General features: G+C 47.6%; 2 protein-coding genes and 1 non-coding gene across 15 annotated transcripts; 1 reads left to right on the forward strand and 2 right to left on the reverse strand.

Moving 5' to 3' along the window:
- The first annotated feature begins 25,956 nt into the window (after positions 1–25,956).
- On the forward strand, positions 25,957–27,270 carry RPRML (reprimo like). The gene has a single exon (XM_003804815.7). It carries the CDS (start codon positions 26,420–26,422, stop codon positions 26,780–26,782), a length of 363 nt encoding a protein of 120 aa, XP_003804863.1. The 5' UTR covers positions 25,957–26,419; the 3' UTR covers positions 26,783–27,270.
- An 11,185-nt stretch (positions 27,271–38,455) lies between these two features.
- GOSR2 (golgi SNAP receptor complex member 2) lies at positions 38,456–82,595 on the reverse strand. 13 transcript variants are annotated; one of them, XR_008621666.1, is made up of 8 exons: positions 82,234–82,595; positions 75,890–75,954; positions 74,271–74,379; positions 73,277–73,409; positions 70,294–70,434; positions 66,762–66,867; positions 40,429–41,634; positions 38,456–38,922 (listed from the first exon to the last, which is right to left on the reverse strand). XR_008621666.1 is itself a non-coding variant. In XM_055101429.1 (7 exons), the coding sequence occupies exons 1-7, from the start codon at positions 82,260–82,262 to the stop codon at positions 38,846–38,848; spliced, it is 660 nt and encodes a 219-aa protein (XP_054957404.1). In that variant the 5' UTR covers positions 82,263–82,595; the 3' UTR covers positions 38,456–38,845. The 13 variants fall into 13 exon arrangements, 11 of the variants coding, with proteins under 11 accessions (XP_054957404.1, XP_054957405.1, XP_054957406.1 ...); XR_008621665.1 differs by lacking the exon at positions 40,429–41,634 and adding an exon at positions 49,748–49,959; XM_055101429.1 differs by lacking the exon at positions 40,429–41,634.
- A 1,606-nt stretch (positions 82,596–84,201) lies between these two features.
- Positions 84,202–84,327, reverse strand: LOC112437671 (U6atac minor spliceosomal RNA). The gene has a single exon (XR_003026229.1). It is a non-coding gene; the product is annotated as a U6atac minor spliceosomal RNA (small nuclear RNA).
- Positions 84,328–106,875: the final 22,548 nt, after the last annotated feature.

Genomic DNA, 106,875 nt, shown 5'->3' on the forward strand with positions numbered 1-106,875 from the left:
CTGTGAAGAGGGAGTGGAATCTGGATGGGATTCCAATCCCACGGTCCACCCTTTCTGGGACCCAGACTCACCCTTCCCCTTCCTTCAACTCTGAGAAACAATAAATGTCCCTACTTGCGAACAAGTTTGAGTTGGGTTTCTGTCACTTGCAGCCAAAAGAGACCTGCCAGCTACAGTCAGCATCGGTCAACCATCTGTGAAACGGTGAGCTGACAACTTGTCCCCTCCCTGTGAAGGCCACAACATCCCAACACCATTAGTCACCAAGGAAGTCTGGGAGAAGTTTCTACCAACTGTAGGAAGTCTGGGAGAAGTTTCTACCAACTGTAGCGAAAAAGGTGCAAGGGAGGAAACATTTTGTTACTGCTGGCCCACTCTTCCCTCTGAAACAGCGCGGCAGCATCTGGCAGAAAGAAAGTACAAGGGACTTCTAAGCGGGCAGTGCTGCCCCGTGCCCTCCAGACTTCTCATCCCAGCAGGGCAGCAGCACATGGCGCCCTGGGACAGGAGGCCTGCCGGGGCGTGGGGGCGGAGGCTGAGCTCCTGGGGGCACCACTTTATGAGGAACCATTTATGGCCAAAACTCTACAGGGGCTTCAGGGACCTGAATGAATGTGTCTCTGTAGAGTGAGAGTCCTGGGCAGGAGGAGAAGTTTCCATAGCTCAGGACCACATGCTGGAAATTTGGTCTCTGCAGCTTAAAATCTGAGAGAAGATGGTGTCTGCAGCATTCAAAGGGGGACCAGAGGGACCCTCCACCCCCAGCTCCCCAGCTATGACAAACATGAGCTCTGGGTAGATTCCTAGCCATTCAAAGAACTGGAAAAGCCAAGCTGGGGCCCATGAGTCAAGTCTGGATGTGCGGCTCAGGGCAAGAGGACAGATGGATGCCACAGGCCGTCTGTCTAAATATTTGCAAGTTATAAATTAAACTAACAGGGTGTTAAATAAAGTATATTCTAGCCTCAGCCCCTGACAAATATTCCTTTAAAAGGATAAAATTTTAAAATGTGTATGAAGCTATGATTTGTAGATAACAGAAAGTTAGCAAAATGTCAAAGATCATACAATTTCTTTGCTTTTTTTTTTTTGAGATGGAATCTCACTCTGTTGTCCCAGTTGGAGTGCAGTGATGTGATCTCAGTTCACTGAAGCCTCTGCCTCCCAGGTTCAAGCAATTCCTCATATTGAAGCGAGTAATAAAATACAGAAATGTGTAATTTATAAATTACTGAAAGTATTCCATGAAATTTATTTTTCTTATCTTCCTTTCAGCAAAATCAATTATGTTATTATTGTCAAGATTTAAAATACATGTAAGGATTAAAACAGTCATATTCAAAGTACAAATATCTTAATATTTTAATCAAAAATATTTTTATGTAAAAAATTTAATTTTGTCAGAATCTCAAACAATATTCTTTTCAAATATTGAAAAGTATCTATTGCTGGGCACAGTGGCTCACGCCTATAATCCCAGCACTTTGGGAGGCCAAGGCAGGCAGATTATGAGATCAGGAGTTCGAGACCAGCCTGGCCAATATTGTGAAACCCCATCTCTACTAAAAATACAAAAAAAAAAAAACAAAAAAAAAACTAGCCAGGCATGGTGGTGTGCCTGTAGTCCCAGCTACTTGGGAAGCTGAGGCAGAAGAATTGCTTGAACCCGGGAGGTGGAGGTTGTAGTGAGCCAAGACTGTGCTACTGCACTCCAGCCTGAGCGACAGAGCAAGACTCCATCTCAAAAAAAAAAAAAAAAAGTATCTATTAAACCAATATGCAACATACAAATTAGAATTAATCAAATTTGGGCCAGGCGTGGTGGCTCACACCTGTAATCCCAGCACTTTGGGAGGCCAAGCCGGGCGGATCATGAGGTCAGGAGATCAAGACCATCCTGGCTAACACGGTGAAACCCCATCTTTACTAAAAAATACAAAAAGTTAGCCGGGCATGGTGGCGGGTGCCTGTAGTCCCAGCTACTCAGGAGGCTAAGGCAGGAGAATGGCATGAACCCAGGAGACAGAGCTTGCAGTGAGCCGAGATTGCGCCATTGCACTCCAGCCTGGGCAACAGAGCGAGACTCTGTCTCAAAAAAAATAAATAAATAAAATTAATCAAATTTGTACATCAAAATGATTGAAATAAATCCATTTTATTTTGATTTTTGAAAACTTAATTCAATTTTATGAAATTAAAATTCATAATTCTAGCATTCAATGACCACCTCATTGCCAATGCAAAGAATAAGCATCACTGTTTGTCTGAGGGCTAGACATAGATACAAATTTAAGAGTAATGTGTAATGTGATTTATTTAATCCTTTTCTCATTTGCCCAGAGAAGACTCACTGGTGGCACCTGCAGCTGCGGCGTTTTCCCCGAGGTAACTTTGCCACAAAATATCTCGCTTTATTATTATTTTTGCATCACTCTAGTATATCCACTTTGGAAACAAAAGATATTATTCTATTTATAGCATTGTGTTTTTAGTGGCGGGATTTCCATTTACAAAATACATTAATTGTTCAAGCTGAAAATATCAAATCCTAGAAAATGTAGCATTCCTACGCGTGATACTAACATCATTCTCGAACAGTTGTTGGCCAAAGATTCATTTGATGTATCTGATTTTCCAGAATAGACTATTCTGATGATTCAGATGATTATGATGTTAGTTCTGTTTAGAAATAATTCCAATAGCAGTTTTTATATTTTATTTTCAAACTGAAAACCATTCAGATTTGCGGCCAGGCGCAGTGGCTCACGCCTGCAATCCCAGCACTTTGGGAGGCCGAGGCAGGTGGATCACCTGAGGTCAGGAGTTTGAGACCAGCCTGACCAATCTGGTGAAACCCTGTCTCTACTAAAAATACAAAATTAGCTGGGCCTAGTGGCACATGCCTGTAATCTCAACTACTTGGGAGGCTGAGGCAGGAGAAATGCTTGAACCCAGGAGGCGGAGGTTGCAGTGAGCCAAGATAGCGCCATTGCACTCCAGCCTGGGCAAGAAGAGCGAAACGCTGTCTCAAAAACTAAAAAAAATAAAAAATAAAAATAATTAAGAGTGTATAATTGGATTGTTTGTAACACAAAGGATAAATGCTTGAGGGGCTGGATACCCCACTTTCCATGATGTGATTATTATGCATTGCATTCCTGTATCAAAACATCTCAGGTATTCCAGAAATACATACCCTTACTATGTACCCACAAAAACTACAATTAAACATTTAAAAAGTAATGAACTATTGGCACACAAAGCAACATGGATACATCTCAAAATAATTATGGTGAGTGAAAGAAACCTGACCAAAAAAATACACACTGTATGATTCCGTGTCTAGAAAGCACTAGAAAATATAAACTAACCTATGATGACAGAAAGCAGATCAGGACCAGGCGTGGTGGCTCACACCTGTAATCCCAGCACTTTGGGAGGCCGAGGTGGGCGGATCAGTTGAGGCCAGGAGTTCAAGACCAGCCTGGCCAACATTTGTACTAAATACAAATACAAATACAACATTTGTACTAAAAATACACAAATTAGCTGGGCATGGTGGCAGGTGCCTGTAGTCCTAGCTACTCAGGAGGCTGAGGCAGGAGAATCTCTTGAACCTGGGAGGCGGAGGTTGCAGTGAGCCGAGATCTCACCACTGCACTCCGGCCTGGTGACAGAGTGAAACTCCATCTCAAAAAAAAAAAAAAAAGGAAAAAAGAGAAGAGAAAGAAAGCAGATCAGTAGTTGCTTGGGGGTGAGAGGGAAGTAGAAAGGGCAGGAAGCAGGATCACCAAGGGGCAACAAGGAAATTTTTTGGGAGGATGGCTTTCTTCACTATCTTGATTGTGATAATGATTTCAGCTGTATACTAAGGCTCAGATATTATCAAATTGTAATCTCTATATAGGCAGTTTATTATATGTCAATACCTCAATAAATCTGCCTAAAATGTTCAAAAATTACTGTAATTACACAAAATGCATTTTATGAAAAGGAAGTCATGAGTGGAGCATGGTTGAGAACCCCAGCATCTGGTAGATTCAGAAGTGGGGAAAAGCATCTCTCACTTCCCCTTTTTCAGGCCAGCGTGCTGTACAATTTATCCAGTGGCCACTAGAGGACAGCAGCGACTCATGTACAGGAAGTGAGCGTTTCAGGGCTTCAATACTTAGTATTCCTTGCTCTGTGCTCCCTATCCTGGGAGGTGGGCATTAATACCCCCATAATACTCAGTTAGAGCTGAGACTTGGGCCTTGGTCTCTGGCTCCTTATTACGCCTTGTTGGTCCCCCAACACCGGGAGTGCAGGAAGGTCGCCCAGACTGGAGTTCTGTGGCACCATCTCGGCTCACTGCAACCTCCACCTCCTAGGTTCAAGCGGTTCTTCTGCCTCAGTCTCCCAAGTAACTGGGATGACAGGTGCCCACCACCCCACCCGGCTAATTTTTGTATTTTTAGTAGAGACGGGGTTTTACCACATTGGTCTGGCTGGTCTCAAACTCCTGACCTCATGATCCACCCGCCTCAACCTCCTAAAGTGCTCCCAGATCTTTTTAAAAGAATGTCCTACTCCAGGGAGGCAGCAGCCATAGTTCCCTGTTATCTGCAGGGCTGATATGGAGGATTGCAGATGGCACCAAAGAGTTGTGGTTCTCAAGGTGACTTTGGAAGGCCTCCCACCTTGCCTGAAACCCACGATTATAAAGCAGGTCAAAGTTGTATCATCAGATGCTGCAAGTCATAAGTTAGCATGTCAGTGAGAAAATGACATACTGAAGGGTCATTTTTATAGGAGAGAGGGAAAGGAGAGAAGGTTCAATTGAGGAGTAGAGAGACATGATGGTGGAGTGCCCATGGGGTGCTGCAATGGAAGCTTCCCCCAAAAAAGTAATCGTGGGCCGGGCACGGTGGCTCAGGCCTGTAATCCAGCACTTTGGGAGGCCAAGGTGGGCAGATCACTTGAGCTCAGGAGTTCGAGACCAGCCTGACCACATGGCAGAACCCCATCCCTACTAAAAATACAAAAATTAGCCGGGCATGGTGGCGCGCACCTGTAACCCCAGCTACTTGGGAGGCTGAGGCAGGAGAATCGCTGAAACCTGGGAGGTGGAGGCTGCAGCGAGCCGAGATCGAACCACTGCACTCCAGCCTGGGTGGCAGAGCAGGACACTGTCTCAAAAAAAAAAAAAGCAAAAAACAAGCAATTGTCAACATACATTGAGCCACCACAGTGTGTGAGGCATGATGCCGAACACTCTGTGCAGGGAGCCAGCTCATCTTCACAGCACTATTTTATTTTATTTTATTTTATTTTATTTTATTTTATTTTATTTTTATTTTATTTTATTTTATTTTATTTTATTTATTTTTTAATTTAATTTTATTTTATTTTATTTTATTTTATTTTATTTTATTTTATTTTATTTTGAGATGGAGTCTTGCTCTGTTGCCCAGGCTAGAGTGCAGTGGCGTGATCTCAGCCCACTGCAACCTCCACCTCCCAGGTTCAAGTGATTCTCCTGCCTCAGCCTCCTGAGTAGCTGGGATTACAGACACACGCCACCACACCCGGCTAATTTTTATATTTTTAGTAGAGAAGGGGTTCCACTATGTTGGCCAGGCTGGTTTCAAACTCCTGACCTCAAGTAATCTGCCTGCCTCAGCCTCCCAAAGTGCTGGGATTATAGACGTGAGCTATAGTTCCAGGCTGACAGCACTCTTACTAAATAAGAGTGGTTAAGAAACTAAATGCAGAGAAGTTAAGAAACGCCTAACAGGCCTGGCATGGTGGCTCACGCCTGTAATCCCAACACTTTGGGAGGCCAAGGTGGGCGGATTACTTGAGCCCAGGAGTTCAAGACCAGCCTGGGCAATATGGCAAGACCCCGTCTCTACAAAAAATTACAAAAATTAGCCAGGCATGGTGGTGTGTGCCTGTAGTCCCAGCTACTCGGGAGGTTTAGGCAGGAGGATCCCTTGAGCCTGGGAGTTCGAGGCTGCAGTAAGCTATGATTGCACTACATCCTGGGTATGAGAGGGACACCCAGTCTCAAAGAAAAAAAGCAACTGTGGACACACATTGAGCCCTTCTGGTGGGTCAGGCACGATGCCAAACACTGTATGAAGGGCGTCATCTCATCTTCACAGCATTCTTACTAAATAAGCTGCAGAGAGGTTAAGAAACGCCCAAAGTCACAGAGCTGGTAGGAGGCAGTGCAAGGATTTGCATCCAGATTTGACACTAACGTGTGGGCCTCGCTACTGCTCTATAGTACCTAATTAAACGGAAGTGTCCTTCTCGATTACTTAGTTCATGTGTTGAACTCGTTGGTGTTGGTAGCAGATGGTGAGTATTGTAGTTCAGCTTTCGGGAGAAAGCTCGTCAGGCTTCAAGAGAATGTTAAGCATCCATGATGGTCTGGGAGGGAGGTTCCCTCTCCACCTCTTCACCTCTTCACATGGAGCATTTACCGTGTGTGAGTTTCTGTGCTAAGGATGATTCTTCCATGATGACAGTATCTGAAGGGCAGGTGAGCAGAGGCCAGCAACATGGAATTGAGGGGCCAGTGAGGCAGCAATTCAGTGACATTGTTCATTTGCACTCACAGGGGTCTGTCACACGCAGCCCAACTCAACTGGAGTCCTGAGAAGGTGAACAGACCAGGATGGATGCCCAGGGAACTCACCAGAAGTCCCCAGGCATCAGAACAAGGTCGAAACATCCTGGTGAGCAGATAACACGTGCCCATGTTTTGTGGGGGGATGTCCTCCAGCAGTTTCTCCTTCCCCTTGGCTTTGACCTGGCCTACCTGGGATTATGCAGTTGGTTCTCCAGGTCAGGTGCCTCAGGGAGGTGACCCTTCCAGTTCTGGGTTCTGCAGAAGCTGACAGCTCTGGGCTTGTGCCCATCAAGCACTCTTCTGCCCATTTTATACTCTTGTGGACGCATGGTGGTGTTGATACAGGCCCCGAGTTAAAGGATCCATGGCTGCACGTGACAAGACAAAGCAAAAGCAGGCCAGAGTTAAACACGCCCCTTGGGTCCCCTCCTTCACTTCATAAATGGGAAAACCAAGGTCTAGGCAGGGAAAGGGGCTCAGCCAAGGCCACATACACAGCACACTCACGGCCGAGCTGGGATTAGGACTCCCAGCATACCCCGTAGCCTTCTCTAATAAGAGATAGGCTGCTGGGTTCTTCTTTATCAAGTGTTGGTCACTCATTATTTCTCTCTGTGTTTCTTAAAACAATTATTCTTTAATATCGTTATATATTCAGTAAGTGTTCAAATTTCCAACTGTTTTATGTCAGAAAGCATTTTCTAACATTTTGATTAAATCAAGATCCAAATAAGATGCACACAATATGATTAGTTGATGTCTCTTAAATCTTTTAATCCATGGATTCCTCTTCCATCTTTCTCTTTTTCCGTTTATTCTTTTTTTTTTTTCAGATGGAATTTCACTCTTGTTGCCCAGGCTGGAGTGCAGTGGTGCGATCTCCGCTCACTGCAACCTCTGCCTCCTGGGTTCAAACAATTCTCCTGCCTCAGCCTCCCGAGTAGCTGGGATTACAGGCACCTGCCACCATGCCCGGCAAATTTTTGTATTTTTCATAGAGATGGGGTTTCACCATCTGGGCCAGGCTGGTCTCAAACTTCTAACCTCAAATGATCTACCTGCCTAGGTCTTCCAAAGTGCTGGGATTATAGGCATGAGCCACCACACCTAGTCTTCCTTTATTCTTGAACAAGCCCTATCATGCATCCTACAGATATTACCCACGGTCTGGATTTTGATTATTGCAAATCCATGATGTCATTTATACACATTTCTCTGTCTTCTATATTTCCTATAAGTGGATAGTTGAATCTAGAGGCCTGATCAGATTAAGATTTTGAGTTTTTGGCAAGACTTGTTCTTAGTAGGTATTAGGTTTTTCCACAGAAGGCACAGAATGTCTAGTGACTTCCTTTTTGTGACATTAATAGCTATTGACATTCAATATCTAGACCAGTTACTTCACTGGGGGTTAGAAATGGTGATATTCTTTTTTTTTGGTGAGGTGGGGAGACAGAGTCTCACTCTATCACTTAGGCTGGAGTGAAGTGGCAGGATCTTGACTCACTGCAACCTCCGCCTCCTGGGTTCAAGCGATTCTCGTGCCTCAGCCACCTGAGTAGCTGAGACTACAGACATGTGCCACCACACTTGGCTAATTTTTTGTATTTTTAGTACAGATGGGGTTTCACCATGTTACCCAGGCTGGTCTCGAACTCCTGAGCTCAAGCAATCAGACTGCCTCCACCTCCCAAAGTGCTAGGATTACTGACGTGAGCCACTGTGCCTGGCCCAGAAATGGTAATATTCTAATTCTATCATCCTGTCTTCATTTATTAGCTGGATTACTTCTAAAGAGAAACTCCTCCTCGTTAACTATTCCATGACCTGGAGTCTTATCTCATCAATTCTGGGAGAATTCTGGGTACATGGATCATCCCCACTTCCATGTTAGGCCAGAGGTCAGAGGGGCTGAAGGAACTGTCACTAGCAGAAGAATTGGCTGGCCCCAGTCAACAGACAAAATCATAATAAATAATTAGAAAGCGAGGGCTGGATGTGGTGGCTCATGCCTGTCATCCCAGCGCTTTGGGAGGCCTGAGCGGGAGGCTTGCTTGAGGCCAGGAGTTTGAGGCTGCAGTGACCTATGGTCACACCACTGCACTCCAGCCTGGGCAACAGAGTGAGACCCTGTCTCTAAAGAAATTAATAATCAAGTGGTTGTTTTAAGGCCCTAAATCCAGCAGCAGCCCATGGGTGGCAAAACCAGGCCTAGGGGCCCCTGGGCCCTTTCCTACCTTCACAGGAAGTCAGACCTGCACAGAGTCATCAAGAGCATGCAGTTCAGCCTCACCATGTGCAGATGGGACAGCTGAGGACTGGGAGGTGTAGTGACTCATGCAGACTTGGACACATAACCCAGGTCATGGGCATATCCTTAAAGGAAACTCCTGAAAATTCCTTGCGATGGGTTTCAGTGTCTTGGCTGGCTGGGCCTGATGTTCTCACTCTAAAGCCTGTACTTGTAAGTGCTTGCACTAGGCACACCATTCGACCTGATCTTATTTCCTGTGGTGTTCTCAATGCTGATAACAGATGCTTGGTAAATATCTGCTTAAATGAGTCAATGAATGAAGGAGCCGTTGTTCCTGTATGTCAGGAATGGGCTGCTCCTGGGGAAGATACTGGTGGCATTGGGATATCCAGAGAGCAGCCACTCTGGCAGGCCCAGGGCAGAAGCCAAGGGCACAGGGGTAAGTGGGAAGCAGGGAGGGAGTGGGAGGCAAGCAGCAGACCTCACTCCAGGAAAGCAAGCAGAGTGGGAGGCCTGCCATCCATCCTGGCAAGGGGCCAGCCAAGGAACAGAATCCTGCTGAGTGGGGAGGCAGCATGGATGGGGTTCCAGCAGGTAGCAAGGACCAGCCACTGAGGGGGGCCGAGGACAGAACTCCAGTTGCAGGATGGAGCAGGCCAGGCCCCTCCTCCTTACACTGGGCAGGTGACCAAGGCGGGAACTCAGGACCAAGGAGCAAATCCTACTGTATCAGATAGGATTCAGTTGGGTTGAGAAGAATGAAAACCCTCAAATATCACTGGCTCAAACAAGTTCGAAGCTCAGTTTCTCTCTCATGTTTAGCTGTCCTGAGGGAATCATTCCAGAGCCAACAGGGTGCTCCATGATGCAAAGGGAGAAGGGACCTAGGCTCCTGTCTTATTGCTCTGCTAACCACAAACATGACTTCTACCCCATGGTACAATATGGCTGCTGGAGCTCAGCCTTTCCACGCTATATTCCAGGCATCAGGAAGGAGTATGGGAAGGAGAAGAGTACTCTCCTTTTTTTCCCCAGAATTGCACAGACTGTTTTATTTACATTTTTTTGGCCAGAACTGAATCACATGGCCATGCCTAGCTGCAAAAGAGGGTTGGAAATGTTGTTTTCCTTTAACATATTCATAAGCCTAGCTAAAAATCAGAACCTGTAGCTGAAGAACAAGAGAACATACCTCTAGTGACTCAAATTATGACACAAGGCAGAGGCCAACCAGGGAACTCACAGTTCAGGCCCAGGGGGCTCGGCTGTAGCCATTTACACCCCTGCTGCCCTAGGTCCTGGGGCTTAGACGGCATAGGGTCATATGACTCCCACTGTGGGAGGGAGGGACCGTGGAGCTTAACCAGCTTAGCCTGGCTGTCTGAGTACCTGCAACCATAGCAACAGTGGGTGTTGTTTGGGGGAGTGGGGGGACAGTCTCACTCTGTCACCCAGACTGGAGGGCAGTGGCTTGATCTCTGCTCACTGCAACCTCTACCTCCCAGGCTCAAGCAATTTTCCCACCTCAGCCTCCCCAGTAGCTGGGACTACAGGTGCACACCACCATGCCTGGCTAATTTTTTGTATTTTTAGTAGAGACGAGGTTTCACCATGTTGCCCAGGCGGGTCTCAAACTCTTGGACTCAAGCAATCCACCCACTTTGGCCTCCCAAAGTGCTGGGATTACAGGAATGAGCCACTGTACCTGGACTTTTGTGTTTTTTTGTTTTGTTTTGTAGCTAACCCAGCATTAACCCAGGAAGAAGCCCCAATGGCAAGAAAGTAGGGTTAGTCTGCTCATTGGCAGGGACAGGCACAGACTCAGAGGCCAACAACTGCTTGATGCTGAGAAAAGCATCCTCAAAATATGGGTCAAGGCCACGGACTGCCTTTTCCCAGGAGGCAGTGATGTGGCTGATGACAGCTTCTTTTTTTCTTTAAAATTTTACCGTAGACTAGCATTCATATAGAAAAGTACATAAATCATAAATGTACAGCTCAATGATTTTCACAAAATAAACACACCCAAGTAGCTAGCACCCAGATCAAGAACTAGAACATTATCCAGAACTTCAGAAGCCTCCCCCATTCCTTTCTTCCTGTCCTCTTCCCACCCTCCCCACTCTTCAACTCCCAACCCCCCCCCAGCATTTTTCTTTTTTTTTTGAGATGGAGTTTCACTGTAGTTGCCCAGGCTGGAGTGTAATGGCATGATCTCAGCTCACTACAACCTTCGCCTCCTGGGCTCAAGTGATTCTTCTGCCTCAGCCTCCTGAGTAGCTGGGATTACAGGCGCCCCCCACCACACCTGGCTAATTTTTGTATTTTTAGTAGAGACAGGGTTGGCCAGGCTGGTCTCAAACTCCTGACCTCAGGTGATCCACCTACCTCGGCCTCCCAAAGTCCTGGGATTATGGGCATGAGCCACCATGCCCAGCCCCCACCAGCATTTTTGTAAATCAGTGCAGGTGATTCCACAGTATAGTCAATGTTGAGAACCACTACTTTCATAACAATGCTTCTCAAACCTGGCTGCACATTAGAATCCACTGGGGAATGTCTGTCTTTTGAAGTAGAAGATGGAACCAACATAGCTAAGAAGGCAGCGTGGCACCTGCCATGGACCAGCTGTGTGACCTTCAAGGAGTTCCTTCATCTCTCTGAGCCTCATCTGGGAAATGGGAACACTCTCACATTCCTGCAGAGTTGGGGCTGAGAGATAGAGGATGTCAGCCCAGGCACATGTAGGGCAATTCTGATACATGGCAGCCACTATTGTTTTTATTAAAAGTGAGCAGCCCCATGAAGACTTGAAGCCCTCACTTTCTCTACGCAGATGGAGCCCATTCTGGGAATAGGGGATGCAGGTTGTGTTGATGAGAGGTCACAGTCCTTCTAGGGAACACAGAAAAATTCCAAGAGCAACAGAGATTCCAAGCCAAGGTGGACAGCATCAGAGACCAGTGGCTGCGGATGAACTTGGGCAGGCCCAGCTTTGGCAAAGCCAATCCTCCTTTGACAAGAACAGCAAGAAGCTGATTGGCTGCAGGCTGTGACGCTAAAAGCTGCTTATGGAGAAATAAGCAACTTTTGTTGATCACCTCCTATGTGCCAGACACTATGCATGCCTGCCTTAAATCCTGGGGGTAGGCAGACTGATCCCTTTTTAACAGTTGAGGAGCCTGAGGCTTGGAGGCTGCAGTGCCTGACTTCCTCACCAAGGAAAACCTGTTGTCCCATGAGCCTGGGATCTGCCTCTGTTGGGATGCATGCCTGAGGGCATGCTGCACACACGAGTGACCTGGGGATGTGTTGTTTGATTAGATGCTCCTCTTTGTAGTTTTGCCTAAAACAAAAAGTACATGGCTTTTTAAGCTATTGACAACTTTATTTTTTGCATTTATTATAAGATACCATGTTCATTGTAGAACATCTAAAAAATACAGATAAGCAAAAAGAAAAAAAAAATCAAAATCTCTGCTAGTCCCAGCCAACAGAGATGGCCACTGTCAATGTTTGGGCATATATTTTCATACATGTGAGTCTGTTTGCATGTGTGTGTAGAAACTTACCAGAAAGGAGTCACATGCTACACATTGTTAGAAAATCTTCTTTGTCTTCAGTTAATAATATATAGTGGCCATCTTTCTGTGTCACTACATATTCTTTTTTTTTTTTTTTTTTGAGATGGAGTTTCACTCTTGTCTCCCAGGCTGGAGTGCAATGGCACAATTTCAGCTCACTGCAAACTCTATCTCCCAGGTTCAAGCGATTCTCCTGCCTCAGCCTCCTAAGTAGCTGAGATTACAGGTGCCCACCACAATGCCTGGCTAATTTTTGTATTTTTAGTATAAACGGGGTTTTACCATGTTGGCCAGGCTGGTCTCAAACTCCTGACCTCAGGTGATCCTCCCAGCTCGGCCTCCCAAAGTGCTAGGATAATAGGCATGAGCCACCGCACCTGGCCTCATTAAATATTCTTCTACAACAGTGGCACTGCATTAGAACCCCTGGGGAAGCTTTAAAAATATCAATGCCCTAGAGTCAAATTTAATTCATCTGGAGTGGCCTGAGCTTTGGAATTTTTAAAAACCCCCCAGATAGTTTCAGTACGCAGCCAAACCTAACAGCTGCTGAACTAAAACATTTTTTTTTTCCCGAGACGGAGTCTTGCTCTGTTGCCCAGGCTGGAGTGCAGTGGCACAGTCTCGGCTCACTGCAACCTCCACTTCCTGGGTTCAAGCGATTCTCCTGCCACGGCTTCCCACATAGCTGGGATTACAGGTGTGTACCACTACACCTGGCTAATTTATTTATTTATTTATTTATTTATTTATTTATTTATTTATTTAGTAGAGATGGGGTTTTGCCATGTTGGCCAGGCTGGTCTCAAACCCCTGACTTCAGGTGATCCACTCGCCTCAGCCTCCCAAAGTGCTGGGATTACAGGCATGAGCCACCATGCCCAGCCAGCATTATTTTTCAACAAGGGCCTTGCATTCCATTTGCAAGGTATGTGTTGTAATTTGATCAATCCACTTTCTTGGACATTTAGCTTGGTTCCAATTTTTATATCATTATAAACCAGGAAGTAGCAAACTTTTTTCTGTAAAGAACTAGGTGGTATTTGTTTTGGCCTTTGCAGGTCACAAGTTCTCTGTTACAACTGCTGAATTCTGCCATTATGGCAAAAAAGCAGCCACAGACCACGTGTACATGAATGCACATAGCTGTGTTTCAATCAGACTTTATTTAGAAAAACAGGTGGTGGCCAGATCCAGCCTGTGAGCCACGGTTCACTGAACCAACTCTGTATAAACATTGTGTAGTACATCTTCATGAAGCTAAACCTTCTAGGATGAAATGATCGTTTTCTTGTGACAGTGGTTTTATACTGTTTATTTATTTTATTTTATTTTATTTTATTTTCTTGAGATGGAGTTTTGCTCTTGTTGCCCAAGCTGGAGTGCAATGGCGCAATCTCAGCCCACTGGGTTCAAGCAATTCTCCTGCCTCAGCGTCCTGAGTAGCTGGGATTACAGGGGTGCACCACCACACCCGGCTAATTTTTTGTATTTTTGATAGAGATGGGGTTTCACCATGTTGGCCAGGCTGGTCTCGAACTCTTGACCTCAGGTGATCCACCCACCTCGGCCTCCCAAAGTCCTGGGATTACAGGCGTGAACCACCGTGCCTGGCCTATACTGTTTCTTTTTAGAAGTAGGACCCTTCTTTAAATGAAACTTAATAAGGCTCATGTAAGCAACAGATAAGAAGTCATTCTGTTGGCATATTTTATAAATTCAAATATGCAGTATTTAGAAGACCAGTTAGGGGTCTTCTAGACCAGTTAGACATCATCTCAAGATGACATCTCAGAAGATGATGACTATAGTTTTAAATCAGCCTCAGTACCAGTGACATTCAAATCAAAGTTTTGCAGAACTAGCAAAGCACCTCTGTAGAACCCCACGGTTCCACCAGGAACATAATTCGAAAATCATTGCAATAGGATAAATTCCTGGAAGTGGAATTGCTGGAGCAAAGGGCCTGAACCTTTTAAAAGCAGTCTGTGGCCAGGTGTGGTGGCTCACACCTGTAATCCCAATACTTTGGGAGGCCAAGGCGGGAGGATTGCTTGAGGCCAGGAGTTCAAGATCAGCCTGGACAACATGGTGAAACCCTGTCTCTACTAAATATATGAAAATTAGCTGGGTGTGGTGGCGCATGCCTGTAATCTCAGCTTCTTGGGAGGCTGAGGCACGAGAATTGCTTGAATCCAGGAGGTGGAGGTTGCAGTGAGCCGAGATCGTGCCACTGCACTCTAGCCTGGGCAACATAACAAGACTCTATCTTAAGAAAAAAAAAAAAAGCATTTTGTGTGTGTTGTCAAATTGTCCTACAGAAAGAGAGAAATAAACATGTTTCTAATACTCAAATGAGTGTGAACACCTTCCTGCATCCAGCTGGCCTTGACAGGTGAATGCCCTGGACACTGGTTCCTGGTGTGGTGTGAACCATGTCCTTCCCTTGTCTTACCCCTTACAACAACTGGGGGAAGATCCTTCAAGATTCTCACATTGTACATGCTCAACAAAGCTTTCAACAACATCAATAGTGTGATCACTTTATTCTTGACTTAAGGACATTGGCAAAGATCTTTATGATATGTTATCAGGTGAATTACATAGGACCCTTTGTGTAACTGATAAAAAGTTATCTTGAGGTAGCTGAAGCCATAAAGGGGGATTTAATTTAATACCTTATGTCACCAGACTACAGGAGGGTCCAGGGTTCTAAAAGTTGGGGCTTTCTTTCACTATTGTTTTGACTCTTCTGTGTCTGGGACTTCACCCTTTCTGCCGCAGATAGGTTTTCTCTATCTTTCCACTGTGGAGAGGAATATAATAGGCCTGCGTCCCTATAGCCTTGTCACTGGACAGAATAGAGCTCTTTTCCACCACCTCCATGTAGAAATTCTCAGGGAAGATTTCAGATTGGCCCATTTTGGCTTATCTTTTAATTATTCCTTATGGTGTAACAACCCCAAAACGGAATGGCTTAACAATAACCATTTAATTATTTCTCATGATTCTGTGGGGTTTTGGGCTCAGCTGCAGAGCTCTGCTGGTCTCGCTCTGTCATTCATGGGACAGGAGTGCCCAAAATAGTTTCCCTAAATGTCGGGCACCGTGGCGAGGATGGCTGAAAGCTAGAAACTTGCCCTGTTCACACGCTCTCTCTAAATAGCCAGCTTGGGCTTCTTGGCACGGCAGCTGGGTCCCAAAAGTGAGTGTTTTAAGAGGACCAGCCCCATTGTGCAAGCACTCACCAAGCCTCTGCTTACATTACGCTTTCAGTTGTCCCACTGGCCAAAGCCAATCACATAGCCAAGCCCAGCATCACTGTGGGAATGACGATACAAGGGTATGATACCTGGGGTCAGGGACCCTGGTGGCCACCAACCAGCCTGTCGTGGGTCACATCCCTGTCCCTGAGCTAATCATCAAGGTCAGGCAGAAGAGTACTAAGATTGGCTCAGCCTCAATCATGCATCCCCTTATATCTGGGGGGCAGGGGAAGCCTAATTGGCAGGTCCCACCTTAACTGGTTGGGATGGGGAAGAGCGATTCCTCAAAAGAAAGCAGATGATGTTTAGAGCAGACAAAACAAGGGGCAAGATGTCTTTACAATTCTGAGCACAACTTAGCCAGAGCCAACCTGCCTTGTGCTTGTGTCCCGCCGTGGGATCTGTTCGAAGGGGGTAGTCCCCAGCAGTTGTCCTGACCTGAATATGTTTCTATTTCCTGCCTTCACAGACCCTGAAGCAGGTGACAGGAGTCCCTACAACACGTCCTGTCCTTCACCGGAAAGGCATCTGACTAGCATGCCTACTCAAAAGTCCTCCACCTTGCAGAATCTGCATGGAGTCCTTGGCTATGCTAGCAGAGTCTGAAAATGATTTCCTATGCTCGAGCAGGGGTTGGCATTGCTAAACTGCTGAGGGACAGAGTGAAACACTCATTTCCTGTGTTCTGTTGACCTGCGTCCACAGTGTCCCCTCTGGGTGCCCCCCACATGTTATGTCTTCCTCTATTCGCACCTTCTCACCGTTTATCATTATCTAGTTTCTTTACTTGTCTTCCTCTCCAGACTGAGCTCCTTGAAGGCAGGGACTGGCTTTCACTGTGATTCCCTAGCACTTAGCTGGACACAGAAGATGCTCAGTACATGTTCAGTGAATGGGTGAACAAGCTGATGACTTCTAAACCTTTATCTCCAGCCCCAGGGTGCCTAAGTTCCCCGGCCATGCCTCCAACTGTCTGCCTGACACTGTCACATGCACATCCCACGGTCACCTCAGACTCATCATGTTCAACCCTGAGCCCCTCAACTCCACCTTGGCCCGACCACTCCGCCCACTTGTTCACTCCCAGTGAAGGCCAGAAATCTGGGAACCATTCCTCAGATTCACAGGCTCCGGAATTCCCTCCCACTTTCCATCTCCTCTTTCCCTGCCTTTGTTCACCTGCATCATTGCCTTTTTTAAAAAATGAGATGAAATACACGTAACATAAAATTAACAGTTTGAAAGTGAACAATGTCTTGGCAATTTTGGCAATTTGTGCATTCACAATGTCCATCACCACTTCCAAAACATTTCAGCACTCCAAAAGGAAACCTTGTACCCATCAAGCAGTTGCTCCCCAACTCACCTCTCTCCCCAGCCCCAGCAACCACCAATCTTGGTTCTCTCTTTGGATTTACCTTTTCTGGGTATTTCATACAAATGGAATCATACAGTATATGTTATTTTTTGAGTCTGGCTTCTTGCACTTAACATAATGCATTTGTTTGTTTGTTTGTTTGTTTGTTTGTTTTTTGAGACCGCCTTGCTCTAGTTGCCCAGGCTGGAGTGCAGTGATGCAATCTCGGCTCACTGCAACATCCACCTCCCAAGTTCAAGCGATTGTCCTACCTCAGCCTCCCGAGTAGCTGGGACTATAGGCGTGTGCCACCATGCCTGGCTAATTTTTGTATTTTTAGTAGAGACACGGTTTCACTGTGTTGGCCAGGCTGGTCCCAAACTCCTGACCTCAGGTGATCTGCCTGCCTCAGCCTCCCAAAGTGCTGGGATTACAGGCATGAACCACAGCACCCGGACTTAACGTAATGTTTCTGAAGTTCATCCACATTATTAAAGTATGTGTAAGTATATGCTATAAGGTTTATAGCATGCACACATACTTCACTCCTTTCTATGAATAATATTCCATTGTATGGATAAACCACATTTTGCTTATCCCTTCATCTAGTGATAAATAGCTGGGCTGTTTCTACCTTTTGGCTGTTGTGAATAGTGCTGCTACGAACATGCATGTGTGTATATTTGCTGGAGTGCCAGTTTTCAGTTCTTTGGGTATATACTTAGAGTGGGGTCACTCATCGGGGCCTTTTGCCTTGTCTATTGCAGTAGCCCCCAGACCGGCCTCCTAGAGCCAGTGCACTCTGTCTTCCATATGGTTGCAAGAGTCTTCACCATTTTCCTTTCTTTTTCAAAAAATATAATTTTTTTCTTATTGTAAAATCTATTGTCAAATATTTTAATGCAAAAAAGAGTTGTTTTATTTTTAATCTGGGGAAATGTAAATGCCAGGCTGATCGTGTGTCTCCCCTGTGTTTTGGATGAAGTCCTGAGCGTCCTGGCGCCCACGTGCCTCTTTAACCATCTCTTCTGATGCTCTTCCTCACCGTCTCCCCATGCCTGTTCCCCTGCAGCTACAGTTATTATTATTATTATTGTTATTTTTGAGATGGAGTCTCACTCTGTTGCCCAGGCTGGAGTGCAGTGGCACCATATTGGCTCACTGCAACCTCCGCCTCCTGAGTTCAAGCGATTTTCCTTCCTCAGCCTCCTGAGTAGCTGGGATTACAGGCATGCACCATCACGCTTGGCTAATTTTTGTATTTTTAGTAGAGACGGGCCACCGTGTCAGCCAGGCTGGTCTTGAACTCCTGACCTCAAATGATCCGCCCACCTCGGCCTCCCAAAGTGCTGGGATTACAGGTGTGAGCCAACCCGCCTGGCCTGCAACTATAGTTATGCACTCCGCCAGCCTCTGAGCCACTGCACATGCTATTCCTCTGTGGGACTGCCCTTCCTGCCCTTCCAGTCTGATCTGTCCCACTTACCTTCTCTGACTCAGCTCTCCTTGTGACTGTTCCCCCCAGCAGGTCACACATACCTGAAAGTGGCCAGGATCACTGTGTCCAGGACAGAAGGAAAAGGAAGATGCACATAGGATGCAGTTAGGTTTCACTGATTGACCATAAGCAGCACTGGTTTTACCTCTCACTTCTCTGCGGTCTCAGATAGTCCCCACAGTGTCTAAGCTAAATAGGGAACCACCAACCCACCCAAGCTCCGTCATTAGGAGTTGGCATCTTGCTACATTCCCTTGTTGTGACGGCTGGCAGTGAGGCTTGTGAACAAATGGGCAACCCATAAGGAGCTTTCTCTTCCTTTTTCCTTCCTCCAGGCTTGTTTTTTCTACTCGGGAAGCCAGATGCTTTAGAGCTTAATTACACCCTACAGTTGGAAGCGCAGAATGTCAGAGCTGTAAAGGAAGGACCTTATTATAAATAATAGCTACTAGCATTTATTGAGCACTTACTCTGTGCCAGGCACTGCGCCAGGCCCGTTTCCAGGCATTACCTCATTTAACCTTCCCAACAATTCTAGGAGGCAGTTACCATCATCATCATCCCTGGTCTATAGGGAAGGAAACTTAGGCTTGGGGAGGCTTCGGGGCACTTCCTAAACTGTGCTAAATGGTACATAGTGGCACAAAATATTAGTCGGTGTTGGCAAAAAAGGATTCCATTGATAAATGCTGAATCCCGCATCCCCCCCTTGCCCCACCCCCAGGGAAATTCACAATGTACATCCACATACTAAAGGTCCTGAGAAGTCCTATAGCAATGAAATCTGTTTAGGTCAATGTCTACTCTGTTGCAGACCTCGCAGAACTATTTATCCAAAGAGCACAGTTTGGAGAACGTAGGTATTGACCAACTTTCTCATTTTACAGATTGGGGTACCAGAGGCCCAGGCAGTACTTTTGGGGTAGACGAGGTACAGACCTTTGGCTCCTCACTGTCTTCAAGCCCACAAGAAGCATAGAGCAGAAGAAGACAGAGGAGGGCCCATCTGGCCCACTACCTGTTCTTGTAAATAAAGCTTTATTGAAGGTATTCTGATTAAGCTCCCATAGTTAATGAATGAGCCAATGGAAGCCCAGAGAGGATGGTTCACTTGTCCAATGTCACACAGTCAATTAGGGGCAGAGGCAGAAGTAGATCACAGATGTCCAAAATCCAGGTATTCTGTTGGGTTGTGAGCTCCATGTCACCTGGGATGCCTGTCTCATTCTCCACTGTGTAGAACTTAGCCAGGCACTGCTCCCTGTCTGCTACTGCATAGACACCCAACCTGCAAGGCATTTCTTTAAATTTTCTTTCTTTTTTTTTTTTTTTGAGATGGAATCTCGCTTTGTCTCCCAGGCTGGAGTGCAATGGTGCGATCTTGGCTCACTGCAACCTCCGCCTCCCAGGTTCAAGCAATTCTCTTGCCTCAGCCTCCTGAGTAGCTGGGATTACAGGCGTGCACCACCACGCCCAGCTGATTTTTGTATATTTTAGTAGAGACAGGGTTTCACCATGTTGGTCAGGCTGGTCTCGAACTCCTGACCTCATGATCCACCTGCCTCAGCCTCCCAACGTGCTGGGATTACAGGCATGGTTGGCCTGAACTGCCTGGGTACTTCCCTCTGCCTTCAACCTCTGTAGGTAAACTGAGCAGGGGCCAACCTCGAAGTCTCTTAGGGGTCAAAGGCTGAACAGGGCAATCCATGTTTATTTCAATTCCGTACCAGATGCAGTAAAACGTCATTAACTTTCCCTCTGCCAATTTGAAACGTGAGATCATTTGGACAGGAACTGGGCAAACAGGCAGCAGGCAACCTTTGCCCGTTCCAGGAAGAGCGTGCCAAACAAATGAAGAGTGTAAACCGGGTCCTAGGGGGGTTGTTTAAAACCACTTCAGAAAATAAATGATGTCCAAAGGCTCTTGGGCCTCCCTGAAGTACACTCTCATATAGTGGTCATCTATTTACATGTTTCTGAAGGTGTCTGGGTGGTTTACAGTTGAATATGCAAATAAAATCATTCTTATCTCTTCATTAAAATGGCTCATACAAAGAACACTTGTTGACAAACGTGAACAATTTAAAATCTCTGCAGTTTTAAGCATTTTCCTTCTGGCGGGTCCATCCAGCAAGTGATACTAATTAGGAGCTTTTATTAACCTTGAGATCTGGAGGAGGGGGACTTCTTACTGACTCTGGGTGGCTCAGGCATGCCAGAGGGCTAAAGGTTCATCTAGAAACAGCTGCAGAGACAACAGGGCATAAAGCTCCGGGTGGCAGCTCTTCCTGGGGCAGCCGGACTGCCCAGATGGCCCTTCCAGAGCTGGGAAATGCAGACTTGTCCCTGAGGTGGAGGGTAAAAATAGTCCCATGTGGGTGGTGGCTTGGCCCAGAGGCACTGGCTTCCTTTTCTCTAGAGCAGGGGGAGGCAGCCAGTTGACAGACTCGCCCTTAGGCTCCTGAGCCCCTCTAAGCCCGGCTCGGGGGAGTCTTTCCCCAACAATGAAGCACTCCCACCCCCAACCCCACCCCCAACACATACACATATGCCAAGTGCTGGAAAGACTTTGAGCTTAGTTGTAAGGTAACTAAGGATTTAAATCCTGGCTGTGCTATTACCAGCTCTGTGACCTGGGACAAGATCCTCTTCCTTTCCAGGCCTCTATTTTCTCATCTGTCAACTTGTTTCTTTCTACAAGTCTTGCTGTGAAGATTAAATAACAATAAGAACTGATGTGTTTCACTCTGTATCCTCACTCTTCTGTCCCTCTCCCTTCCATCCAGGTGCTCACCTTCTAGCACATTCTTCAAGAGTGACTCTGAGGCAAGCCAGCCGCCATGTCATGAGGACACTCAAGCAGCACCATGGAGAGGTCCGATGGCGAGGAACAGAGGATCCCCCTGCCGACAGCCAATGAGGAACAGGCCTCCTGCCAACAGCCGTGTAAGGGGTCACCTTGGAAGCCAATGGCCCCTCCCTGGTCAGGCTTTTACATGACTGCAGTCCTGGCCAACATCCTGACGGCAACCTCATGAGAGACCTTGAGCCAGAGCCACCCACCTAAGCTGCTTCTAGGTTCCTGGCCCTCAGAAACCACGTGAGATCATAAATGTTTGCTCAACTTGAGATATTTGTGATGTAGCAATAAATAACAAATACACTTACCTTTCAGGGTTATTATGAGAATTAAGAGTTAATACACATCAAACTACAACCAAACTTGCTGGGACCAGAGGCTCAAGAAAGGGCAGACAGGGCCGGGTGCAGTGGCTCACGCCTGTAATCCCAATACTTTGGGAGGCCGAGGCAGGTGGATCACCTGAGGTCAGGAGTTCGAGACCAGCTGGCCAACATGGTGAAACCCTGTGTCTACTAAAAATACAAAAATTAGCCAGGCGTGGTGGCGGACACCTGTAATCCCAGCTACTCGGGAGGCTGAGGCAGGCCTCACTTGAACCTGAGAGCTGGAGGCTGAAGTGAGCAGAGATCATGCCACCACACTCCAGCCTGGGTGACAGAGCGAGACTCCGTCTCAAAAAAAAAAAAAAAAAAAAGAAGAAGAAGAAAGGGCAGACAGAAACCACAGAAGGAGGAGTGGTTAGCTAGGTCCAGGCCAGGTGGGGTCCTGCTCCTGACGTGGATGGGTCTGGGAGACCAAATATGCAAATGGACAATGGCCAGACCACATATTAAAATAGAACTCTGCCCCCAAACCTACAGCACCAGCCCAGGAAGCCAACGAACAACCCCTGCAGCAATCAGCCCCAAATGGCCAGGACTTGATGGTAACTGACAGCTTCCCTAATTTTGTTCCCACTTTCAATGCAGGACAAACCGGAGAAAGCCAAATATGCTCCCCTAACCAATTACTTAGGATGCCCCTCTTCTAATGAGCCCAACTGTAGCTTTCCTGCACCACCAACAGGACGTACCTGAAGCCTTCTCCTTTTTCCGCTATAAAGCCTTCCCCTCGACCTGCCTTTGAGTCTCCATGAAAAGCAAGTGACAGTGGCTGCCTCCCTTACTGTAGCAAGCTCTGAATAAACAGCCTTTGCTTGCTCTCATTTGAGTGGTCTTTGTTTACGTCCACAAGCCCAAGGTCTCTCTCCCCCTTCCTGCTCCCAGGTCAAAGATGTCTTTGTCCCTCCCCAGCGCCTCCCCCAGGGATGATGGGAGAGAGGGGGACGGGGATAATGAAGAGCGTGGCTTTGGAACAGGACAGATCTGGGCTGAAATTCTGGCTCTGATGCTTAACTAGCTGCGTGATCTTAAGTAAGTCAATTAAACAGTCAGTGCCGCTGTTTCCTCATGTCAAGGGGACAGTCCAGCAGAACCCAAAGGCTGGTGTGAGAGAATTCAGGGAGGTAACGTATTTAATGCACTGGGCATGTAATAGATGCTTAATAAAGGAAAGGTCAGCCATCATGTCAGCCTCCTCACAACTCGCTGGAGTGGGCAGGGCCCCATTCTGCATCCTCACTCACCCCACCCCTTTCCTTTACATCAGGCAGTCTGACTTCAGCTGGATGCAATCAAGGTACGGACTCCAAGTCCAGGGTATAGCAAAAGCCAGGGGTTGGTTTCAGACAAAGGATATAACTGAGCATTTCTCTACAGAAATCCAATTGGGCCAAAGCAGAGGACAGAATGTTCGGGCCAGACACCTGCTGGACTCCCTGTTCTATCCTGGCTCCGAGGGGTGATCAGGGCAGGGGAGACTCTTGCCCTGAAAACTGCATGCCTTTGCGCCAGGCCAGCTTTCCCAGGACTGAGGAGCTTGAGCCAGGTTGTTTCCCAATCTGGGGTGCCTATGTGTGCCTCAGTTTCTTCATCTTTAAAGTGATAATTTTGCCAGGCACAGTGGCTCACACCTGTAATCCCAACACTTTGGGAGACTGAGGTGGTAGATCACCTGAGCCCAGGAGTTCGAGACCATCCTGGGCAACATAGTGAGACCCTGTCTGAACAAAAAATAAAATAAAAAATTATGGTGGCACATGCCTGTGGGCTCAGCTACTCAGAAAGTTGAGGTAAGGGGATCACTTGAGCCAGGTGATCAGGGCTGTAGTGAGTTGTGATTGTACCACTGCACTCCAGCCTGGGCAACAGAGCGAGATCCTGTCTCAAAATAAAAATAAATAAATAAAATAATAATTTTAATAACTTACCAGGATATACACACATGCTTAATGTTCTAATAATGAGTATCAGGATGGGTATGGGTGTCTTAGTCTGCTTTATGCTGCTATAACAGGATGCTTGTTATAAAGAGGGCAATTTATAAATAGAAATTAATTTCTCACAGTCTAGGAGCTGGGAAGTCCAAGATCGAGTGGCCAGCATCTATCTGGTGAGTGCCTTCTTTCTGCATTAAAACATGGCAGAAGACATCACATGCCAGAAAGAGAAGAGAGAGAAAGAGAAAGAGGGGTGGAACTCATCCTTTTATAAAGAACCCACTCCTGAGACAATGGCACTAATCTATTCATGAGGGTGGTGCCCCTGACCCAAACAATGGCAGCCTCTCACCCCACCTCCCAACACCTCCACATTGGGGATCAAGTTTTCAACAGATGAACTTGGGGAGACATATTCAAACCATAACAGGGAGCAGAGGCTCTGTGATGCCTGTGTGTTGGGGCATCCCGAATCCCTTCACTCCAGTTTGCCATGCCCTTTCCATCCCCTTGTCTCCCACTTCACTGTCACCACTGGAATTCAAGTCTCCAGGCAGCATCTTTTGCCTGCATTATTGCAATAACAAAGTGCTTTCCTTACTCTCCTGCAACAATCAAAGCATGCAAATTAACATACGGGTGAGAAACCACCCCTGCCCCCACCCCCCTTCGCTACTCAGGCAAAGACTTTTAAAATAATGATAACAATGTTGGGGGTGGAGAGCCCCCTTTCCCCACAGGGCATGATTGTACACTGGTATATTTCTGGAAAGCAATTTAGTAGGAAGTACTTTTTGATTCTTTTTTTATTATTTTATTTTATTTTCTTTTATTTTTTTTTTGAGACGGAGTCTCGCTCTGTCACCCAGGCTGGAGTGCAGTGGCGTGATCTCGGCTCACTGCAAGCTTCACCTCCCGGGTTCACGCCATTCTCCTGCCTCAGCCTCCCGAGTAGCTGGGACTACAGGCGCCCGCCACCACGCCCGGCTAATTTTTTTTTTTTTTTTTTTTTTTTTTTGTATTTTTAGTAGAGACAGGGTTTCACGGTGTTAGCCAGGATGGTCTCGATCTCCTGACCTCGTGATCCACCCGCCTCGGCCTCTCAAAGTGCTGGGATTACAGGCGTGAGCCACCGCGCCCGGCCTACTTTTTGATTCTACAGGTCCATTTTTCAAAATACAATCTAAAGAAAAATCAGTTTTGGCACAAATACTTTGTTACAAGGCTCCTTATGGTAATATTGTTCCTGATGAAAGAAAAAAGAAGACAGAAAGAAAGAAGAGAAAGAAAGAAGAGAAAGAAGAAGAGAAAGAAGAAGGAAGGAAGGAGAGAAGGAAGGAGAGAAGGAAGAAGAAGGAAAGAAAAACTCAGACATCCAGCAGGAAGCTTGGTTAAATAAACTGTAGTAGTCCATATCTTAAAATGCCATTCCTTCACTAAAAATGATGTTGTAGCTCAGTAGTTTGTGCATCACGTGGGAACTGTTAGAAATGCACATTCTGGGGCCCCATCCCACATCTGATTCAGAAACTCTTGGGGTTGGTTGGGGTGGGGGGGTTGGGGGCGGGAGGTGGAAGCAATCTGGGTTTTAATAAACCCTCCAAGGCAATTCAGAGCCATAGCTGTAGACGACCATCGCTAGGGAAAGTTACGCTGTTAAGTGAGGAAAGGTTGGGAGGCAGTAAGCAGGAACAGTGCATCCCCATATCTGTTATCTAGAGAAAGGCACAAATAGAAAAAGTCTGGGAGGAGTTTATACCCAGGTGATAACATCGACACTCTCTAGGAGGCAGGATTATAAAGTTTTAGAGTAATTTTGGTAATTCATGTTTTCTAAACTAGTCTACAATGACTATGTTTGTGTAAAAAAGAAAGAAAAAAACAGTAATTTATTTTTTAATAAAAAAAAAGTTAAATGGGACCAAGTTGAGAGGAGGGTGTAGGGAAGGAGGCAGAGAGCCCGCCTCGCCGCGACAGCTTTCACCCCGGGAAAGCTGTGAGGCAGGACCGCCCAGGAGACCCGGGGCCAGTGGGGTGGGCAGCGCCAGGGGTCCCGGCGACTCATCTGATGTCTAGCAAGGCTTACGAGGGCTTAAATAATAAGCGAAGAGAGTCAGGGCAGATTCCGGAATAACTTCACTGCTAAGGGTATCACATCCTGGAATGGGCACCTTGGAGAGGTTTTCTAGCCAAGAACGGACAGCGGGTGCCAGGAGGGGGTGGAGTTTCGCCGGCCCGCGGAGAGAGGCTGCCGGATCTCCCGACCCTCTCCAGCACCGGGACTCCGGGGAGGCTGCGCCCGCGGCGGGATTCCCGCCCCTCGGAGATGCCGCGGGGACCGGCGGGGCGGGGCCGGGCCGTTGCTAGGGGAGGGGCGGCCAGGCGCGCGAGGAACCCAGCGGGCGACCGCTAAGCACACTAGGTTCTCCGGCTCCAGCTCCTGCGCCGCCTGTTGCTCGCTCCTCCGGGCGGTCGCTTCCCGCCCGGTGCCCAGGGGTAGGCGGCCCGAGAGCGCGCAGGCAGCCAGCCTCCCGCCTTCGTCCCCTCCCCGCACCGCAGGAGCCGGTCCGAGGGGTCCCGAGCGTCCCTGAGAGCGCGGACCCCGGCGAGCAGCCCAGTGCGCCCGGGACTGCGCGCCGAGACCCCCGGCGCCGCGCGGCGATGAACGCGACCTTCCTGAACCACAGCGGCTTGGAGGAGGTGGACGGCGTGGGCGGCGGCGCCGGGACCGCCCTGGGAAACCGCACCCACGGGCTGGGCACGTGGCTGGGCTGCTGTCCCGGGGGCGCACCGCTGGCCGCCAGCGACGGGGTCCCCGCGGGGCTGGCGCCCGACGAGCGCAGCCTGTGGGTGTCGCGGGTGGCGCAGATCGCCGTGCTCTGCGTGCTGTCGCTTACCGTGGTCTTCGGCGTCTTCTTCCTGGGCTGCAACCTGCTCATCAAGTCCGAGAGCATGATCAACTTTCTGGTGCAGGAGCGCCGGCCCTCCAAGGACGTGGGCGCAGCCATCCTGGGGCTGTACTGAGCGCCATCTGGGTCCGCCCTCGCCAGCGCTGCTGCAAGAAGGACCCCGGAGACCCGGACCCTCGCCCCGCTCTCTGCGCTCTGCCGCCGCCTCCGGGCGGGCAGCTACGTGCCTGGGGCGCCCGGGCGGGGACGCGGCGAGACTGTCGGCGGGGGCGCGGGAAGGGACTTGGACGCCCGGCTCTGTCCTGTGTGCGCTGCAGCGTTGCGGGGTGGGAGAATGTGGGGTGAGGGTTCTTACCAGTTTTTTTGTTTGTTTGTTTTTTAAGACGTTCGGGGCAGGGTGGGAGTGCGTATGGAGATGCAATTTGGGACTGCGGTCGCTCGCGTGGGAGTTTTGTGTGTACCTTGGTGCGGGTGGATTCGGAACACGGTGCGAGTGGGTGAAGATGTGAAGCGTCAGAGTCGCTGAGCTTGTTGGCCTGATTTTGCGTTTGGAAAGAAATCTTGTAATAAAACTGCAGCCGTAGGGCTTCGGGCAGCTTCCCACCCGCGCCTGTGAGGTGTGTGTGTGTGTTGCGGGGCGGAGGGCATGTACCCTCCTGGCGGACACTTTGAGCCCCGTGGGAGACATCTAGCCCCTGCGTGGACGCCTGGCTGGGGAGCCCACAGGGCAGGTCAGGGATCCTGGGGCTCCACGCGGAGGCCAGAGCGAGGAAAGGCAAAGGGAATCGTTTTCTAACGCCAACAGCGGAGAAGGCAGGTCCTGTGGGACAGCCAGACAGCTGGTGAGATTAATTAAATCACTGGATATATGAGTCTAATATGAGATGAAACAAAATCAGTCAGCTGTGTCCAAAACGAAGAAAATGTGAACAAGGAAAATTCAATTTGGCAGAGGGGAAAACTAGATCTAGTTAAAAGTTTAATTATAAGGCCAAAGCCCCTTCTAAGGGCTTGCTTTGTCCCTACCCTTATAGCGGACAGATGAGTAGACGGAAGAAACCCCCTTGTTGCATCCCATAGGGGTGGGGGTTGGCGGCTTTGTGGTGAGGAATTCCCAGGATGTTTATTATACAATAGAGAAAATGGCCTCCAAACGCAGTTGCCTGCAGGGGACTTGGAGCCTCCCATTACAGGATGCCCCAGCTACCCAGAAACCCACGCCTCCTGCAGGTGCTAACTTCCTTTGCAGCAGTGTGGAGCAGCAAGAACTGGCTACTCCCTAGCGGACAGCGAGAGGACAGCTCTGCTCTCTGGAAGTGGGGGACAGGGGGACCTGGGGACACTGGAGGAGAGAAGGCTGGGCTTTCTGGCCTATGTATCCCCCACTACACTTAGTCTTAGTGCCAACCCCGCTCAAGCGGTTCTTGGAAGACTTGGTCGGGGAGAGACTGGATTTCTCCCTTTCTTCTCTCTTTTGCTGTGGGTGGGAGTGAAGAATAACGAGGAAGGTGACTGAAGTCTTAGCTGCTTTTAGCTAAGAGAAGCGAAGGGAATGCGATCTCGTGTATTTGGCACTAGTTTCATTAGGGAGAGGCTTGGCACAGGTGGGGTGGGGGAGTTTCTCGAAGGCACAGATGGTCCCTGGCTATGAAGGATCCAGAGTCGTCCTGGCTCCCAAGTGCTCCTGTGTGGTCAGAATTATCATGATCAGGATGTGCCCCATCCCCCAACCCTGGTCGTCCCAATCTCAGACCTGGGAGAATTCAGGCCAGGCCAGTGAGGGTAGGAACTGACACTCCTTGTAAAGTGTCTCTGGGGGGAAAACCCCGAATGTGGAGAATGTTCTGTTGATGGTTTGGTGTGACTTGCAGGAAGTCCAGCCTGATCTGGGGACAGCAGCCTTCAGTGACTCAGGCAACCTGGATAAGTGGCTTCGTCATGTAGGTGGTGCAGTTATCTGGAGTCTGGGCTGCCCCCAGTGGCTTGGGGAATGCAGCTCAGACAGCTACAGGCATTTGCGTAAAATCCCAAATGACCAGAAAATGGTTTCAGGAAGAACACAGGCTTACACACTTTTCCACCGGGCCAAGTTAGAGCGAACACTACGAGAACTCTGCTCTAATAAAATGGATCTGCTACTAAATGTGACTGGGGCGAGAAGAGAATGAGTCAAGAGTTAAATTTGTTTTTTTGGTTTTTGTTTGTTTGTTTGAGATGGAATCTCACTCTGTCGCCCAGGCTGGAGTGCAGTGGCGCAATCTTGGCTCGCTGAAACCCCTGCCTCCCAGGTTCAAGCGATTCTCCTGCCTCAGCCTCCGGAATAGCTGGGATTATGGGCGCGCGCCACCATGCCTGGCTAATTATTTATTTATTTATTTATTTATTTATTATTTTTAGTAGAGACCGGGTTTCATCATGTTGGCCAGGCTGGTGTTGAACTCCTGACCTCAGGTGATCCACCTGCCTCGGCCTCCCAAGGTGCTGGGATTACAGGTGTCAGCCACTGCGCCCAGCCAAATTTCTTTTTTAAAAACTTTTATCGCCAGGCGTGGTGGCTCACGCCTGTAATCCCAGCACTTTGGGAGGCCGAGGCGGGCAGATCACAAGATCAGGAGATCGAGACCATCCTGGCTAACACAGTGAAACCCGGTCTCTACTAAAAATACAAAAAATTAGCCGGGCGTGGCGATGAGCACCTGTAGTCCCAGCTACTTGGGAGGCTGAGGCGGGAGAATGGCATGAACCCGGGAGGCGGAGCTTGCAGTGAGCCGAGATTACGCTACTGCACTCCAGCCTGGGCGACAGTGCTAGACTCCGTCTCCAAAACAACAACAACAACAACTTTTATCATTTTCTTTCCTTCCTTCCTTTCTTTATCTTTCTTCTTTCTTTCTTTCATAGCTCCTTGTCAAAGCAAAGTTAACTGTTCTGAATTTGCTGAAAAGGAAAGCCTTAGTGGGGACACTTTGCAGGATTCTCCCACTGTTTAAAAAAATAGTGAAGACGCGTATGTACTAACGTGTGTTTGGGTCCCCTGTGGTGTACAAGTCTGTACACGTGGGCACATGGTGTGAGTGTATGCTCACACATGCAGGCACACACACAGGCACAGGCAGGCTTGTGCCTCAGGAGGAAAACAGCCAGCAAGAGTGGGGTCCTGAGAAGGGGTGAGGGCGAGAGGTCACATTTGTAGACCGTCTTAGTTCTCCCCAGGAGTCCTGAGGCCTGCAGGGTGTTTACTGGGCTGCCTTATATAATCCTTGGGGCAGGGGGCGGGAACACTGAGTTACATAAGGTAAGAGTGAATGAGGAACAGTGCTCCAGGGCAGAGCCAGACAGAGCAGAATCCTGAGCCATCGGAGTGGAGGATGGTTCTAGAAAGCCCCACTCACCCACAACTGCTGTCCATTGAGAGCTCTTCCCAGGATGCACCGATAAATCTCAGAGGGCCTTGGGTTCACAAGAGAGAAGGCCTGGGATCCTGGTCTTCAAAATCCTGGCTGCCCTGCTTCCTGGCTCTGTAACTTTGGAGAAGTAGCTCAACCTCTCTGTGCCTCGGTTTCCTCACCTACAAAATAGGAGCGATAGGGGACCCATAGCTTTCACGACATGATGTGTTTGAAGAAGCCGGCACAATGCCTGGCATTTAATAGACGCTCAATAAGGACAATGAGGGTTATTGTTAGTTTTGTTTATCGTATGAACTCTTTCCCTAAAGTACATTTGGTTCTCTGAAATGGATTCCCTGGACCAAAAAAAAAGAAAATAGTAATTCATATTTGAAAAGCATTTGCAGTTTTCAAAGTACTTTCATAAGCATGACGAAAATAGTAGCGAATGCCTAATATGCCAAACACTGAGCTTCCACCCCCGTGAAGAAGGTTTTGTAGCTGCTCCCATTGTACAGATGAGGAAACTGAGGCTCCAAGAGGTTGCCTGAGGTAGCGCAGCTAGAAAGGGGCAGAGCTGGGATTCAAATCAGTTTCACTTGAGATGACCTCCTTTTTTTTTTTTTTTGAGACAGAGTCTTGCTCTGTCCCCCAGGCTGGAGTGCAGTGGTGCGATCTGGGCTCACTGCAAGCTCTGCCTCCCGGGTTCACGCCATCCTCCTGCCTCAGCCTCCCAAGTAGCTGGGACTACAGGCGCCCGCCACCACGCCCAGCTAATTTTTTGTATTTTTAGTAGAGACGGGGTTTCACCGTGTTAACCAGGATGCTCTCGATCTCCTGACCTTGTGATCCACCCGCCTCGGCTCCCAAAGTGCTGGGATTACAGGCGTGAGCCACCGCGCCCGGTGGAGATGACCTCCTTTGCTCCCCACAACACATTGGTAAGAGGAGCAGATGCTCCTCTAATTTCCTGTTTATAGGAGAGGAAATTAAGATTCTGTTTACTGATCTTGTCCAAGCTCATTCATTCCACCGGTGTCTACTGTAAATCTCCTGTGGGCTAGGCACTGTGCCAGGCACTGGGGGAGCAACGGATGGCAGACCTAGCGTCTGGCCCTGGCCAGCGCCCCAGAAACCCTGGCACTTGCTTTGCTCCCCAGGTAGCTGGTTCCATGCGTCTCAGGGCCTAGGTCAAATCCCCCACATCCTGTCCTCTGAGTCGGGGATAGTACTTCTGGGGTCAGCTGTGCCTTCACTAGCAAGATGTCCCCTAGAACGGGGGAAGTAGGGAGGGCTTACATCACCACATCCACTTACTTTCTTACTTGCTTGTCTAAGCCAAGTTCACATAGAGGGGTGCACGGCTGTGGCTGCTGGGGGTCACCCTCCCCAGACCCCAACTCAGTAGTAGATGGAAAGAAGCCTTGAGCATTGGGGGTGGCTTCAGAGGCCAAGAATGGAGCATGCGAGGTGGCGGGTACAGCAGAAATGGCCCCCATCCAGCATTCCAGTTTGGGGGGAAAGGTATACGTGTACACATGTGTTGCACGCATGCACACACATTTAATAAAAAGGACTTAAGTGGGATTTCCGAGTAGCATCTCTTGAGTGCAGATTCTTGTCAAGAAAGCAAGATTCTTTCTTGTCAATAAAGATCACAGCAGATACACGGGCTGTCCAGGACAGCAAACCCCAGCTCGGCAGACGGGGCAGGTGTCCAAGCCTCTGAGATGGCAGCATTGCGGGGTGTTCTGAGGCAGCGCCTGCTCACCCTTGCAGTCATAGTTCTATTACTTGGACTTGAGATCCCATGATAAGTGCACTCCAGTCCATGGATAAGGAGAGTTTAACCCATGGGGAACACTAGATCTCAACAATTTTCAACAACGAAGCAACAGAGGCTAGGTGTGGTGGCTCATCCCTGTAATCCCAGTAATTTGGGAGGCTAAGGTGGGCGAATCACTTGAGCCCAGGAGTTCGAGACCAGCCTGGGCAACACAGTGGGACCCCCATCTATATGGCAAAAAAAAAAAAGAAAAAAGAAAAGAAAAGAAAAGAAAAAGAAAAAAGCAGCAGCAGAGTGAGAGTGAGCAAGCCAGCTGTCATATAAGATTGTCATCTGGTTGTGTGGTTAGATAATGGGCTCAAGGTCACACTCAGCTAATGAGTGGCAGAGGCAGTGGGTACAGCAGAAATGGCCCTCATCCGGCGTTCCAGCTTTGGGGGCAAGGTGTATGTGTACACATGTGGGTTGCACACATGCACACATATTTAATTAAAAGGACTTCAGTGGGATTTCCGAGTAGCATCCCTTGAGTGCAGATTCCAAGGACGCTACTCAGAAATCCCACTGAAGTCCTTTTTATTTGACACTTTCCCACCTGGCTAAGTTAGAGGGAACACTACAAGAAGTTTTACACTCCTCATAAACTTGACGTACAAGACCTAGGTTTGCATGTCAGTGCCAGTATTTTTTAGGTGTGTCTTATGTCGCTCTCCTAATGCTGGGTGCTAAGGAAGTTGCAGAGGTGAAGGCAACTCAGGCTCTGCCCTCGAGATGCTAATTGACTGCAGAGACGCTCGTCCACACGGGAGATTGAGTGCTGCCATCCTCTGTGCCTCAATAATTTCTTTTTGGGTAGCCAGCGTCAGCCAGTGGGGTACAGGGTTTGGGGCTACAGAGCAGCTGTAAACCCGGGTTTCTCCTGGGGCTCACTTTGCAGGGGAGTGCCTGGGCAGAAAGCCCGGGACATGGAACCTGCATGTTGACAGCAATGCAGCCAGATGGGCAGAGGCCAACATCCGTCACCAACGGTCACATTGTGCAGACTGCTGGTTCCCTGCTGAGCTGGGCCAGGCTGTGGGAGGCTGACAGACCTGGATTCCACCTTGTGCTCCAAAGCTGAGGTTCAGCAAGGGCTCGGGGTGCCCAGTGTGCAACCCTTTGCTGGGATCCTTTCCTGTCCCAGGTTCTCCTTCCCTCTTGGCCAAGAGCCAGAGCTCCTTGCAGGGACTTCTTCCCACTATAGCTGGACTAGAAAGGAAGGAAGAAGGGAGAGGAGGAGGAGGAGAAAGAAGGGGGAAGAGGAAGCATATGAAAGGAGAGCAGGGAGAAGATGGGATGGAGGGAGAAGGGAAGAGAGGAGGAAGAAGCGGGTGGCGGGAGAAGCAAAGCAGGAAGCCAGGGTCTCGCCTCCTGCCCCAGCCCAGCCCCAGGGTTCTGTCAGCACACAGCCTGGGCCCAGCACAGTGCCCACCACAGCAGGCTGTCCCCTCCAGGTGTCTCTATAGGAACATAAAGCGGGGAAGCAGCAACCCTGAGGGTGATTATGGTTGAGACAGTTCCCTGTCTTGGGACGGTCCCCCCTCTCCCCCACGTGCCCTGTGCCCTCTGCCTACCCCACCAGCCCCAGGCCTGGCTGTAAGTGTGACCCTTCCTCAGAGCCAGGCCCTGTGCCCTGCCTTTCTCTCTACTTTCTAAAGCTTCCCCCTTGCCGGGGAGGGAGAGGTGCCCAACAGGTGTGGCCCAGAACACAGAAGAAAAACATGCACACAGAACAAACACATGTTAGATGGGTGAGTGGGGGCCTGGTGAGGTGTGCACAGAACCACAGAGCTTGAGGCGTGAGAGACAAGTCTTTGATACAGGCAGGTCCGGGTGCAGGACTTCCCTCCACACTTTCCAGTCATCAGAGAAAGTCGCTTCACCTTCCAAGGCCTGTTTCTTCATCTGTAAAGTGAGGTACTCTAGCTGAGCTCTCTAGGTGGTTGGAAAGTTTAAGTGAGAAAGTGCATGAAAAGCTCCTACATGTACATATATGTATTCATGGAGCCATGCAGCTTTGCCAGGATCTGTGTGGGGTTCAAGGTCAGCAAAGGATATAGTTAGGCCAGGCCAGGGTGGGGCGCTGGGTCACAGAGCCCCTAACCCAGCACTGGAGGAGAGCCAAGCCATGCCAGGACCTTGACTATCAGCTCAGAAGAGACTGCAGAAGCCATGGAGTGTGTCCTTATTATATTTCTTCTTTTTAATTAATTAATTAATTAATTTTGAGAAGGAGTCTCGCTCTGTTGCCCAGGCTGGAGTGCAGTAGTGCGATCTCAGCTCACCGCAACCTCTACCTCCCAAGTTCAAGTGATTCTCCTCCCTCAGCCTCCCAAGTAGCTGAGATTACAGGCACCCACCACCATGACTGGCTAAGTTTTATATGTTAGTAGAGATGAGTTTTCACCATGTTGGCCACGCTGGTCTCAAACTCCTGACCTCAAATGATCCACTGTAAGTGCTGGGATTACAGGCATGAGCCACCGCACCGGCCTGTGTTTTAAAGCGATGATACAAGTAATTAACATTTATAGCAACAAAAAAAAAGAAAAATGTTGGCAAACAGTAGCCACATTCCTGCAACCTAGAAGAAATCACTATTAATCCTTTGGCATGTAGCCTTTCATATTTTGAGGGATCGATAGAATTAGGTTTGAGATTTTCTCCAGAAAATGTTATTCTAGCATATGCACCATTTTGAACGTATACCGTGATACTGTTTTTCACTTATCAGTGTATGATGACAAAGGTTCATGTCAGTAACTAATATCCACATAAGCCATCCTTCTCAGGCTTGTACCTGGTTCTCTTTTATGCAAACATCACACTTTATTTCACTGATCCCCTATTATGGGGCATAATGCTGTTTCCGGGTCTCTGAACCCCCGTCCAGGTGAGTGGAGCGGCTCCAGTGCACACCCCTGCCTCGCAGACAGGCTTTGATGCAAAAGCTCAGCTGACGACTGATTGTGGCTGGAGTCCTCATGTCGCAGCGTCTCTCCTCTGCTGTTTTGAGTTTTTTTTTTTTTTTTTTTTTTTGAGATGGAGTCTGTGTCGCCTGGGCTAGAGTGCTGTGGCTTGATCTCCGCTTGCTGCAACCTGTGCCTCCCAGGTTCAAGCAATTCTCCTACTTCAGCTCACAAGTAGCTGGGATAACAGGTGTCCACCACCACTCCCAGCTAATTTTTGCATTTTTAGTAGAGACAGGGTTTCACCATTGTGGCTAGGCTGGTCTTGAACTCCTGACCTCAGGTGATCCACCCACCTCGGCCTCCCAAAGTGCTGGGATTACAGGCGTGACCCACCGCGGCTGGTCTTTCTTGAGATCTTTTTGCAGGAAGCATCTTAATGCTTTAGGATGGAAGCTGTACCTGTTTTGAGATGATGGGGGAGATGAGGCAGGACAGCCGTGGGATGGAACCACATTTACTGATCTCCATCACTAAGCACAGTGCTTTACAGATATTATCTCATTACTTAATCCTCCAGCACCACTCTATGCTGGGGATGATCGTCATTTTACAGATGAGAAACTGGAAGCTCAGAGAGGTTAGCTGTAGCCAGCTAGAGCCAGGAGATTTGACCCCCAGTGTCTGCTTGCACAGCCTGTGTTTTCTGTTCCCCCACCCCGCACATCACCAGGGCAGCTGGGGCAGAGGCGGGAGTTGAAGGATGCAGAGTGAGAAAGTGGGCGCCAGAGAGGGGGCAAGGGGATCGCGAAAGGTAACAAGCACCTCTCTTGCAATGGGAGAGTTGGGGGACCTCATGCCTTCCTATACACTCAAATCTTCAGGCCAGGCCTGGGAGTCCCCACAGAGGGGGACCCATCTCACTGGTTTGAAGTTATTTGCCAAGCCTCTTTCATTGTTTTGATTCCCGTGAACTCTTCCGTGTTTAAGGCATTTATCCACCAAGCACACTGTCCTTATTGCTGAATAAGGAAACTGTCTGCTGTCTACACCTGCTCATCAGAGCTTCTGGCCATCAGGACAGAGGCTGGTCCCAGCCCGGAGCAGGGAAGCCTGATCGTTCCACGGTTGTTTAGGGTCTCCAGGCATAAGAAAGCAACTCTGGCCCCTCTGCAGGGTGGGGCTGGGGTCCTGTGCAGCTCTCTCACTGTGACATAGGGGAAACAGCCCAGTGGGAGGAGGTGGCGGAACCAGCATTTGAAGGCTGCCTCCTTTCTGGCCACTCTGCCACCTGGCCCACCACCCTCCTTCCTGCTGACACCAGCCAGCCTCCCTGCCCGGCTCTCAGTGGCCCCCCAGGGGGCACAAGGACCAGGGAGTCAACTTGGGGTCTTCAGTCCTCTCCAGAAGGGCAGCTAGAGTGTTCCCTTGTGGAGAGGGGGAGCTTTGGACCATAAGAAGGCTCTGGAAACCTGGGAAGGTGGATGGAGAGAAGTATCTGGAGTCAGAAAAGGGAGCCAGAGTGGAGGGGAGCCAGAGCAAGATCGGCTTCCGCTTCTCCTGGGAGGCCGGTGGCTGTGAGGACCTGTGCCATGGCCCGGCTGCATCCAGCATGAGAAGCTCAGTACGGAGGCAGCAGAGCAGGTCCACGGTGACTGTGGTGGGGGGCAGGTGTCGGCAGGGATGCTTTCAGGGTAGGACCCATTAGAACAATCATTTTTCAACCTCATGAGAATTACCTGGAGGAGCTTTTAAAAGTCCTGCTTTTGGGGTTGCACCCCAGACCAATTACATCAGAATCCTTGGGGGTCTGGACAGGTCCCGGGATTAGAAGGCCCTTCTGCATTCAATGACTGCAGGTGGTGCTGATCCAAAGAGATGCCCTGATGTTCCAGTCTCAGGTAGCCCCTGCTTTCTGTTTGTGTCCTGAAGATCTGCATGGCCATTGTAGAGGTGCTGGTGGGGAAGGCAGGCAGAGGGCAGGGGACCTGTTCAAGCTGTATGATTACACAGAACCAGCTGTGTGTGCAAGAGCAAGCCAACTAAGTTATCTGAGTCACACACTAAAATGGGAATCAGAAAGCCCATCCTCTGTGTTTGTCGAGAGGATCTGATGGTGATTGATGAGCTTGGCACGGTGCTCTTCCCATGGCAGGGGCTGGGTGGCTGGTGGAGTGTGTTATGATGGTGATGGTCTCTGCTCCAGCGGTCCCCGCATGGAGGGACACCCCAGGCAGGGCTTTAGGATGTAAGCGTGGGAATGAGTCACACATTCAGTGGGTTGGGGCAGAGAAAGGAGGCAGTGCTGAGAGACAGAGTTGGAACATTTTTTCCCTAAAGATTCAGAAACAGGAGGAGATGTTCAGGGGTGTCCACAGTGCGGAGGGAGAGGAAGAGGCTGGGTCTGGAATGGAGGAAGTTGGAGCAGGGAGGTCTCTGGACGCCTCCTTCCCTGTGGTTCCTTACTCAGAGGTATTCACTGAGTGCCTGACTGGTGCAGGGTGCTCTATGGGGCTTGTTGGAGCTGAAGAGAAGGAACAGCAGTGAGGGACATACAAGGGTCTGCACTGGGCCATGCTGTATGCCCCAAGCTGAGGAAGGCCCCCATCCCAGGCTGGTCCTCTTCCCAGGGCCCTGATTCTGTAAGAGCATCGCCACTGTCATCTTCCCAGCCACCTAGCAGGAAACCCTGTCTGACTCTGCCCACTCCTTCACCAAGCCTGTCGGATTCTGTGTTCACAGTGGCTCTCCCTCTTGGCCACCTCCCTGCTTAAGCTCTTGACGTTTTTGCCTGGGCTGTGCTATAGCCCCCAAATGGTCTCTGGGCCCCCTACCCCCCTCTTTATCTTTCCTTCACTGCCACCAAGGTGATTTGCCCAGAACACAGGTGGCACCATGTTGCTTCTCTCCAGTAGCCTGTAGTCAGTCTCTGTTGTCTACAGAACTGTCTGAATGCTTGAGCCAGTTTTCGAGACATCCTAGGGGCTGTCCTAAACCCTCTGCACCGGCCCATTTCCCAGTATTTCTCTCCATGCACCTGTGATCCAGCCCCCATGCTGTACCCAGAGAACACTGCAGAGTTCACACTCCATGCCTCTGTTCCTGCTGCTCTGCTTCCCCCAAAATGCCTCTCTCCTTCTCTTCTGCCCTTTGAGAACTACTTATCCTCCAAGACCAAGCTCAAGTACAACCTCACCCAAGAAACAGAATTATAATCACTTCTCACATATCCCCTCCATACTATCTTCGTATATCTTGGTAATGACAGCTAATGTTGATTGAGCCCTTCTATGTGTTAGCCTCTGTTCATGTATTAACTCTCCTGTTACCATTTTTACTTTACATTTGAGGAAACTGAAGCCCAGCAAGGGTAAGAGACTTGTTTGAGGTTGTGCAGCCAATAAGTGGCAGAGCTGGGATCCAAACCCAGGCAGACTGGTGTCTGAGCTCACACTCCAAACCAGGAGGTAACACGGCCACAGTGCATGGCACATGCCTCGCTCTGCATCCTGTTACGGTTAGGTTCTCATGTCCGTCTTCCCCACTACACTTCCCCTGAGGACCAGAACTGTCTTCCCTGTGTTTGTATTTCCCACACAATTCACTGCGGGAAGGCCACAAACCTTTGTTGGACACACAGCCCTGCTTTCAAGGGACTTCACACATCACAGAAATCAAAGACATTTAATCAAATAAGCAAAACACAAGGAAGAAGGTGAGCACTTTCTCTAGCCAGATTCAAATAAAATTTCATGAAAATGATTTCCCTTTAAGGTGCTAATTAGCATAATGGCCATTTAGAGAGGGCTCTTCACATGCCACGAATGGTGTGAAGCACTTTTCATAATTCTGATTTTTCTCATCGGCCACATCAAATAATTCTTGCAAGGCAGATGCTATTGTCATCTCCACTTAATGAAACAAGGCACAAATTGCTCAAGTCACTGATCTGAAATCACAGCTAATAGTAGATAGAACCAGAGTTCAAATCCAAGCCTGAGTTCAAAAGGTATTTGGAGGTCAGGGTGGTGGCTCATACCTATAATCCCAGCACTTCAGGAGGCTGATGCAGGAGGATCTCTTGAGCTCAGGAGTTCGAGTCCATTCTGGGCAACATGGTCAGACCTTGTCTCTGCAAAAAATACAAAAAATTAATCGGGTGTGGTGGGGTGCACCTGTAGTTCCAACTACCCTGGAGGCTGAGATGGGAGGATTGCTTAAGCCCAGCAGGTCAAGGCTGTGCCACTAAATAAGTCACAAGGACCAGGTATCTGAGGGCCTTGAAGAGGTGTGAGGAGGTCACACAATGGGCCATGATCGTGCCACTGCACTGCACCCTGGGCAACACAGCAAGACCCTGTCTCAAAAAAAAGTGGTCTGAGAAGGTACATAGCTAGTACATTTCATACTCTCAATTACATTTTTTAAATGAAGCCATGCCTTGATTTTTCTGTCTCATTATTTGAGATGTTGATGGAACATTTTTGTGAGCACTTCTTACTCTGTGGTGATCCCTCAATCACGAAATAGTACTACTGCTACTGGTGACGATGATGAAGAAGATGAGGAGGAGAGAAATGATCCATCGTTAGACATATTATAAGTAGATTAGTAGATGGTTATTTATAGACATTAAAAGTGGAGAAAGAAAGAGAAGGTTAGGTCAAGATGGTGGGCTAAATACTCCAGCCCTGCATCATTATAAACAGCAGGACATATTAAAGAAAAGTCATAGCAGCCAGGCACAGTGGCTCACGTCTGTAATCCCAGCACTTTGGGAGGCCAAGGCAAGAGGATCACTTGAGACCAGGAGTTCAAGACCAACCTGGGCAACATAATGAGACCTCGCCTCTACAAAAAAAAAAAAAATACAAAAATTAGCTGGGCATGGTGCTGTGTGCCGGTAGTCCCATTTACTCAGGAGGCTAAGGTGGGAGGATCAATTGAGCCCACGAGGTCGAGGCTGCAGCGTGCCGTGATCACACCAGTGCACTCCAGCCTAGGTGACAAAGTGAGACTGTGTCTCAGAACAAAAAGAACAAAGAACAAAGAGAAGGCATAGCATTGCTGGAAAACAGAAGGGGTGCCCTGGGTGGACCAGAAACCACGAGGATTTCCTGGAAATTGGATGGCAGATTAGGTCACGTTGAGGGGGAAGCCCACAGTCCACAGATCAGACAAGCAAGGTCCAACACAAAAGCTGGGAACTGCTCCAGGGTGCCCCAATCTGGGGCACAGTGGACAGGGAAGCAGGAGCCCTGGGGTGCCACAGAAGTCATAGTCAGAAGGACCAGCTTTCTCTCTCCTTGTCCCAGCACTTCTTGTCAGCACAGGCAACACTCAGGCTTTGTCATGAGCAGGGCACCAGGGAGGATGCAGAAAAGGAGAAATCATTTGTACCCATGGGAGGTTGAGATGCACTAGCTGTAAAGACTGGGACAGGTTTGCAATTGCAGTGAGAAGGCAGAGCTGCCCCCAGAGACATCCTTCCACTATGCCCTGGGCCCTGCCCACCCGAGAACATGCCTTGTTATTCCTCTGGCTGCAGACTTGGATAATGAGATACTCCACTTCTAAAAATGTGATTTTATATTAATGTTTCTGGGATACATGTCTGGGCCATCACACATGTACTTACCGGAGGGTGAAAAACTCCAGTGAATTGCCATGGAGATGAAACCTGGAATGAGGTTGCCATGGTAACTAAATTGTTTCTGAAAGGCCACATCACCTTGGAAAGTAGGAAGCTCCTGTCAAAGCCTTGCAGTTAGAGGCCAAATCACAGACCTTCCCATCAGGGCCGGGTGCTCTTTCCATTTCTTTGATTTCTCCTTTTTTCTTTTCTTGTCATTTCCAAGGACAGGTAATTTTAATTTTGGAGCCCTTAATCAAGGTCTGGCTGTGCCACTAATAAGTCATGGACACCAGGTATCTGAGGGCCTTGAAGAGGTGTGAGGAAGTAGGCTGTCAGCTCCCATCTCTGGCTCTCTACTGACTTGTTGTGTGACCTTGGACAAGTCACTTCTCTCTTGTCCTGGGTCTCCTCCCATGCAAATCGAGGAGGCTGGACTAGATGGTCTCTGAGATCTTTCCCATGTTTTTTTCTCTCTCCCATGGCACTCTGTCTTGCTGGACAACCAGCCTCCCCACCTCTGGCCTCCCCAGCAATAGGCCAGCGAAGCTGTCCGTGGTGCTGAACACTTGGCTGTTGCGCTCCTAGGCCATGTTCTGTTCTCCAGCAGGTCCCGGCTGCTCTTAGAGGCTCGCAGAGGCTGCTTTTAGAGGCTGCTCATCTCAGATCACCTCCATCAGAAGTCTAGAAATCTGTTTGCAGCTGGAGAGAGATTTCAAAGGGCCTTGGATGTCAGAGAGCCCTGGAGGAGGAGTCCAATGTGTCCTAGCCTGATTCTAACACTCGTTCTCAGTGGGTTTTTGATGAAGCCACACCTCCTCTGTGGACTTCAGTTTTCTCATGTGTGAAACTGAGGTAGGGACTAAGATGGTCCCTAACACCTGATGGTCCCATAAGAATCCTGGAAGCTTGCCTTGGATATGGGGAAAGGAGAGCCCATACCAACTCAGCCACACTTGTCATCCCGGCACTTTGGGAGGCTGAGGTGGGAGAATCACTTGAGGTCAGGAGTTTGAGATCAGCCTGGGCAACAAAGTGAGACCCTCTACAAAAAATAAGTCAATTACACAGGTGTGATGGCAGGCTCCTGTAGTCTCAGCTACTTGGGAGGCTGAGGCAGGAGGATCACTTGAGCCCAGGAGTTCGAGACTGCAGTGAGCTCTTATTGTGCTATTGCACTCCAGCCTGGGCAACAGAGCAAGATGCTATTCTCTTTAAAAACAAAAAGGAGAAAAAGAGAAAAAAAGAGATTCAGCCAGTCCCCACCTCTCCAAAACTCAAGCTTCTCCAGTGGTGACTGTGGGTGGGGAACAAGGCACACTCCCTTGTCAAGAACATATGTTCTTTGTCTGGAAGAAAAGACAGGCAGTGAGCAGATGTAGCATTTACATTTTCTCAAGTGACAACTGAACACTGAGGATGATTAGTGCTTGTTATGAAGTGTGTCCAAACTATAATAAAATCTCCAACTATATCATCTGCCTTTTTTTTTTTTTTTTTTTTTGAGACCGAGCCTCACTCTGTCGCCCAGGCTGGAGTGCGTGGTGTGATCTTGGCTCACTGTAACCTCCACCTCCCAGGTTCAAGCAATTCTTGTAACTCAGCCTCCCAAGTAGCTGGGATTACAGACACCCGCCACCACACCCAGCTAATTTTTTTATTTTTAGTAGAGACGGGATTTTACCATGTTGTTCAGGCTGGTCTCAAACTCTTGACCTCAAGTGATCCACCCGCCTCGGCCTCCCAAAGTGCTGGGATTATAGGCGTGAGCCACTGCATCTGGCTGTCATCTGCCTACTTAACTGATCATCTTTATAGAATCCACTTTCCTGGTCAGTAGCACAGGATGAAGAAAGACAAGGAAGAGAAAGCTTAAAGGGTGCTCATATAGACATCATGATTTATTGTGAAATGTCTTGTGTTTTTCATCCCTCAGCTCTCCCACTTGGCCACATAATGCAGTGGTTGAGAGTGTGAAGTCCCTTATCAAGACTTCCTTGATTCAAGCCCTGCTTCTATTCTTTATTAGCCATGTGGCATTCTTTCCAAGCCTCAGTTTCTTCATTTATAAAATGGGAGTTAGTTATACATACCTCTAAGTATGTTTGAAGGGATTAAATCACATCATTGATGAAAATGATGAGTTAGCAGAGGGTCTAGCACACATTGAAAGAGATTCTTTTGGTTATCTATAACTGCATAACTACTCCCAGAAATTTCTGGTTTTATGGTAGCCACTTCATTATCTCTCATGATCCTGCAGGTTGACTGGGCTCAACTGCTCAGTCCTGCTGCATGTGATACTGACAGGAACTGCAGCCTTCAAGGACTTGGCTGGCTAGAGTGTCTGGCACCTTGGCAGGGACAGCTGGAAGGCTGGACTCTGCTGAGATAGCTGGACCTCTTTCCTCTCCTTATCAACTCATGGCATTTCCTCCATGTGGCTTCTCCACACAGTCTAGACAGCAGCATAGCTATACTTGATGTATGGCAGCTTTCTTCCCAAAAGTGCAAAAGCAGTTTCCAGACCTCAATAATTGGCCCAGAATCAGCATACTTTCTCTTCTGCCACATCCTGTTTATTAAAATGAGTCACAGGGCCAGTCCAGATTTGATGTGTGAGGAGACTAAACAAGGGCATGAACACTGGGAGGCATGGTTCATTGGGGGTATCTTTGAAAACCAACTACTACACTGATCAATATTTTTTTTTTGAGATGGAGTCTCACTCTATTGCCCAGGTTGGAGTGCAGTGGCGCAATCTCGGCTCACTGCAACCTCCACCTCCCGGGTTCAAATTATTCTCCTGCCTCAGCCTCCTGAGTAGCTAGGATTACAGGCGCATGCCATCACGCCCGGCTAATTTTTTATGTATTTTTAGTAGAGACGGGGTTTCACCATGTTGGCCAGACTGGTCTCGAGCTTCTGACCTCATGATCTGCCCGCCTCGGCCAAAATGCTGAGATTACAGGCATGAGCCACTGTGCCTGGCCCCTATTTTTATTTTTGGAATTCCAACTATGCCCCACTCCCTTATCCTCATTTTAGAAATATCATGTTTTTGGATTTGCACAGTTTTTGAACAAGTATTTGTTGATTAAATAAAATGATTTGGAATCATTGGTCAGCCCCTAACTATAATCCCCTAAGGTAGCAGTCATGTTTCTGTTTCTCTTGTGTCATCTCACAGGCTTCAGACAGGGCTCTGCATACAGTAGGCATTAGATAAAGGGTGTACATTTTGTTGGATATTAATATTTGTATACTAGCTTTATTTTTGGTTAGTTTCTTTGTGTATCTCTTCTTCAACTCATTGCTTGCAAATTTTCTATGTCGTTATATTTTAGGTACACATCATATAGCTGGACCTTTTTTAAAAAATATATAATCTTTTTACGGATGTATTTCATCTTTTCATTTATTGTGATCACTAATATATTTGGATTATTTCTATCATCTTACCTACTGATTTGTTGTTACTACACTTTTCATTTGCTTCTTTTTTTTAACAGAGGCAGAGTCTTAATTTGTTACCCAGGCTGGAGTGCAATGGCGTGATCATAGCTCACTGCAGCCTTGAACTCCTGAGCTTAAGCAATCCTCTCACCTCAGCCTTCCAAATAGCTGGGACGATAGATGCACACCACCACGTTCCAGTTATTTTGTTTTTTGTAGAGATGGGGTCTCGCTATGTTGCCAAGGCTAGTCCCGAACTCTAGGCCTCAAGAGATCCTCTTGCCTCAGCCTCTCAAAGTGCTAAAATTACAGATATTTGTTTCTTCTCTTACTTCTTTCATACTCTCTACTAGTTTGAAAATTATACATATTATTTCTGTTTTTTTAGTGGTTACCCTTCCATTTTTAAAAGCATCCTTGTTCCAAAAGTCTGAAATTAATCAATATCTTTACCTTTATCCTCGGCAAAATCAGGACTTTAAATGTTTACATTCTAATTATCTCTCTCATCTACCAAGTTATTTTTGTCTAGTATTTTATTCCCACCTTGTTTTTTTTTAAACTCTCCCCAAAGTAGTCATTAGAAATGCCTTTTATTTTTATTTCAAATTTAGGGTAAAATTTACTTTTTTGATGTAGAGCACTATATATTTTGACAAATACTTAAGAGTTGTGTCATCATGAACACAATCGAGATACTCCTTCATGCTGCCACTTTGTAGCCAAATCCACAAACTCTTCTTCCCTTAATGCAGACAACTACTGATCTGTTCTTTGTCCCTGTGGTTTTTCTTTTCCTGAATTTCAAATAAATGGAATCACCCAATAAGCTGCCTTTTCCATCTGGCTTCTCACACTTATCTTCATGCATCCATATCGTTTCACACTTCAGTAGTTCGTTCCTTTTTCTTGCTTAGTAGTAATATTCCATTGGATGGATGTATCACAGGTTTTTAAATTTAAATTTTTATCTGTCTTCAGTTGAAGGATATTTGGGTTGTATCCTGTTTTGGTGATTGCAAATAAATCCTCATGTAGAGTTTTTTTATGTATGTGTGAACAAAAGTTTTCCTTTCACTTGGGTAAATACCTAGAAATGAGATTGCTGGGTCATATAGGAAGCACATGCTTAGCTCTGTAAGACACTGCCAAACTGTTTTTCATAGTGGCTGTTCCATTTTGCATTTCCACCAGCAATGTGTGAGCATTCTAGGTGCTCTATGTCCTCGTCAGCACTTGATATTGTCAGATTTTGTGTTTTGTTTGTTTGTATGTATGCCAAGTGTGTAGTGACACCTCATTGTGTGTCTAATTTGTCTTCTCCTATTGAATGATGATGTTGAGCATCTTTTCATGTTCTTAAGTGCCATCTGTATATCTTCTTTAGTAAAGTGTCTTTTGCTTTTTAAAAGTTGGGTTGCTTGTTTTCTTATTGTTGAGCTTTGAGAGCTCTTTATATATTTTGGATACCAGTCTTTTGGTAGATATATTATTAGGGAAATGGCATTCTGGTTGCCCATCAATGAATTTGGTTAGCCTGAATCAGTCCTGAGAGGCTGACAACTTTTGGATGTCCTGGCCCAACCAAGTTTCTGGACTCTACTGCTGAGGACCAGATCTGGACTACTGTGGCCACTCCAAAGTCCACTCCATGATGTCCTGTCTCAGGGCCCAGCCTGAATTCCTTTAGAGGAGCTCTCTCATGAATCGGTCTTCCTGCTCAGTCCAGGAGAGGGAAGAAAGTCAGCTCCAGTGGTGGGAAGAATGGCTTCTGAGGACCTCCAAGGATTGGAGGACTTTCCATGGTTAGTGAGACAAAAGGGAAGGGAAAAGTTTTGTAGTGGAGAGTGGGATGGCAAAGGAGAGAGCCCAGAATAGGAAAAAAATGCTCAAGAAATGTCCTACCTTAATCCTTTCCCACCATAATTCAGCATAAGGGGACTGCTATCCATGGGAGTTGGTATGAAAAGTTTTGGGTGCCCTCTTGAGGAAAAAATCACATGGCTAAACATTTATAATAGTAATAAGTTCTTGAGAGTGTTTTTTTCCCAAAAACCTGGGCTTCCAAATGCAAATGAAACCCAGAAGAACCTTTTCCTTTGCTCTAGAGATAAAGTCTTAGTTCCAAAAAGAAAGATGAAAAAACTCTCCTTTCTCAAGCGATTTAAGGCAATCTGAGCTCTAGGATCTGAAAAATAGCCAATGGCTTTTGAGGACTACCAGACAAAAAAAAATACACTTAAAAGGATGTGGGTGGGGAACGGGGTTGGATTTATGTTACTCCAAAAAGAAAGCAGAATGCTTTTCCTTTTTGGTGTGTGATTAAAAATGTTTGTAAATTGGAGGTTACACACTCTACTGCCTGCTCTGAGCTCACAGTCAGTCTGTCCATCTGTCTGGTGGTAGGACACAGGTGACACTTCTGCCACTACGCCCAACCTCCTACTTCCCACCATCTCATCAGTATCGCTGCCTAGCCACATTCTAGATTCCCACCACAGTCTTTGTACTGACTCTCACCTGACCTAGGAAACTCCTCTGCCTGTTAAGGACAGCCTTGCATGCAGCTATCTTTCTCAGGCCACTCTTCATGGCTGCACAGAAACCTCTTATTTTTGCATTGGCAGTGATTTTGGTAAAAGCATTTCCCATCTCATGCTATTCACTCAGCCTTGTAATAGTTCTTGGAGGTAGGTTGTACATTTCACTGTAGAGGAAACTGAGGGGCCACACAGCAAGTCTGGGAGGGGAGCAGAGTAGGCTAGAGCTCCGTTCTCCTAACCTATGTCATGTATCAGCTTTCTATGGACTGGACTCAGTTTTCAGGCAGACTTAAATGTCCCAGAACCTTTGACTTCGCCGGAAGTTGGCTCCATCTCTCACTGTGCCCCTGTGAGGACCTCTGGAGGCTAGGGAGAACTCTTGTCCATCAGAGGGAGTGGTGGGAGGGCGATGCCCTGATGGCCCCCTCCCCTGAGCTGGCACATCCCACTGGCACATCTCACTGTGGTATCCCACACCCAGGCCTCTAAGCAGCTCAAAAGGAGCTCACACAGACGTCTCTAAGGCTTCTTCCAGATCCTACTTCCAGTGGCTCTTGGCTTAGTCAGGCTGTGAGACACCTTGCTTCCTGCCGTCAGCACTTCCTTCAGTTCGAGAATAAAAGGAAGCCATTCTCTGAGCCCCCACACACGTTTCCCACCCCCAGTCTTCTTTGCTAGCTCCCGCTGTTGCAACTGTCAGGAGTGGATTTTTGGGTAATTGTTGCCATGGAGATCCTGTCTTGAATTATTGTGCAAATGTGTCCCATATTTCTCCTTATTTGGTGTGTGATTTGTATGCCTGTAAAATGTGAAGGTTGACGGCTCCACTTCTTTCCCTGCCCTCCAAGTTGGTTGGCCTGACCAAACCTTCTTGGCAGCCTGCTCCCCATTCCCAGCTCCTCTGAGGCCCCCTGGCCAGTTGCTGCCAATGGAAAGAAAGTCCTGCACAAATGGGGAGAGGAGACCCACTCTCCATGGGTTACGGGTGAGGTGACCCCAGGCCAGTGACATTTGGCAGCAAAGACTCCCAAAGCAGCAGCCATAAGCCCCTTGGTGGGAATGAGCCACCAACTCTCAAAGTTAGGAGTCGCTCAGTCAGATCTCCGACTCCCTCTCACTTCCATTGCCATGCTAGGCACACTGATCCCTGCTGCAGCGTCCTGGGTGAGTGCCTTGCCTCCGTTTCCCCTGAGTGCTCATCCTCCTCCATGGAGATGTCTGGATCATTAGCACTGATTGTATCATGTCTCTCTCCTGTCCGATATCTGGCCCATTTCCCCATCGCTTCTTCTACCAAATACAGGTTCAAACTGCATCCAGGGGCTGCCATCAATTCCCTTCTCTCTACCAAACAAATCTTCCTTCATGTCCTCTTTGCCTCTCCCCTTCTCCTCACCTGGGCTTCCTGCTGTCTGGGTTTTGTTTGTTTGTTTGTTTGTTTTGAGACCAAGTCTCACTCTGTCACCTAGGCTGGAGTGCAGTGGCATGATCTCAGCTCACTGCAACCTCTGCCTCCCAGGTTCAAGCAATTCTCCTGCCTCAGCCTCCTGTGTAGCTGGGACTACAGGCACCCACCACCACACCTGGCTAGTTTTTGTATTTTTAGTAGAGATGGGGTTTCACCATGTTGGCCAGGCTGGTCTCAGACTCCTGACCTCAAGTGATCCACCTGCCTCAGCCTCCCAAATTGCTGGGAATACAGGCGTGAGCCACAGCGCTTAGCCTGGGTTCCTTTTTTTTGTTTTCTTTTTGAGGCAGGGTCTCACTCTGTTGCCCAGGCTGGTGTACAGTGATGTAAACTCAGCTCACTGCAACCTCCACCTCCTGGGCTCAAGCAGTCCTCCCACCTCAGCCTCCAAAGTAGCTGAGACTACAGGCACATGCCACTGTGCCTAATTTTTGTATTTTTTGTAGAGACGGGGTTTCACCATGTCACCCAGGATGGTTTTGAACTCCTGGGTTCACACGATCCACCCGCCTGGGCCTCCCAAAGTGCTGGGACTACAAGTGTGAGCCACCGTACCCAGCTCTCTGGAGTCTTGATTCAGCTGTCAGCGGCAGCCTCGCCCAGCTCGCCCCCGCAACCTTTATGCAGCTATTTTTCCTTCTTGCGTGGCTTTCCCTGACTCTTTTGGGGATTCATCACTTTCTTCCCTCCATTAGCATCCTTTCTTGCCACATGCTCGCTGTGGAGCTGCTCTTTCAAGGATTTAGTCTTGGGGCGGGAGTGAGGGGACTCAAAGGCAGGGCAGCATGCTGACGAGAGCAGATGGTGGTATCCTCTCCAGCCAGCACTGGCAGCCACGCAGGCTACTCCCATCCAACAGGAGCCATGAGACAGTAGACACATGGCCACCCCCTCAGCATCTACTTGCATTTGACAAGCTTCCTAACGAAGGGATTCATCATTACACAATCGTCAAGGGACAAGAGAAATAAGAAACACTGGCAAGGGCTGGGTGCGGTGGCTCACGCCTGTAATCCCAGAACTTTGGTAGGCCAAGGTGGGTGGATCACCTGAGGTCAGGAGTTTTGAGACTAGCCTGGCCAACCAGTAGAGACAGAAACCCTGCCTCTACTAAAAAAATACAAAAAAATTTAGCCAGGCATGGTGGTGCATGCCTGTAATCCCAGCTACTCGGGAGGCTGAGGCAGGAGAATCGCTTGAACCCGGGAGGTGGAGGTTGCAGTGAGCTAAGATGGCGGCATTGCACTCCAGCCTGGGCAACAAAAGTGAAACTCTGTCTCAAAAAAAAAAAAAGGACTGGCAAGGCAGAATCCTGGCCTTAGGTGGGTAGAGATTTCTACCCCAGAGGGTACAGGATCTGAGTTAAACCCTTGCAAGTGTTGTTGAATAACAGATTCTGATCCAGAACTAGCCTTATGTGCTGTGAATCGGTTTTTCCCTGAAGGTTAAGATGGACCCTCCTGCTAACTGCTCCCGGCTACCTTCTTCCTCCCACTCTCCATCTCTATGGGGTTCAGACTCCGTATCTTCCTGTCTTGCCAAGGAGGCTCCATGGGGCATGGAAAGATTTTCCATTCCCAGTCTGATGTGAGGGGAGACAGCATCTGGATCCCAATGGGATAAGGAATTAGAGTCTTCGCCCTCAGGAAGTTGCTAGTCTGATGGAGACACAGCTCTTGCTCTAGAGAGTTCAGGAGAGTCAGTTGGTAGGGTAGGGTGGGGTGGAGTGGGTTTGGGGTGAGAGAGATGAGACACACACACAACTATGCTCAAATACTCATGGAACCCAAGTACTGCTGAATCAAAGTGTTAACAAAAGTGAGTGTTGACAAGGTAGTTAGGATGATGGAGTTAAGACCTGGTTTGGAAGGCTTCCTGGAGGAGGTGAGTGCAGAAGGAATGGTTCGGTGAAGAGCAGACGGGATTCCAAGCCATGCACTGCTTCAGAGGTGTGCTTGGCCTCAGATCTCCATAGGGAATTAATGAGTTTTTCCTTAATAAGTGTAGTTTAGATGTCAAGTCTTTTCAAGTCTTTATTTGACTCTTGTTGAGATAAGAATTTGGGGGGCTCTGGCAGAGACACAACAAAAAAAGAGAATTTTAGACCAATATCCTTGATGAACATTGATGCAAAAATCCTCAATAAAATACTGGCAAACCGAATCCAGCAGCACATCAAAAAGCTTATCCACCATGATCAAGTGGGCTTCATCCCTGGGATGCAAGGCTGGTTCAACATACGAAAATCAATAAACGTAATCCAGCATATAAACAGAAGCAAAGACAAAAACCACATGATTATCTCAATAGATGCAGAAAAGGCCTTTGACAAAATTCAACAACCCTTCATGCTAAAAACTCTCAATAAATTAGGTATTGATGGGACGTATCTCAAAATAATAAGAGCTATCTATGACAAACCCACAGCCAATATCATACTGAATGGACAAAAACTGGAAGCATTCCCTTTGAAGACTGGCACAAGACAGGGATGCCCGCTCTCACCACTCCTATTCAACATAGTGTTGGAAGTTCTGGCCAGGGCAATCAGGCAGAAGGAAATAAAGGGTATTCAATTAGGAAAAGAGGAAGTCAAATTGTCCCTGTTTGCAGATGACATGATTGTATATCTAGAAAACCCCATTGTCTCAGCCCAAAATCTCTTTAAGCTGATAAGCAACTTCAGCAAAGTCTCAGGATACAAAATCAATGTGCAAAAATCACAAGCATTCTTATACACCAATAACAGACAAACAGAGAGCCAAATCATGAGTGAACTCCCATTCACAATTGCTTCAAAGAGAATAAAATACCTAGGAATCCAATTTACAAGGGATGTGAAGGACGTCTTCAAGGAGAACTACAAACCACTGCTCAATGAAATAAAACAGGACACAAACAAATGGAAGAACATTCCATGCTCATGGGTAGGAACAATCAATATCATGAAACTGGCCATACTGACCAAGGTAATTTATAGATTCAATGCCATCCCCATCAAGCTACCAATGACTTTCTTCACAGAATTGGAAAAAACTACTTTAAAGTTCATATGGAACCAAAAAAGAGCCTGCATTGCCAAGTCAATCCTAAGTCAAAAGAACAAAGCTGGAGGCATCACGCTACCTGATTTCAAACTATACTACAACGCTACAGTAACTAAAACAGCATGGTACTGGTACCAACACAGAGATATAGACCAATGGAACAGAACAGAGCCCTCAGAAACAATGCCGCTTATCTACAACTATCTGATCTTTGACAAACCTGACAAAAACAAGAAATGGGGAAAGGATTCCCTATTTAATAAATGGTGCTGAGAAAACTGGCTAGCCATATGTAGAAAGCTGAAACTGGATCCCTTCCTTACACCTTATACAAAAGTTAATTCAAGATGGATTAAAGACTTACATGTTAGACCTAAAACCATAAAAACCCTAGAAGAAAACCTAGGCAATACCATTCAGGACATAGGCATGGGCAAGAACTTCATGTCTAAAACACCAAAAGCGATGGCAACAAAAGCCAAAATTGACAAATGGGATCTAATCAAACTAAAGAGCTTCTGCAGAGCAAAAGAAACTACCATCAGAGTGAACAGGCAACCTACAGAATGAGAGAAAATTTTTGCAATCTACTCATCTGACAAAGGGCTAATATCAAGAATCTACAATGAACTCAAACAAATTTACAAGAAAAAAACAACCCCATCAACAAGTGGGCGAAGGATATGAACAGACACTTCTCAAAAGAAGACATTTATGCAGCCAAGAAACACATGAAAAAATGCTCATCATCACTGGCCATCAGAGAAATGCAAATCAAAACCACAATGAGATACCATCTCACACCAGTTAGAATGGTGATCATTAAAAAGTCAGGAAACAACAGCTGCTGGAGAGAAATAGGAACACTTTTACGCTGTTGGTGGGACTGTAAACTAGTTCAACCATTGTGGAAGTCAGTGTGGCGATTCCTCAGGGATCTAGAACTAGAAATACCATTTGACCCAGCCATCCCATTACTGGGTATATACCCAAAGGATTATAAATCATGCTGCTATAAAGACACATGCACACGTATGTTTATTGCGGCACTATTCACAATAGAAAAGACCTGGAACCAACCCAAATGTCCAACAATGATAGACTGGATTAGGAAAATGTGGCACATATACACCATGGAATACTATGCAGCCATAAAAAATGATGAGTTCATGTCCTTTGTAGGGACATGGATGAAGCTGGAAACCATCATTCTCAGCAAACTATTGCAAGGACAAAAAACCAAACACCGCATGTTCTCACTCATAGGTGGGAATTGAACAATGAGAACACATGGACACAGGAAGGGGAACATCACACACTGGAGACTGTTGTGGGGTGGGGGGAGTGGGGAGGGATAGCATTAGGAGATATACCTAATGCTAAATGACGAGTTAATGAGTGCAGCACACCAACATGGCACATGTATACATATGTAACAAACCTGCACATTGTGTACATGTACCCTAAAACTTAAAGTAAAATAATAATAAAATAAAAAAATAAAAAATAATAATAAAATTTAAAAACAAAAAGAATTTGGGGGGCTCAGAGTCATTTGAATGAATATTGTGTGCCAGCTTTGCATCGAGCATCTTATGTGGGGTATCTTGGGAGGAGAGAACAGAGGCAGGGAAAGACATGGGTTTGGTTTTATGGAGGTTTGCACTGAGGGGTCTTTCACTGAAAGAGATGGAGATCCAGTGCAAACCAGCTTAAGTAGGAAAAGGATTTATTGATTGGCTCTCCAAATTGGGAAGTTCTGAGGCTTCAGGCATGGCTCAATCCAGGGACTTAACTGATATTGCCATCTCTTTCTCTGTCTCTCTCTCTGTTTTGCTTTCTTCTCGGATCACTTTATTCTCAGGTGGCCTCTCACATAGCTGGAATAAAAGCCTTCAGGCTAAGATGTCTCCATCTCAGCCATCAGTTAAGAGTGGACTAAAGGAGCCATGTTCCTTTTGAAACCCTTTCCCAGAAGTCTCTCCCAGCAACTTCTGCCCATATCTTATTGACCAGAACTGGGTGACCTGACCCCTACCTGCAAGAAAGTCTAGAGGCACAAATATCTTCAACTGGACTTCTTGCTAGATCAACAAAAGTGGCGCGTAGCTAGTGAGAACAGGGGAGGAATGGATGTTGGTCAGGAAACCAGCAGTGTCTATGGGAATTCCAGGGAAGATTCTGATCGGCTCACCGTGCAGTCATGTGGTCACCCCAAACCGACTGCTTTGGGCTGCTGACCCAGTCCTGCATGGACCAGGCCTGCTTCAGGCGCTGACCCTGCTGGAGGAGGCAGCCCTCGCTGAGTCCCGTGGCACAGGTTTTCCACAGGAAGTAGAGACAATGGCACCAGCAGAAGGGGATAAGGATTTGTAGTCCAAAGAGGAGATGCTGGGTAGATAAATGACATCCACCCACTATAAGAATTTTCTGGAATAGAAAGAAAATGCACCAAAAAAATAGCTTCACAAAAAATAACAACCCAGCTTCAGGAATCTCCTCCTCTCCCTGATGCAATATATACGAAGTTATATTGCAGGAACCAAATATAGCCACTCTGAGAGGGTGCAGAGAAAAACGGTTTAGAAAGGAAGACTTCCTGGTGGGGGTGAACGTGGAGCTGGGCTGTGAGGGAGGTGATGTCTAGGGGGGAGAAGCAGCGAGGCAAACACCCCGAGGGAAAAGCCAGATTTTCTTGCAAGGCTGAAAGGCGGGCAGAGTGGGGGAAGAGAGGGCCCTGTGTGTTCTCCCACCCTGGGCCATTTTTCCTCTCTGAGTGTACCTGGGCCCCAGAAAATTAGAGGTTTCCTTTTCCCCTTGTGTCAGTATCTGACTTTGGGGCAACCCTGTCAGCATTACCCTGGCCTGGGAGGTTGTGCAGAGGGGAACGGGAAAGCTCTCCAATGCTAAGTTCCGGAAGAATGGAGTAGGGTGGCCTCAACATGGGGGCAAAAGAAAGTCCCTGGGAACAAGTTCCTAATCCAATTAGCAGGTGATTATATGGTCGTTTTCAAGGGCTACGCCAGTTACAAGGCACCTCCCAGGAGGCTCTCTCTGGCAGCTTGACAAGTCACTGCTAAACCTGTGATCTGGAGACGTGGGCTGGCGCGGCAGCCGGGCGAGGAGCCCAGGCTCAGACAGCTGGGGTGGGAATCTTTAAGGATGAAATTGATGGGTAAGGAGCTTGCTGTTGTCATGGAAATGGGCTCTGGGTGGATGAGCTCTGGTCCAATGGGTAACCTGTGGGGAGAGTGCCACCCCTACCAGACTTCACTGTGGGCGGCCAGCGGGCACCTCTGGAACTCACCGTTCCAGCCAAGCCTGTGGGCTGCGTCCACCTCTGTCTGCCTCCTCCTAGGGACAGCGTGGTCTGGCAGTGTGTGTGCCAGTTTCTGTCAATAACTGAGGGGTGTGGAGAGATGATGCCCTCAAGCCGGAAAAGCCTTTGGCGTGGCTCCTGCCACCCTGACTTAGCTGTGCCTGGCATGAACATGGTACAGTGACAGGCCATGGGCGTGTAGTTGGGGCGAGGGCCACAGGCTAGTTTAGGACAGCGTGGCATGGTGAGACTGTCCCTGGGCAGCAGCACTGGATTGGGAGTCGGTGACTTCCCCCTCTGACTCCAGATCTCTCATCACCAACTGACTGGGTCACCCTTGGCAAGTCATTCTCCCCCAGAAAGTCCAGCTTGGTGGTCCCCAAGACCACTTCTGGCCCCGCTTTTCCTCTGTTCTGGGATTTGGAACTGGACAGTTTTGATCTCATCAGCCCCATGTCTCAGCCCACTGAACTACCCCACCACAGAAGAGTGCCCCCACACAGACCAGTCCCTGTCCTCTCAAGCCACTGAGCAGGGCCCCGGGCAGGCAGGATGGTGGGGCAGCCCCATCCTGTCGGCCCTTGCTGCTCGGGGTCATCTCCCCCGCTAAGTTCACATGGTGGAAGTTCCTGAAGCTCATGGCTGCCCCTGAATGCTCTTGGAGATGGGCCTAATAAGCTGCCTGGTCCAATTACCCTTCCATTTCCAATAGGTGCTATTTTAATTGGGCCTTTCCCTCGGACAAGTGTGAAGGAAAAAGCAATTTGTAGTATAGGCTTTTGGCTCTGGCACAGATCATACACTTAGCAATTTCATCTTCTCCCCCTCCATCTCCTTCTTTTCCCTCCTCTTCTCTCCATCCTCACCCTCCTGGCCCTTTCACTTGCTTCTGCCACCTCCTCAGCCAGCCACCTCCTCCTCACCTACAAGAGGCAGAGAGTCCACGCTCTCTGGGGACCAGTATGGAGGGAAGAAGACCCGAGAATCCAGCTGGGGGTGAGGGATAGGAACAAGAAGTGACTCAGGGGCTGCTCTCAGCCCCCGTGAACTCTTGCAGAGACATTGAAAAATACTGGAAAGGCAACAACTGAGAAAGAGAATCTCAAGTTCCTATGATATGAAAGTGGGTTCTCCCTGTCTTTATCCCATGCTGCCTCCAGGAGGCCCCACGGCCTCTCTTTGGGATTTGGTTTCCTCTTCAACACACACTGCTCACTCCAATTTCAATCAATATTTATGAAGTGCCTACTGTGTGCAGAGGACCAGGGACTGGAGGAGGGCAGGGACTAATGAGTCTGCTCTTAGGCACCCCGCGTCTGGCCTCAACTTACCTCTGCAGCCTTTCTTCCCTCCTCCACACTGAACCTGAAGCCTGAGCTCCAGCCACAGAATCCTCCTGCCCTTCCCAGAGCACACCACTTTGCTAGATGACTCCCTCTGCTGAGACCTTCCGCCCAGGCTCCACCTGCTCCAGTCTGACTCATCTGAGATTCAGCTCAAAAGCCTCCTCCAGGGTTCCAGGGTAAGTAGATACTACTTCTGCCATGGCCCTAAGCACCTTGTACCTGTGTGACGGTTTGTGCACTTTATTGCTGCATGTTCGTGTATGTCTTCCCAGCTAGACGTGAGCATCATTCAAGGGGAGTGTGGCAGATTGTACTCTCCAAAGATGGCCACCCACCGTGTCAATTCCATCCCACCTGCTCTTCTTAGAATGTGAGCCACATTCTTCCCACTGAGAGGCAGCTGGGGGCTTGTGACCATATGGCTTGTGATCACCACGGCCAAAGGAGTATGGCAGAACAGAGGCCCTATGACTTCCGAGGCTTGGTCATAGAAAGTACACAGATCCCACCTGCTCTCTCCCTTGGGATACTCACTCTTGGAACTCAGTCACCATGCCCTGAGGAAGCCCTGGTCCCATGGAGAAGCCGTGTGCAGGTGTTCCAGAGGATAGCCCCAGTCCAGGGCTCAGCGACATTGTGTGCCCAGCGACACTGTGTGCCAGCCACATCAGTGAACCTTCAGATGATTCTCCTCCCAGCCTTCAAATCTTCCATCTGAGGCCCCAGACATTGCTGAGCAGAGACAGCTATCCCAGCCACGCCTGGTCCCCAGTTCTTATGCTCAGAGGCTGTGAGGTGTAGCAACTGAGAGCTATTGCCGTCAGCCCCTATGTTTTGTGGTGATTTGTTACACAGCAGTGGATCACAATGCAGGTGGGTCATGTCTGTTCTCCAAGGCCCAGTCCCGTGACTGGTACCTGGTGGGTGCTCAGTTCGTAGCTATCGAAAGAATGGATGAATGAACTTTAGCAGGCAACAATTCCAGACTGATCTGTCAATCATCATCCTCATCTTTCCTACATCTTCCCACCATGGTTCCACGCCTCTCAGGGAACCCAGGCAGTCCCAAGCCCAGCCTTGATGATGTCACCGAGCCCTAAATCAACCAGCTCTGCAGGCTGCCCCACATCCACAAGTTCTTACTACTTAAGCTCCTTAGATCAGTATCTAACCCCAGCAGTAAGATCCTGGGATTTCTGGCCCTTGCAGCCCTGTGCATACTCACTGATCCACATGCTTGATTGGCCTTGTCTTCACCACAGTTCTGTGAAGTAGGCCATTATTAGCATTCCCATTTCCCCTACGAGGACACTGAGGCTGGGAGAGAAAGAGGGAGTGAGCAAGTCCTAATGGGTAATGAACTGGAGATTTGAATTCAGGTCTTCTGATGCCGAACACAGGAATACATGTGCAATATCGTATCTTGTAACAAATAAAGTCTGACTGGCAAATACTTGCAGTCCTTTCTTTGGGGATATCAGATCCTTGACTCACAATCACACCAGCTGAATGAAGGGATCAGACCTGGGTCCTATGCAATGCTAGTGAACAACCACAACAAAACCTCAGTTACCATCTTTCTATGTCCTGGGCTGTGCAGTAGGCACTTTACAGGCATGGCAGTATGCACTGGCCACAGCTGCCCTGTGAGATGGGCATTATTCATCTCCAAAAGGTGACAGAACAGAGGCGTGGAGAGGTGAGGTGGCTTGCGCAAGGTTCCACAGCTAAAGGGCAGAGCTGATCTTCACACTCCACCTGCTTGACTCCAATCACTAAAGGTCTTCTGTCTCCTGACAAAAATCACTTCTAGGCTGGGTGCGGTGGCTCACGTCTGTAATCCCAGCACTTTGGGAAGGCCAAGGCAGGTGGATCACCTGAGGTCAGGAGATCGACACCAGCCTGGCCAACATGGTGAAACTCTGTCTCTAGTAAAAACACGAAAAATTAGCCAGGCGTGGTGGCACATGCCTGTAATCCCAGCTACTCAGGAGGCTGAGGCAGGAGAATTGCTTGAACCCGGGAGGCGGAGGTTACGGTGAGCCGAGATTGTGCCATTGCACTCCAGCCTGGGCAACAAGAGTGAAACTCCATCTCAAAAAGAAAAAAAAACTATTTCTAGTGACGGACAAGCTCTCATATACAGGCACTTTTGCTACCACTTGAGGTAGTTATTATTATTCTCACTATACAGACAGGACGCTGAGGTTTGGGTGATTAGCCCAAGGTCAGGCTGCTAATAAACGGCAAAGTCAGGATTCTAAGCCATGTCTGCCATCCCCATCTCAAACATCATCCCACCACCCCCATCACATTACACTGCACCTAAAAAGATCATGTCCAGGTCTTCCTAGGACAGTGGGGCTTGTCCACACCCACACCAGCCTGACAGCTTCTCCAGCTCTCATCAGTATCTCAGCAGCATGAACGTAAGTTGTAGGGAGCTCTGAAGGTGTGTGGCAGTGACAGCCTCTGCCCTGCCTCCGCCTGGTTGGTGGTTTCACCAGATCTGGGGCAGGGTGGGGAGGGAGCAGGGGTAGTTCAGGTTGCCAGGTGCTCCTGGGAGAGAGACTAACAACCCACAGCCCACCACGACCTCTCTCCTGCACACATACACCAAAGAGGAGGCTGCCCTGCTTCCTGAGCAGTAACTCCTGGGGCCACAGAATCTAGGACATGCACAGGGTCCTTCCCCAGCCCTCCTGGTTTCAGAGACAGCTGAGGGTTCCTGCATCCACATTCATGTCAGGGTCCCCTGGCCTTCCTCCACACCCACCTCCAGCTTCACCCTAATACGTCCCTACTCTTTCCACAATCCACTCCAAACCCAGCCTGCTGAGAACCAAGCTCACATGGCTCCCCTGTGGATCTGGCCCCCGTCCCACCTTCCCCAGGGGCAGCGGTCAGTTGCAGCCTCCTCTCACTGCTGGGTGGGCTCTCCACCCTCTGATATCTACCCCACTTGCTTGGCACTTGACTGCTGCCCCGCGACATCTCATTATTTTTGTTTTTTTAAAATTGAAACAGAGTCTCATTTCGTCACCCAGGCTGGAGTGCAGTGGCACAATGTCGGCTCACTGCAACCTCTGCCTCCTGGGTTCAAACAATTCTTATGTCTCAGCCTCCCAAGTAGCTGGGACTACAGGCACACACCAACTTGCCTGGCTAGTTTTTGTATATTTAGCAGAGACGGGGTTTCACCATGTTGGCCAGGCTGGTCTCGAACTCCTGGCCTCAGATAATCCACCTGCTTTGGCCTCCCAAAGTGCTGGGATTAAAGGTGGGAGCCACCATGCCCGGCCTCTCATAATTATTAATTGCTTTTCTGTTTAAGGGGTGCAATACTGAGCTTGAGCTATTTCTTTTTTTTTTTTTCCACAAAGGGAATATCCCAGGCCACCTACTTTTTTTTTTTTGAGACGGAGTTTTGCTCTTCTTGCCTAGGCTGGAGTGCAATGGCGTGATCTCGGCTCACTGCAACCTCCGCCTCCCAGGTTCAAGCAATTCTCCTGCCTCAGCCTCCCGAGCAGCTGGGATTACAGGCATGCGCCACCACTCCTGGCATTTTTTTTTTTTTTTTTTGGTATTTTTAGTAGAGACGGGGTTTCTCCATGTTGGTCAGGCTGGTCTCGAACTCCTGACCTCAGGAGATCTGCCCACCTCGGCCTCCCAAAGTGCTGGGATTACAGGCATGAGACACCGCGCCCAGCCTACATTTTTAATTTAAATGTGGTTCCCTCCAAGTGAGTGACGACAGAGAATTGATTCCCAGGTGGCCTAAGGAGGTGGCCACAGCTGCTGTTCTGGAATTCAGCCCTGGAGGCCCCGCCTTCCAAGGGTCTCCCAGGGCCCCTGGATTGAGGTAAGAGAGGCTGCCCTTTGCCACAGGGGGAAAAAAGAAATGGTTTCCTGGAAGAAATCACCATGGACACGGAATTTATACCCACTCCATGCACATAGCAACAATAATTTGGACAGCACCCGGCAGCGATCAGGGGTTTATCTCCAGGGTTTTACCTTTTGACATTCACAACCACCTGGTGAGGTCCTGGGGGCAGCAGTGATTATTCTCCCCTCCTACAGAGGTCCCCACTCCCTGAGCTTCTGCCTCAGTCCCTGCACATGCCTGGGGCACAAGAAACTCTTAGAGGAGGCCAGAAGTTGCCAGGAGGTGAGCAGGGCCAAGTGGTCTTGGTTGAAAGAATGTGGATCCTGTTGCTCGGGCTGGAAAGAAGGGAGGAGAACTGCTTCCCTTCTGCATAGCCCACGCCTGTTCCTCTCTGATGAGTTACCACCCAGCAAAGATGCAACTCTGTTTTGAGCTGAATACAGACAGGAAAGTGAGGCTGGGGTGATTAAGCCCAAGGTTAGGCTGCTAATAAACAGCAAAGTCAGGATTCTACGCCATGTCTGCCAACCCCATCTCAAACACTATCCCACCACCCCATCACACTACGTTGCACCTCAAAAGATCATGGGCAGGTCTTCCTAGGACAGTAGGGCTTGTCTACACCCACACCAGCCTGACAGCTTCTCCAGCTCTCAGTAGCATCTCAGCAGCATGAACTCAGGCCTCTGAGCAGCAAGTTTCCCAGCTGGAACACGGAGGACAGTGCGTGGAGGATGTCGTGCAGAAGACAGCACATCAGGCCTCAGAGCCCACAGCAGCCAGGGCTGGTTAGAGCTTCCTCCCTCCCCCAGGCCACTCCTGCCCCTCGACTGCTCCCACATCATCTCCTGTCCTTCACACACCCATCACCTCGCCCTCTCACAGAAAGCTCTTCCTGGTTAATGCCCCCACAATGGCCGCACTAAACTATCACCCCTCAACCTCGGTTGTTTCACGAGTAGATCTTGTCTTTCCAGCTGAACAGGAATGATACTCCATTGCACCTGGGATGCACTGACAGCCGTGGTTCTCAATCTCGACCTCACAGGAGACTCCTTAGAAAGTTAAAAATTAAGGCCGGCTGCGGTGGCTTATGCCAGTAATCCCAGCACTTTGGGAGGCCAAGGTGGGTGGATCACCTGAAGTCAGGAGTTCGAGACCAGCCTGCCCAACATGGAGAAACCCCGTTTCTACTAAAAATACAAAAATTAGCCGGGCGTGGTAGTGGGTGCCTGTAATCCTAGCCACTCCGGAGGCTGAAACAGGAGAATCGCTTGAACCCGGGAGGCAGAGGCTGCAGTGAGCCGAGATTGCACCATTGCACCCCAGCCTGGCCAACAGAATGAGAGGGGAAAAAAAAAAAAGAAAGTTAAAAATTAAAAATTCTGAAGCCCAGGCCCCACTGTAGACCAGGTAGCTTGGCATCTCTGGGGAGCAAGGCCCAGAATCGGGACTTCCAAACTCTCTGGGGGACTCCAGGAAGCAGCCCAGGCTGAGGGTCACTGCTTCAGACCTCTGGAATCTGCCAAAAGCACTACGTGACTCGGGCCTCATGTCCACCCCAGAAAGGGACGTGGGACAGGTGTTACCCCCATTCTTAGAAAGCTGAGGCTGAGAGGTGTGTGGCCCGTGGTTGCTGCCAGCAGGGCTGGGACTTGAAGCCAGGCTCTGCATCCTGGGCTCAGCGATCTTACCACAGCCTCCGGCCGCTGTAACCAGTGCAAACTGCGGAGGGCTGCTTGTCTCCAACTCCTTCCCTCTGCCCTGAAACAGCTAACATTGGCACTGGACACATGCCAGGGCTCTGGAAGACGGAATAAAGATGAATGTCCCCTCTTGTACTGTCAGCCACTGTCTTCTGAGGAGGTTGGAATACTTCCCTCCTGGGCCTGGCCCAGCCTCTGCCAGCTCTCCAGGAGCCACCATGTCACAGATGCCTGGAAGGAAGGGCCAGTGGAACCACACTAATGGAACTGCTAAGCCAGGAGTCAGCCTCCGAGAGCCCCCTCTTCCTAGATACCCTGCATTAGTCACGCCTGTCCTAGCCTTTAGCTTATCTAGGGTGACCATCAGACCGAGGGATCGCCAGGATTCAGGACTTTCAGCTTTAAAACCCAGACAAGTTGGTCACTCTACTTCTCTCTCCCCAGTCCTGAGTGACAGTTTCCCTCACGGGGCCCCATGCTTCTCCTCTTTTACTGCAGTCATTGCTGTTGTTGAGGCCCTGTGAGCACATGGCTCGTAGCATCAGTGGCCTTGAAACTTCTGGCTTCCTCCTGGCCTGGCTGCAACAGCTTTGCTGGCCCTGCATGGGGGGTGGGCTCAAGTGCTCTCCTGCGGCCGCTTACCCGATGGCGCCTGCGCCTACTACGTGCCCGGGATGCACAAAGGCCCCTGCGGTGAGGAGCAACTCCCATTCCGCAGGAAGCGTGCAGTATGAGGTTGTTTGGAGGGGAGGGGCAGGCTTCTTGGAGGTGTCATGGGATTGTGGGGGTGTCTGTGGCACATCTGAGAGGAAACATCTTGTGCAAAGGTGCAGCTGTACTGAGTGTGTGGCATGTTCTGAGACCAAGCAGTCCAGGGAGGACGGAGCACCAGGCAGGGGTGGTGGGGAGGGCTGGGGGCTGCACTGCAGGGGCAGCGAAGAGCTGGCCTGTCACATCAAGGTGCTTTACTCAGCAGAGAGGTGTCAGTTAATGAGGGGCACCCAATGGCCACAAGGGATCTGGCTCCTTCCGATCCAGAGGGAGAATCAGGCTTCCATCCCTGCCCCTAGTTGGTCTCTGCCAAGTGGTTCCCGCGGTGCGGCCAGGGGAAGTGCATGGGGGACGGGCTATCCTTGGGTTGACATTCTTGTATTAGAGCCATCGGCTCCCTACCCCTGGGCATTACAATCGCCTTGGGCAACTCCCAATGCCCCGGCTGCACTCCAGGCCAATTAATAAGAGGGTGAATGGAAGACCCACACATGGGTTTTTAAAGCTCCCGAGGGAATTCCAATGCAGAGCCAAGGTTGGGAACCCTGTGCTAGAGGGACATGGGGATGAGGCAGGGAGGGATGGCTCACAGAGGCTCCATGGTGGGGAACTTACCAACAGCACTTGGGAGCCCAGCACCCCTGAACACTCCTCTCCCATGTGCCTTCCATATGAAATGAAAAGGACACAGAAAATGGGGAAGGAATGGCACTTTCCTTTCTCAGCTTCTAAGTACAGCAGGCCTAAGGCAGTGTGTTCAGGGCCCACTAGCCACAGATAGGGCTATGCCGCCCCCTAGGGGCAAGGCCCAAGGACAGCTTTCACTTCAGATTCCCTCTCCTTCCAGTTAGGAAATTATTTCCCAACAGGGAACTTGCCCTATACTATCTGAAGGGTCTGCAGCAAACACCTTATAGCTCTATACTCCATGCCAGCAGGCTGCACCGTCTCAGTCCCCTGCACACCTCTCAATCCCCCCAGACCCCAGCAGAGCACCCCACGAGAAGTGTGGGAGATTAAGTGGGCCCATGGTTCCAAGCTGGATGAGGGGCCAGCTCCTCTCGGACTCCTGTGAGGCCTTCAGAGTCACCACAGCTCAGCCCCTTGTCTGCATAATGAGGATAAATGATGGAGAATATAAGTGAGAGGGTTTCAGATTGGCAGGGATGGAGCCAGGAAAATCCCTGTCTGACCTCCGTGAGGCCTACAGGCAAGCTGTTTATGAAGGGCCTTGGCTTTCCCTTGAGAAAATGTCACCCCCCGGTTGAGACAGTAACAGATGACGTTTCTTTCTTTGCTTTGGCTACTGGAGCTGAAAGTCAAATTAGGGTTCCCCAAACATTTCTTAGGGTGTTACAACGTTTGAGTTCCTTGTCCTGATGTCGACACTCTACACTGACTTGATTTGTTCTTGTGCCTCACTTCTTTGTATCTGTTTCAGTTATTTCCTCAAAGTCTCCTCAAATCTTTTTTGGATTAAGGTAGGATATAAACAGTAAGAATTTATTTTGGACTTAACAAGTTTTGCTCTTTACACCAATGTGATCATCTTTGAGACAGAAGCTTTCTGTCTAGGAGACAGTGGTTCCAAAATACACACATCAGAATCACCTTAGAGGCCAGGTACAGTGGCTAACACCTGTAACCCTAGAACTTTGGGAGGCCGAAGCAGGCAGATCACTTGAGGCCAGGAGTTTAAGACCAATCTGGTCAACATAGTAAAACCCCGTCTCTACTAAAAAATACAAAAAAAAAAAAAAAAATTAGCCAGACATGGTGGCGCACACTTGTAGTTCCAGCTACTCAGGAGGCTGAGGTACGAGGATCACCTGAAACCAGGAGGCAGAGGATGCAGTGAGCCAAGATTGCACCACTGCACTCCAGCCTGGGTGACAGAGCGAGACTGTCTCAAAAATAAAAAATAAAATAAAATCACCTTAGAGATTTAAAAAAGGTTCTAATTCAGATCTGGGGTAGGCCCCAGGAATATGTAATTTTAAAAAGCTTCCCCACTGCTTCTGAAGCAGCCAGCCCAGCCCCTGGCCATGGAGCAGTGTTTGAGAATCTCTGGCCTAGAAACATAAAAAAAAAGGGGGCCATTAGTTATAAAAATGAATATCGAATTCCTTTACAAAATGTGATTTTCTAAACAAAATAAACCTCAACTTTATTCAGCTGATGTGCTTCCAAAACAATGGGTGTAAATCCAAATTCGCAAATCAAACCCATTCAAATTCATCAGGGCAAAGGGTGTACAGAACTCCGCAGTGAAGTCTAAAAAATCAAGACTCCTCTAACTTACTTGGTCTTGGAGTTTGGCTTTTCTTACAGTGGTCCCCCTGAAGTAAATGTCCATGTAATAAAGAGATCTCAAGTTCCTCTTGATAACCCACCTGTTTTAAATCACAATAGGCACACCAAACTCATGTACAAGGTCACAGAGGCTGGCTACCGGAGTTTCTTGCATCAGCTCGACCTAAGAATTCACCCCCGCCTCCACTAGAGGGTGCTCCTTCCCTGGCCTGGACCCTTCCCTACACTGAGGCGGTGGAGAGAGTCACACTGTTAGGCCAAGGTCTATTTTTCACCAGGCACTGAAAGCAGATGTGTGAAGAGAAGTGGTCATGTGACAACATGCAGTCTCAATGCCCCTGGGTGTCCAGACACACTGGCTGCTGTCCACCAGCCGCAGGTGGTAAAGACCCAAAAACCACCTCTGCAATTTTTATTCCAAACTAGAGGACTGGCTCTGAAGGTGCAGCATGAGGGTTCATCAAAGCCAACCACTGTCAAGTGTGGAAAGCACTGGTGCACACCACGAAAAGATGTCCTATCAGTCCACGCATGATGGGTGCGGGGACTTCTGCCTCCCAGAGTTCAAGAACAAATGGCTCAGCTGCTCCCTGCAGACCTTCCTCCAAAGTGTGCTGTCTGGCAGGATCCTTGGGTGCCTGGGGGACAGGACAGCCTTGCCGTCGCAGTCTCAGAATCCATTTTATGGATTACCAAAAGCCCCGCGCTAGGTCCCTGGCACCGCAGCAGTGCTGGGTGTAATGGAAATGTCAATGTGCCTCCCCAGAGTTAGACAGATCTAGGTCTAAAGATGCCGCAACCCCCCAGTCCACCCTCCAGTCACTGCTTTAACTCTGGCAGGGCCCCAACCCATTTTAGGAGTCACAGATCGCTCCTTCCTTGGAAACCTAGGGCCCATTTGGCCCGGAGGGGTAGGAACAATGGAGATCTCCTCCAACCGAAAGTGTGAAATTAGCATCCAGGAACTCAGTTAATCTGTGACAATTAAGAAAACTTACCAAAGGGGAGCTATGCCACAGAGGTGCCTGAAAGGACCAACATGACTACAGAGCAGCGGGGAGGGGAACAAGGGAGGTGAAGAGGAACACAGAAAGGAAGGGAAATAAGACAGAAGACAGTTCAAGCAACAAGAAACTAACAGAGCAGGTAGGGCAGGACAACCAAAGGTGGGGTTAATACTGAGCCGGTTTCCAGATCTGAAGGATTTTGAGTGTCATTTTATGTCTTGCCATGAAGCTGCTGTGCCCAGGGCTGGTAGGCCTGTGGTAAATGAGAACATACACTAACCAGGTCTTTCTGAGACTTTCAGTGATTCATCACATTAGATGGACTTCAGGACAGATTGGCCTTTATACTAAATTCCACAATATACCTGGTATTAGTACAGCCTGAATCCAGGGCTGGTCACAGAAGGAAAAAGGTTGTAGTCCCTGAAAACAGAGTGTTACAAGGACATACACACTACAGATGTCTCCACGGTGGGATCTGCCCACACTGGCTGGGCAAAATGAGGGCCTGGCTGGCAGGTGCTAATATATTTCAGGGAAGAGAAGGGAACCAAAGAATTAGAGATACTAAAACTAGAGCTGAGACTGTAATTGGAAAATCACAAATCTTTGCCTACAGCTACTTTCTAAGGGGCAAAGGCCCACAAAGCCTGGGCGCAGGTGCCAAGCCACAGTCTCTGAACCTTAAAAGCCAACCACTCTATTAACAACTAGAAAAAATCAGTGACTAGGGTCAAGACTGAACACTCCCGGGAAATAACACTGGCCTCACTTTAGAAAAGAGAAACACCCAGCTGTAGTGTGGAAAATCTTACTTGTTATCGGCAATAGCCTACATCTTGTTTCCCCTAGGTAGCTGCTTCCAGGGAATGGTGACAAGTATTGGCAGTCAGTCATCTACACGTCACTGGGGCACGGGGGAGGTGGCCAGGAGCACGAGGATGTGAATTATATATTTAATATAATGGCTGTGAGAAAAGGCTTCTTTCCTTTCCTTTCCACTTTTGCTCCACCCTATCAGGAGCCAGAAAGGCCTGATGGTGACAAGGTGTGAACCGTGTGGACAGTCCTGCACACAGGGCTCACTGTGGACACCTTCCCAGGGCACGCATCAGCTGTGTGAACAAAGCCACCAAAGCCATTCTTTCCCTCCCCCAGTGAGAGCGAGAGTGAGAGAGACAGACCCGGGACTTCTTTCATTTCCTAAGCACCGCGCATGGTGGTGGCACTAGCTCCCCCTCCAAGATGTCACAGAAAACAGAGAAGGTTGGAAATTAGACCACAATCCCTCCCAAGTGTCTTCACAGTTCAGACAGGCAAACATTTCAAAAGGCGGCCTCTGGGCCCCCCTCTCTCTTTCACACACACACACACTTGCAGGCTGTGGGAATGCTGTTCAGCCACTGAGCGTGGCTGGCTCATGTCAGGTACTGCACCACGAGGAACATGACCACACAGGTCAGCAGCATCCCACCTATCATAAAGTACTTGTCCTGGAAAGCCCGCTTCTCGATGAGCCGCATCACTGTGTTGGACAAGCCCAGCATGTTGGCAATGTCAAGGATCTTCTTCTGAGTCCCCTGGGGCAGAAGAGAACAGAAAAAAAAACAAACATCAAGTCACTTTACCAAGAGTGGGTGAATGGCATCAGGAGATGGAGCTTTGCCAACAGACATTCTCTTGGTCATGCCCAGAATTCACAGAAAGCAATATCAGCCAGAAATAGAGCCACTCTCATGTCGTCGACTGATTTTTGATCAAGGTACCAGAGCAATGCTAAGTGGAAAGAAAAGTCTTTTCCACAAATGGTGCTGGAACGACTGGCTATATAATATCACAGATATGTATTTTATATATATGTATCTCTCTTACAGATATGTGTGTAAAAATTGAACCTCAATTCACATTATACATAAAAATTAATTTGAGATGGGTCATAGAATTAAACATAAAAGCTAAAGCCACAATTAAAGCTTCTAGAAAAAAACACAGGAGAATATCTAAAAACTGCAAACAGGCCGGGCGCAGGGACTCATCCCTGTAATCCCAGCACTCTAGGAGGGGTGGGTGGGAGGATTACTTGAGGCCAGGATTTCGAGATCAGCCTTGGCACATAGTGAAGACCCCTTCTCTACAAAAAAAAATTAGCCAGGTGTGGTGGTGTGCACCTGTGGTTCTAGCTACTTGGGAGGCTAAGGTGACAGAACCACTTGAGCCCAGGAGTTCGAGGCTGCAGTAAGCCAAGATCACACCACTGCACTCCAGCCTGGGTGGCAGAGGGAGGTCCTGTCTCAAAAAATACATAAATAAATACATACTGAAAACACTGGTGTCACTAATCACAAGATGAATGAACAAACTATGGTAAACCTGTACCAATGGAATACTGCTTTGCAATAAAAAGTACCTGACTACCAACATGTAATTAAATAGTAACAATATGAATGAACCTTGGAAACATACTGGGAGGAAGAAGCCACATAGAAAAGAGTAGCATGAATACCTTTATATGAAGTTCAGTAACAAGAAAACCTCATCTATGGTGAAATAAATCACAACAGTGGCTGCCTGGGGCAGAGGGGTCAACTGACTGGGAAGGGGTACGAGGGAGGGATCTTTCAGAGGTGAAATGGTCCGGGCCTTGATGGGAGTGTGAGTTACAAAGGCTGATACAATTGCCCAAATTCACTGAATTGTAAAAATATGATCTGTATACCTTACTGTCTGTAAATTGTATCTCAACAAAAATACTAAAAATTAGAATATTTTATACTATAAAAAGAAGGCAACATCAAAAAACTTGTCCTCGGCTCTCTAGTTCCAATAATCATTGATACCAACCTATTTACTTTGTAGAGTACAATCTTTGAGGTTTCTTCTGGGTGGGTCAAGTCCATATTTACAAGAGGGTCTCAAGTGGGAAAGACGGAAAGACACCAACACAATGACCTAAAACCCTTCTATAGATGGCATCACCCACCACCAAAACAAAAGGGCATTTTATTCCTAAACCAACAACCCAAACCATCCAGCCTGTCCTTCCCTACTGCTTTCTAATTTTCAGCTTAAAGCACATTCAATTTCTTAGTAAGAAACAAGTATAAGTGAATGCCGGGGCAGACCCCAAGTCGCTCAGCACATATCACCCACTGCAACTTGTATGCATGGCATCTAACCTCATGCCCCATATCCTTTTTTTTTTTTTTTTTTTAAATAAATACATATTAATGAGCAACTGAGAGAAACAAGGAAAGTGAGATCAACATTAGGCATCATGGACAGGAATCCAAAATCTACATTCTGCCCAGAAAGCAATTAAGAAGGCTCAGCCAGAGAAATTACAAGTCAAACTTCATTGCCATCAGAGATCAGAGAAATGTATTTGTATTTTTTTTTCCCCAAGATAGTGACAATACAGACTCTTGCTAAAGTCCTGCTTAGCTCTGAACACACAGATTATTTCATCACTGTATGAGGCTAAGGATCAACCTTCTAAATCACTTGAAAATGACCATAAATTTCAAAAAATGTATTCATTTTCAGCCACAAATTGGCCCCAGTCATCAGAGTGCTTCAGCCTAGCCCCTTCATGCCCTCTCCTATGTTCCTTTTGAATGGTGTAGGTGGAAAATCCCCTGACGGAGGCAGGGTGTGAGGCAGGTGGAGGGAATCAAGAGACAAACACCAGGTAGCCACAGGTGTGCAGAGGAAAGTTAGAAACCTCAAGTCTCAACCCCCAGCCACCTCACAGTCTTCCCCTCTGGTATCAGTGTGGGTGGCAAGAGGTGTGCTGATGCCCCAGCGCTGCCAGACTTGAGTGGGAAGCTAGCATGTGCCTTAACAGGACGCTCTAACCCCCACTGGCTCTTCATCAGTGTGACATGGAGTTTGGTCCTAAAAGGCCTCTACTGTTTTTCTGAGATATGAAAAGGAGAGTAGCAGTTTTCTAAAGAAAGGGCAGACTAATCAACATGTATCAGTTCAGGTCACCGCAGGTGGCTCTCATGAAAGGGGAGCGCCCAGCAGGCTGCTGGAGACCACCCTTCCAGGCCATCTGAGACACTGCAACTGTCAGCAGGAGGTGAGTGTCACTTGCAGCTTGCCTGACCCTCTCCCCCGTAGAGATGGCAGGGACTGTTCAGAAATGTACTGAAGTCCTGTGGAGCTGACAGACTCAACATGATCCAACAAAAACTAAGATAAAGCTCACACTTCCGAGTGACTGTTTCTCACAGCTCAGTGGCTGGGAGTGCTTCATTCACAGGGGACCACACCCTGATAACAGACAGAACCCACGCCCTATTATCCATCAGGGTTGATACAGGAAAAGGGCAGAGGCTGAAACATCATGACTGACATCAGAGTCTGTGTAATGTTTCTGTAAATCACTCCCAGGGGCTGGAGTCTCAGCAGTGCCAACTGGTCAGGGCTTCTAGGAATACCTAAGGCTAGGGAGTGAAGAGTCGCTGGGATCACCAGCACGGGCTTTAGAAGCTCTAGAAGCTTCTAAAGCTCTAATCTACTGCAAACAACCAGGCAGCCCTAACACTGCACAGTGGGGATTCAGTTACTGAAATACAAAAGGTTTTAGTTATAAGGCAGTCCACAGTAGGGGTCCTAAGGGAAAGCCACCTTAAAGCGAGGTACCAAAGGACAGCCACGTCTTCATTCTTCCAAGAGTAGATTCTGTAACACAATTTCTCAGCCTGTGATTGGACCCCTCGTAGTAGCACTCACTTTCATGATAAGTTCAGTAAATGGGAAAAGACCTGGATCCTAAGAGAGGCCACTTCATGGTTTGTTTCAAGCACTGGCAAAGGAACTGGGTACTTTCAGGCTCACAATAACTCAACTCCAACAGAAAGGATCCCAAACTCAAGGGCTCTGTCTTGTCATCAAAATATCACAATTTGAGGACACGTAATCAAAATATAAACACAGTTACTAAACTGTTGGATGAGGCTAAAACAAGAGGCCTTCTCTCTGTCCCCCAGCAGGGACCCCACCTTCAAGGTCAGTCTCTGGGTCCTCAGTCCATCTAAAATATTGTGCCCATCTAAAATGAGGTCATCCATGCCGTTGTGAACTTTCTGGAGGGAGGAGTTAAACTGCAGTGATTCGTCCATTGGTATGGTGGTGTCAGAGTCCTGTGAAAGAAACACAGGTACTTGATTAACTTTGCTTATCAGTCAGTTCCTGGGGTCTGACTGCTCTGTCTTTTGGCCAAGGCCAAGCCAGAACAGCCGGAGGGGCTGGTGAAAGAATCAGCAGACCCTAATGGATAAGAAAAAGCCAAGCAAAGGCCTGGGGTGGCCTCTGTCCACACAGAAGAGGAACTTCCTCAGATCTGTCACTCTCCAAATGAGTTCCACTCCACAAGTATCGTTCATTCCAACGATACTTGTCTCTGTATCATGATCTCCTCTTAGGAAAAGCTATTCCTTCAAGACCTCATTGGGTGTCTCCTAAAGGCTTTCTCTGACTACTCACTAACCTAGCTTGTTCCAAATGTTCCTTTCCATGGCTTCCCCTTAATGCAGTGTTAAATGTTTGCTCGTGTCCTTTAGCTATTTTATCTATAGTTTACCTCTCCAAGTAGACTGAGAGTTAACTAAGGATAGAGGAGGCTGTGCTTCTGCATTTTCTTTTTTTTTGAGACAGGGTTTCCCTCTGTCACCCAGGGTGGAGTGCAGTGGCGCGATCTCAGCTCACTGCAACCTTAGCTTCCTGGACTCAAACAATTCTCCCACCTCAGCCTTCTGAGTAGCTGGGACCATAGGTGCATGCTACCATGCCCAGCTTTTTTCTTTCTTTCTTTCTTTCTGTTTTTTGTATTTTTGGTAGAGACAGGGTTTCACCATGTTGCTCAGGCTGGTCTCCAACTCCTGTGCTCAAGGAATCTGTCCACAGGCCTCCCCATTTTATGATGAAAAAATGCCCAGAGAGGTAGAATAACTTGTCCAAGATCACACAGCTGGAAGTGTGTCCAGTGATCACAGAGCTGGAAGTCCAGTGGAGCTGGGAATGTGGGTACTGAGCGCAGGGCCTGCCCTGTTACCCACACTGTAGAGGGAAACACCAACGCCCATCCTGGTGGCTCTACTTTTGCTCTGAAAGTGGACTATAGGCAGGAGCCAAGTCCTCGCCAGCTGTGAGAGCGTTCCCTTCTCTTTTCTGCCAATCACAAGCTCTCCTGCCAAGTAGTGCTGGGGTTTGTTTCGTGTTTTTCTTTTTTGAGACAGGCTCTCACTCTGTCACCCAGGATAGAGAGCAGCCTTGACCTACCAGGCTTAAGTGATCTTCTCACCTCAGGCTCCAGAGAGTAGTTGGGACCACAGGCTCACGCCACCACGCCCGGCTAATTTTTATATTTTTTTTGTAGAGACAATGTCTCACCGTGTCACCCAGGATGGTGAACTCCTGAACAATCCGCTGCCTTGGTCTCCCAAAGTGCTGGGATCACAGGCGTGTGTCATTGTGCCCTGCTCCACTAGTGCTGTTTTTACCACCTAAATTCCCGTTTCAATTGTCCAAAAAAAACAAACAAACAAAAAAAAGGTTATGCCACTGTTTCTTTGCTGCTCAGATTTGGAATCATTTTGCACATACGTGTTTTCAACTGCCCCTGCTAACAGGGGAGCTCCTCACAGATAGGCGTCAGGTCTTTTAATTTCATCATGTGCTTTACTCCTAGTGCCTGAATTAACTAGTTTTCTGCATGCAGCTAATGCCCAGTGTGTCAGAAGATGCTGGCGTTTGAAAGACTCAGAGACTTCTCTTCAGTAATTTGACAAGCACTTATGAAATGCCATTCACATACAAATCTTTCTTACCCTCCCATCTAAAACAGTATGGCTGATGGGCCATTATCTCTCAGAAAAATGTATTATAGCTCCATATGGTAGAATGACCAGGAAGAAGTTTCATCTGGCAAGTCAATGTTTATTAAGAACTGACGGTGTGCACAGCATCACGCCAGGCTGGCAAAAAACAAAATAATCCTAAGCGATCATCCTTGGCCTAAAAAAGGCCTGAATACTACATTATAACGATCTAAAATCCAAACATCTTTTAGTGTGTCTTATAGTTCATTAAATTTTTGAACTGTTAAACACTGTGACTTGACTGCTTAGTCTGGGGAAGCAAAAACTATGTTGGCACAGCCTGAAACACTTGGGAAAATTTATTGCAAAGCAAGGATGCAGCATTGAGGGTTAAATAGCTACAAAGCAGGAAATGATGTGAACTTTAACAACTGGCTTAGAAAGCTAACATCTCTTGAGAAAATAATCCTCTGTAAAAAAACAAAATACAAAAAGCCAAAGCACACTTCATTTAGTGGAATATATTATGCAGGACACAGAAAAGGCCAGTATGTTCTACAGCCATGTGCAGGAAATGATCTGGTTAAGACTAAAGGGCAGGGACAATGGGTTCTGAAAAATCAAACATGCAAACCAACACACTTTCAGACAGACTCAGGCAAGCAGTCCATCTAACCCTAAACATCTGTTAACAAATTCCTCCAAATTGCTGCTCAGACTAGGGGCAAAAACATCTTAATGCACCTGACACTGGAGCCACACACATACTCGGCACAATGGCAACTGCCCGCAGGCAGCTTTGAAATGCTGCCTTCTCTACAAATGGCCTAAGTTCTAATCATCTGTCTCTATCTGATCAGAAAAACGTTTCCACCATGTGAACTTCCACCTTTCTGTCTCAGACCAGCCCAACCAGGTAATTTTCACCTCTGCCTATTCCCCTTCAATTTAACTGCTTCCTCTTCAGGTTTTTGTCTTAGAAAAAGGGATTCTCTGTCTAGGTCTAGTCTCTGTGGCAATGCACAAAGTTCCTGTCATTTCCAGTTGGTTTCCTCATCATCAGTCTTCTTCAGACACCCCCAAAACAGATGGCGCTCAGAGATCTGAACTCCAGCCCCCACGATCTGTCAAGTGCAGGCCGACCCTCACCGCGGGCCTGGCTTACGTTAGTGGTGAAGGTTCGAGACAGAAGCTCTTCTCGCTGTCTCTCCTGCTGCTCCCTTGCATGGCGCCGATGCTGGAAGTTTCTGAGCGCAGTCTGCAGGTGCTGGACATCATACTTTAACTGGTCAACCCGACTGGAATTGATGGAGAGAGAGATTAAATTCCAGGAACTCAGGGCAGCAGAATCTGAGGGGGCCAGGCTTTGTACTGAGGAAAGACGGCGTTTCCTTACTTCTCCCTACACCACCCCACACTATACCCCCTCACCACAAGATCTAATTTTGATCAACGATGTTGAAAGTCAAGAAGAAACTTGTGGTTAAAGTGAGATGGTAGCACATAAGATTCTGGCAGCTTGACTTCAGAATCTGTTGCTCTCTGATTCTGGATGCATGACAGAGAACAGGGGACAGGAAGCAGGCTCACTGACCTCTTCTTGACCTTCTATGGATTATATGGCTCTCCTGGAAGAAGCCCAAGGGCATCTTTGAGGTAAAGCATCCACAAAGTTTCATAAAACTTTTGGAAACAGGCGCTGGGGGTGGAGGTGGCAAGGGTGGTTTCATTTTAATTTCATGCTGGAGTATCAAACATTAGATCAGCATTTCATTATGGGTGGACTGATTGAAGTGATTTTTCATTTCAACCCAAGAAGAACCCAGCAGGAACCAAAGAGCAGAACAAAACTCCATGGCAACATTAGGCTTCAGGTGGCTATGGATCTAGTCAAAAAACAGAACTGGAGGCAAAATTTCAAAATGACACCAAAGAGGTAAGGGGTCACAAGGTTTCTGAGTCACAAACCTCACAGGCTATTTATTTTGAGGGGCATCACTCAGATAGAATTGTGCCCTTTGAGGGGGCTTTTTCTTTGCATAGTCATAGTTTTTCAACATGTACGTTGGTTTTCAGAATATTCTATCACCTCCCCCGGGGAGAAAAGCCTGTCTTGATGGGCCTGGAGTATCAGAGCCATGTCAGAGGTCAGCACTTACAGTTTGGCATTTTGCCTTTTGTTAGGGGGCTCCTTGCTGGACAAAATCTCCAGACGTTCTAGACGGCTGAATATCTGGTCTATGCTTGCTTGGATTTCGTTTTCTACTACTGTACAAAAAAGAAAAAAGAATTGCTGGAAAAGAGATAGTGAACTTAAATTACAATGATAAATCACAGATTTTTTTTTCAATATCCAATAAACTAGAACTACATATTTCAAAAGGAGAAAAATGTATACACTAATGAATAACAGAAAAAATTCAAGTTAGGCCGTAAATGTTGTTTTGAAAAAAGTACATGTATATAGCTGTTAATGACATAACAATGCCAATTTTTTTAAAAAGCTGAAGGTAAATCTGTAGAAATAAATTTCCTACCTTTAGAAAATAAACATGCAAAGGTTGTCCAAATAAATACTTTAAGCTAAATTTTCTGATATAGGTCTCTTTTCCTTTGGGATTCTCAGACGTGGATTATAAATACCTAGAAAAAGGCTGCCAATTGAATTCCCTATAGTAATGAGTTTTTTTTTTTTATTAAAAAAAAAAAAAGCATAAAGGAAGGGGAAGATTAGTATGTGAAACATACAGAGAAGAGTTCCCTTAAGGCTTTCTTCCCTTAAAGCTTTCTGTAAGAATGGGTGGGCTGAGCAATGTTGACGTCCCCAAAATAAACCAAATATCAATAGGAAAGGCCCAGGAAAGAATCCACAGAGGTAAAGAGATACGACAAATACGGTCATTTTCCTTATCCCTTTCGATAAGACAGTCAAAATGACCTCTTTCCATTTCTAATCATGTAACAATGAGATTGCTGAGAAGGCAAACAAAGTCCGATGAACAAAGAAGCTAAACTGTGCACAAAAGAAAGCATCCAGACTGCTTCTTGCCCCATAAAGAAGTGACAGCAGTGACACTGCCCCTTCCTAGCCCTTTGCGCCCACAGTGAACAAAGACAGTTGAGATTAGAACAAGGTGGGGCACAGAACCAAGAACAGAGCTGCTTTTGAAGCTGCGAAAGGAGACATGAGAGAACAGGAGGAATGGGTCCTGAGGGAGCCCAGCAGTGGGGTGGGTAGGCAGCCCCCGCAGGTGGTGTCCATATGACCAACTCAGAAAAAGGACCTTTCCTCAGAATAGAAAAAAAAAAAAAATGAAAAAAAAACCAAAAAACCAGCATGCTTCTCAAAAGAAACCATGCTGTGGGAACTAAACTAATTAATATTGCTGTTCGTTTCTGAATAATCCTCCTAAGAAGCCACAGTTCTCAGCTCAGAAGAAATGGCCAATTCCAGTTAAACATCTCTGAATTTTTATGGAGTACATTCCTCTAAGGACTAGGTAATTAGATTAAGACAGATGGAGGCAAGCGCTTCCATTCCCATAGGGCCATGTCAGGTTGAGTGGAGGGGTAATGGGGGATAAGACTTGTGGGATTCCAAAGGGCACACTCAGGGAAATCAGTGACTTTGCCATAGGGTTTTTCTGTCCACCCTAACAACAAAACTCATTCCACGCTGAATCATTAAGCCCCCGAGGCAGAGTGCAGTCAGGAAGCCCAGCCCATTAGCACCCTGTCATCAGAGAAAGGACTCTGGTCTCCACAGTTAATTACTCACTGTGCACAGACTGCTTGTCTGCCGTCTCCAGGCGTCCCATGCAAGACTGGATCTCGTGGACCTGCCTATCAAAGGAAGAGGGAGGAAATGAGTGAGACAGGAGTAATCAACAGCGCTTCAGTCAGGAAGGACAATTTTTCTGATGCCAACATGTAACTGATTTAAATCGACAGCATCACTGAACTGTAAAATTTGTATGTGGCACTTTAGGTCCCACGTTTTGGCATGGTTTCTAATATCTTAACTACTAACAATAACACTGATAGGCAGATTATGGGTGCTTACCATATCCAAGATACTCTGCCAAATCAATAACCCTATGAGGAAAGTACCATTATCATCCTCATTTTATAAAAACTGAAGCCCAGAAAGGTTATGTAACTTGTTCAAGATCACACAGCAAGTGATAAACCTCAAACTGAACCCGGCCAATCCTACTTTCTGTTCTACGACCTAATGTGCTAAGCACTGGCCTGTACTAGGAAGAGTCAAAGGGCAAGGGAGATATAATCCTTGTCCTTGAGAAACAACATAATGAGGAATGACAGGCTAAACAGACATGAACAAGCCCTGGGAAGATTCACCAGAAAAGCAATACACATAAGTATAAACAAACAGAAAGAGGGGCAGCTCTGCACAGCGGTGTCACAGGCAAGCAGACAGAGGGGTGGGGCTGAGAAAGAGAAACCAGGTAAGTTATGTGGATGGAAAGAGTTCTGAGCATCGCTGTGAAGAAGGGAGACATCATTTGGTGATGGAAGATAGAAGAAAATGATATGCAAAAATTCATTCAAGACATGTGGATTACAAGTAGGGTGGGCTGCTTGAAAGGGAATCGGGTCGGGGGAGAGGATGCTGAAGTGACTCACTGGAGGAAACCATTCAGAGGAAGACCCTGAGACAGGGACCTCCTGTTTGGTAAACATCTTTCTCCGACAATATCAAGGAACGAAGGAACTGCCATCTCATTTGGAAATGCAACACTGTACCCTGGATCTGGGTAACACTCTCTGGAGGCTTCCCACGGTCTGGCCAAGGTCATCCTCAAGACCCCCTTCCTAATGGTCCTCCATGATCAGTCCTCGGGATACTGCTTATGCTGGCCCCACCATCCACTTCCTGGTGCTCACGGTGGAGGTTTCCCCAAGTTAGGGCCCACATGAAGGGGGCCTGCTGGACTCTCACATCATCCCCAACGCTGGAGGAAAGGTCAGCAACCATTCTGCATCGTGAGCAATGCAAACCAGGACCCCAAATTTACCAATGCCAGCCAGGCACCCAACTTTGGCTTCAGCTTGTGCCCAGTCTTTTCCAGGGCTTCCCTATGGCCTCCAGATATGCCCTCGGGCACCAAAAGAAGCTGGGTGAGCTGTCAAATGACTCCCCAGGGTGCTCCTAGGCAAGACCTGTGGCCCTGAGAAGCAACTAGAAATCACTGCTAGAGTCCGAGACCAGGCCGTTGCTTCCGGAAAGTAAGTCTGGGATATTGTGGGATGATGCGGGGGTGTGGAGGTATGGGGGCTGATGTAGGAATGCAGCCTGAGGTAGCCGACACCTGAAGCAGGGCAACCAAGGGAACAGGTACAGGGGACCGGAGGGTAACGGGGACAGAAAGGAGAATTAGGACTCTAAGGAAGTCCTGACGCAGGCTGTGAGGTAAATTTTCAATGCTGATTTAACAGAAAAATCTGAAAGTTGGTAATATGATCAACACGAACAGTGACATAATAAAAAGGGGGGAGGTAAAGAATAGCCAAGACCACTCTGAAGGAGGGGGAGGAATGACTTGTCCCACCTGCCATTATGACTTACAAAGCAGTAACAATGGAAACAATATGGCGGCAGTGCAGGTGCAGACAGACAAGGAAAGGCAAACCCTACAGCTGGCCCAAGAGGAAAGAAACAGCCTAGACACAGCCCCACGTTATTTGGGAGCTTTTGAAAGAAGGGACTACAATAAATGCCAACAGCTCCGGTTTGTTACCCGTACAGAAAAAGGCCACCTCAGGTAACACATAAAAATAAACTCAAGCTCACTTAAAACCCAAATGGAAAAAGCAAAGCAGCTTTCAAACTTTCTGAAGAAAATACAGGTGTGCATAAATGACCTCGGGTTACAGAAGATTTCTTAAATAAGACAAAATCCAAAAACTACCCACCCCCACAAAACCCACAAACCACAAAGAAAAAAATGGATACATCTGACAACATGAAAACAAAAAACTTCTGTACACCAAAGCCACAAAATAAACAAATGAATGGCACAGACTGGAGGGTATCTGCAGCAGATAACAAAGGATTGACGTGCAGAAAATATATAAAGAATTGTTACAAATCAATACAAAAAGTCAAACAAGGCATTTTTTTTAAATGAAAAAAGGGCAAATGACAGAAAAGAAAACCCAAATGGTCAATCAATATACAAAATGACACTCAACTAGGAAAACACAAATGAAAAGCAATGAGATCACATTTCTTCAGCCCATCAAACTGACAAATATTTTAAAGTTTGGGGACATATGCATTAATAAGGAAATAGGGAAACTAGAACTCTCATACCCAGCTGGTAGGATTATAAATTGGTAAAACACTTTAAATGCTTTCTGACAATAACTAGTAGAATAAAGCATGTGTCCATGCTATGACCCAGAAGTTTGAGGAATGTGTCCTAGAGAGGTTCTGGCATACCCTGAGGAGATGTACATGGCAGGACGTTCATCAAAGCACTTTTGTACAGGCCCATAATCCACTGACTTTTCCCATCAAATCTCTATTTGCTTTGAACCAATCAGAGACGATGTGGCCAATAATACAATTCCAGCGGCTACATTTCATGCTAAGAAAACAAAGCAAGTATGAATGGCAAGGTGGGAACTACTAATATGCCAAGTGCAAAATCTGTCTCAAACTGAACTGGGAATTCTAACACAACACAACACACTGGAAGTCCATAAGAAACAGGTGATACACAAGCATGACTTGGGAGCGTGGACATGAGGAAAAAGAAGAAGTCTTAGCCCTCTCTAGCATGGGGTCCATGGTGGGCTTGGGTGATAATATAACAAAGCAGAGAAATAGTAGCAAATAAGCCAGGGTCATTGTAGCTGTCTTTAAAAAAGGTTTACAGAAGATCTAGGAAGAATTTTTTAATGGAAGTGCTTTTTAAAAGTTCATGAAACTACTCACCACCCCCCATCACCCCATAACATCCACTTTGCATCCAGGCTGCCTCTGACCATGATGAACATGAAAACGCTGTGTAACCTACACAGCATCATTTAAGTTTGTTGTTAACTTTACTTAAAAGTAGTGGCAACAATCTGGTCATTTTCATTTCACTCACTTTGCCTTCACATTTCGCTCATTAAAGGGCAAAATCTATAAAGGAAAAACATGATCTTGAGATAAGGTAATAGTTCTTAAGCTCCGCTGTTCAGGAAAAAAAATGGTCTTGAGATAAGGTAACAGTTCTTAAGCCTACCTGCTCATCAAAACCACCTGGGGAGCTTGTTAAATGTAGTGCTTCTTGTGTCCTGGACATACGATAAGGTCCAGGACAGGAGACTGATCTTGGACTACATAGGGGACAAATGTGGTCACCTTTACAACCATTGGGATCTCAAAAATAGAAGCCTGGCTATTAGCTCCTCTATAAAGTTCACCTAAATTAAACATTTAAGTGTAAAATGTTTATTGTTTTTCATCCTTTATTTTCATTCATTCATTGTTCAGGTAGGTTCAGGAGTTTTCAAGTAACTTTAATATGTCAATCTAATTCCAATGTACTCAATGTATTCAGTGACACGGCAAGAGATAATCACAAACTGGGTTCAAAGTTCCAGTAAAATTAATAAGTTCAGCTACTGTTGTGTCAACTCAGCTACAATCACTAATTTCTGCAGTTGCGAAAGTTCATTGCTGGTGCTCACTGGACTCCACGTGTTTCCTGTGAAAGTCATTCAGTCATCAGTTCTGTTATCATGGAACTGAAAGGAGCCTTACAGTTTAACCAGCCCAAATTATAATATCATTCTACAGATGAGGAAAAATAAAGTAAGGAGGTCTAGAACCAGAACTCCCACTCCTGGTTCAGCACTGGAGAGGAAAGATGGACAAGATACTGCAGCATAAAACAAGGTAAACTCCTCGAGGGCAGGGCTGTGCTGCCAGCACTGAGAATGGTGCACAGCACATAGCAGGTGCTCAATAAATATTCAATGAATTAATGAGTGTCGGGGTAGCAGAGGGCCTAATAGTTGTGGGGCAAAGCTGGCCCACTGCTTGTTTTGATAAATAAAATTGTACTGGAACACAGGTACATCAATTAGTTTACATATTGTCTATGGCTGTTTTCCCAATATAACAGCAGAGTAGTAACTACAGAGACCGTATAGCCCACAGAGCCTAAAATATTTACTACCTGGCCCTTAATAGAAAAAACTGGCAAGCTGCTAGAGTCCAAGGGTGCATTGTTGGAGGCCTACAGAGCATCTACACTCCACACACCTTGTTTGGGGTACCATTTAGAATTCCTCTTCTGAGCCATGCAGTTTTCTCTGTGATTAGCTGCACTGAAAACAGGTAGTCTAAGACTCTCTAAATAAAGTTATTCTTGAATATAAAATGGGTCATGGCCTTCTTGGCAACATCCTTTAACTAAATTAACTAGATAAGACCATACATAACAGATTAACTTCAAGGCACTACTATGCCCATTGTGCCCTGCTATTGTGAAAGATAGGCCCTTTCTTAGTAACATGAACATAATTTCGTTTCATTCTTTCTCTAAATTACTCACAGACTAGTTTTAAGTCCCTTCCTATAATGTTTATGTGAGAATAGGGCTCCCCAGTGTAAAAGAAAATTCTGTCATTACAAAGTAGGTTCTGTATTTTCGCCTGTCCAAATGAAACACCTCATCGCCAAAATAAAAGAAACCCATAAACTTAGAAAATGAAAGAGAAAGAGGATCATCACCCTCTTATTCCTCATGCTTCAGGGCATTTCATTTCCAGGCCTTGGGAGTGTGATTTTAAGTGTTTTAATCAACAAAACTACAGTATAAGTTTGAAAGTTCTCAATAGGATAGGTATATACCTCAAAAAATTGAAAAGAGAAACTAAAACAGATACTTCTACACCAGAGTTCATAGCAGTATTATTCTCAACAGCCCAATGGTGGAAACAACTCAAGTGCCCATCAACAGATGAATGGATAACAAAATGTGGTAGACACATACAACGGAATATTATTCAGTCATAAAACAGAATGAAATTCTGGTAACAGGCTACAATATAGATGAACCCTGAAAACATTAAGTGAAATAAGCCAGATACAAAAGGACAAATTCTGTATGACTCCACTTATATTAAGTATCTAGAATAGGTAAATTCATAGAGAGAAGTAAAACAGAGGTTACTAGGTGTTCTGGAAGGAAGAAATGAAGTGCTACTGATTAACAGGCACACTGGGATGACGAAAAAGTTCTGGAAATGGATCGTAGTGATGTAAGTTGTGAATGTACTCAATGTCACTGAATTGTACACTTAAAAATTGTTAAAACAGTAAATCTTATGTTGTGTATATTTTACAATAAAAAATAAAAATCATAAAATTCCGTCCCTCCAAAACAGGGTAAAAATCATAATTCTGCCCCCCGCCCCCAAAAATAGGGTAAGTATGGCCCCATTAATACTCAACTACGTATCTCAGCAATTCCAAAAGTGCAGGACGATGCGAATAAAGGACACTACCAAGGAATTTAAGTTATGAGAAACTAAATTACAATTTGATTTTCTTAGCGATAACCTGTAACCAGATACGATTAACAAGTAATAATAGTGAATGCTACGTGGACAGCAATTTCTTTGTACCATAAAAATGTGGTCTTTAGTATAAATCGAATAAGAATACAAATACTTTCCCGTACGTCCCTTGACTCTCCAATTAAACAGTACACTCCTACGGCCAGGGGCCGTGTCTCCTACTCCGTGTCTCCTCTCGAGGTCTACCAACCAGGAGCACCGAGTTGACAAGTGCTGGACAAAGTTTTATAACCTGCAGGTGCCAGTTTCCCGTCACCCAGTCTACCCAGCAGGTAGTCACGAACTTGCAGACCCCAGGAGTCATCTGCCCCACGTCTCCAGGCCCCAGCCTGAACCCACTGTCTGTGGCTGACCTGGGAGTCCCGCCAAGGATTAAGCACTTCGGAGGCATCCCCAGCAGTGCCCTGGCGGAAAAACTCGGCCTCTACCCTGGCTGACGTCCGAGGCCTCAGCCCCAGAAGCCAGGCTCACCTAGCCTCGCCTCGTCTAGCCCCTGCCCGTTCCCCGACCGGCCCTCACTTGTGCGTTTGCTGGTACAGGGGCTCCATGTCGCCGGCCCGGCAGGCCACGGCTCCGGCTCTGGCTTCCTCGGAACACGTCCTCACAGCCCCACTTCCGGTTTCCGGCTTCCGGTCGCAGGACCCTCCCTCCCCTGCCGGCCAGGGCTGCCCGCACGCGCGCCTTACTAGCAGTGGTTGCGAGATCGGAGAAGGGGAAGGAGAAATGAGGCCGGCGACGGAAGGATAAGTGTAGTCACAGGCTCGGCTTCACGTGAAGGGCAAGGCGGTGTACATGTTCGCTGAAGGCTAGCCTCAGGATTCAGTCAGGCGTTAGGAAGGACAATCGCGGGATACTAACGAGAGGTCCTCAGAGCAAAGTTGAAGGCGAGCCGCGATCATCTGCTGTTCTCTGCCGCAGAGAGGACGGGAGGTTCTTGCTTGGCTTCTCTTTAAACCATTTAATCGGGGGTCTGGAGATTTCGCTCTTCACTGTTTTTCCTGGCGCAAGCTTTTCCTGTTTCGCATTTGTCTACTCACTCTCCCGCCTATCTACCCCCCATTCCTATTTATCCATCCAGTAAACCTACATTGAATGAGTGGTTATTATGTGTCATGTGTAAAGTAGGGAAAACCGGGTTCCTCCTGCCCTCAAAGAGGTTCTGGTCTGGGAAAGGAAATAAGATATGTGTACTCTCAAAAGACAAAATTACAAGAAATGTAGTTATAGATTTTTTTTCTTTTATTATTTTTTATTATTATACTTTAAGTTCTAGGGTACATGTGCACAACGTGCAGGGTTGTTACATATGTATACATGTGCCATGTTGGTGTGCTGCACCCATTAACTCGTCATTTACATTAGGTATATCTCCTAATGCTATCCCTTCCCCCTCTCCCCACCCCACAACAGGCCCCGAAGTGTGATGTCCCCCTTCCTGTGTCCAAGTGTTCTCATTGTTCAGTTCCCACCTATGAGTGAGAACATGTAATGTTTGTTTTTTTGTCCTTGCGATAGTTTGCTGAGAATGATGGTTTCCAGCTTCATCCATGTCCCTACAAAGGACATGAACTCATCATTTTTTATGGCTGCATAGTATTCCATGGTGTATATATGCCACATTTTCTTAATCCAGTCTATCATTGTTGGACATTTGGGTTGGTTCCAGGTCTTTGCTATTGTGAATAGTGCTGCAATAAACATACGTGTAAATGTGTCTTTATAGCAGCATGATTTATAATCCTTTGGGTATATACCCAGTAATGGGATGGCTGGGTCAAATGGTATTTCTAGTTCTAGATCCCTGAGAAATCTCCACACTGTCTTCCACAATGGTTGAACCAGTTTACAGTCCCACCAACAGTGTAAAAGTGTTCTTATTTCTTCACATCCTCTCCAGCAGCTGTTGTTTCCTGACTTTTTAATGATCGCCATTCTAACTGGTGTGAGATGGTATCTCATTGTGGTTTTGATTTGCATTTCTCTGATGGCCAGTGATGATGAGCATTTTTTCATGTGTCTGTTGGCTGCATAAATGTCTTCTTTTGAGAAGTGTCTGTTCATATCCTTCACCCACTTGTTGATGGGGTTGTTTGTTTTTTTCTTGTAAATTTGTTTGAGTTCATTGTAGATTCTGGATATCAGCTCTTTGTCAGATGAGTAGATTGCAAAAATTTTCTCCCATTCTGTAGGTTGCCTGTTCACTCTGATGGTAGTTTCTTTTGCTGTGCAGAAGCTCTTTAGTTTAATTAGATCCCATTTGTCAATTTTGGCTTTCGTTGTCATTGCTTTTGGTGTTTTAGACATGAAGTCCTTGCCCATGCCTATGTCCTGAATGGTATTGCCTAGGTTTTCTTCTAGGGTTTTTATGGTTTTAGGTCTAACATGTAAGTCTTTAATCCATCTTGAATTAATTTTTGTATAAGGTGTAAGGAAGGGATCCAGTTTCAGCTTTCTACATATGGCTAGCTAGTTTTCCCAGCACCATTTCAAAAACGATGGTTAGATCCCACGAAGTAGGTGGTAATGCCTTAACCGTATGCGTGTTGTTAGACCCAAGGGCCTCTTCCATCCTTGTCAAAGGGAGTGCTAACCTTCTCTCCTTTCATACAACACAGTTACAGATCTTAACTGGCTATTTGCGATTCTAGCACCAGGCAACACCTTATTCTATAAAATAGAATGAGTATTCTGATGAGCTGAGCAGAGGAGATTATCTTTATAGACAGAAAAGGGCTGAAAAAAAAAAGCAGAAACAAAGAACAAGTTTCAAAGTTATTTTACTTGTATTGGTTAAGGCAGAAGGGACTTCCTTTATCATGGGGATATGGCTATTTTCCCTCTCTTCTGATTTCTCCTAAGGTCAGATGAGCAGCTTAATTTTGGCTTTGTGGCTTGGAACTTTAGCATGAGTGACTCTATTTTGGTTTGGCCTGTTGCGCCTAGTGCAGGAGCTCAGTCCAAACCAATGGCTTTCTATGAATTTTATGTATCAAGACAAACATTCTAGAAGGTAGAAAATCCAAAGAGATTGAGCTGAGCTGGGGGTCGTCTCTAGGAGGAGATTTAGGAGAGACTTAATGAAGGGGTGGCATTTGAGCTGGGACTGGGTTTGGACACTTCTCTGTCTCCACATAGGCTATCCCGTTTCCATTCTCCAAGCTTATCTGCTATTCCTCCCAAGGCAGGAGATGTTCTTTTCTTGGACAAGTTGATACTTCTCTTTTCCTGGATCCTGGATCCCACCCAGTTTTGTGTCCCAAGAGACTGTCCACCCATGTACATTCTTTACCTAAAATTATTTTTTTCACTTTTTCTATAATTGAGCATCTGCAATGTACCACGCACAGATACTGGAGATAGGAACACAAGCAAGACACAGCCCTAAAACCTCCCATATCTCTCACGGTCTGTTGGGAGAACTAATCATACCCTCAAGCTACATTATTAAGTAGAATACATGCTACAATTGATACAAAGTACCATTTCCGTGGGAAGGGCAAGAACGGTTCACGGACAAAATAGCATATGAATAGGACCTTCAAGAATCAATAGAATTTTAACAGTGTCTTGTGTATACTAACCACTCTGAAAATGTTTATTGTGTCTGCCTGGTAGAGATGAAGAGGAGGGCATTTGAGGCTGAGGGAATAGCTTGAGCAAAGGCAAACAGAAGGAAAGAACATGAATCTCCTCTGGCTGGATTCAGGGTGTTTGGGGCAATAATAGTAGTCGAAGAAAGGTTAGAACGAGATCATAGGAATTTTTTTTTCTTTTTTTTCTTTCTTTCTTTTTTTTTCCTTTTTTTTTTTTTTTTTTGAGATGGAGTCTCGCTCTGTTGCTCAGGCTGGAATGCAATGGTGCAATCTTGGTTCACTGCAACCTCCGCCTCCTGGGTTCAAGCAATTTTCCTGCCTCAGCCTCCCGAGTAGCTAGGATTACAGGCACCCACCACCACGCCCAGCTAATTTTTGTATTTTTAGTAGAGACAGGGTTTCACCATGTTGGTCAGGCTGGTCTCGAACTCCCGACCTCAGATGATCCACCCACTTTGGCCTCCCAAAGTGCTGGGGTTACAGGCGTGAGCCACTGCGCCTGGCCAGGAAATCTTAAATGTCAGCATTGGGTTTTTATTTATAGATTTTTATTCTGCAGGTAGTTGGAAGCTATCAGAAAAATCTATCAGAGGATAGTAATGTAAAAAATTTCTCAAATAATTTTCATGCCTATGTCTTGTTTTCCTTTGGGTCTCATGGCATCCCTGGGAGGTGGATAAGGCAGATAAGGAAATTGAAGTCCAGAAGATCTCCCTTCTGCCTCTCAGTCTCTTAAGTCTTTATACGTATTTAGGCCTTCCTCTAAATAGAAGAAAATTCCACTCTCCAGCTTACTGCATTTTTAACTTATATCCCATTTTTTCTTTTTCTTGTATGGCTAAACCACTTGGATAATTGATATATACTGCTGATATTCTCTTGGCATGACTTACCCTCCAGCCTCTCCTTCATTTTACTAGAACGTTTTCTAGGCTCACCAGAGTCCACTTGACTTAGTCCATTGGTCTCCTTCCATAAATCATCCTACATTATAGATTCATTGAGCTGATAACTGTGTGTCAAGCACAATGCAAGGGCTGATATACAAAGATGAGTAAGACACCACCTTACCATAGAAGCTCTTTAATATACTGGGAGGTAAACATCTATACAGATAATAGATAATTAGAATCCTATGTGGTGAGTGTGGGGTACAGTAATTGGGAACTGTGGGATGACAAGGAGGGAACACTTAGCCCAGTTTAGTGACTCAAGAGAGATTCAAAGAGGAGATGATACCTAAACTGAATCTTGGAAGATAAGGCCAGTGGGGAAAACATCCCAGGAGGAGGAAACAGCGTACACAAAAGCAAAGATATATGATGTGCAGGGGAAACTACAAGCAGTTTGAAGTTACTAGAACATAATGCACAAAAAGACAAAAGACAAGGCCAGAAAGGTAGCCTGTGGCCAAGTCAGTCTAAGGAGCTTGGACTTCATTCTGTAGGAGGGAGGGAGCTGCAGTCCAATGACCCTTGTGGTTCAGGGGGAGCTATTTCATTAGTACTTCATTGGTGAGTAGTGCTCTGGGAAATTTTGTGTGTGTGTGTGTGTGTGTGTGTGTGTGTCTGCCTGCTATAGCTCTATCAGGTTGGTGCAAAAATAATTGTGGTTTTGCAATTACTTTTAATGGCAAACCATAATTACTTTTGCACCAACCTGATACCTACATACCTATCTATTTATCTATCACGTTGACAGGACTGTATCTAGGTTTTGTGGAGCCCCAAGCAAATGTTTCTGTGGGCCCAGTCTGTATATGCAATTTGATTAAAAACTGTGTTATAGGCTGGGGGCGGTGGTTCACGCCTGTAATCCCAGCACTTAGTGAGGCCAAGGTGGGCGGATGACGAGGTCAAGAGATCAAGACCTTCCTGGCCAACATGGTGAAACCTCTTCTCTACTAAAAATACAAAAACTAGCTGGGCATGGTGGCACGTGCCTGTAGTCCCAGCTACTCGGGAGGCTGAGGCAGGAGAATTGCTTGAACCCGGGAGGCGGAGGTTGCGGTGAGCTGAGATCACGCCGCTGCACTCTAGCCTGGGTGACAGAGCGAGATTCCGTATCAAAAAACAAACAAACAAACAAAACTGTGTTATAAAATTCATGGACTCGTGAGGAATAGTGATTTAACAACAAAGATTTAGAATAATTAGTAGAGAAAAGTACTTAGATATTTGTTTATTGTCTAATAAGTGCATGTGAATATTCTTTACAGTGTTCAGGCACCATCGCTTTCTGTCTGGGTCCAGGAACTATCTCTTTATGTTATTGTCAAATGTGCTATTTCTCACTAGTTTCTGGCTACATGAGAAAAGGGGAACAACGTTGTTATTCACAATACCATGACTCTTCAGAACCTGTTTGTATTGGCCTATGTAGCTTTCTTTGCCCCTCCAGTTCCTAATGCCATTTATTTAAAGCTGGTACTGCAGAGAGTCCCCACTAAGGCAACGCCAAGCGGAAATGTGGGATTGGAGCCACCACATAGTCTGCAGTAGGGCAGTACCTAGTGAAGCAGTGGGAATGGAGCCATCTCCAAGACCACAAAACTGTAGTCCTACCAGTATGCAACTCCAGCCTGGGAACTGTAGGCAGGAGACTCAATCCATCAGAGCTGCTGCATGGACCAAGCCTAGAAAGGCTGTAGAGGTGGGACTGCCCAAAGCTTTGGGGGCCCAGCCTCCCAGCATGTCCAGGAGTGGGACATGAATCAGAGATTATTCTCTAGCTTTAAGACTTAATGTTGTTTTCCCTGTTGGGTTTTGGACTTACTTGGGACCAGTTACCCTTCTTTTCTTGCCTAGTTCTCACTTTTGGAATGGGAATGTCTATCCTATGCCTGTACCACCATTGTAGTTTGGAAAAAGATAACTTGTTTTGATTTCACAGGCTCACAGCTGGAGGAATTTGCCTTGGGATGAATCATGCCTTGAGTCTCACCTATATCTGATTTAGATGAGACTTTGGACTTCGGGCTTTTGAGTTGTTGCTGGATTGAGTTAAGACTTTTGGGACTATTGGGATGGAATGAATACATTTTGCAAGTGAGAAGGACATAAATTTGGCGGGGGGCCAGGGGGAGAATTTTATGCTTTGAATGTGTCCCCCCAAATTCATATGTTGGAAACTTGGCTGCCATTGTGGCAGTACTGAAAGGTGGGGCCTTTGGGAGGCAATTGGGTCACAAGGACAGAGCCTTCACGAATGGATTGATGTTGTTACTACAGGAGTGGACTCCTGATAAAAGGATAAGTTTGGCTGCCATTGTCTGTCTGTTTCATGTACTAACTTCTGCCTTTCACTTTTCCATCGTGGGATGAACTTCACCAGATGACGGTGCCATGCTCTTGGACTTACCAACCTCCAGAACTGTGAGGTGAATAAACGTCTTTTCTTTAAACATTACCCAGTGTGTGGTATTCTATTATGGCAGCAGAAAATAGACTAAGACAGCTGGTTGTGTTGATAATGCCATTTATTTAATGCTGGTTACATCGTTACTCATGATGCTGCACAATTCTTCACTCTACCTACAAATACTGGCTTCATAACTCAAAGTTTGTTCCTGTGCTTCTTTAGTGATGACACCAATGGCAAGTTTTGCTTAGAGTATGCAGAAAAATGTGAATAAAATTTCACCGATCAGAGTTTTATATGTATGTTTACAACAATATAGCATCCAACCACATCTTCTCTTGAATTCTTTAGGCCTTAATCACTGAATTCCTAGAAGGTGATCTCTTTCAGTGTTGACTGCACCCATGCCTTCCACACACTGAAATCAGTTGTCAGGGGAGGGAGTGGATAGGCTCAGGGCCCATGGGTGGAGCAAGAAGAGAAGTTCCATTCATGTAAGGAACATCTGGCCCTCACCTGGAACAGCTTAAAACCAACCCAGTATCTCATGAGATCACTATATTGATCAGAGGCAAGAGAGGACATTGATTGTAAAAGCTGGTTGGCCTTACAGCATAATGGTCTTGAATGGAGAAGATAGGCATGGCCACTTCTGGAGGATTGCCTGACATGTGTTGCAAAGCCTTGGAGAGGGGTGAACACCTTGTACCAGCTGGAGGTGGGGTACCCCAGCAGTCAGGTTAAAGGATGCATCCACTCTCATTATTGTGTCATGTCAGAGGTGGCACTGTGGTCATAAATGTGGTGAGAGCCAGGGCATTGACCCACACAGGTGGCTCAACCTCAAGGGTTGGTGGTGAACTGTTAGTAGCCCAGAGTTCTGAACTCATATATCCAATGTGAATCACCCCAAATTAGCCAATCAGTACCATTCTAGTGGCCCAGTATTATTCAATGCCATAAAATAAATACTGTGCTGGTCAGCAGAAGCAATCTACTTGTCAGGTTGCCCTGGACAACCCCATAGGCATGAGCCCTGAACCGCCTCAGGGCATTTGGCCAACCACACAGATCAAGAGGTGGGTCACAGAGTACTCTGAAGAGAAACCAACTGGATGATCCCAGCCACTGAAGAGAACTTAGAATATTTCTTTTTTTTTTTTTTTTTTTTGAGACGGAGTCTTGCTCTGTCGCCCAGGCTGGAGTGCAGTGGCGCGATCTCGGCTCACTGCAAGCTCCGCCTCCCGGGTTCACGCCATTCTCCTGCCTCAGCCTCCCAAGTAGCTGGGACTACAGGCGCCCGCTACCACGCCCGGCTAATTTTTTGTATTTTTAGTAGAGACGGGGTTTCACCGTGTTAGCCAGGATGGTCTCGATCTCCTGACCTCGTGATCCGCCCGCCTCGGCCTCCCAAAGTGCTGGGATTACAGGCGTGAGCCACCGCGCCCGGCCGAGAACTTAGAATATTTCAAGAAGAGCACTCAAAAGTGTGGGGTCCCCTGAGAATCTGGCCTGGGGCCTGAGCTAGGGACCCTGCTTGCCTAGGTCTTAGCGCAAATTGTGTAATAAAATAGAGATGATCTCATATTCTTTGCTACTGCTACCATTGAGAGGTGGAGTCTAGTTTTATTCCCTCTAAACCTGAGCTGGTCTTAATGACTTCCTGGACCAACAGAATATGAAAGAAGTGAAATTCTGGGATTTTCAAGGCCAGGTTATAAGAAGCCCTGCAGCTTCCACTCAGCTTCTTGCAGCACTTACTCTGGGAGCCCCAGCCATCATGGAAGAAGCCCAGCAACCTGAGGCCACCATGGTGGAAAGGCCACGTGTAGGGGCTCCCGTTACCATTCCCAGCTGAGTCCAGTCTTCCAGCCATTCCCACCAAGGCATCATACATGTGGGCAAAGCCATATCGTACCCTCTGTGTCTATCTGTCAGCTGAATCCTACTGTGTGACCTCTGTAGACTCCATCTGAAATAGAATTGCCCAGCTGAGCCTCTGGTTGAATTCCTGTCCCACAAAATCAAGAGATATAGTAAAATGGATGAATTTTAAGCCACTGACTTTTGGGCTAATTTGTTATGCAGCAATAGATAACCAACCTCAAAGAGTTTCTCATGTAGTTGGGATGAGAGGGTACAGGGCTTATGAAAATATAACAGTGCAAGACAGTGTACGAGTGTGTAATGAGTAGTAAGGACAATTAAGTTCTATCAGAATGCAGGAAAGAAAGATCCCTTTGAATTATTATGACAAAGGAAGACTTTCTAGAGTAGATGTGATTTCAGCTGGACCTTGAACTACAAGGATGTATGGAAAGGCAGGCACAGGGCATTCCTGGCAGGCAGTGAGATAAAGTTGGAATGGTTATAGGTAGACCCAGGAGGCAATCTGTGTGGTTTCTCTTGGCTAAGGCAAAGAGTTTCTTTTCTTTCCTTTTTCTTTTCCTTTTTCCTTTTTTTTTTTTTTTTTTTTTTTGAGGTGGAGTCTCGCTCTGCCCCCCAGGCTGGAGTACAGTGGCATGATCTAAGCTCACTGCAACCTCCGCCTTCCGGGTTCAAGAGATTTTCCTGCCTCAGCCTCCCGAGTAGCTGGGACTACAGGCATGCACCACTACACCTGGCTAATTTTTTTGTATTTTTAATAGAGACAGGGTTGCACCATGTTGGTCAGGCTGGTCTCGAACTCCTGACCTCAGGTGATCCACTTGCCTCGGCCTCCCAAAGTGCCGGGATTACAGGCATGAGCCACTGCGCCCAGCCGAAATAGGATAATTCTATTATCCCTTCTCTTAAACTATTAGTGGCCCCCCTACTCTCCTGGCCTGGTCACTCCCCTTCCCAGCGCACTTTCGGATTATTTTTCCTCCTGGCTGCCCCACTATTGTGTCCCACCTGTGCCAATGCTCACATGCCACCTTGCACCATTGGGGCCAGCTGTGACTATGTCCCACTTCCCCTACTAAAATATGAGAGTGCATCGAGATGCCCACATCATTCTTCAGCCACCCCCTGCACTTTCAATCATCCTTTTCAAAGTTCCCCAAAAGATCTTTCTAAAACACAGAGTAGGCTGGGTGCAGTGGCTCACACCTGTAATCCCAGCACTTTGGGAGGCCGAGGCAAGCAGATCACCCAAAGTCAGGAGTTTGCGACCAGTCTAGCCAACATGGTGAAACCCATCTCTACTAAAAATACAAAAATTAGCCGGGCATGGTGGCACATGTCTGTAGTCCCAACTACTCGGGAGGCTGAGGCAGGAGAATCACTTGAACCCAAGAGGCAGAGGCTGCAGTGAGCCGAGATCGTGCCACTGCACTCCAGCATGGGCGACAGAGTGAGACTCTGTCAAAATAAATAAAAATAAAAAAGTAAAAAATGAAACACAGTTGGTGCCTTGCCATGCTAAGCCTTTTGATGGCACCCTGGTGTCTAGAGAACACAGTAATATCCTCATCGTGGCAGACAGAGCCCTCGGTACTGGCCTCATCCTGGTCATTTCCACCATCCTAACTAGAATAATTGCAGCTCTCCTCACAAGGTCTTTGTGTCTTCTGGCCTTTGTATGCACTGTTCCCTGTGCTTCAAACACCCTTCCCTCTGTCTCAGGCCTAAGCTATTACTGTTCATTCTTCAAGTCCCATTCTGAATTCACCTTCCTTGGGGCATGGCCCCAACCTCTAGGCTGGGCTAGAACCCCTTCCCCATGCTTCCTTAGCACTGGTGCTCCCTCTCAGCACTCGTCACAGGGGTCCCAGTTGTCCATTCACTAGCCCGAGGGTGGAAGATGTGTCTTACATCCTTGCATTTCCTGGTATCCAGCTCAGTGCCCGGTGTGAGGTAGGTGCTTGTGAAACTTCTGTTGCCTGGAAATGGACTCCGTTTCATTAACTTATTCACCTAAGTATCCTACCTGCTTGGCATTTCAGAAATCTAGAATTATTTGGAAGTCGGCTTTTAGGCGATTAAAAACTGCCCTTAGCAGTGGAGCCATTCTTGCTGGAAGAGCCGTCACCTGGAATCAGTGCAGAGTGCCAAATACAGTGCCTCCCCTTTAGGCACTGGGACAGCCGTGGCTCGTTCTGTGCTCCCATCTGCCTCATGGGAGGCAGGACAGGCATCACCATGCCAGTTTTCTAGACAAGGACACTAAACTTCAGAGAAATTAACTCACCTGCCTAAGCTGGCCAAGCTTGTTGGTGGCAGAAGGGGACTAGGACCAGGCTGCTGTCATAAACCACCCTCCAGGTAGCTGCTGGATCATCTGGCCTTTGTGACCCAAAGAGGGCCGAGTCACACAGATAAACAGGACACCTCTGATGGCTTCCACTCTGGACAGCAACAATGACCCCAGTCACTCCCACCCCAAAGCCAGGGAAACATCATCTTGTCACCTCTGGATTTCTCCTCACCCCCTTGGGTTAAAGCTGAGCAGACAGGGTGGCACTTCTGAATTCAGAGGCTGCAATGAGCTGAGAAAAACAAGCATCTGTGGCCCCCTCCAGGACCCACCAAGTAGAGGGGATGTTGCCCCGGGTGCTGCAGGAGGTGGGAAGGGGACTCCAAGGAAGTTGTCCTCCCTAGAGAGTCCATCAGCAAATTGTCTCATGTAGCCATAACAGCCAGGAGCAAGGCAGGGAAGGAGGGTTTTGTCTAAGGAAAACCAGTGTATTGTAAACAGGATAAAAGGGGCTGGAAAGCCCCACTTATCACTGACTAATGTGTCCCCAGGTCATCGGGGAGCTGGACCCCTACCAGCAGCCCTGAGGAGGGAAAGAATTCCCGATTAACCCCATCACCTGTGAGCTGGGCCAGGGCAAAGGTCTGGCTTTTTCTCTTGCTAAATGATTCCCATGGTCATTAGGCATTCGCAGGGCTCAGCAGCATTTCTAGGAAGCCCTCCCAGACTAGAGAAATGCCTTCTGCACCCGCTGCTCTTTGGGGCCATACGGAGCAGGGAGTAGGTGTGCACATCCTTGGGACAGCAGGAGAGGAGGTGTGAGGAAGGCAGAGGTGGCATGAGGCTAGGGGAAGCTGCAGGGGGAGGATGGTGGTCTTCTGGTCAATCGTGGGTGTGGAACAGACTTGTGTGTCACATCAAGCGATGGGGGTTGGCCTAGTGTAGACTTGAGGGGCTGGCTGAGAGATTGGTCTCTCTGGGCTCTCACTAATAATGATCTCATTCATTCCTTACGAGCTCCTCATATACAGGTATCTTAATTTATATTTATTTATTTTATTTATTTTGAGACGGAGTCTCATTCTGTCACCCAGTCTAGAGTGCAGTGGCGTGATCTCGGCTTACTGCAACCTCTGCCTACCAGTTCAAGCGATTCTCCTGCCTCAGCCTCCTGAGTAGCTGGGACTACAGGTGTGTGCCACCATGCCCGGCTAATTTTTATATTTTTAAGTTGAGACGGGGTTTTACCATGTTGGCCAGACTGGTCTTGAACCCCTGACCTCAGGTGATCCACCCACCTTGGCCTCCCAAAGTGCTGAGATTACAGGCGTGAGCCACAGCGCCCAGCTATCTTAATTTGCAGATGAGAAACAACACTGAGACTCAGCCGGGTTACGTAAAACATCCAAAGCTATGCAGCAGGCTGATGGCCAGCTGAGACCTAAATTTAGGCCTCACTGACTCCTACCTTGGGCATGTAAGCACCAGTTGGATCAGATACACCAGGTCAGTATTGAAGTGTGAAGAGTTCTGAGGGATGCTCAGATCATCTGAGTTCTACTCTCCTCTCAATGTACTTCACCCCTCTGGGGAGCCTTCTTTGGTTATCTCTATCTCCTTTTGGGACCCCATTTTCCTGGACCATTAAGATGTGGGATAGTAGAAAGAGTTCAGTATTTTTAGACACAAAGCCTGAGTCTGATTCTCTAAGCTGGTCCCTTTGGACAAATCAATTAATTCCTCTGAAACTCATTTTCTTTATCTTTAAGAAGGAAGCAATACTACCCATTCTATGTACTTCACTGAGTTGAAAGAGAATTAAATGAGAAGGGACATGAAAGGACTTTCCATTTTGAGTGTTATTGTCACAGTGATTGTCACAGGTGCTCCTGGCCATTTCCCTCTGCACCCACCTTCCTCTCCAAGCATCCTGCCTTCACATTCACCTGCCTTGGCACCGCCATATGCATGTCATGCTCCTGCTCAGGAACCATCAGTGGCTCCCTGCTCCTGCTTCCTTAGCTTGGAATCCTGCCTTCCCCAGACCAACCCACCTCTACCTCCCAAAGTTGGAGCCTCTGCTTCCCTGCACTGCGTGAGCTGACCGTGGGCTCAAGTCATGGATCCTATGCTGGGTGCTCTAATACACTGTGTGTTTTCACACCTGTGTGCCTTTGCTGGCTCCCTGAAGTGATTTGTCCCCGCTTCCAAGCTGGCTCAGATCCCAGCTCCTCCTTCAGCAGCCTTCCCGACCACTCAGCCTGTGGCAGCCTTTCCACTCCCTTGCCTTGATTGTTCTTGGCATTCACCTTGCTGGAGTATTGACTTTCCACATGTAATCAGTCTCCAGGTTGGATCATATGCTTCTTGAGGACAAAGAGGTGCATTTGTCTTTCCATGAATCTGCTCAACTACTCCAAGCTAGACAGGTGATGGCTAAGAGGACATCTTCAGGAATTACTCCATTTCCATGTGGGGTGAGGATGCCTTACCCCACCGTGAGAGTCACTAGAGCAGCGGCACTCGGAGGATCTGGCACACTGGAGGGCTGAGTAAACATCAGTGAATTGACTCCAGCTGTGGCAGGCCAGTGTGGAAGCGGAGGTTGTTTTTGGCAGGTGGCAAAGAGTGCCAACCCAGGAGTCCTGTATTCTACAGCGCCACAGGACTTGCCCTGAGCATGCAGGTGATCCTGTATCATCCCGACCCATGCCACTCAATGAGTCCTTGGGGTTTCAAGGGGAGAGTGGGAGATGGGGGTATTGAGTAATTGCCTTCCTGCTCATTTGCCCACAGGGAAACTGAGGCCCAGAAAGGGATGTGATCTGCCCGATTGTGCAGAATTCAGAGCCCAGCTGGAACCTGAATGTCCTGACCCCCCATCCAGTGCCCCCCTTCCTACTCTACGCTGCCTCTCGGGTGACACACACAGCAGCAAGTGAGCCCTGCAGACAGAGACATTCTAGAACCCAGGCCTGGGACCAGCGCTCAGGAGCCATACTCTCAGCTAGATTGCCTTCAGCCTGCCAGGAGGAAGAGCAGCCCAGTCCAGACTGAAAGCCTCCAAGGAGGAAGTTCTACCGGCTTCTCCATGCCTCCAAACCCACTGTACCTTGTGCATTCCATCTGGAATTTTCTTCTGTTGAAAGGAAGGTGCTGGGTGGGAGGAGGAGGGAGAGGATCAGGAAAAATAACTAATAAATACTAGGCTTAATATCTGACACAAGTTTACGTATATAACAAACCTGCACATGTACCCCTGAACTTAAAAGAAAAGTTAAACAAAAAATAAAGGTGCTGTTGCCATGGCCCAAGCCACAGCGTCTAGAGCTGTACCATCCAATACGCTAGCTGTTAGCCACATGCAGCTCCTGAGTACTTGAAACGTGGCTAGAGCAAATCGAGATGTGATGTCACTGTAAAGCATACACTGGCTTTCGAAGACAGTACAGAAAAAGGTAAAAAGGTAAAATATTAATATGCTTACATTTATGTTTTATGTTGAAACAATATTTTTCATCTGTATTGCATTAAATAAAATGTATTAATTTCCTCTGCTCCTTTTTCCATTTTAAATGTGCCATCTAGAAATTTACAATTAAATACATGGCTCATATTAAATACATGCATCTTCCCAGGCACAGCGGCTCACTCCTGCAATCCCGGCACTTTGGGAGGCGAATGCAGGAGGATTGCTTGAACCCAGGAGTTCAAGACCAGCCTGGGCAACATAGCGAAACCTCATCTCTACAAAAAAAATTTTAAAAATTAGCCAGGGGTGGTGGTGCATACCTGTGGTCCCAGTTACTTGGGAGCCCGGGAGTTGGAGGCTGCAGTGAGCCATGTATGTGCCACTGCACTCCAGCCTGGGTGACAGAGTGAGACTCATGCTACATTTCTATGGCTCAGGGCTGGTCTGGATTGTAACCTTTGGCCTCTGATGAGACTGCAGGCTCCTGGAAGGCAGAGCTGCCTTGGATGGTACTTCTTCCACCAGACCCACCTCTCCCAGCCTGACAGCCCAGGGCCTCCTCATGCGGATGTACAAAGTGGGTCCCCAGTTTTCCAGACTGAATAGCTCCTCCATTTGGGCTCCTCTGAGGTCCCTCAGATCGAAAGAGTGGATCTCAGAGTGGGGTATGAGGGCAGTCCAGGTGAGCTTTCTGTTGGAGGTGAATGGGACTTTCAGGTTAGGGCCAGAGTGAGGCACGGAGGCCCCTGGGAGGCACTGAGTCTCCAGAAGGTGCAGGTGCTGACCCTGGGGATGTGGCCTGTCTTCCCCTGCTCCCAGCATGGCAGGCTTCAATATGGTTCTTTCATTGGCAGCCAGATGGCGGCCACATCTCTGCAGAAGTCCACAGCTGAACTCACAGCAGTCCCCAGGGTGGTCCTAATGGCTCCCACCCCCTCGGGCAAAATCCCCACTCAACATCCACCAAGCTAGCCTGTGCCCTTCTCTCTTCCACATCCAGCCTCAACTAAGCCAGACCGATGCCGGTTCTCGGAGGCCAGGCAGTCAGGGGCCCTTCCTCCCTTACCCTATTTTCAGCGCCTCCAGGAGACAAGCTGCATTAATGGCGATCATTTTGCAGCTTTGAAAGGGAAGCGCCCAGGACCCTGAGGCATAGGGTGAGAGGACCCCTCTTGAGGAGAGGGCCAGACAGCAGGCGTCCCTCAGAGGCCCCCTTCCTGCTGCGGGCCATGAGGCCAACGTGTCCTGACACTGACAGGCTTCCTTGCACAAGCCAGACCTCACAGAGTGAGGGGGGCGGTGGGGGAGGAGGGGGGACACAGAGACAGGAGGACTGGGGGCTCATCTATCATGAAGCGTCAAACAGCAGGGCCATAGCAGCCTCTGCAGCTCACCCACCCTCCAAACCTTAGCCTCCTGGAATCAAGCACATTCCACCATTGGGGGATTAGACGGTCGGTAACCCAGGCTGAGCTGCCCCCCAGCCTGCTCTCCCACAGTGCCGAGACTGAACTCTTCTACCAGCCATTCCCAGATGGAGTTGTGGTTAAGGGGCCCAGGGCAAAATAGAAATTGATGGGGCCTTTTTGTCTGCTTCTGTTTTTCAGAAAATAGCGCACACACTTTTTTTTTTTAAGACAGGGTCTCACTCTGTCTCCCAAGCTGGAGTACAGTGTCACGATCATGGCTCACTGCAACCTCAAACTCCTGGGCTCAAGCGATCCTTCTGCCTCACCCCCCCGAGTAGCTGGGACCACAGGCACACACCACCATGCCTACTTAATTTTGGGTTGTTTTTTTTTTTGTAGAGATGGAGGTTTCACTATGTTGCCCAGGCTGGTATTGAACTCCTGAATTCAACTGATCCTCCTGCCTCAGCCTCCCAATCTGCTGGAGCTACAGGTGTGAGCCCTTTAAAAAAAAAAAAGTTAAGGGAGCTAAATTGCACTGAGGGTCTCCAAAGTGTTGTTTATGCCAAGAGCTGGGGCTGGAGAGAAAGAGGAGATGCTCAGGTAAGAGCAGAGGACCAGCAGACCTTCCCACCGAGCCCAACACCTGTGTCTGAAGCACAAGGGTCAGCTGGCCCCAGGTGCCCCGAGTACTCACTGCCACGGTCAACCTCTCTTTACCAGGTGGGTCCAGAGCATGACATTTCTGCTTCTTCTTCCTCCAAAGGAAGACCTGCCTGGGGAATTGCAGTCCTGGGAAAAGCTGGGCCCGGAAGAGCCCCAAGCCTTGGCAGTGGCTCATAGAGGCATCAGAAAGGCCTGTGTTTGAATCCTGGCTCAGCCCTCTGCTGTCTGTTGACCTCGGCAGGCTACTTGAATGATCTAAGCTCCTCTTCCCTTCATTGGCAACTGCTTCTAGGATACGTACTCCCGGTGGAGAGGAAAGCCATCTTGTCTTGCCATCAGAGAGACCTGGGTTGGGCCAGTGACTGGCTGTGCATCTTTATACAACTTACTCTTTACAACTTATACTAGTCTGACCTTCAGTTTCCTTATGAGTTTTTTGTGACGACTAAATGAAATCATGTATTTGAGAGTACCTGGTTAGTGAGCTCCAGGTAGGACTCTGTGACAGTGCCTGGCACACATCTGGTGTTCAAGCAATGCTTTTATTTTTGTGCCTCTGGGAGGTGGCATTGCATATTAGGTAAAAGCCTCAACTCTGCAGCCTGAATTCAGATCTGGGCTCTGCTGCTTACTAGATGGGTGATCTTGGGTAAATTGCTTAACCTCTCTGTGCCTCAGCCTCTTCCTATATGAAGTGGGCATAATCAGAGCACCTTTCTCATAGGGTTGTTATGAGGCTTATATAATATCAGTTCATAATTATAAAGGGCACATGATACATGGTATTGGAGTGTTATATTAAATAAAATTAAATTAGCCGGGCATGGTGGCATGCACCTGTAGTCTCAGCTACTCAGGAGGCTGAGGCATGAGGATGATGGCTTGACTCCAGGTGTTGAAGGCTGCAGTGAGCTATGATCTCACCACTGCAGTCCAGCCTGGGTGATAGAGCAAGATCATGTCTCTTAAATAAATTTAATTTAATTTTTAAAATAAAGTTTATTCCCCACCTTCCTGGTGTAGACATGCTCATTACCTGTCTGCTGGCCAGGGTTCAGGCCTTTTGCAGGCCCTGTCCTGTTAGTTCAGGGAAGTCCTTTCCGACCTTATGTCTATTTTTTATGGGAGAGGTGAGGGAGCCATGCTCCAGAAGAGGCTGGGTGAAGGCCTTGACTCAGCCTCTGGTCCTTGCCTCCCACCCCACCCATCAGCCTGGTCAGAAGCCAGGACACAGAGCTCCTTCATGGGCTGGATCTCAGGAGTGGGGGCTGGGCTGGGCTGAGTGAGCTGCTCCTCACTGCTCAGGAAGAGAACGACAGGCAGGGAACACATTCGTAACCACCCAGCGGTCAGCACAAAGGTGGCGCAGGAGGAGCTTCCTCTTCAGGAGGAAGCGAGAAGGTCGGCAGCCCATATCCGGCCCTGCCCGTTCCTCCCAGATGCTGTGGAAAGATGTCCTGGCCACTCCCTCATTGCTGGGCGGGGTCTTTCCTTCACACTGGGGCAGGTCCCTTTGAGGACCCTGGTCTGGAGGGCTGGGCACATACTCACAGGCACACAATACCCTTACCCCATCCCCGAACAAACACACACACACACACACACACACACACACACACACACACACAAACACACAGAGTACAGGGGTAAAGCAACTGATTAATGACTTGGCTGTTTGTCTTCCAGAGGGCTGTTCCAGGCTGCACGTCCATACCATCTGATGCACACTGGGCTGTTGGGGATGATGGCTTAGCTGTCGGTGCTCCTTGCCCAAAAGGTCAAGGTCATGGGTCAATCCCTAGTAGGGCCATAGATTTTCTTCTGTTTCATAGCCACAGGTGCCATCCTGCACCAGGGCTTGCTCTCTTCTTCATGTGTGACATGTACAAAAGGAAACAACTTACGACTCAGCTGAAGGATGAAACAAAGTCTTCTTGCTGCTGTCCACTCTTGCTGGAAGTGGGTTATTCCAAGCATCATCTTTAAAGGGAACTACAAATTCTGTGACACAGGCTGTCTAAGAAGGTCATCCCAGCTGGATACGGTGGCTCACATCTGTAATCCCAGCACTTTGGGAGGCCGAGGCAGGTGGATTACCTGAGGTCAGGAGTTCGAGACCAGCCTGGCCAACATGATGAAACCCTGTCTCTACTTTAAAAAATACAAAAATTAGCCAGGTGTGGTGGTAGGCACCTTTAATCCCAGCTACTTGAGAGGCTGAGGCAGGGAGAATCGCTTGAACCCGGGAGGCAGAGGTTGCAGTGAGCCGAGATGGAGCCATTGCACTCCAGCCTGGGCAACAGAGCGAAACCCCATCTCAAAAAAAAAAAAAGAAAAAAAAGGTCTTTTCTCTAGGGCCACTGCCATTCCCCTTTATCCAATGTAGAAACTGAGGCTTTGGAACACGTGGAGACCTGCTCAAAGATCCCACAGCTGGTTTCTTTACAGTGGGGATGGACAACTCCTGCTTTGTGTGTTGGGAGGCAGAGACCCGGGAGGGGCCCCAAAGAGATGGGAGTGCCCCATCTTCAAGGGAGAAGCAGAGTTCTGCAGGAAACCCCAGGCAAGGAGACTGTTTCTGAGGCCTTTGTTGGGAAAGTTTCCTGTCATCTCCAAGTAGAGAACAGGCCTGTGTTCATGTGAAGGCTTCATGCAAGTCTCCTGAGTTTGAAACTTTATGCCTCTTTCAGTCCACTCTAACCTGAATTGAGAATACAATGAGAACTAGAAGAGCAGATGCTGTGATAAGGTTGCCATGAGAGATGGTGAGCTCCATCCACACATTCCTTCATCCATCTATCCACCCACTCACCTGCACATCTTCCCATCACCTATCCATCCAACCAGCCAGCCAGCTACCCGTTCATCCATCCATCCATCCATCCATCCATCCATCCATCATCCGTCCAGCCACCCATCCACCCATCCATCCATCCATCCATCCATCCATCCATCCAGTCAGCCAGCCACCCAGCCACCCACGCACCCACCAACCCATCCATCCATTTATCCAGCCAGCCAGTCAGCCACCCACCCATTCACCAACCACATCCATCCACCCATCCACCCCATCCATCCACCCATCTACCTATCCATCCACCCACTCGTTTACCCACCCACCCATTCATCCACCCATCCATCCACCCACCTACCCATCCAGTCACCCATACATCCATCTACCCACCTTCCCACCCACCCATATATCCAGCTAACCAGCCACCCATCCACCCATCTACCCACTAATTCATCTGCCCAGCCACCCAGCCACCCTACACATCCACCTACCCAGCCATCCATCCAGCCATCTAGCCACCCATACATTCATCTACCCAGTCACTCACCCATCCACCAACTCATCTATCTAACCCCCATCCACCCACCCATACATTTATCCAGCCACTCATCCACCTAGCCAGCCAGCCACCATCGACCCACACACACATCCAACCCTTTCATCCATCTACCCACCTATCTACCCGACCACCCATTCATACATTCATACAGCCACCCATTCATCCATCTACCCACCCACTCATCCCTACATCCACCCACCTATCCATCATCCACTCATCTACCCACCCACCCATCTATCCACCCCACCCATCCATCCATCCACCCACCCATCCAACCACCCCACCCATCCATCCACTCACCCACCCATTCATCCATCCATCTACTCCCCAAGCCACCCATACATCCATTAAGCCACCCACCCATACATCCGCCCACCTGTTGAGCACCCATAATAAGCCAGATTTGGTGTAGGGTACTGGAATCCAGAGAGGTGGAAGCCATGGTTCTTACCTTCCAATTGTTTTCCAGTGAGAGTGACAGCATCAGTCAGGATATAAGTACCTGGAAGCCCTACCTGAAATAAGAAGGAAAATTTATTTCACATAAGAAGGCCAGAGGTAGGGAACCTCTGGATTGGTCAATTCAGGGGCCCAAAGGCATCATTGAAAATTCAGATTTTTTCTGTTTTTCTGCTTGACCCTCCCTCCAAGTGCCTGCCAGTTCAGCTCATGGTGCCAAGGGGCTACCACATATCTGGGGACTGCAGACCATTCCTGTAATAACTGAAGTATAAGAGGAACAGTTTCTTCTTGCATTTTTTTTTTTTTTTTTTGAGACAGAGTCTCACTCTTGTTGCCCAGGCTGGAGTGCAATAGTGCAATCTTGGCTCACTGCAACCTCCACCTCCCGGGTTCAAGCGATTCCCCTGCCTTAGCCTCCCAAGTAGCTGGGATTACAGGCATGCACCACCATACCTGGATAATTTTGTATTTTTAGTAGAGATGGGGTTTCACCATGGTGGCCAGTCTGGTCTTGAACTCCTGGCCTCAAGTGATCCGCCTGCCTTGGCCTCCCAAAGTGCTGGGGTTACAGGCATGAGCCACCACACCTGGCCCCTTCTTGAATCCTTTTTCGAGAAAGGAGACCTTTCTACAGTCCCAGGCAGAACTTCCCTTCAACTGTCATTGGCTAGCACTGCATCTATGTGCAAATTAGTCTCTGAAAAGGAAAAAGGAATAACCACACCTGGCTTAGGTGAGTCATGATTTATCCCTTAGCTGGAGATAGCGATCCCTTCCCCAGGGGAGAACGGGTATCTGATCAAAACCAGGGCTCTCTCTATCAGGAAGAAGGGGAAACTGACCACAGGGTTGGCTACTCACGGTATCTGTGGGCAACCAGGTGAAAGATCTAAATGTTTTGTGTTTCTTCCTCACCCCAGAAGCAGCATGATAAACTCATTCCTGGCTTTCTCAGCAACCCCCACCCAAGCCCCCACTCTGCCTGTTTGTTTTTCCCCCTGGACTGACTGCTTGGCCACAAACTGCTCCTTGTTTGTTGTTAAAACTTGGCCGAGTGAAAACTTCCTGCCATAGCATTTTGTCTCTCTCTCTGTCTCTATCTTACACACACACACACACACACACACATACACACACACACGCACTGTTCCCTTATCGAGATTTCAAATGAATTACTCTGAATATCTCATCTTATGGGGAAAGTAAGTTTCAGCACATTGCACCCTCTGCATCACAGACATTCCTCATCTATTTCTGACAAGGTTAGCACAAGTAGGGATCTATGAGCCTCCATTTCTTCACAATCAATTTACAGCTGAAGACTGGGCTTGATCTAAAGCACGGGAAAAATAACACCTAAACTCATGTGCACCACCCGGACTTCCCAGAAGGAAGATGCTTCAGGAGGGCAGCATCTAGGGAGGAGGAAGGAGGCTGCTCACCTCATTGGGTCAACACCAGGCACCAGAAGGAATCCCAGTGGTAAAGATCTTGCAGCCCGGTGCCGTGGCTCATACCTGTAATCCCAGCACTTTGGGAGGCCGAGGTGGGTGGATCACCTGAGGTCAGGAGTTTAAGACCAGCCTGGCCAACATGGCAAAACCCTGTCTCTACTAAAAATACAAAAATTAGCTGGGCATAGTGGCGGGCGCCTGTAATCCCAGCTACTCGGTAGGCTGAGGCAGGCAGAATCACTGAAACCTGGGAGATGGAGGTTGCAGTGAGCCGAGATTGCGCCATTGCACTCCAGCCTGGGTGACAGAGTGAGACTCTGTCTCAAAAAAAAAAAAAAAAAATTCTTGCTCCATTTAGCCCAGAGACAGTACAAGGCAGCTGACATTGTGGGGGAAACCAAAGGATTTGTTGCAGGTGACTCAATTGCCTTAAGCATGAAGAGATATCAGACTAGACCTATTGCTTGGGATTCTGATGTTCTCTTCAGCTTATTTCCCATTAGAAGGCTGGAGAACTTTCCTATGCCACCTACTACACTGAATACAAAAATCAAGTCCCTCACGCAGACCTGCTTGCTCTATGTAACAGGGCCCTGGCTCCCTCATGTGTCTTAGCTTGTGTCACTCTCCCTGGCTGCCCCAGCTCCAGCTGCTTTGGCTCTCTTGCTGTTCTTTAAACGTGCTGGGCTGGGCGTGGTGGCTCATGCCGTAATCCCAGCACTTTGGGAGGCTGAGGCAGGCGGATCACCTGAGGTCGGGAGTTAAAGACCGGCCTGGCCAACATGGTGAAACACCGTCTCTATCAAAAATAGAAAAATTAGCCGGGCGTGATGGTGCAAGTCTGTAATCCCAGCTACTTGGGAGGCTGAGACAGGAGAATCACTTGAACCCAGGAGGCAGAGGTTGCAGTGAGCTGAGATCGCACCACTGCACTTCAGCCTGGGCGACAGAGTGAGACTCCATCTAAAAAAATAATAATAAAAAAAAAAAAATAAATAAATAAATAAATGTGCTGGGCTTATTTTCACTTCAGTTCCCTCTACCTCAAACATCTTCCTCCTATCTTAGCTCAGAAAACAGTTTTTCAGATAAATCTTCTTTTAATGCCTATGTAGGGCAGTCCTTCCCCCTTTATTTGATTAATTTCCATTGCATTACAGCTGATTGGGAAAGACATTGCTTTTCGTTTATTTATTTCTTATCCACCTCCCCTCCCCACTAGAATGTAAGCCTCTGAGCACCAGACCCTGGCTGTCTTGATCCCCACTTTGTTTTATGGCCCAGAGCACAGAGCTTGGCTTGTAGATGGTGTTCAGTAATGAATAAGTTAATGGTATCTCCAGGCCAAACCACCTTTCTGGGATGACATGGAAAGAAAAAAAACACATACAACTGCTGCCAAAGTGCCTAATAAAGATTAGCTAGTATTATAGTCTCCCCACCCTACCTTGTACTGTACTGCTGAACACAGTGCAGTGAGTTGAATGCGAGAAGCGGGTATACACTCTTTCCTAAATGCTGCTCCTTCTGCAAACTCTTCACCATCCTCATCCTTTAAGGGTGATTGTACTTCCAGGGGGCTCAAGAAATAGAAAGGGCCAGGCACCGTGGCTTACGCCTGCAATCCCAGCACTTTGGGGGGCCAAGGCGGGTGGATCACCTGAGGTCAAGAGTTGGAAACCAGCCTGGCCAACATGGTGAAACCTCATCTCTACTAAAAATACAAAATTAGCTGGGTGTGGTGACACACACCTCTACTCCCAGCTACTAGGGAGGCTGAGACAGGAGAATCTCTTGAACCCGGGAGGCAAAGGCTGCAGTGAGCCAAGATCATGCGACTGCACTCCAGCCTGGGCAACAGAGCGAGATTCCATCTCAAAAAATATATATATATACATATATATATATGTGTGTGTATGTATATATATATATATATATATATATATATATATATATAGAAAAGGATGGGAGGAGGTGGTGAAATTGTACTACTGCTGAATTCCTACTACATCTAACAGTACCGATGCCTGTGCACTCCCTGTACCCCAGGCACTGTGCTGTGTGGATAAGATACAGATCCTTGTGCCCATTCTACAGATGAGGACTCTGAGACTCACGGGGGTTGAGTGACTTGTCCAAGGTCCCTGAACTAGAGGGGAATGAGCTGAGGTTGTACCCTTATAGTTTGACTGAAGAGTCTGTGCCCTTAACTACCCCCACTATATATCTCCTTAATTCCAGGTGGGGTCACTGTAAGAATGAAATGCAGCAGCAATCAACCTGCCTAACACAATCTCCTAGCATATTCTAAATAACAGTTCTATGGGGATACAATTCACATAAAGTTCACCCTATTAAAATATACAATTCAGTGGGTTGTATATACTCGGTGTATATTCACAGAGTTGTGCAACCATCACCAGTAATTCCAGAGCATTTTTCATTACCTCCTCCCAAAACCCATACCTACTAGCAATCACTCCCATTCCCTCCTCCCCTTAGTCCTAGGCAACCACTAATCTGTTTTCCGTGTCTATGGATTTTTCTATTCTGGACATTTCATATAAATGGAATCATACAATATGTAGTGTTTTGTGTCTGGCTTCTTTCACTTAGCATTATGTTCTCGAGGCTCATTTACGTTGTCTGTGTGTCAATGTCAGTACTTTGTTTTTGTTTGTTTGTTTGTTTGTTTTGAGACAGGGTCTCGCTCTGTCACCCAGGCTGGAGTGCAGTGGCATCATATTGGCTCACTGCAACCTCTGCCCCCCTGGGCTCAAGCCGTCCTCCCACCTCAGCCTCCTAAGTATCTGGGACCACAGGCACATGACATCATACCTGGCTATTATTATTATTATTATTATTATTATTTTGTATTTTTAGTAGAGGCAGGGTTTTCGCCACACTGGCCAGGCTGGTCTCCAACTCCTAAGCTCAAGTGATCCGCCAGCCTCAGCCTCCCATAGTGCTGCGATTATGAGTGTGAGCCACTGCACCCAGCTGTGTGTCAGTACTTCATTCCTTTTTATGGTCAAATAATATTCCATTGTATGGATATACCACAATTTGTTTATCCATTCACCAGTGGATGGACATTTGGGTTGTTTCCACCTTTTCCTTATTATGAATAATGCTGCTATGAACATTCACATGGAAGTCCTTGCATGGACATTTGTTTCAATTCCCTTGGGTAAATACCTAGGAATGGAATT

The sequence above is a fragment of the Pan paniscus genome, chromosome 19, assembly GCF_029289425.2.
Source record: "Pan paniscus chromosome 19, NHGRI_mPanPan1-v2.0_pri, whole genome shotgun sequence".
NCBI lineage: Eukaryota > Metazoa > Chordata > Mammalia > Primates > Hominidae > Pan > Pan paniscus.

What these genes read in the sequence shown, in the direction of transcription:
- RPRML (XM_003804815.7), top strand. Translation starts at nt 26,420, where the DNA reads ATGAACGCGACCTTCCTGAACCACAGCGGCTTGGAGGAGGTGGACGGC.
- GOSR2 (XM_057300255.2), bottom strand. Translation starts at nt 82,262, where the DNA reads ATGGAGCCCCTGTACCAGCAAACGCACAA. An exon ending in CTGTACCAGCAAACGCACAA is followed by an intron (nt 75,955 to 82,233) that starts GTGAGGGCCGGT and finishes TTCCTTTGATAG; the next exon opens with GCAGGTCCACGAGATCCAGT. An exon ending in GGACAAGTACTTTATGATAG is followed by an intron (nt 60,681 to 66,761) that starts GTGGGATGCTGC and finishes TATTTTTAGTAG; the next exon opens with AAACGGGGTTTCTCCATGTT.